Source organism: Pinus tabuliformis, chromosome 7, assembly GCF_031772625.1.
Source record: "Pinus tabuliformis cultivar Carrire ecotype Pingquan chromosome 7, CPIR1, whole genome shotgun sequence".
NCBI lineage: Eukaryota > Viridiplantae > Streptophyta > Pinopsida > Pinales > Pinaceae > Pinus > Pinus tabuliformis.
The window spans coordinates 1426624709-1426768887 of NC_142293.1; the positions used below are offsets into that span (position 1 = coordinate 1426624709).

At 39.6% G+C, this 144179-nt stretch overlaps 1 protein-coding gene, 1 long non-coding RNA gene and 1 pseudogene across 2 annotated transcripts; 1 reads left to right on the top strand and 2 right to left on the bottom strand.

The window, feature by feature from the left end:
* Positions 1-8458: 8458 nt before the first annotated feature.
* Positions 8459-70558, top strand: LOC149253030 (uncharacterized). The gene is made up of 3 exons (XM_089454347.1): positions 8459-8774; positions 8888-9090; positions 70505-70558. Exons 1-3 carry the CDS (start codon positions 8585-8587, stop codon positions 70556-70558), a joined length of 447 nt encoding a protein of 148 aa, XP_089310473.1. The 5' UTR covers positions 8459-8584.
* Positions 70559-91274: 20716 nt separating this feature from the next.
* LOC149253031 (uncharacterized) lies at positions 91275-106275 on the bottom strand. The gene is made up of 4 exons (XR_016266108.1): positions 106149-106275; positions 91941-92027; positions 91755-91847; positions 91275-91582 (listed from the first exon to the last, which is right to left on the bottom strand). It is a non-coding gene; the product is annotated as an uncharacterized LOC149253031 (long non-coding RNA).
* On the bottom strand, positions 104552-106324 carry LOC149253032 (ran-binding protein 1 homolog c pseudogene; annotated as a pseudogene).
* Between the last annotated feature and the right edge of the window lie 37855 nt (positions 106325-144179).

Below are 144179 nucleotides of genomic sequence, written 5' to 3' on the forward strand. Positions count from 1 at the left end.
ATAAACATGTGGTAAAAGATTTGTAATAACAAACAAATTTTAGAGACATACAGTGCAGGGGATCCTAAAAGGGATTAGAAAAAACTACATTATCAAGTTGAGGAACAACTAGATTCAAGTTTGGGACAAAGGTAGATTCAAGTTTGGGACAAGGGTAGTGGATGGATAGCGAATTCATTGAGGAGGAAGGATATCAAGTAGCCCCGATAACATTTTACTAAAGCAACTCCATTTGTCGTCGCAAGCTGTCAATTTTATTGTCCATCCTCTAAATCAAATGTCTATGGTTGATTAAGATTTCCATAGTGGATTCTAACTATGTTTCCATATGATCTAAGCATATTTGGAGCACAATGACGCTTTTCTACAATTTGGAAACTTCTAGAATAGAAGCCTAGGGATCCATCCACCTCAAGGCTTATTTAGAAGCCAAGGCTCCTACCTTTATAGCAAGAGGGAAGCCCATCTCCTTTCATACAACAAGCCTTGCATCGAGAGGATTGATCCATAAATCAACAAATAGCTCGCAAACCAAAACCATATGTAGAGAATGATTCATGCATGGACTATTAATTTGGAAAACCTCGTGTAAAGAGGCCCTGAACACATAAACCATACTAATTCCCATAGTGGACCATTGATGCCTACATATTGCCCCACTTCTTCTGCACTAGTGAGATTAAACATCCCAAAGCCTTCTATGGTGAACTTCTTAAAGAGTGTCATCGTGCCTCGTGTTGAATAGGATCTGCAATGTGACAACCTAAGTTCCCAAGTGACGATTGATGATGCAACCAAGTGTCATTGTTAAATAAACTATGGAATACGATGGATTCGAGTAGATATGTTAACTTGGAAGGTTGCTTATGGTCTATGTATCACTTGAGATGCCAAGGAGTCTAATAGACCATTATGAGTGTGCAACATATGGAAGGAGTGAATTTCATGGAATGAAGCTATTCCAACTTGAATTCTCTTAAATATGGATTGGAGCTTCAGATCCATAGGGGAAGTGCAAAGGAACATATATCGTATGGTATTATTAGAGTCCCCTAGAATGATGAGTTTGCAAATATGCAAAGTTTTGGCAAGTTCAGTCCCTTTGAACAATGCATAAAGATCCACTTGGTTGATAAAAGTTGTATCTAGACTCAAGGAGGATGTTAATTTAATTTGTCCTTCAGGTGAAAGAACAACGGCGGTCCCACCACCCCCCCCCCCCTCCCCTGCAATTTCCCTAACCCCTATGCTTTCCATCCTTGGATTTTCTTTGCATGCCCCATTAAAGAACATTACATATGTATATTATGAATTTAACCACTAATGAAATTCTTCTTTGGAGAAGGAAAGTTGTCATCTCTTCTTATGGGGAGATGAACTATAAAATAAAGGTTGGAGGTTGAATTGTGAAAACCATATTTTTTCAATTGGGTTCAAGTCTTGTGGTTTGGATAGTTTGGATTTATAGAGAAAGTATGCTCAGCCAATAGTGATTTGACACACTCTGTTACTATTGCATGCTAGTTTTGAGAGGTATGAAAAATGGTCCTATTGTGAGCTAGTCAAATCCTCCAGAAAATGTACTTTGGGAGAACCATCCAAGGTATTTTAAGCAAGGGCCTCCCTTTAAGGGAGCTAAGGTAATGCTTCTGCCATGAATTTTTTAACTGAAAGCGAGTGATGAGCCACTAAGTGTGGTGAAGCATTCCTTGAAGAGCAAATCCCCACACTTTCCTAGTGTACACACAGTCCAAGAAGAGATTGAGGATAGTTTCACTATTAGAAGTGCACAAGACCAATTCGGATAGCCCTTAGATTCCTATTTTGGCTAGATTTTCAGTTGTTAGTAGCTTCTTGTGAGAATTGGAGCCCAACAAAAATTTTCACTTTAGGAAGCCCATATTGATGTTAGATATTGTAACACTCCCTCCCACCCCCTTGTACCATCTCAGGTTGTGGAAGGTGTTACTTACTATCCTTACTTGACCTTTAAGGTATGTTATGAAGATGGGGTTACAAAAATCCTTCTTTTTTAAAGTTTGTGGAATTAATTTCTGATAACCCCCATCATGTCCAGCTTTTTGTGAATTTTCTAGTATTATAAATTTTATCTCAATCTGACTCCCAGATTGAATGTTATTCCCATTTGAAGTTTGACCAATTAAATTGTGCCACCTCAGTAAGGGACCTCCATGTGGCATCCACACATGACCCATGTGGCCCTGTGACATAGCCCCGAGAAGTCCCATGTCACTTGTAATCTTAACGTGGTGCCAACATGGCCCTTACTAGGTGTCCATGGTACTTTTTACATCATCTCAAGCTAGTGGGTCCCATCAAAGCCGACCTAATGTGTTGTGCGACAATACCTAGTTATATTTGATTCCAAGCGTGTTGAAAAATGTAGTAAGAAATTCTCAATTTGATTTTGCCTTGATTAAATTGACAAAATTCGAATTTCCACATCAGCAAAAAACTTGGATGACGTTACCTTGTGTGACATGGCTTGTGTCACCCAATTTACATAGTAAATTCGAGTTGGAGGAGTTAGAGGTCATTTCTGCATGTGCGATTGATAATTTGTAGCAATCAAGGTAAATTATCTCAAGTTTTTTTCATTTCAACTAGTTCCAACTTTTGGAGGAACTAGTGGAAGGTCAGTTAAGTAGTGGGACTTTAGTCAAACTCAGTGATCATCCAGTTAACTGATCAATCAACCCAAAATATCTACTGCATGCAGAGAATTTGAGTTACCCAACTGAGGTGGAGATTATGAGGAAGTGTAACATCAGTTGTAGACTAGTCTTGAGTGTACAGGTGTTGCATGTAGTCAGATGGTCAACCTAAGGAATAGTGAAATTCAAGTAGAGAAATTTCCTAAACAATAGGGGATAATTCCTCAAGGAAAAAAACAAGGAAATAGGAGCTCAAGCTGAGGCAAAATCGACTAAGTCTGGGTCAAAGGCCTTCAGTGAGAAGAGAGATATGTTGTGCACTTGCAAGGTGAGCTCAGTTGAGCAAAGCAATTGTAATACCTCTCTATTCATTTGATTAATGCAAGAAGGCATTGGGGTTTTTAGAAGATTGCTTTCCCCAGATAAAAATACTTGTTGCGTGTGTGTTATATCTTCCTGCATGTCTGAGATTTTTGTTCTAAATTGTGAATTAATGTCTGAAGAGTAGTAGTGTAGGTTTATGTCTTGTGATTTTGATTAAAACTTCAAGAGTAGTTGCAAATTTACAGCCTAATTTCTACCAAGGGAGTCTAAAGTTTCATGCCAATTTCCACTATGGATATTCCCTAGAATCTTGTATCTTCGTATACACTTAAATTTATCGAGGAAATATGAATCTAGGCCCACACATATGAACCATCAATGCAGGGCCCACCCCGGATTTCTAACAATCACGTATAAATGTAGTTCAATGTTGATCCAAGTGATTTTCCATAATGGATATGCCATGACCATCTGGGTTCCTATATTTTTGGATGCGCCCAAACTTAAAGTCAACAACTCGCCCCCTCCTTTGACATATGAACCCAAGGAAAGGTTAAGGGGGACATCCGATCCCGGAGGACCTTGGATACACCAACACTAGGGCTACGAATTAATATTTGGCATGGATACAAAACCATCCAAAGAGCCATCGGGCTCGATATCAATGATGGATTTCTGCTAAACTGTAGAAAACAAAAACTTAAGAAAGTGTTACCAGAACTTCCTAGGGCACCAATGCTTCCGCTAAAGGCACTAAGTCCCCGAGGCAATGACCAGGTCTTGTATTCAGTCCATCAGAGATACTATGCTTTGTTAAAATGAGTCTAAGGCACTAACATATTTTCAACTCACTATAAATTCTAAGTATTGGAAAGAACTAGCTCTTAAAGCCAAAATTACACTAGTTATACATTCCAACGTGATTGTCTATTGTAATTTAAATAATTTCTATAGTGGAATAGGTATTACCAAACTGGTTGAGGGGAAAGTACCCATAGGGTCCTTTGGGTTAAGACTCTACCAGACTGAAAATTGCTTATTCAAAGAAACACACACACAGCCATTATCTTTACTGTAAGCAAATTCTAATGTTGAGGGTACGTACCTAAGGTCCTACGTTCAAGAAGACTTTTAGGGTCCAAACCCTTCTTGGAGTTCCCTTCTTCTCCTTTGACCTGTAAAACAAACAAATCAAAGAACACAGTAGTACATGGACAAATACTTATCCATAAACCATCTTCATGCTATAAAGTTAGTTATAAAAATCTTTGAGTAACTACTTGCATAAGAATTCAAAACAAGAATCTCATAAGCACAAAGAAAGATTGTTTCGGGAACCAAGACGTGTTTCTTTATATAAAGGCAAGTAAAGTACATATAACGGAAAGATTTCACCTGAAACACCTTCAGCAGGCTCCAAGCAAAGCTTCCTCCCGGATTCGTTCCAGCCTCAAGCCTCCAACAAGAGCTTCTTCCAAGTCTTACTCAATGGTGATATAAAAGATGAATGATCACCAATACACATGGAAACAAGGGTTTCCTATGCAAAATGGGGGAAGTGCAGAAAGCACCAAGGACTTCAGACCTGGTCTAAGGGGAAAATCTCAGCATAATAATCTTGCTCTCCTTTTTTCTCTCCCTTAGGCCTTCCCTTTGATGTCTTTTTATACCATCTCCAAAGTAGTTTTTTAGTTAGGAGTTGGTTGGGAACAGTTGGGCCACGGGCACTAACAGGTGATCAGCAGGTAAAACCCGCGATCTCCGCCCGAAAATAAGGAATTATTTATTTTTTTAAGTGTTTTAATACATACACGCGGGTTGGGTATACACAGACCCGCGTGTACACGCGTTTAACTCAGGGCAATGTCGTGTATAAGGGATAAAACACTGTTTCTTAAATTTTAGGACCAGGTCTGGAAGGAGGGGTTGCCCTAGGCCATGAGTGCAGCATCACAAACCATAAGAGTGAGATTTGGAGCTATAATAGATGCCCCCTAATATATGAGGTCAGAAGGGGAACATGATGGCCGAAATATATTATGTAAGTACATGGAAAGGAAGTCTGTCGAGAAACCGAGGAGGACTTCACCAGAATTCAGCCTGCCAAGCCACCAAAAGGAGATCAGAAAGAAACACTGTCTGAGGCGGGCATACCCATGCTCAGAAAAAGTAAAGCATGTCCGCATATCAAGTACAAGCGGATCCACTAAGTATACAAGTATAAATGACTGGAAGATACATAATGGATCATCTGATCATAATGAGCAAGTACATGTCTGGATATCACATATAAGACTGTCAATGATGCTGAAAGATGCAACGGATCACTGATATCAAAGACTGATCCCAAAAGGTACCAACTGAACATGATGGAATAGGATGGTACTACATTGCAAACTCAGGTGCCAGCGTATAAAATGTCGCCATGACTGACTGCAACATATAAGGCGGAGTGGTATCAACTAGCAGCAACAGAAGCAACTATCAAGTGAACCAATGAATGTTGATACAACCTGAGGTCTTCACCGACCGCCGTGGTACATTTCTACACCATGGGAATAAATGATCTGAAGTCGACCATGTGAGAAATCGTTTGATTACCGGTCATTGATGTATACCGTTAACAAACGCGAGACTACTCACCGATAATGATAATGAGCGTCAAGGTACCTAGTACAATCTAACAAGTGTGAATAGATGAGCTGAAGTCGAACACCTGTAAGAATCTATTGATTAGGAGACAATGATGGTTTCCCACTGTCGATAGCGAAGGGTCTGCCACTAATGACTGCAAACCCCAAGGTACTGCCAAATGGACTCTAGATCTTTGCCCCAGAGCAATGAGTCGGAGTCGATAGGGAAAGATCCACTAGAAGGAAGGCATTAAGGCATCCTCCATCAATCTAGCGCGAGTGTAACCCGTAGGCAAATAATGTGGAAGGAATCGGACGAAAAAAGATGCAGGAACCCAACTGAAGTACGTTTCCGGCGTACACAAGATGTGGCTAGCACACGGCAGAAACCCTCTGAACCAACCAATAATGAAAGCTGACACAGAGGCGAGGTATCCACCAATAGGGTCAAATGGAAACCAAGGTACTGCACGAATCCCAATGTGTGATAATGTATGCTGATGTCGAACACAAGGGAAACCACTCAGTCAAAGACCCATGATACTGATCGATGCTGAGCACAAGGTGACCTATCAATAATGAAAATAGGGCCAGGGTGCGGCTCTAGGCCTGTCCTCAGAGCAAGGTGTCGTCGTCGATAAGGACAAGACCTGCCAGCAAGAAGTCAATGGGGACCTTCTCAAACTGGCACGAGTAAAGGACCAATATAACTGATGTGATGATAGACATGACACTGACAACCAGGGATGGCCGACTGAAAAATGAGTCAAGAGACACCGCAGAGAGGCCGACTTAGGCTAACTTCCCTTGAACAAAAGCACGACTCAATGTGACTATGTGGCAGCATATGATGACTCTGTATAAGTTCGCCATGCAGGAGGCATGAACGAACCCTCCATATGATTGGAAGAGATAACCAATCGGGGGAGAACTGACTCAATAACAAGGTTATGGCATACCTAAGTCAAACTAAATCCCACCCATATGGAGGAGACTTTGTTTTGAGTGCTTTGTTCAAGGGTGACTCGACTGACTCTAGCTGCCAACAATAAATGGAAATAATGTCCCTGTTCCCGCTCTTTTTTGGAATATTTAATTTTTTTGTCTTTTTCTGTTAAGCCGGAAAAAGAATAAAAGAATGCTATGGTACAGTGGAAAGAACGAGTGTCGGTGAAACAGATGATCTAGTTCCTGGGAAAGGAACATTCCTATGCTCAATGCAGGGAGGTGAAAACTGGTCAGTGACACTCAGAGGTATGTTCCTTCCACGGATCAGGGTATGTCAAGCTGCAGAAGTCAAAGGTATGAAAGGTTGATTTTGCAGACGTCATGGTCAAAAGTTGGCTTAAACACGAGTCCAAGTGAAGCCGGCTCTAGGCCAAAAGGTGCAAATGGTCAACATGCAATGCAGAAGTACAACTCGACACACATAGGAGCCTCTAGGGTATAAGGCCAGAACGAAGCGAAGAAGCAAAGAGGAATGAGTCTTCAACGCATAAGTCATGGCGGGACTACAGAGGACTCCCGAGCCTACTCAAAACGAAGCAGCATGGGCAACAAATGTCAGTGAGGTGCTAACTACGATGCCCATGTAAAGGGATGGCTCTACCATCGTGTCATGATTTAAAGAATCGACGAGTGAAAATGGCTTACGAACCATAACAAGATGGGGGGGGACCCTACGGCAGATGTATCAGTCATATGGAGGCTAGTATGCATAATGCAACGGAAAAATGGTGTCCCTAACCTATATGCCAGTGAAAACACGATACCTGCCATGACGGGTCAGCGGTCATGGAACCGTCTCGAACTGTCAAAAAATGTCCAAAATGTCCTGAAAAACAAACCAAACTCGGCATTCCAAGCTCCCAAGTTAAAAGTCACATGAGGCCAAACAAAATAAAATTTTGAAAAAATTTTGCATTTTCAAAACTTATAAAAGGCATTTTGGACTTACCATTTTCACCATTTGACTTGGAGAGCAAAAATTGTGGAGCAAAAGGAGCAAACTTCCATGTGACCAATTCAACCGTTCAAACTTGCCGAAAACTTCTAGGTAAGCCTTAAACTTGTCTTGTAATTAATTGTGATAGTTTTTAGGAATTTTAGTTGATGTTTTACCGTTGGATTTTTGCAAAAAATTCCTTCGCGGCGTACACGCGGGTTGGCAATATTGAACTCGCGTATACGATGGCCCTACACGCGACTGTGTATATAGGAACCCGCGTGTGCGCAGCGAACTATTTTTATAAACAAAACTAACGGATGAAAATGATTTTTTCTTCCAGGATGACTATCACATGGCGTGAAAGAGAGCACGCAGCCGTGGATAGTGAAGTTATGGGCAATGATGAAGCATTAGATGCCCTACGGGGATGCGGGTTGCTTAAATTCTTCAAATTGCCAAATATGAAAGCGAACACGCGTCTGCTCGAGAGGCTCATTGATTATTGGGATGTCGATGAGGAAGCATTCATGATTGATCAGATGCCACTCAGGATAGAAGTGGAAGACATATATTTTATCACGGGCCTTTCCCGAAGGGGAGAGGTAGTACATTCCCGGGGCAGGACACAGAATAGCCTCAGTGTAGATGACTATGTACAGATTTACTGCCCGGGTCATCAGAAGGTCGGGAGCCAGATCTCTATCCCACATGTGGCGAGTTTGTCACTCAGGATAATCTTGTTCACCATAGCTCGAGTGAACGGATCATCCTCACTACATCAGGCGTCACAGGTAACCATGAGCGTGGCAGTGGACTGTCTCACTACTGTGTTTGACTGGTGTACTCCTCTTCTGGCCAACATGAAGGAACAACTCACTTCTATCAGGAGGGGACGTACCAAGAACTTTGGGTTCGGAACCATCTTGTGCACTTTCTTCTTCGAGAAGGTTCCCGCACTCCGCCCCAGGGTAGCAATTTCCATCAGTAGCCCACGTGATCCACGCATGGGCCGGTGGGCTGACCTGATGAAACGTCTGGGGGGTGGGGAAGTCCCAAGGAATGCATTTGACGATGACTTCTTTACCTGGTGGGAGCAGCAAATCATCGCCGTGGATGACTACCCCTATGCTGGGCTGGATTTCCGAGGAGATCCTGATCTAGTGTTACCACCGGATGCAGCATGGGGCGAGATTGGTAAGAATTTTTTATTGATTTTATGATTTTTTGGATTTTTCAAACATAATTGTAGACTTTGAAAAAATGTTTTTGGTGAGACTCAAATGACTAATATGATGATCATGTTCCAGATATTGGGCCAGTACGACCAGACGGATTCCCACGACATAGACGGCGCGGCCGAGGAGCCGAAGAGGCGGCTGCAGATACGGAACGGACCCTAAACAACGTCCAACGACACTTGGCGAGACTGAGCTGCCGAGTACCGATGGCCGCCATAGAGGACCTTCCTCCGGATATGCAGCGTCATGTGGTTGGCATGCCACGTGACTGGGTTCGCGTCTTTCGGCGCGTGGCCAATGCTATAGTGACATACTTAGATGCTCATCCTGAGCCGAGGCATTAGATATGCCTGACATGATTATGGGCATTTGAGTCCCAATTTTGTATATTTTTGGACACACATATGTACACTCGAGGCGCTTTTATGATATATATATATATATATATATATATATATATATATATATACAGTTTGACTTTTTGATGCATGATTTTATGATGATGAATGATTGATATGCCAGTCTAATGCTTGATTAGCGATAGAATCAGCTAACCAATTTTGAGATCTTGGAATGTGCAAATAATTAATGTAAATAAATGATCTTTGTAACAACCTCACCCTTAAATATTGGCGATATAATAATGGATCCCTAACCCGATAAATGTTATTTAATTGAGACACTATCAATTGAGAATCAAGATATACTACCAACGAGTCGATCCCATAAGAGATTGCCTCGGATAATAAATTGATAACAGTTGTATACTCGGCCATATTGTTTGAAGCAGGACCGATACACACGCCTCTCGATACCATCAATTGACCAGTTGGATAATAAAGTACCCAAGCTGCGGAAGCAAGATTCCGAGTGTGTCGACTAGCACCATCGACGAACCCAAAATAGACCAAATCATCCATCAGCACCTGCCACAACAGACCAAAAAGCACTGATATCAGAAAATGCTCGACGATATATGTATAAATATATACATAAAGTACAAAGAAGTCATTGCCCAGCCTGAACTAAGCAAAGTACTTCTTTAGGTAGAGCCCATTTCGGGGCTCCGCCAGCTTGTTCCCTTCAAAGTCGATTAACTCATACGACCCTTTTTCTAAAACTCGTTTAACAATGAAAGGACCGTACCACATAGGCCTAAATTTGCCTGCCCCCAAGGTGTCTTTATCTTGGTCGTAGACCAAGACAAGGTCACCTTCAGAAAAGACTCGAGGACGGACAGACTTATCGTACTGCGTTTTAACCCTTTTCTTATGAGCCTCATTCATCGTGGCGGCGTCTCGACGCTGCTCATCGAGATGTTCCAAGTGAACTAGGCACTCTTCGAGACTCGAAGTCTCTGGAAGGAGTTCAACAGCCAACTTAAGAGATGGAATTTCACATTCGTCCGGGAAGATGGATTCCATCCCATAAACCAACTGAAAAGGTGTAAAACCAGTAGCCGTTTTGATGGAGGTTCGGTATGCCCATAGAGCCGGATACAACATAATGTGCCAATTGGACCGATTTTTATCGATCGTCCGTTGGAGTATCGTCTTAAGAGTTTTGTTAACTGCCTCGACCTGCCCATTGGCCTGAGGATAATAAGGGGACGAATGCTCCTGACGGAAGCCTAATTTACGAGCCAATTCGGACATCAGTTGATTCTGGAAATGACTGCCATGGTCAGTGACAATCTCCTTTGGGATACCGAATCTTGAGATGATTTGATTGAAAAGAAACAAAGCTGCCGTGTCACTATTGTTCTTATAAGTAGGCATGGCCTCAGCCCACTTCGTGAAGTAGTCTACAGCCACAATAATGTACTTGTGATTCGCCGCTGAAGGCGGATTACAAGTCGTAAAGTCAATGCCCCACTTAGTAAAGGGACTGACGGTGACAACGGGAAAAAGAGGAGCTGGATGCGCACGCATCTTCCGAGTAAAAGTTTGACACGGGTGGCAGCGTTTGACTGCTTCCACACAGTCCTTAAAAAGTGAAGGCCAAAAATAGTCGGCACGTAAGATGCGTTGGGCTGTAGCAAGCCCTGATAGATGACCACCACAAGCTCCGCTGTGGCAATCATTGAGCACGGACTCTGCTTCCTCTAAGGTTAAACAACGCCGGAGGATTGAGTCAACCCCTCGACGATATAATGTGTCACCAACAATAACATAGTTTTTTGCCAGGTGACGTAATTTGTGACGTTCATCCTTGGAGAAAGTAGAGGGGAACTTTGAAGTCTGGAGATAAACAATGATATCTCCATACCAAGGGTCTTGTGAAGAGATGAGGAATATATGTTCGTCGGGTAAACTTTCCTCATAAACAATATCGTCTCCACAAGGTAGCTCCGAGATAAGTTCCGCAAAAACCATGGATTTCTTAGACTTGGCAGACAAGAACTCGAGATCGAATTCTTGCAAAATGACTATCCATCTGTTATACTTGCCCCCAATCACTCGCCTACTGAGGACAAATTGAAATGGATTGACTGCCGCTAAGACAAAAGTTTTACGTAGCAAAATATAATGACGGAGCCGTTGGACAACATGGACAGCTGCCAAGGCCAACTTCTCAACCGGAGAATAGCGAAGCTCAGGGCCTATTAAGCCTCGGCTCAAATAATAAATGACGTGCTCGGCGAGAGCATCGTCCTCCTGAACTAGAACCATACCAATGGTTGATTCTACTGCAGTGAGATATAAAAGGAAGTCTCTACCATAATCCGGTGGACTCAAAAGCGGGGCAGAGACTAATGCTTTTTTCAAAGCATCAAACGATCGCTGCGCAAAGTCATCCCATATAAATGGAACTCCTTTCCTTAGTAGACGCATGAACCCTTTAGTGATCTCGGCATAATTTGCTATAAACCGTCTTAAGAAGTTAGCCTTCCCTTGAAGACTTTGAAGTTGCCGAAGTGAAGATGGGGGAGGCAACTGAATTATTGCCTCAACCTTGAAGGGATCAACCCGAATCCCTTCATTGGACACAATAAACCCTAACAGCCGACCGGACGTAACCGCGAAAACGCACTTGTTGGGATTCAACTGGATTTTATAAAAACGACATCGCTCAAAGACTAATCGAAGATGACTAGGGTGATCTGTTCTCTTTCGAGAACGAGCAACGAGATCATCTAAGTATGCCTCGATGACATGTTTGATGTCATGGAAAGTGTATGACATGGCCCGCTGAAAAGTGGCTCCAGCATTTTTAAGACCAAAAGGCATCTTTCGATATGCAAAGGTACCCCAGGGACATATGAAGGTTGTCTTATGCTGATCTTCAGGACGGATAGAAATTTGATTATAACCTGAAAAACCATCCATGAAGGAAAAAATCTCGTTATCCGCACACTCGTCGATAATTTGATCAATAAATGGCATGGGGTAATTGTCTTTTGGACAAGCCTTATTTAGATCCCTAAAATCGATGCATACTCGGATTGTTCCTTGCTTTTTATCTACGGGGACTGGATTAGAAACCCAATCGGTAAGAGGAACAGGGTATATAAAACCCGCCTTTAGCAGCTTCTGGACTTCAGCTTTGATAGATGCTGCTTTCCTAGGGTTAACCGGACGAAGTCTTTGACGAACAGGTTTCGCGTTTTCATATGTCTTGATCTCATGTTGAACTATAGAAGGATCAATGCCAGGCATTTCGTCATAAGACCGAGCAAATACGTCACAATATTCCTTAAAGAGGCCGGTGTAGATTTGAATTTCTTCAGGGGAACACTCGATTCCGATGAAGATATTCTCAATGATGTTAGGGTCCCTAGAGATGTTGATGGGTATCATTTTTGAAATTACCGACATATTACCTTCGGCACAAATGTGTGTTGGAGCCAAAGGGTTCGACACCATATCAACATCACTAGTACAGAGCTCGGAAAACCTAGATTCCACTTCCTGCAAAGGAGGAAGAAAGTACGAACGATGGTGTAAGTCTTCCCAAGGTTGATCTATACCCATCATTACTTCAAGGATTGCTTCTTCAGAAGGTAAAATTGAATCCATGCAATCCAAGGTAGAGATAGAATCTAGGCTCCAGGCTGGGGCCACATGACCATCCAACTCTTCTTCAGAAAAAGGAGTGGAGTGGTTATCTGTAGAGTCTACGATAGACTGATATCTAAGCTCAGCTGCGGATATAGGAAACGCCATTCCATTTGCTTGTCCTTCAACTAATGTGGTCGTAGGTGAAGGCAAGGTCCAAGGGTCGGAAAAATAATGAGTTCGGAAGAACTCTTCTCGAGGAGACTCCTTGGATGATGAAATAGCATTGATTTTTGCAAAAGGAGAGGGAAGATCAAACGTACCCATCAATGAGGAATACATCCCTACTCCTAAATTCTCAGTCGGCGGGCGAGGGTTATCCACCAAAGGAATAGTAGAGTCGGAGCTTACTTGAGGATCGATTGGGGAATAGTACAATTGATCAACCTTAACGATTTTCCCCTCATGAGGAAAGCAAATGACACGAAACAGAGTCGATACGACGGCTTCCATTTCGTATACCCAGTTCCTTCCTAATAGGAGATTATAGTCTAGGTTAGCATCTACGACTTCAACTTCGATATTAACGACCTTCCCTCCAACACATATAGGAAAGGCCGGGATAATCCCATGCGGCTTGTGAGAATGACCATCAAATGCAGTCAAGACGGTTGGTGAAGGAATAGCCGAAGGTGAACCAATAGCCTTCCAACATGACATCGACATGACACATGTGGAAGCTCCTTCATCTATAACGGTGCGAAAAATATTGATTTTCCGGTATGTAGACTTTATCTGAAAAGCCATATGATGAGGGAGTCGCTTTTTGACATTTAACATGTCAAAAGTGAGCACTAAAGAGTTAGCCGGATCAACTGCTCCAATTGCGGAGAGTAAAGCACTTCTCTGAGCCGGACACGACTGGAGAACCTCTAAAGCGGACATAGCACACGGGCTTTGAGCCAGATCCTCCACAATGGAGTAATTCTGGGCGGCCCTGGCATTAGGGTTAATCGTCGCGCGTTTGGCGGAACCTTTCGGTATCCGAGGTATAGTCTCAACAGGGGGTCGCTCAATATGAAGGTCAGTACTTCCGGGAACAGTTTTATCCTTAGATGTTTCGGCTTCACCATAATCACGTGACCGAGTAGTCACATGGACATTTGAACCCATCATAAAAACATTTGATGCTTTTTCCCCATCCTGGTTGCCCCCTGAGGAGGTCCCATGGTTCGAACTCGCGCCAACAAGAAGTTGCTGCCCTTGGGGAAACAGGTTAGTTAACACAGCTTGCGAACTAGAAGTCCCTTGCTGTCCTAACAAGCGCTGAGCGTCTTCAATCCTAGGGTAGAGATGAGTTAGATGGTCTCCACTGCATAATTTGCAAGGAAACTTAACTTTCTTTCTCGACTCACCTTTACCACCACCAGCGTTGTTACCAGATTTATTTGCATCGGGCTTCCCATCCGAGTTCTTCTTCTTACCACGTCCTTTCTTTTTCCCATTGGAACTTTGATTTCCTTTGGGGTTATCGGATTGGACGGCATTAACTGAAGAAGTTTGGGAAGCGGGAGGATTAGACAATGTGACTTGGTTGTTAGAAGCAGTTTGCAAAGACAACTGCTGCAATTGATTCAACAAGTTCACTGTAGTTGTGTCTACTGACCCAACGATACCATCTGCATGTGGACCTGGCTTCGGCTTAGCTAAATCAACCTTAGATCCAGGAGCATCTGGCAAGTACTTTTGTGGGATCCCAGACTGAGAGTAGATCAATTCTAATTGTTGGGCCCTAAAAATGGCTTGCTCCTCAGAATAGACCCCAGACATGGAGACATCCTTGGAGATCTTGGGTTGTAAAGACTTCAAAAACCACTCGAGACGGTATTCCGGAGGAATTTCGGCTTTAATGAGCCTCTTTCTCCGTCTCCATTCCTGAATGTGATCGGAATTGTGAGTAGCCTTATCCTGACGAAAGGTGGCCAGAAGTTCAGTTCCGGCGTCATAGCGGACAGGCAACTGAAAGTGATTTAAGAAGATGTTGGCCAAGTCAGCGAACGATGTAAAGCTGCCCCCAGGCAACTCTATATACCATTTGGCCGCATTACCAGTCAAGGTGCGCTGAAAGAGTCTCAACCTAACCGAGTCATCGATAAGGGAGTTAGATGAGCACCACAAATGGAATGTGGTCACATGGTCGCCTGGGTCTTCACCACTCTTCCCTTCGAATTTTGGAATGTCCGAAGGGAGTTTGGTTGGGACCGGAGGCCAGGCCGGATTATACCTGATTGGGTCATTTGTTAACTTAGTGAGATCTGGCAAGTTTAACGTTGCCAGAAACGGAAGCCTAGGAGGACCTTGGGGATTCCACCCAGAGTGGGCAGAACTCCCAAAGCTCTGAAAAGATTGTCCTGGAATTTGGGAGGCACCAGGCTGCCCGAAGTGACCAATAGAACCGGCTGAACCAAAAGGCAAGCCTTGTGGTCCAGCAAAATTCGGAGTTTGACCAACTCCTGCCGTATAACCTCCATAACTAGCAAAGTTTCCTCCTAAAGGATTGTAGGGAGTTGATAACCCCTGATACGGATTCCAAGCCGAAGCAAGGGGAGGAATACTTTGAAACATGCTAACTGTGGAGTACGGCCTATTCCCTTGTTGGCCGTTAAACGAATTCCCAGTTCCCACGCTACTAACCCCAGGGTTATTCCAATCTTGGAGAGGATTGCTGCTTTGTCCTATAGAAGAAAAAGGCATGGATCCTACCGTCGGGTTGGAATGTGGTATATGACCACTTCTGAAAGGAAAACCCTGGAATGAAGCCGATCCGCCCATCATGGACGTAGCGGCACTAAACGGAACCGATGGAATACCCTGTGATTGGGTGCCAAAAGGGAAGAGTCCAGTACCAAAAGCATTGGTTTGGGCATTTCCACTCGTGGACAGAATGGAGGTAGACCCCACTAAAGATGTGCTAGCAAAAGATCCGAACAAGGAAGCGGAGGGGATGGAAATGGTTCCTCCCCCTTGCACCGATGTAGGGGTTTGCATAGTCGTAGCACTCGTAGAAGCCATGCTTCCAGTAGTGGTCATGAATGGTAAGCGCGTAGCGTAACCTGGACTTGACGGTCTATGCGTCGGAGTCCCGACGTATTGTAATACGTCTGGATGACTAGATGGTAGTGGAGAATTTGGAGCCACTAATGACTCTGAAAGTTCTTCTACCTCTATGTTATCCTCCGCTTGAAAGCGAACTCGAGAAAGGACTGGAGTGTCCCTCTCTTGCTCAGAAGTGCCAGGCCTTGCTTGGCCGCTAATGTCCCCGAGAGGAGGATCAATCCCCGATGCGTCAACCGGCGTGGGACGGAACCCACCGGTAGTATTGCCTCTGCACCTTCTAGGAGAAGGCTCTAAACTTGGTGGCGAGAGACCACGAAGTCTTCGAGACCGTCTTGGAGATCGGTCAGCCACTTTGAATTTTTTGTTATGATCTAACTAAAGACTCAAAAAATTAAAAGCTAGGCCAACTAGGAGCACAGAGCACACACTATAAAGTCCCTAAAGATACAGCCAGTCAAACAACTTCCACGTATTTCTGCTCCGGGTGATTAAGACCGGACACCAAAATATGAGAAAGTGAAATAAGGGGCCTTCCGAAGATAGTCTGGGATGATGAGGGCCCAGTCCTATCAGCGAAGCTATCAGAGGAAGTTACGCTGACCTCCTAACAACAGCCTGCGCCGGTGCAAGCCCCCAAGCTTCGCAAGGGTGCCCTCCAGTAGTACTGTCGAGAGTGATGCAACGTCGACCTCAGGTGCCACGGGATTCCCCTCCGCAGCCACCTGTGTAGATACCTAGGAGAGGCAACTATGGGCACCAACTCGTCGCAGAAGCCAAGCGGAACAGTCGTGAGGTAAGTTCGGACAAGTAGGAGAGGGGGTATCTCTCTTCCCTGTCTTCACAGACCCTCGTGCTTAACTCCCAGATCCGGAGCTTTCCTGGTCTTCCTAACGCTATTGGATTTTCTCTCGTTATTCAGACTCTTATGTTTGACGTTTTATGTGGCCTTGGAGAGTTAACTCTCCAGTCGCCTAATCCAAGGCCCTAAAATCCTAAACTTGTTGGTGTAACTGACTAAAACAAAAAGTTCTAGTGGATTTTAATTAGCGCTTGATTTTATTAGGCTGTTCTTTAAGTCACAAGGTAATGGAGATGAAACTTGTGGTGTTTTATGGACGCAAAAGAAATTAATAAAACTTAGCTATATGCACATGCACTTTTTGTTTTCGATGAAGAGCAATTTCTATGAGGTTCAGAGGTACTTCTAATATAAACAAATTTTCCTTTTCTTTTCAGACTCCACACACAAAAACTAACAAAACTATATATGCCTAAAAAGGGATGCAAATCTATCCTAATGCAAGAACTATATGTGGATGCAAGATTTAAAGACTACTCTAAAAACAAAGAAGGAAAGTTGTTGCCTTATCAAATTTGTCTTGCCACTAAAATGCTTAGATAGAAGATGATGTGTTACCAATCATTTCGTCCAAACAATAAAAACAAGTTCTAAGATAAACACAAAGCACTTTCACTTCGGAAAAAAAGGAAATCAAATGAAAAGCAAGTTTAAGAAAGCGAAACTCAAAACTTTCAAAAGATTTTCTTTCAATCAAGCCAAGAAGTCTTTTTCAAAGAATGCTCTCAAAAATACTGACACCAATGATTGATGAATAGGCAACCAAACACTTTTGTGAATTGACACCTTTCAAATGATGAAAACCCAACAAAAATAAATGCGTTTGAAATCGCTCTTGACAATCAAAAGCAGCAATGAAAGTCCAAGAGATCAAAAGACAAGTTTCAAGAAAATGGTAACAAACAACTTTCCCGAAACGAAGGAGCAAATGGTCACAAAAATGGTTTCGTTAAGCAAACAAAAGGGTCACCAAAACAAAATGAACACAAAGATTGAATCCAATCTTCCTACTCTGCCAAAACAGAGCAGTCAAGATTCTTAACCAGAAATCTTGTGTGTCAAAAAACAATGACGCTTGCAATCAACGAAAACAAGACTAATACTCCTTATAATTAGAGAGAGTTCAGAACAAGATGCCCCTTGTTAAACAGAGGACTATTACTGGAAAATGACTACTTCAAACTGACCCAAACCACCAGACAAACATTCAGCAAAAAGAAAATTTATAAATCTTGAAAATTATATAATATACGCGCCTGCAGTGATATGCAGAGTGCGTGTACACGCGACTGTAACTGAGGAAACCTGCGTATACGCGGGTTCACTTAGTTAAACTTGCGTATATACGCTTCTGTAATCCAGCAAAACAGCGTATCTGAAGATTTTCAAGAAAAATAAAAAATACAGACTGAAAAAACTGGAAAAGCTTAGAGTTCAAGAACAGATCAGACAGTCAGAGCCAACAAACATAGGGGCTGAGCCTTGATTGGCTTGAAGACTACCCAAACTAGGAACAACAAGAGTGTTGTTCCCCAGCGGAGTCGCCAATTTTGGTTGAGGGGAAAGTACCCCTAGGGTCCTTTGGGTTAAGACTCTACCAGACTGAAAATTGCTTATTCAAAGAAACACACACACAACCATTATCTTTACTGTAAGCAAATTCTAATGTTGAGGGTACGTACCTAAGGTCCTACGTTCGAGAAGACCTTTAGGGTCCAAACCCTTCTTGGAGTTCCCTTCTTCTCCTTTGACCTGTAAAACAAACAAATCAAAGAACACAGCAGTACATGGACAAATACTCATCCATAAACCATCTTCATGCTATAAAGTTAGTTATAAAAATCTTTGAGTAACTACTTGCATAAGAATTCAAAACAAGAATCTCATAAGCACAAAGAAAGATTGTTTCGGGAACCAAGACGTGTTTCTTTATATAAAGGCAAGTAAAGTACATATAACGGAAAGATTTCACCTGAAACACCTTCAGCAGGCTCCAAGCAAAGCTTCCTCCCGGATTCGTTCCAGCCTCAAGCCTCCAACAAGAGCTCCTTCCAAGTCTTACTCAATGGTGATATAAAAGATGAATGATCACCAATACACATGGAAACAAGGGTTTCCTATGCAAAATGGGGGAAGTGCAGAAAGCACCAAGGACTTCAGACCTGGTCTAAGGGGAAAATCTCAGCATAATAATCTTGCTCTCCTTTTTTCTCTCCCTTAGGCCTTCCCTTTGATGTCTTTTTATACCATCTCCAAAGTAGTTTTTTAGTTAGGAGTTGGTTGGGAACAGTTGGGCCACGGGCACTAACAGGTGATCAGTAGGTAAAACCCGTGATCTTCGCCCGAAAATAAGGAATTATTTATTTTTTTAAGTGTTTTAATACATACACGCAGGTTGGGTATACACAGACCCGCGTGTACACGCGTTTAACTCAGGGCAATGTCGCGTATAAGGGATAAAACACTGTTTTTTAAATTTTAGGACCAGGTCTGGAAGGAGGGGTTGCCCTAGGCCATGAGTGCAGCATCACAAACCATAAGAGTGAGATTTGGAGCTATAACACAAACCCTATCAATAAGTTCACATGCTAATTTCTTGCTTATTCAGGAACATTACAAACCCAATTTAACATACACTATTATGTGTAAGTAATCATAATCTTTCACAATCATCTTAGCAATTCACATAATAAGCATTATCGGCATTAACCAAATCTTTAATAAATCCACAATATATGAAATAATATGTAGTTTCTAGACTCTACATCATAATTAATGCTACTAAATTTTCATGTAACCATAAATACACAGAGCAACTTCAACAACAGATATACAATTCTCTCAAGCACTCAATCATGATTCATACATAAGCATATATCAACTTACTATCACATCAAACATAAAACAACATTCAGAAATAAAAAATGCATAACCATGATACTTATTTGAGTATGTTAATGCAACTGACAACTAGAGAAGGGACTTCCGCTCTCCAACCAATCGTAGGTCAGTTGCATTTCAATCTTTCTTATAGTTGACCAAACCCAAGTTGGATCCAAAGTCTGAGAGACGCTTGCACAGGGATAAGTTCACACCAATGGTTGGTTCAAACACTCAGGAGATGGAATCCACTGTCTAGGTGGTTCATCAACTACTCTTTGGTAGTAAGCACCTTAGTGACTTGCTTACTCTCTAAGATTTAGATACATGGTAACACCAAAAATCTAGGGATACAAGCATGTTGTTTAGCTTCTAAGAATCAAATCCACTATGAGGGTGATTCATCAGCCAATTAGAAAGAACTTAGCAGGGCTAAGTGGTTTGTTAGTATGACTGCAAGCACCCTTTGGTAAAATTAACTATTAGGCAAGCACTTAGTGTTTCATCAGCCAGGGGCAAGCACTAAGTGGTTCTTCAGCCAAAATATAAGCACTAAGTGATTCATCAACCTAAGGCAAGCAATTAGTTGTTGAAATTCAATCCTTCAAAAAATACACTAGCAACACAGACTCACACAGGGGTTTTAGTTGCTTCAAAGAACAACCACAATAGTTAACACAACAAAAAACACCCTCTAATTAGTCCCAGTGATCCCACCCTAATTCCAATGTTGATGTGCATATATGTAGAAGTTCATATGCATCTCTTCACATGAGTGAGATGGTGCAATGCCTTGGTTCTTCAGTGTCTTTTCCTCCATGATTGTCTCCTTTATCTGTGATGGGGGGAAAATGAGAATTTCCTGCCCATACTAATCCATGTTCTCATTTAGTGAGATGTCAATGACGTTGCCAACCCATTTTGGCTCCAATCATGTCACTCTAAAAGAAAATATTTCTAGGGGTGAATTGTCATAGTTGTGGTTGGTTCTAGCATTTAATTCGACATGGTATGGTTATTCAAGGTGTGCAATCCAAAACAAGCAAAGTCCCTCAAAGCTTCGATCCATTGGTTGTCCCTTTCTATAGCGAGTTCAATTTAATTTTGATTAATAAATTCCAACTACTAAATCAAGCCTTTTCTAGTAGCAGTTACCCATGTTGGAGTCACAATTACATTAAATGTTTGCAAAAGTAATAGTCAATGCATGGGATGTTACAAACCCAATCCCCTTAAAGGAACACCATCCTTGGTGTTCTACAAAAAAGAACAAAAATAATAACTAAGTTTTATAGCTTTAGCTCTCACATCATTGACATTTTCCATGTCCTAAATTGTCATGTCCAACCACATCATCTAGCTTCATTGTTTTCATAGGGAAAAAATTCATCTCATTACTTTTTAGGATGTTCCCAATGCATTTATAATCCCAATGAGTATTCACATGACGCCTTGAAAACCAATTTACTCAGGCTTCCTCTTCCTCGTAATCACACAACTTCCAATTTCAAGCATCCCCTTTTTTGTCTCCCCAGTCCCTCAGGCAATCCATTCCTTGGAAAGGCTTCCTCACACATGAAGAGTCTTGATTAAGTCTTATAACCAAGGAATCCCTATGTCTTTCTCTAATAACACAACACATTTCTCATAGCATAAATCATGGTGATCAATTCATATCATAGGGATTTAGTGTCACCACAATAGCCTAGTCCCTAAAGTCCTTAGCTCCACTATGATTCTACTGCATCACTCTGATATTACCGCATTGATATCATTATGATATTGCTTGTGATCAACATCATATATATACATTGGATAGTTGAACAACTCACCTATATCACATGCATACGATTATTATGAGATTAATCATAAAAAAATAAATCAAATTAAACCACAATTTCAACACATAATTCTTTGGACCAATATTTATCTTAATAGTTACTCTTTTCTTCCTCTATCTCCATAGGTAATAAGTCCAACTCCATATTTACCAAACAAGTCCCCTCATTCTCACATCCAAGTGAGTGTGGGACATATTTCTTCTCCCATCAACTACTCACCTTTATGGGCCCAGGAAAACCCCATTTTGGGAAATCCACCTATCCAAAATTTTTCCTACATGGGCTCCCATCAACTACTCACCTTTCTAGGCCTAGGAAACCCCCATTCTAGGTTGTCTATGTTTATTTTTCATACGGTCTTCAACACTAATAATTACTTCTAATGATTTATTTATTTTTCACATTCTTATCCATTATTCCATCATTAAGCAATTACACAAAAGGAATAAACAATATAATATTTATGACATTAGGATCACAAAGAGACAACCACACAAAGAACACAAGAATTTACCTCGGGAAAACCCACATAGGGAAACCCAACAACCTTTTCCTTAGATAAATCCTCAAGTTCAACAGAGATACATTAGTCAAACACAATGTCAAACTGACCAACAATATATCTAGGTCAAACCTAGGCCATACTACCTCTTAGTCAAGACAAGCTTGATTAGAATTTCAGCCTACTTCTTCATAGATGAATTTTGGTCCTGCAGCTTGTCATACCTAAAAAATGTTTGGTCGTGTAACTCATCCATATACACCCAAGATTTTGATCCCGCAACTCATCTTCATTACTAGAGATACATCCTTCTTTTTTAACAGAAATTGTGCCTTGGATAAAAAAAATTATAGCCTTGGATATGTCTCCTTCTTAACCTCGGATTTTACTCATTGCTTGCCTCTGATTAGGCTCTTTGATTGCCTCATACTAGGCTCTTCGTTTTTGCTCAGATGGATCGAGTTTCTTTCTTAGAGGGAGGTCAAATTTAACACACACACACACACACACACACATAGTGATTATGCTGAGCCAAATGGGTACCTCTATATTGGATTTGAATTGACTAGGGGGTGGGTCAACCTGACTTTTTTGGAGCCAAAAATTGTGCTTTTCAAAATTCAAATTTTCTCTTTTCAAAACCAAAATTAATAACATGTAATATATTTTCTTATTTTCACAATAGCATGAATAACTTTATTTATATTCATTACAAATACATCAAGAGTAAAATATTAATTATGAAGACTGGCCATAGCTACAAAATTCGACACTCCCTCTTAGCTAGGGAGGTATTCATAATGATTATCCAAACGTTCTCATGTTGACGAATTTCTCTAAGTAAAGGTTATAACAAATCATTTCCATAATCAGGTCAACAAAAATGTGACACATGGTAAACTGGTAGCATCAATCAATTACCATAATCTATTCAAACAACTTTAACACATGGTAAATAAAAAACATCAACAAGTTACCATAATTCGGGTTAGTACCTCAAACCTATGGTATATCTTCACCATAATTCGGGTCTGTACTTATTGTAGATTTTTACTTGTAGATTCAACAACTTATGTGATATGCTAAAACATAAGACAAGAATCTACTCTACTCATCAGCAGAAACAAAAATTGATCGATGAAAACATTAAGTAGAAAAGGAAGAATTTCAATCGCACAAAACACAATATTTTTCTAGGGAAAGTAACTTATAAAAACTTCGATTATCTATATTTCATTAACCATAATATCTGAGAAGAAAATACAATGCTTGTTCAACCCGAACAATTGATGCACAAGTACAATCTATCTCTCTGCTTCACAGGGAAGCCTTGTATGAATAAAATATGCTATGATCAACCTTGAGCTCAACATGCATAAGTATTTCCTATCCTCTACCTGACTGACTTCCTTTGGCCAATACTTAGCCAAATTCCTAGCCTTCCAAGCCCCTACTTCCTTAAACAATCCCTAAGGGAACTAGCCCATATTTATTTGGGAAAATCACTCACCACAACTGCGCAATCCATCATAGGCCTTCTACTGATTGCATGCACCATTTGTACAACTCGGAAAATTTTACAATTGATAGTACACTGTGCCTAAACTGTAATCTCAATTGGGTCTTCCTCTGAACTAACATGCATGAGTTATTTATGAGTGAATCTTCAGTTAACTGGTGGAGTAGTGAAGCTGCATTGGTGTTTGTCCCCACTATTAGAGCTCCTACTAGTTCTATCAACTGTTTGAACTAGTTTAACTAACTTTAACTCAGTTAGACTGAGTTAATTAATTACAACTCAAAATAACTCAACCTGGACCTCTAAAATTTAGGAATCACTCTACATGATTCTATATATACTTCCAACTCGAATTTACTGAGCCAACTAAGTCAAATTAAGTTAGTTAACTATTACAAGTTGCTATGAGAATAGAATTTCGATTTAATTCCCAATTTAATTCAAGGAAAAATTAAATTATAATTTCTAGATGTTATATTTAACATTTATTTTTGCTATTTTCAACACTCCCTCTTAACAAGAAAGGAATTCAACTCTATCCCGATCTGGTACCTTTGGAATGTTTTGCATGCAACACTTCTCTCTAGTGTTGTTGCTATTGCAACTTCTGAAAAATAAAAATAAAAATTGTTAGGCGCCTATAATACTAGTGATTCCCCCATTACTATTGTCATTGTATCCCTTATTGTTATTATTGTGCCCCTATTGTCTCCATATTGTTATTAGTATGCCCCATAGAAACCCACTATTGTTATTTTTGTGCCCTTATGTTATTATTGTTATGTCGGCTTGATTACATTGTGACCCCTTAGACTCCTATATATAGAAGGGAGGTTTAGTCATTTGTATCATCCAAGAATTGTTCATTTGTGTAATGTAAAGGAGGTTGCCCCCTTGAAGAGGCTGAATTCTAAGGCGTTGATCTATCTTTTCTATCTTTTTGTGAGCTGGTTTCCTAACATTTGGTATCAGAGCTTTGGATTCTAGGGTTTCGCTGCTCCAAATAGGTCATCGTGGAATTTTCGCTATAACTTTTTTTTGCGACATTTCAAAAGCTAAAAAAAAAACCCATTTGGACTGAAATCGTTTTGAACTTTGGGTTCGAATTTTAGAGCTTGTCTCGCTATATTTGCAGAGATATGATCTGAGGAAGTTGGCATTTTTGTAGACTCCCGAATTACATTCCAAACAGGTGACCTGGGGAAAATCATCATAACTTTTGTTTTGAGCATCAGATTGAAATTTCGTAAGAAGTTTCAGAAAGAGGATAGCCTGTAGTTTTCTGTGTATTAGTTTCAGGTACTAAGGTCGAAACAATGACACGTGGCACATCGTACAAATTTGCTCTATTGAATTATTCTATAATCAGGTCACCGTGGGAGATTTGGCATAACTCTTCCTTGGAGAATCCAATCTTGATTAGACTTAAGGGTTTAGAAAGAGGACTCAAAGGGCTAACAAAAGACGAGATTTCAGATATTCGAGATCCGCAGTTACAGAGATACAACAAATTCAATATCAAGCTCTTACAAATTCAAAAAAAGGTGTGTAGTTTTTTTGAATTTTGCATAAGATTGGTTTGAAAAATTAATTTGAAGGAATTCAAAGGGAATAGTGCAGAATTATTAGCATTAATTAATGCCCCAAAAAAAGAAAATGGAAACACTTAGTAAGCAACCTGAAAGCTCTAGCATGACTCGTGAAGAAGAGGAATAAATGCAACATGATATATCAAAATTACAAGACCAAGTACAACAAATTTCACTCTCACTAAAGGTAAATGAAGCTAAGATGAATGGCTTGGAAGGTAATATGAATGGCATGCAAGTTAAGATGGATGGTGTGGAAGCTAAGATGGATGGTTTAAAGAAAGGCGTAGAAGCTAGGATGAATGGCATGGACGATAAGATGGAAGAATTGAAAATAAATTTGAATAAGTTGCTACAGGAAATGGTCATTAATGGTGAAAGGGTAGTAAAGGAAACCCATTATGAGAACAAACGAAATGTTAATCATGATTTCATAGACTCTAATGTTGGATTGAAGACCCACCATGTTCCAAAAATCGATATGAGGAAGTTTGATGGCAAGGATCTTGGAACATGGATACTACAGATGGAGCAATTTTTCGATCTCCATAATGTGCAAAACACACAAAAGGCACGTGTTGCAACTTTATATTTGAAACCAAATCAGTTCGTATGGTATCGATGGCTTTGATCTCGTAAACAAATTGTCACTTAGGGAATTTTTACAGAAGAAATGATAACACGTTATGAGGATACAAAAAGCAACACCTTTTTTAGCCAATTGATAAATCTCAAACAAAAGGGTTCAATGATGGAGCACATTGAGGACTTCCAAAAATTGAACATAAGGGTAAAAGATATTCCAGAGGAGCATAGAATTGATGTGTTTATAGGGACTTTCAAGGATAATATCCAACATGAGGTTCGCCTTTGGGAACCTGATTCATTGGAGAAGGCATTTAAGTTAGCAAGAAAAATGGAAAGAAAAATTATGGCAACGAGGAAGCCTACCACTCACAACTATAAACATGGAAGTGTTGTTGCCCCTAGCCTTCCACAACCTACAAGGTTGACACCACAACAATTGGAAGAAAAAAGAGCAAAATGGCTTTGTTACAGTTGTGATAGCAAATACACTAAAGGTCATAAGTGTGTTGAGAAGAAATTATTCTACATAGATTGTGAAGAGGAGGAAGAAAAGGAACAAGAAATGTCAAAAGAAGAGGATATACGCCAGGAACAAACCCTAGATAAGAAGAAATGAATCCGACCATATCTTGTAATGCATTGGCTGGAATTACCACTCCTCAAACTATCAAGATAGAAGGACATATCAAGAAGAAAAAGGTAATAGTGTTGATTGATTTGGGAAGTACCCATAATTTTATTCATTGTAAGATAGCAAAGGAATTGAATTTCTTTCTATATCCAGCACCAGAGTGTCAAGTGATGGTTGCAAGTGGAGGAACCATAAATTGCTCTAGAAAGTGCCATAATATCAAGCTATCCATGGGAGAATATGTATTGAATAGCCCAATGCTTTCCATTCCAATGGGTGGTGTTGATGTTGTACTAGGAGTCCAATGGCTACAATCCTTGGGTACAATAACTTTTAATTTTCAAGAACTTTTCATGAAATTTTGTGCGGAAGGAAAGGAAGTTGAATTAAGGGATATTGTAGGGAAACCTAGAAAGATAATCAGCTCTAACGGTATGACAAAGCTTCTAAACAAGGAACAATGAGGTGTAACGGCACAATTATGTTCGCTAGAGGTTCCCACATCGAAATCATCTATTTCTCCAGATATCCAAAAAGTCTTGGACAATCATTCCAAGGTATTTGAGACTCCCAAAGTTCTCCCACCTATTCGTGATCATGATCATGCTATTCATTTGATTCCACGAAGTGTTCCTCCAAACATCAGGCCGTACAGATATCCCTATCCCCAAAAGTGATCCAGATTTAAATAGGAACACAACAAATTATAGAGATAACCATAAACACAGAGATGCAGTGGAAATAATACTTCATTTCATTAATGTAAAATACTGAAATATGCTTACAAACAACAATGTAAATAAACCAGCTAGGGCGATGGTAGCTTATCCCTGAGAAGAGATGTGGCAGCTACATGCCTCTAAATTGTGTTACATTGAGGCTCGAAGGCCTATTTATTTTTGAGAAAAAATGGAAAACCCTTAACATCGCAAAACCTAATCCTAGAAGATGAAACGCCAAATTGTGGGCCCCGTTTGGGTAAATTGGTACATCAATTTCCCGGGGTCGTAACTTTGGCACCCGATCTCTGTTTGACTTGTACAATAGGTTGTTATAAAGATCTATCCGAGAACTATAACTTTTGGAAGAGCAACATCCGTCCATGGACCCATGTTGCTCCCAGATTTCCCAAAAAATGTCATTGAGGGCCTCAAAATGGCTCTGGAAGTTTAGGACCGGAAAAATTGCTAAAAATAGTAAATTGTGCTACAATTACGGAAACTGAAGAACTGAAAGAGATAGTCATGGGGGTCCAAATGGGATAGGTGGGTGGCCACCAACATCCACCTGGATCATTCCTCCCCCCTTAGGAAGCAATGGTCCCCATTGCGTTGAGTTCCTCCATCTGCTGAACTTGGTCCCTGGTGAGCTGTTCTGCAATCTTGGATGTGTCCAGTAATGGTGGGAAGCATGGTCGAGGGTGGTACACATTGAACACTCGGTGCAATCGAAGGAATGGGGGAATGCTATGCTTCAAAGCATTGTTTCCCGTAGCCTTGGTACTAGTGTAAGGACCATGTCGGAGTGGTCTGAGTTTCTGATGGGCTCTTGTAAGGTGTTCTTTTTGCAGATGCAACTAGACTTTATTGCCCACCTAAAACTTGTGTGGTACCCCTGTGGGTGAGGAGAATTTTTTCCTATGTTCTATCATGACCATATCCCTTTGCTGCTACTACTGCGTGGAGGAACCCTTGGTGGGGGTCATGGATGTGGTGACGATCTTCCCCTTACTTTGGGAGTGAATCAGACAGAAAATGAATTTACTAGTCTGGGAGATGAGCTTGTTGCCTTTCTTAATAGTGATCAAAGAGGTTTCAGTAGGTGGGGCTACCTCCGGCATCCTGTATAATGAATTACACAAAGAAATAGTGACAGCATGAGGCCTTGACTCATACACAGCATGTCGCTTCCACAAGTATGGTTGGCCTAATAGTACATCACAAACATCCAGAGGTGTAACATCACACAATACCTCGTGTGTGAAGGGCTAGATGCTGTAGAGAAGGCGGCACTACTAGAGAACTTTGATATCTCGTCTTTCATGAAGCCACCCGATACTTTATGGCTGTGGGTGTGGTGTAGTTGGTAGGCCCAACTGCTTCATGACCTTTGCTGAAATGAGGTTCTTTTGGCTGCCACTGTTGACAATGAATTGTAGCGGTGAACCCTTTACCCACATCTGTGAGTGGAAAAGACGCTCCCCCTCCTCTAGGTCTTCGAGTTCATTCTTATGGATCTTGGCGGTGGTAATAATGATGCCGAGCTCTCCATCAATGATCTGCTTCCCTTTGCCATTCCCCTTTTCAGGTTCTGACTCAGGGTCGAAACATGCATCTGATTCTGAAGCCTTCAACTCGGCCACCAGCGACTGCTTGGTAAAACACTCACTTGTTATGAATGGGACTCTTGTGGAACTCACACCACTTTCCTATGTCCTTCTTCGACTTCTTGGTGTTGTTCTTTTCTTGTGGCTTCGATGGGTTGTCTTGGGTCATCCTGCCTTGGCTTTGTCCTTTGGTCTTCGGATTTGCAGATCCGAAGTCTCGCTTCTTTTGTTTGAACTTTTGCTCGATTTTGACAGTGTATCCGTACGCCATGCCGAGCGAAGAGATGTTCAGGAACTCCATCTCTTCCTGGATGTATCTGTGTAGGCAGCCGCAGTATTTGAGTACCAAATGCAGCTCAGAGTCCTTGATACCCAACTGTGTGCGAAGGGTATGAAAAATGTTTGTGAACTTCGGCACATCTTGGTCCCTTCCTTGCCGCAGTGTGGTCCATTTGATGTATTTGTCCTCATAGCTTTTGACAGGGTAGTACTGCTCCTTGACGGCATCCCGGAATGAATCCCAAGTGGGTGCAGCTGAAAATAGTGAGCCCATACTTTCATTCTTCTGCTTGCAGTAGGTTTCCCACCAGTCCTTGACGTGGGGGGCTGCTTTGATAAGAGCAAAAACAATCTTTTCCCGACTCGAAATTCATGAAAAGAAAAATACCCATCTAGCAGATTTAACCATTTATCTACGACATCTGCATCTATTTGACCCTCGAAGATGGGGATTTCAAAATTAACTTGTACCTTAAACGATGTGGCGTTTCCAGAGTAGCTGTTGGAAGTTGATGCATCACCTCTGGGTAGCCGCTGATGGATCTGTGCAAAGCTATCCGTCATTGCGTTCCTTTGCTGCTCGAGGGCTTCTTCGAGCAAGATTTTGATAGGATCTCCTGCCCCCTCATATTTCTTCTCATCTTCCATGGGAGGCTTTTGGGATTTGCGAGGCTAGTCTTGCAAAGGTTCGAATAGTTCAAGCCCTAACTCCTTATATCCCGACCTCGTTGGGGACATGCAAACCAAAACAAAGAAAAAGCAGACCCCTCTGATACCACTAATCCGGATTTAGGTAGGAATGCAACAAGATTTTGATTGGATCTCCCGCCCCCTCATCTTTCTTCTCATCTGCCATGGGAGACTTTTGGGATTTGCGAGGCTGGTCTTGGAAAGGTTCGACCAGTTCAAGCCTAACTCCTTATATCCCGACCTCGTTGGGTACATGCAAAGCAAAACAGAGAAAAAGCAGACCCCTCTGATACCACTAATCCGGATTTAAATAGGAACACAACAAATTACAGAGATAACCATAAACACAGAGATGCAGTGGAAATAATACTTCATTTCATTAATGTAAAATACTGAAATATGCTTACAAACAACAATGGAAATAAACCCGCTAGGGCAATGGCATCTTATCTCTGAGAAGAGATGTGGCGGCTACATGCCTTGGAACTGTGTTACAATGAGGCTCAAAGGCCTATTTATTATTGAGAAACAATGGAAAACCCTTAACATCCCAAAACCTAAACCTAGAAGATGAAACGCCAAATTGTGGGCCCCGTTTGGGTAAATTGGTACATCAATTTCCCGGGGTCGTAACTTTGGCACTCGATCTCCGTTTGACGCGTACAATAGGTCGTTAGAAAGATCTATCTAAGAACTATAAATTTGGGAAGAGCAACATTAGTACATCGACCAATGTTGCTCCCAAATTTACCAAAAAAGGTCGTTTAGGGCCTCAAAACAGCTCTGGAAGTTCAGGACCTGAAAAACTGCTAAAAATAGTAAATTGTGCTACAATTACAGAAACTGAAGAACTGAAAGAGACATTCACGGGGGTCCAAATGGGATAGGTGGGTGGCCACCAACATCCACCTAGATCATTCCTCCCCCCTTAGGAAGCAATAGTCCTGTTTTGCAATCTCGGATGTGTCTAGTAATGGTGGGAAGCATGGTCGAGGGCGGTACACATTGAACGCTCGGTGCAATTGAAGGAATGGGGGGATGCTATGCTTCAAAGCATTGTTTCCCTTAGCCTTGGTACTGGTGTAAGGACCATGTCAGAGTGGTCTGAGTTTCTGATGGGCTCTTGTAAGGCATTCTTTCTACAGATGCAACCAGACTTTGTTGCCCACCTGAAGCTTGTGTGGTACCCCTACGGGTGAGGCGAAGTTTTTCCTGTGTTCTGTCATGACTGTATCCCTTTGCTGCTGCTGTTGCGCGGAGGAACCCTTCACGGGGTTCATGAATGTGGTGACGATCTTCCCCTTACTTTGGGAGTGAATCAGATAAAAAATGAATTTCCTAGTCTGGGAGATGAGCTTGCTGCCTATCTTAGTAGTGATCAAAGAGGTGGCGGTAGGTGGGGCTACCTCGGGTATCCTGTATAATGAATTACACAAAGAAATAATGACAACACAAGGCCTTGACTCATACACAGCGTGTCACCTCCACAAGTATGGCTGGCCTAATAGTACATCGCAAACATCTAGAGGTGTAACATCACAAAATATCTCGTCTGTGAAGGGCTTGATGCTGTAGGGAAGGTGGCACTACTGGCGAACTTTGAGATCTCGTCCTTCAAGAAGCCACCTGATATTGTACGGCTACGGGTGTGGTATAGTTGGTAGGCCCAATCGCTTCACGACCTCTATTGAAATGAGTTTCTTTTGGCTGCCATTGTTGACAATGAATTGCAGCGGCGAACCCTTCACCCACATCTATGAGTGGAAAAGATGCTCCCCCTCCTTTGGGTCTTCGGGCTCATTCTTCTGGATCTTGGCGGTGGCAACAGTGACACTGGGCTCTGCATCAATGATCTACTTCCATTTGCCATTCCCCTTGTTGAGTTTTGACTCAGGGTCGAAACATGCATCTGATTCTGAAGCTTTCAACTCGGCCACCAACGACTGCTTGGTCCGACACTCACTTGTGTTATGAGTGGGACTCTTGTGGAACTCACACCACTTTCTTGTGTCCTTCTTCGACTTCGTGGTGTTGTTATTTTCTTGCGGCTTTGACGGGTTGTCTTGGGTCACCCCGGCTTGGCTTTGTACTTTGGTCTTTGGATTTGCAGATCCGAAGTCTCGCTTCTTCTGTTTGAACTTTTGCTTGATTTTGACAGTGTATCGGTACGTCGTGCCGAGCGAGGAGATGTTTAGGAACTCCATCTCTTCCTGGATGTATCTATGCAGGCAGCCGCAGTATTTGAGTACCAAATGCAGCTCAGAGTTCTTGACACCCAACCGTGTGCGAAGGGTATGAAAAATGTTTGTGAACTTCGTCACATCTTGGTCCCTTCCCTGCCGCAGTGTGGTCCATTTGATGTATTTGTCCTCATAGCTTTTGACAGGGTAGTACTACTCCTTGATAGCATCTCGGAATGAATCCCAAGTGGGTGCGGCTGAAAATAGTGAGCCCATACTTTCATTCTTTTGCTCGTAGTAGGTTTCCCACCAGTCCTTGACGTGGGGGGTTGCTTTGAGAAGAGCAAAAACAATCTTTTCCTAACTCGAAAATTCATGAACAGAAAAATACCCATCTAGCAGATTTAACCATTTATCTATGGCATCTGCGTCTATTTGACACTTGAAGATGGGGATTTCAAAATTAACTTGTACCTTAAATGGTGTGGCATTTCCAGAGTAGCTGTTGGAAGCCGATGCATCGCCTTTGGGTAGCCGCTGAAGGATCTGCGCAAAGCTATCCATCATCGCGTTCCTTTGCTGCTCGAGGGCTTCTTAGAGAAATATTTTGATAGGATCTCCTACCCCCTTGTCTTTCTTCTCATCCACCATGGAAGGCCGCCGGGATTTGCGAGGCTGGTCTTGCAAAGGTTCAACCAGTTCAAGCCCTAACTCCTTATATCCCGACCTCGTTGGGGACATGCAAAGAAAACAGAGAAAAAGCAGACCCCTCTGATACCACTGATCTGGATTTAAACAGGAACGCAACAAATTATAGAGATAAACATAAAGACAGAGATGCAAGGGAAATAATACTTCATTTCATTAATGTAAAATATTGAAATATGCTTACAAACAACAATGGAAATAAACCAGCTAGGGCGATGGTAGCTTATCTCTGAGAAGAGATGTGGCAGCTACATGCCTCTGAACTATGTTACAATGAGGCTCGAATGCCTATTTATTATTTAGAAACAATGGAAAACCATTAACATCCCAAAACCTAACCCTAGAAGATGAAACGCCAAATTGGGGGCCCGGTTTGGGTAAATTGGTACATCAATTTCCTGGGGTCGTAACTTTTGCACCCGATCTCCGTTTGACGTGTACAATAGGTCGTTAGAAAGATCTATCCAAGGACTATAATTTTGGGAAGAGAAGCATAAATACATCGACCCATGTTGCTCCCAGATTTCCCAAAAAACATCGTTTAGGGGCCTCAAAACGGCTCCAGAAGTTCAGGACCCAAAAAACTACTAAAAATAGTAAATTGTGCTACAATTACGGAAGTTGAAGAACTGAAAGAGACAGTCGTGGGGGTCCAAATGGGATAGGTGGGTGGCCACCAATATCCACTTGGATCATTCCTCCCCCCTTAGGAAGCAATGGTCCCCATTGCGTTGAGTTCCTCCATTTGCTGAACTTGGTCCCTGGTGAGCTGTTCTGCAATCTTGGATGTGTCCAGTAATGGTGGGAAGCATGGTCGTGGGTGGTACACATTGAACACTCGGTGAAATCGAAGGAATGGGGGAAGTATATGCTTCAAAGCATTGTTTCCCTTAGCCTTGGTACTGGTGTAAGGACCATGTCAGAGTGGTCTGAGTTTCTGATGGGCTCTTGTAGGGCGTTCTTTCTGCAGATGAAACCAGACTTTTTTGCCCACCTGAAACTTGTGTGTTACCCTTGTGGGTGAGGAGAAGTTTTTCCTGTGTTTTGTCATGACCGTATCTCGTTGCTGCTACTGCTACGTGGAGGAACCCTTCGCAGGGGTCATGGATGTGGTGATGATATTCCCCTTACTTTGGGAGCGAATCAGATAGAAAATGAATTTCCTAGTCTGGGAGATGAGCTTGCTGCCTTTCTTAGTAGTGATCAAAGAGGTGGCGGTAGGTGGGGCTACCTCTGGTATCCTATATAATGAATTACACAAAGAAATAATGACAGCACGAGGCCTTGACTCATACACAACATGTCGCATCCACAAGTATGGCTAGCCTAATAGTACATCACAAACATCCAGAGGTGTAACATCACACAATACCTCGTCTATGAAGGGCTTGATGCTGTAGGGAAGGTGGCACTGTTGGCGAACTTTGAGATCTCGTCCTTCATGAAGCCACCTGATACTGTACGGCTGCGGGTGTGGTATAGTTGGCAGGCCCAACTGCTTCACGACCTCTGCTGAAATGAGGTTCTTTTGGCTACCACTGTCGACAATGAATTGCAGCGATGAACCCTTCACCCACATCTGTGAGTGGAAAAGATGCTCCCCCTCCTTTGGGTCTTCGGGCTCATTCTTCTGGATCTTGGCGGTGGCAACAATGACGTTGGGCTTCGCATCAATGATCTGCTTCCCTTTGCCATTCCCCTTGTCGGGTTCTAAGTCAGGGTCGAAACATGCATCTAATTCTGAAGCCTTCAACTCGACCACCAGTGACTGCTTGGTCCAACACTCACTTGTGTTATGAGTGGGACTCTTGTGGAACTCACACCACTTTCCTATGTCCTTCTTCGACTTCGTGGTGTTATTCTTTTCTTATGGCTTTGACGGGTTGTCTTGGGTCACCCCGCCTTGGCTTTTTCCTTTGGTCTTCGGATTTGCAGATCCAAAGTCTCGCTTTTTCTATTTGAACTTTTGCTCGATTTTGATAGTGTATCGGTACGCTGTGCTGAGCGAGGAGATGTTCAGGAACTCCATCTCTTCCTAGATGTATCTGTGTAGGCAGCCACAATATTTGAGTACCAAATGCAGCTCAGAGTTCTTAACACCCAACTGTGTGCGAAGGGTATGAAAAATGTTTGTGAACTTCGTCACATCTTGGTCCCTTCCCTGCCACAGTGTGGTCCATTTGATGTATTTGTCCTCATAGCTTTTGACAGGGTAGTACTACTCCTTGATAGCATCTCGGAATGAATCCCAAGTGGGTGCGGCTGAAAATAATGAGCCCATACTTTCATTCTTTTGCTCGTAGTAGGTTTCCCACCAGTCCTTGACGTGGGGGGGCTGCTTTGAGAAGAGAAAAAACAATCTTTTCCCGACTCGAAAATTCATGAATAGAAAAATACCCATCTAGCAGATTTAACCATTTATCTACGACATCTGCATCTATTTGAACCTCGAAAATGGGGATTTCAAAATTAACTTGTACCTTAAACAGTGAGGCGTTTCCAGAGTAGCTGTTGGAAGCTGATGTGTCGCCTCTGGGTGGCCTCTAAAGGATCTGTGCAAAGCTATCCATCATTGCGTTCCTTTGCTGCTCGAGGGCTTCTTCGATAAGATTTTGATAGGATCTCTTGCCCCCTCGTCTTTCTTCTCATCCACCATGGGAGGCCGTCGAGATTTTCAAGGCTTGTCATGCAAAGGTTCAACCAGTTCAAGCCCTAACTCCTTATATCCTGACCTCGTTGGGGACATGCAAAGAAAAACATAGAAAAAGCAGACCCCTCTGATACCACTGATCCAGATTTAAACAGGAACGCAACAAATTACAGAGATAACCATAAACACAGAGATGCAGTGGAAATAATACTTCATTTCATTAATGTAAAATACCGAAATATGCTTACAAATAGCAATGGAAATAAACCAGCTAGGGCGATGGTAGCTTATCTCTGAGAAGAGATGTGGTGGCTACATGCCTCTGAACTGTGTTACAATGAGGCTCGAAGGCCTATTTATTGTTGAGAAACAATGGAAAACCCTTAACATCCCAAAACCTAACCCTAGAAGATGAAACGCCAAATTGTGGGTCCCGTTTGGGTAAATTGGTACATCAATTTCCTGGGGTCGTAACTTTGGCACCCGATCTCCGTTTGACACGTACAATAGCTCGTTAGAAAGATCTATCCGAGAAATATAACTTTGGGAAGAGAAACATTGGTCCATGGACCCATGTTGCTCCCATATTTCCCAAAAAATGTCGTTTAGGGCCTCAAAATGGCTCCGAAAGTTCAGGACCCGAAAAACTGCTAAAAATAGTAAATTGTGCTACAATTATGAAAACTGAAGAACTAAAAGAGACAGTCGTGGGGGTACAAAAGGGATAGGTGGGTGGCCACCAACATCCACCTAGATCAAAAAGAGTGAAATTAAACGTATGGTTGCAGAAATGCTAGAGGCTGGTATAATTCAACCTAGTCAAAGTTCTTTCTCTGCTCTAGTAGTATTGGTGCACAAGAAGGATGGATCATGGCGCATGTGTCCAGATTATAGGGAGCTCAACAAGCTCACTATTAAAGATAAATTTCCCATTCTTGTCATTGATGAATTATTGGATGAATTGCATGGATCAATTTACTTCACTAAGTTGGATCTTTGTTCAGGATATCATCAAATCAGAATGAAGACTGAAGACATTCCGAAAACAACATTTTGAACTCATGAGGGTCATTATGAATTTTTGGTCATGCCTTTTGGCCTTACCAATGCACCTTCTACATTTCAAGGTTTGATGAATTCCATTTTCAAACCCTTCCTTAGAAAATTTTGTTAGTATTTTTTGATGATATACTAATCTACAGCAAGTCTTGGAAGGATCATGTTGAACATGTTGATAGGGTGCTCAAACTATTGAAGGAGAAACAATTATATGCAAAAAGCTCCAAATGTTTCTTTGGAGTACAAGAGGTGGAATATATGGGTCATATTGTATCTCATGAAGATGTTAAGGTAGACCCTAGCAAAATTAAAGCCATTAAGAAATGGAAAATCCCCACATCCATAAATCATCTGCGAGGATTTCTTAGGTTGACAGGGTATTATCGCAAGTTTGTTAAGAATTATGGGAGAATAGCAGCACCTCTAACAACATTATTGAAGGAAGATGCATTTTCATGGACTCCAGAAGCAACAAAGGCCTTCGAACATCTTAAAAAGGCAATGTGCCAAGCACCGGTCTTAGCTACATCGGACTTCACAAAAACCTTTATTGTCGAATGTGATGCTTTAGGAAATGGAATTGGTGTTGTTTTAATGCAATATGAAAGACCCATTTCTTTCGAAAGTCGTTCAATCAAGGGAAAGTATTTACACAAAGCTATTTATGAGAAGGAAATATTGGAAATACTACATGCACTTATGAAATGGTGACCCTACCTAATGGGAAGACACTTCAAGGGTGCTCCATCCATCAGAGGATCAACGAACATGCAGCTGACCTAAGACATGGGAGATCCATGTCTTCAGCTTTGGCAGAGCATGTAGAAAAGACCAAGCATCAGGTATGTATAGAGGAGGCCAGGGTTGTCGCCAAAGTTGCTCAGTTCCATCATCGTAAATTCAGGGAAGCTATTGAGATTGAAAGAAGGCCAATCAATCTCAATAGAGATGACGGCTGGAAGATCAGTAGATGTTGGATCCCTGCCCTTTCATCCTAGTCTTTCTCTCTCCCCCCCCTTTTTTCTCATCTTTGCTTTCGTTTGGGTCTGTCCGTCTTTTTTGTTAGGTTCTCTTCTTCCTGATAGATTTTAATAAATATGATCATAACTATTATATACTATTATATACTAATTAATTAATTAATTGATTAATTGATTAATTTATTAATCTATTTATTTATTTATTTTTATTTAATCTTTATTTATTTATTTTTATTTTTATTTATTTATTTATATATATTATTATTATTATTATTATTTATTTTTTAAGGATTAATACTATAGAATTACTATATCTAACTATCTCTTTAAATTACTTTCTGAATATTTTATAAAGTAAGGTCCTTTATCTAATTAATTTCCATTAAATTTATATATAACTTTTTAACCGTCCAATAAGTTACCACCATATTAAATTATTTCTTTTAAAGTTACTAGTTATTATAACTAACTAGCCACCCTTTATAATTTATTTATACCCTTTATATTATACATTTCAACTAACTTTTATTATTTATATTTATATTTATATTTTTTATATATATATTTTTAACTTTCTAATAAAATTTAGTTACTATAACTAACTAGAATTGCCTCACATATAATTATATTATATATATATATATATATATAATTCAGGTCCTTAATCTAACCAATTCTTATTAAACTATTAACAGAATCAACATGTATAATTATTTCTTTTATATTCTAATTAACTCCCATTAATTGATCATTTTCACTTTTTAGGCCTTTAGTCAGAAATAGCCGATGATCAAGATATCCGTTGGAAGCTCTGCTCAGACTATTTAACATGCATAGCTGGATCTGTTTCTTCAACTTGTCCTGATGATGAGCCACACTGGTTGGTTCGAAATGCGTTGACAAATGTCTCTCTTTATGTGATTTACGCCGAAGTTCTTCTTATAAAGGATCATGATAGTCTTAAATACTTTTTAGAACAAATATTATCCTTTGAAGAGCAACCAAAATGGATCACAAATATGTTGGGTTATGATTTTGAAATCATCTATGAAAAAGGGAAGCAAAATGTTGTGACAGATGCACTCTCAAGAAAGGATGAGGATGTGGAAGCATTGTTGTGCGCCATTTCTATTATCCAACCAGATTGGATTAACGAAGCAAGGGAGGAATGGAAGAATGACAAAGAAGTGTGGGAACTCATTCTAAAGTTACAACAAGATCCCAGTAAATTTGATACATTTAGTTGGAAAAATGATTCGTTATGGTACAAAGATCGCTTATACCTATGTAAGAATTCTCAACTCAAACAAAAGATTCTTATGGAATTGCACACTTCTCCCTTAGGAGGGCGCTCAAGATTTTTAAAAACTTACCACAGGGTTAAGAAGGAATTTTTTTGGGATGGCCTTAAATCGAATATTCAAAAGTTTGTGGCAGAATGTTTGGTTTGCGAACAAAATAAAGTTGAAGCAATTAAGACCCCAGGTCTATTACAACCTTTATCCATTCCAAGCCAATGTTGGGAGGAGGTTTCAATGGATTTTATCACAGGTTTACCCAAGTCCGAAGGAAAGAGTGTCATCATGGTGGTAGTTGGCATACTTACCAAGTATGCACACTTTTGTGCATTATCACATCCATTTAAAGCCAGTACAGTTTCTACCGCATTCATGGAAACAATTCAAAAGCTACATGGAAACCCAAAGATTATTGTAAGCGACAGAGATCCCATTTTCACTGGAAATTTTTGGACATAATTATTTTCTTGTCTTGGTACTCAGTTAGCTAATATCTCATCTTATCATCCTCAATCTGATGGGTAAACTAAGATAGTAAACAAATGTTTGGCAGGATATCTTCATTGCTTTGTATTTGATAAATAGACACAATGGGTCAAATGGTTGCCTCTAGCTGAATAATGGTATAAAACTTCCTTCCATGTTGCAGCAAAAATGATCCCATTTATGGAACTTTATGGATATCATCCACCATCCATCACATCATATTTAAGAGAAAATTCTAAGGTTCTGTTATCACTCCAGGAAACTCTCTTAGGTTGTGGAATGGCTCTTCGGGCCTATGAAATCCCTCTAAAAATGTGGACAGTGACTGCTTTATGTTATGAACAAAAAAAACAACAATACTGTAAAAATCCCACCTTCTCTGTGTATTTTGGACTTCAAAAGTCCTAAAAAATGGTTTATTCACCTATCGGGTCTGCCCTTAGGGTTATCGCAAGTCGCATTCGGCCCGGGTCCCTTGCTTCCTTTGTATTTTGACTTACGCCTGAAAAACACTGAAAACACAGGAAAATTGGCTTTTGGCAGACTTCAAAATATATATATTTCACTTCCTGGACCCTTTCGGGTCCGGGCTTCATCACTATCAATGCTACCCTGTTTCCCTATGTATTTCGTTAAAACAACGAAAATACACGAAATACATTAAAAATGGCCAATCCGCGGACTTGAAATAATATGTGATTTTATTCTGAAACCCATCGGGTCCGGGTCTTATCACATCACGCACATATACATGTAAAGGTTGTACCCCTTGGTCTTCCCGATTGCGATCTACCGATGCAATGTGGCCCGTCGATCTGCGCACGTGAACAACGGTCTATGTTGAATCGACAATCATGATCGCTCATTCCACACAACCTGCGTCAGTACCTCCACCGATGCGACTCACTGATAGCGATCATCAGTGATCGTTGATCAGTAGTGTCTTGTGCCGATTTCCACTGTCTACAACTGCCAATTGTCGATTTGCCGCTTAGATCTGGGCTGTTGATCAGCCAGATCTAACGATTGCTGTGCATTCTTGAGTTTAAACCTCCGATAATGGTTTTTTCATGGTTTTTGGGGGTGTTTTAGCCTCCCAATAGTGCATTTATGCCCTTCCAAGGGCTCTTGGCACGCTACAGTTTTGACTTTGAATGATCCTTAAGAGGATCTTGAAGGCTTTTGGGGCATACTTGGATCCTTTGGCATGATTTTAAGCAAACTCTGGAGACTTTGGGAGTGTTTTGGGTCCATTTTTGGGCCAAACGCCTCCAAGGCTAACATTGGCTCCTTCTAGGGATGAAATCCTCTTTGTGAGGTTTCAAGAACTACAGATCAATGCCTTTCCAGTAAAAAACAAGATCAAATCTTCCTCCTAGTGTTGCATTGGGCATGGAGTCTATTTAGCATGAAATAAAAACTTGAAAACAACATATTTACAATATCAAGGCTTGAAAGTCTTAATTGAAATAAAGTTCAAAGAACAGCCCATTGAATGGGCCATCAAAAACATCTCCTCCTTCCTTTAATGTATTCCTTTTGAGAAAACAGTCACCAAGCTTAAAATTGACCCTTTTTACCTTTCTATCAAAGGTTTCTTTCTCTTGGTCAATGTGCATATCAGCAAATTCATCAAAGACTTGCAAAAGCCTATTGATTTGATCCTCTACTTCAAAAACTTTCCAGCATTTGACATTATCAGGCAGAGATGGCCTATATTTCACCTCATCTCTGTATGCTTTCAACTTTAAATGTTTTGCTTGGAAGGTTTTGTACACCTGCTGAATGATAAGGTCTGCTTCATACTCTGCTGTGTCATTTGTGACCTGAAAAGTTAATAAAAGATGAATCAATGCATTCTTGTGTGGGGGACACAAGGACTTCACCTATTCCTGCAACTCCCTTAGAGTAAGCCCCATCAAATAACATGTCTCAAATCAGTGGGCCTTCTTCCTTTGTGATCTGGAAAACTGGTTTTTTAAGCTGCATAGAGGCCAAATGATAAGGCTTGGTAATGTCAAGACCGAGCTTATCCATGACAGCCTTGGGCATTGGATTATGGCTGGCTCCAATGTTCAGAAGGAAATTATGAAGGATTTCATCATGAATAGACAAAGAAACATAGAATGATGGGGAGATGTCTTCACAATTTTCAATGATTGGGCTGAGAATAACAGCTGGTTGATCATCTTGCAGATTTACATAATCAGTGGAGGCTTGGATCACTTTAGGCTTAAGATCCTCAAGGATGGATGCTTTGAAGGACTCATTCTTCACTGGTTCAATCAGAGGCATAGGCATTCTTGGCTTCTGATTTTCTGATTGAAAACTGAAGAAGAAGGGGACTTGTCAAGGCCTCTTACCTCTATGGCTGGAGCTTTGAGGATGATAGGATCAACTGCTAGTTTCTTCTGCTTATTAGCTTGCTATTCTGCAGGGACAATAGCTTCTTGAACAGGAGTTTCCTTGACATTATTCATCATCGACCTCAGATTATATTGGTGCTGATCTTCAATTTGTAGAACAACTTCACCATCCCATTCTTGGCTAATCTGGTCATTGAATAATGACTTCTCATAGGAAACTTTGGTTAAAAAAGTGGCGCTACCTTTGTCTTCCATACAATGGATCTCATCATCCTCTTCAAACTGCTCTTCCTCCATGACTACATTTTGAAGAGGGGTCTTCACCCTTTGGTCTTCATTGGCATCTTTGTTTCTTTGCAAAATATGCAACTGCTCATTTTCTCTTCTATATGGATTTGGATTTGGAGGAGCAAAGGTATTAGGAACCATTCCTTTCCCAAAATACTACTCAACCTTTAATTTGGAAACTTCAGAGGCTAATGACTCTATCATCTTGGCCATTTTATCGATCTTGGGATCTAAAGATGATGAAGGCTCGTCCCTCTGTCTCCTTCTATCAGCATTACCTTTGAGATTTTCTGCAGCCATGATGTTTGATTCTACTTCCAAGGCTGCATCTTGCATATCAGCCAAAGAAGCACATCCCCTCTCCCTCAACAGTAAATAGAAGTCATAATCAAAGGCACTAGCATAGATGAGTCTGGCAAAGGTAGTGGTGGGTTTCACTTCAGCTGGTATCTTGTTGTACATGCGGTTAAATCTCTTATTAAAATCAGACAGCAGCTCATCATTTCCCCTTTGTAAGTTCCCAAACTCAGTGTGGTAGTAAAGGAGATCCTTCTTATCCCCCCAATGCTTTAGGAATGCATCATCTAGACATCATATTCACTAATGCTATAGATGCTGGGGTCAGTTCCCTGAACCATTTTCTAGCCTCTCCATCTAGGCTTTGGACAAAGACTCTCATCTAGACATCATATTCACTAATGTCCAGGTTATCAGCATAACTATAGAATGACTCAAGATTTTCTTCCCCTGAAACACCTTCAGTCCCAGTGAACTTAGGCATATACTTATGATATTCTCCAGTAGGCATAGAATTCAAAGGAGTGGGTAGTGTTAGAGGTCCATACCTAGCAGCTATGATTCTTTCCATTTTGGCAGGTGCTTGTGGACCTGCCATAGCTGTGGTGGCTAAAAGAGTATTGGTAGTCTGAATGATAGAGGGTTGAGGAGTGATTGATAAGACTAAAGGAGTATGATGGATAGGAGGTGAGGTTTCCTTTGGGCATACAACAAAAGGAAAACCTAAAGAATAAGGAGCTTTATGAATCTCTAAGAGGTTTTCTTCACTGCTAGTATTAGAAGCTATACTCTCAACATGTATTTGTTCTATTATAGGCCTTTCCTGAAGAGATATAGGAGATTGTTTAGGTTTACCTGAACCTGATGCTCCTTTCTGCAATACCTTTCTCTCTTTGATAATTTTTTCAGGGTCAAGTATTGGGTCAGCTTGTAGCTTCTGAGGATTTCTCTGAGTATGCCTCACAAATTGAGCCAGAACTATGAAGTGGAGTCACCAAGAGGTTCGGCCTCCAGTAGAGTTGCTAGATAGATGATTACAACCAAAAATGTGCCCAGACTTTGTCTATCATCAAAGCTGGATCTGTGTCATTTCCCAGGGAAGCTGAGCTTCAGTTTCCTCTCCTCGGCAATGACGCCAATTATGTTATCACTCTAGGAAACTCTCCTAGGTTGTAGATCGGAGATGCCTGGTAACATATAATCTTCAATATTGTTCTTAGAACTATTGGAATGGATGATGGTTTGGATCAAGTCAGATAACCATTTTAGCTCTATTCTCACTCAAGACATGCATGAACACTCTCACCAATACAAGGCTTTAGACCACTAATGCTCAATAATTTATAGATTCAATGAATAGATGGAGAATACTGACTGTACCAACAGATTGCATACATAAACATAAATGAATGGCTAGCTACAAGCAGCAAAAGAGAATACTGACTGTACCGGTAGATGCATATATGACCACATATGAATGGCTAGCTACAGGCAGTAAAAGAAGCTTGCAAATCTAATTTATCAAAGCAGAGATAAGATGACAGTTATCTGGCCTTAGACACAAAAGAAAATCTGAACAAATTGTTCAAGTGTAAGCATAGAACAACAAAGAGAATGGACATTGAACATATAATAGCAAAAGAAGCTTATATTGCTAGAATGAATATGAGAATCTTGAAGGAACAGAGGAGGAACAATCTCTAGAAGTTGAACCTATATTACATCTTACTTTCAGCTATTTATAGCCTGTTTACAATGCTCCTGAGCTCTAAGAGGCTCGGAGTCTTGATCTGTCTTGTTAACTAATTGATTCCCTCAATAGGAAAGCGTGGCTCAGAGGTTTTCTCCTTTTGATAGAGGAATAACCGTATTCATATATTTTGGATAGCTTTCTGCACTGTCTGGGAGCTCTCCCGTGCCAGAGATGCCCCACAATCATCCTGTTTGTTCTGGCTGTGTTATGCTGTGGTTCCATGATCGTTTCTGGTTGATTTGGTAGTGTTGCGCTGTCTATGCTCCTTGATCACTTCTGTTACGAGCTAGATGCGCGTGATGTGGCTGCCTGACTGCTTTGTCATTGATTCGGCCTCTGCTCTATGTTGGAATGGCTCTTCGGGAATATGAAATCCCTCTAAAAATGCGGACAGTGACTGCTTTCTGTTATGAACAAAAACACAACATTACTGTAAAAATCCCACCTTATCTGTGTATTTTGGACTTCAAAAGTCCTAAAAAATGGTTTATTCACTTATCGGGTCCACCCTTAGGGTTATCGCAAGTCGCATTTGGCCCGGGTCCCTTGCTTCCTTTGTATTTTGACTTATGCCTGAAAAACACTGAAAACACGGGAAAATTGGCCTTTGGTGGACATCAAAATATATATATTTCACTGCCTGGACTATTTTGGGTTCGGGCTTCATCGCTAGCGGTGTTGCCTTGTTTCCCTGTGTATTTCATTACAACAACGAAAATACATGAAATACATTAAAAATGGCCAATCTGCCGACTTGTAATAATATGTGATTTTATTCCGAAACCCATCGGGTCTGGGTCTTATCGCATCGCGCACATATACATGTAAAGGATGTACCCCTTGGTCTTCACGATTGTGATCTGTCGATGCGATGTGGGTCGTTGATCTGTGCACACGATCGATGGTCCATGTTGGATCGCCAATCGCGATCGTTCATTCCACACAACTTGCGCCGATACCTCTGCCGATGCGACTCGCCGATAACGATCATCGGCGATTGCTGATCGACAATGTCTTACGTCAATTGCCACTATCTATGACCGCCGATTGCCTATTTTCCGCTTAGATCTAGGCTGTTGATCGGCCAGATCTAATAGTTGTTATGCATTCTTGAGTTTAAGCCTCTAATAATGGTTTTTTCGTGGTTTTTGGGGTGTTCTAGCCTCCCGATAGTGCATTTCTGCCCTTCCAAGGGCTCTTGGCATGCAACAGTTTTGACTTTGAATGATCCTTAAGAGGATCTTGAAGACTTTTGGGGCATACTTGGATCCTTTTGCATGATTTTAAGCAAACTCTGGAGACTTTGGGAGTGTTTTGGGTCCATTTTTGGGCCAAATGCCTCCAGGGCTAATAGGTTCAAGTAGTGGAACATCACATTGAGCATCAACAACAAGTTCTACAACTCTTAAGGGATAACCTCACGTTGGCGCAGAATAGAATGAAACAACAGGCATATCAACATCGCGGCAAAAGAAGTTTTGATGTAGGTGACTGGGTATTCCTACGGCTACAACCATATAAACAAATGTCCCTCAAGCAAGCTAAGAAGGATAATAAATTATCACCAAAGTATTATGGTTTGTACAAGGTGTTGCAAAAGATTGGTACTATGGCATACAAATTGGAGCTTCTTGCAACTTCCCAAGTGCACCTAGTTTTCCATGTTTCATGTTTAAAGAAGGTTATAGGTGACAAGCTCCCAGTTCAAACAATATTGCCAGAACTTCACGAGGAAGGAAAAATCATATTGGAATCAGAAGAAGTCACAGAAACAAGAACTCGATAGCTACGAAATCGATCAATTTCGGAGTATCTCATCAAGTGGAAGAACTTATCCGCTAAATATTCCACATGGGAGGATGAGAATTTTATACAGAAGCATCCAGAACTACTCAAGCGTTGAGGAAAACACTTTTCGGAAGGAGAGGGGCATGTTAGGGCCCTATAATACTAGTGATTCCCCCATTACTATTGTCATTGTGTTTGGTCAATTTAGTGTGTCCTAAATTGCTATATAAATTGTCAATCCGGGAGTCGTAAACTGCTGAAGTGAAGTGCACTATATATGCAAGATAACTGATTTCTTACTTCTTTGTCGTTGATTTTTGGTTTGTTTTTGGGTTTATCTTTTGTTTATTCCCTAATGTGAGATGGCAAGTCTAAAAGTCAAGTATGGATATAAGTGTTCAAGGCAATGGTGACCTCTAAAATAATTTCCAAACTTCAAAGTTTTCAAAAAGGTTTTCAAACTTGCAATGATGAAATCAATTATTAATAGAAAATAAAAATGTACCTAAATTCTAATTAAACCAAACAGTGAGCTAGTGACTATGAAACCCAATATCCTTGCTACTGTATAAAAAGAAAACTGAACTCAAAGAAATTCAAAAATTGTAAGAAAAGTAAACTAAATCATATTACATCAACTCATATTCTGACCCCTCACCATTCGACTCGCTCTGGCTATAGGAGGTAATCATAAACAAATTGAGTAATATGATATCTAAATTACATAAAATGAAACTAAGATCAAACTACGCATTCATACTTCAATTCCTCACCATTCGACTCGCTCTGGCTATAGGAGGTAACCGAAAATGACGAGTAATCTAATCACTAACTTGCAGAAAAATAAACTAATATCAAACTACGCATTCATACTCTAATCCCTCATCATTTGACTTGCTCTGGCTATAGGAGTGTTACAGGGAAAAGTGTCTATACAGAACTGCTTATCCCACTAAGGTGTGGTAGCTACCTTAGAAACAAACAAAGTAAAGCTACTTTCGTTTTTCCTTTATGAAAGATAGATGAGAGAAGAATAGAGGAGACCAACCTCTGTCTTGCGCTTGGCTCCTAGTTCGATTCCTCTCTCTTCTGATAGTCTTTTGCCACTTGCTTCCTTGTACACCCAGCTTCACAAAGTACCTGTAGAATCAAAGTAGCATAACACTATACAAGAACATGGATCTATTATCATAAACAATCTAGGATCAGATGTAAATTGACCATACAAATGCATAAAACATAAACGACACAAGAGTATGGAGGAAAACTTGAATAGCTTTTATTGAAAATCAAGAAAGAGCCAAGGGAGTTAAAACTAGTTGTTCTGACCTAGCATCATCCTCTCAACAAGTAAGCCCTTCTTCACCTTATACAAAGCTTAGATCACCCAACACTATGATGTTGCCTCAAGAAACTAACAGCAATTCCTTACAAGATGCAAAATTCCAGCCTCTGGATCTCTGGGATGAGGGATCCATATATAGACATCTGTAAGGGAGATGAGTCAGCTTGTGATTTGATTAGTGTCTTCCCTCTGATAGTTCTTGCTTCCACTTGGAGATTGATGGTCTCTTACTCATCCTTGGTTGAATTCAGAGACGCAAGTGTCACAGGAGAAGTTTCTGGAAGATTCCATGCCTCTCCACCTCGCGGATTGACACTGCCATTTGTCACTTCTCGCCCATCGCACCCCATAGAAGGTATTTTTGAAATGAAACACACCCACAGAGTGTACTTAGGTGAGATGCAATGCACTTTGCCTATGGAGCAGGTGAAATGATCCTGTTTTGACTAGTTCTGAGTAGTTTTTCATGGAGAACTTCTAGGAGAAGCTGTAATCAGTTGACCTTGTTCCTTTAGGGGTTAGAACAACACTTTTAGGGACTTAGGAGCCCTTGGTTTATGGACATTTTATGCTTGGGGTTGCAGTGCCCAAAAATTTCTATAACAAGGAGGTAACTGAAAATGACATGAGTAGTCTAATATCTATCTTGCAGAAAAGTAAATGAACAAAACAAAACTGAAAGAAATAAATAGTGCTGGAATTAGAACTAAGAAAATAAATCAGCAGAAGGACAAGATAATTTCATGTCATTAGTCATAAAAAAGCTATGTGCAATTGCGTAGGCTATCTATTAGAACCTGAAAGAAAAACACTGATCAGTTAACAGTCATTAGAAAGCATAAAAGAAACTATGGACAACAATCAAAATGAATACCATAAGCAGTGTAATATATACAAGCAAACGATTATGGCATCAGGAACGTAAAGGAAGAAAGAATGAAACTATACAGTAATTACAGAACCTTGGTGTACAGGGGCCCTCTGTAACCTCGGCCAATGAGCAATCAACCACAAATTGAACTTAAAAACATTGTCTTCTCATGTATTAAAATGCAGCCATAACATAAGGATTAAGTCACGGCACAGTGGGCTCGTAAAACAGTCGAAATTACATACACAAAGCTAGCTAATATGCATATGAGAATGTGTTATTTATAACTGAGGATGGTACAACTACTTCCTAAAATCTCCGCTGATAAACAGACATGTGAATAACCACGTCTGGAAATCTAGCAATATGGTAGCCGTGAAAATTAAATCCAAGGAGGGTGGCTGTTAGATTTGGTTCATGGAGCAGTCCACAGGTGTTAGCACACCTCCTGAGATTTAGGAATTTGCCACACAAGTATTCACGTGGTGAAAAACAGAGTTTTGTCACCGTAAAACTCTTAGGTTGACCACCACTTTGACTGTCTTTGACCATGGCCTTTTGTGAGGGATTCGGCTGAACCAAGGGGACACGTTCCATGTCCACATCATTTGCAACTTGCCCATGTGGCCGGATTCTCCTGTAGACACTTGTAACATAGACTTCAACAAAAAGGCTGCGGAAAGTTGAGCTGGCTGCGGAAAGTGACAAGATTCTGCAGCTGACTGAGCAAAAATCTAGATCAAATAGCAGTCACAAGACATAGTTAGGAAATCATTTTATATGCTCTTTTTAAACTAGTATGCAATGATTTGACAGCTTGGAGGTTCAGGTAACTGGAAAAAAAGGCTAAAAAGGTGTATAGGGAAGATGCAAGTTTGGGACTCAACATACCCCCACTGTGAAGGTGTTGCATGTCCTCATGCAACCAAAATTTTGGTCATCCCCCTTTAGTCCATGTGTTCTGAAGCCTCTGCTAGTACATCCAGTCCTCTTTTCTTCTTTCTTGGTGCTACCACCATCCTGGGCTTCCTTATCAAACATCTGAATTTGAGATTGATTAATTCCCTGCTCAACTTTCTGCACTTTTTCTTTAGTTTCTTATTCTTTTTCTGCCACAGTCCCAAATGTAGCATAGTATTGTCATGAATGATTTTGTCCACTTTGATTTTCTCATTTAATGCTTCATTTTCTTGTTTAATGTGCCTGTTTAAAACCTCCAATTCAAACACTTCTTGTTTTAAGGATTGGACTTGTGCTTCTTGTGTTATGTGAGGCAAAGTGGATGATGTGCTTGGGCCTGCAGCTGTCTTCTCTAAGGATTCGAGGTAATCATACACCTCTTGCTGACTTGGATCTATTTTGGGTGTTTTCCTTGGGCTGACTTCAAAGTCTTGTTGAGGAGGAGGACTGTTTTCTAATTCTAGCCAAGAAGGACTTACATCAACATCTAGAGGACTGGTTTCAATATTTGGTTGAGGATGAGGTGGACTGCGGCCAGCTGGAGGTTTCTCGGGTGTTTCCCCACCCAAGTCGATGAAGTGGGGTCATTTTACTTGTGTTTTCCTCCACTTTCCTCTAAGCCTGCTGCTGCTTCTTAAATACTGTGGGCTAGTACTTTCTTCTTCCATGCTTTGTTTTCCCTTTTCTTTGTTCTTCGCTGTAGTAGCTTGTTTTCGAAGATGGACTAGTATCTCAGACAACACATGATATTCTTCCTCTACAGATGGCTCTGGTGATTGGTAGACATCTTCTATATTCCTTTTTACTTTCAATTTCCTCTGTTTTTTGTCCTTAGTTATTTCCTCCTTCTCTTTTTGACCAACTTCTTTAGTTTTGCTAATAGGAGAGATTATGGCACTTTTTTTCTTTTCTCCTACTTCTTCTTGGTGTCTTTGGTGTACTATTTTCAGGTGCCTCAGATGGCTCTTGAAAGTAATTTCTTACTAAAAACCGTTCCAGGTATCTTTGTTTTTCTTCAATTGGTCTTCAATGAGAATCCTCACAAGCCCATGATGATGTAAATGAGGTTCTATGTCTCCTATGTTCTTTTGGACTGTGGTGCTCATCTTTTTCAAGCTTAGCAATAAGAAATAGGGCAGATTAAGGGTTTGATTCTCTAAGAAGTTCATCAATAACCTAGTATGATACATGTACATTGCTCTAAAGCGGCCTTCACAAGTGATGAACTTTTGAATGATTAACAGTAAGTTGGCCCACTCTTATTTTAATGCATGAACAAGAATTACTTTTGTAAATACAGTAACGTCCATATCTGGGTTACGTAATATGATTCTCCATGCCTGCTCGTCCAAACTTTTGCTTTTAAACCAACGTTCACCTTCCTGGGGCAGATCTGTAGCAGCTGCTATTGATGCTTCAGTGACCGTGAACTTAAGGTCTCCAATTTCCACCACCTGGCCGTTGAAAGACCTTGCAAAGGCTTTTGTTACCTCCTTATTGTGGCCCTTAAATTTTTGAATGAAGCGTAGCCATTTTTCCTTCTTCAGAAAACATTTTACTTGAGGGTATCCTTCTAAGAACTTAGGCCCTTCTGGTTCTTCCCTTAATAACCGTCCCATCCTTTCCTCTGTTTGAAATTCAACTGAAATTCAACTGCATGTGAGGGTTTAGCAGAGGTAAGATGGCTAGGTTGTAGGGTTTATGGAGAAAAAAACAGTGGCTGAAATTGGAAGATGGATAACAGGTAACGGGAGTGTTCAGGAATTGTAAGTGGAAACAGAAGATGAGCAGCGGAGGTGAGTTCACGAAATGGAGTGGAGACGTATGTGAATGAGGTGGTAATGTAGTTGTGGCTTTAACAAAATGGCAAGGTAGTGAAGTGAAGTCAGAATTTTTGAATTGAACGACTGCGTACAAGATGTTACACGTTTATGAAATGGCTGCGAAAAGTGCGGTGGAGAGGAGCCGTAATGAAATAGGTCACATCTTATTATTACAAGTGGAGTGTGAAAGTGTAGTCAACTACGAGTTAAACCCAAAAATTAATCATGAGACCGTTTAGGGAATAAATGCATGGTTTATGGAATAATGTCGTGGAATGGTAATGGAGCTATCGTGGTAATCATTGCCTATAGTGGAGCTTTAAGGTTTAATAACTATGCAAAATTGTGCCTTTGATTGCTATTTGAAAGAAATTTTTACTCATACCTTGGAATCCTTGTCATTTGTTGTCCATTAGCCTTTAACCAACTGCTCCTTATTGATGTCTGCAGATGCTCCATGTCTTCATAACATATGCTCAGTCATACCTGCATTTTCATGATTATTTCACTAACATCTTGATTGTAAATTTGAAAAACAGAGTGGTGGCTGCGGAAACTGCTTCTGGCTGCGGAAATTGATTCCAACTGCAGAAACTGACACAGAAACCACTTAGCTGAATAAAGATAACTATCTGAATGGAAATGGTCATGAAAAAGAATTTTATTAATGAAATGGAATGAAATGGATGAAATGGAGTGAGATGAAGTGGAGTGGAGTGAAATGAAATGGAGATGGAGTGGGATGGAAATGAAGTGAAGTGAAAATGGGAAAGAAAGAGAGAATATTTTTTGGAAAATATAGAGTGTCAGGTGTTCCTGATTTTCACTCTACATTTTTTGTATAAGACTGCCAATTAGTGATTGGTTTTAAGGCTTATACAATTTTTTTTTTTTTTTTAACAGAAAGGAACAAAGGCTAAGCTGGTGGGGAAGAAGGATTCTTCTTCACCAGCCTTATTGCAGAATTCTCTTGAAACATTTTGACAAATTCCTCTTTTGAGAGTGGCTTATGATAAATCTTTAATCTGTGGCCATTCACAATAAGAGGAGTTTTAAATTCATCAATGGTCTTGATTCTTACCGCTCCATTGCTAATGACTTTGTCAATCTTATATGGCCCAAGCCAATGGGTCTGAAATTTTCCTTTGAAGTCTTTAAACTTGGAATCAAATAGTAATGCCCAATATCCCTCTTGAAACTTTTTCTCTTTGATGTATCTGTCATGCCACTTAGCTCTTTGATGTTGAACTAGATTAGTTCTTAGGATTGCTTCTTGTCTGATCTCATCTAGCTCATTCAGCTGCTCCATTCTGTGCTTTTGGGCTTCTGATAGATTCATCCCCAACTGAACTACCATCTTGAAAGTTTTGACTTGAAACTCAATGGGAAGCATGACTTCTTTCCCATAAACAAGTTCATAGGGAGAATGTCCTGTTGTATTCCTCCATGTAGTTTTGTAGGCCCATAAGGCTTCGGGAAGCCTTTCTGCCCAATCTCTTATGTGTAGATGAACAATTTTGGTGATGATGCTTTCAATAACTTTGTTCGTAGACTCCACTTGGCCATTTGCTTGTGGATGGTAAGGAGTAGATTTTCTGTGCTTGATTTTGTATTCTTCCATCAGCTTCTCCATCATGTTGGATGTAAATTGACTTCCCTGATCTGTCACAATTTCTCTTGGGACACCAAAGCGAGTAAAAATATCCTCATAAAGAAAACTAACAACTGAATTTTCAGTAGCAGAAAGTAATGCTTTGGCTTCTACCCATTTAGTGACATAATCAGTGCATACCAATATATACTTCTTTTGTTTAGATGGTGGATTAATGGGTCCAATGAAATCTAAAGCCCATTTTTCAAAGGGTTCGATGAGTACCTGTGGTTGTAATGGCATTTCATTTGAAAGAGTTGGTTTCCCTACTCTTTGGCAGCTGTCACACCTTTTGACATATTCTTTTGTATCTTTGAAGAGAGAAGGCCAATAATATCCTAAAGAAAGGATTTTATAGGCCGTCCTTTTGTCAGCAAAGTGTCCACCGCATGGTTCATCATGACATACCTTGAGGATGTCAAGCATTTCATCTTCCCTAACACATCTTCTGATCACACAATCTGGCCCTGTTTTAAAAAATTCGTTAGAAATCCATGAATATTTTGAACTCTCCTGAATAATTCTTCTTTTTTCACTAGGAAATAGATGTGGAGGTAGCTTCCCTATAACCAAATAGTTAGCAATATCTACATACCAAGGAGTCTTAGTAGTTATTGCAAATAAATATTCATCTGGAAACTTATCATCTACAGGAGAATCTTCGTTAGTATTTTGGATCCTAGACAAGAAATCAACTACTGTATTTTGTTTCCTTGGTCTATCCAACACAGTAATATTGAATTCTTGTAAAAGTAAGAGCCATCTTGTAACTCTGCCATTAGTAACAGGTTTTTTCATTAGATATCTAATCGCAGACTGATCAATATGTACAAAAGTTTCATAGCCTGTTATATAATGTCTAAACTTATTGATTGCATGAACAACAGCTAAGAACTCTTTTTCAGTCACAATATAGTTCAACTCAGTGGGAGTCAAATTTTTACTGGTATAGTAAATGGCATAAGGAACTAAATCCTTTTGACCCAACACAGCTCCTAGAGCTGTATCTGAAGCATCTGTAGAAATATGGAAAGGAAGTTTCCAATTTGGCCCTCTCAAAATGGGTGCTTCAGATATTCTTGTTTTCAAAGTTTCAAATGCTGATTGACAATCAGGATCCCATTTGAATTCACAGTCTTTTGTAAGAAATTTGAAGAGTGGAGATGCTATTTTGGTGAAGTTTTCTATAAATCTTCTATAGTACCCAGTAAATCCCAGAAAAATTCTAACATCTTTTTGACAATTTGGAATAGACAACTTGGAGATGACTTCAACTTTTGATCTATCAACTTTAATCCCATCCCCTGAAATGTGATGTCCCAAAACAATACCTTCAGTAAACATCATAAAGCATTTTTCATGACTCAATGAAAGGTTTGTTTCTTTACATCTTATAAGGACTTTTTCGAAATTCTCTAATGCCTCTTCAAATGAATCACCATAAACTGTAAAATCATCCATATAGACCTCTACACAATCATGGATTAGATCAGAAAAGATTCCTAGTACTGCCCTTTGAAATGTTGCAGGTGCATTACATAATACAAAAGGAAGCACTCGGTAAGCAAAAGTTCCCCATGGACAGGTAAATGTGGTCTTATCTTGATCTTCAGGTGCTACCTGAATTTGATTATAGCCACTAAAACCATCCAAAAATGAAAAGTATTTTTTGCCTGCTAGAGTATCTAATACCTGATCGATAAAGGGTAAAGGAAAGTGATCCTTAAAAGTTGCTTTATTCAATTCCCTGTAATCAATGCATACCCTCCATTTACCATTCTTTTTAGGTACTATAACCAAAGGAGAAACCCATCGACTATCTGAAATTGGATAAATGAAGTTTACATTGAGTAGTTTTTGGAGATCTCCTTTCACTATCTCCCTAAGGTTTGGATTCATCCTTCTCTGAGGTTGTTTGGTTGGTCTACTGTTTTCCTCGATGTAGATGTGATGAATGCAAGTCTTAGGGTCAATACCTTTCATATCAGTATATTCTCATGCAAATGCAGTAGAATGTTTTTGCAAGATTTTGGTTAGCTCTTCCTGTTGTGATTTTTCCAAGTTTTTGTTGATATTCAATGTTTTACCTGGAAAGATCTCAATGGCGGAACTACCAAACTCTTCCATAGAGTAAAGAGACATTTGTCTAGATGATAGATACTCAATGTCAGAATCTAACTGAAATTGTGTGTGGTCATATTCTGAAGATGTTTCAAAGTTTTCTAATGTGTTCAGAATTTGACTATCTTCACTGATCTCAGAAATGGTAAAGATAGGTTGTATACTGACCTCATCATCGACCCATTCATTATCTCCTACTTCTATAATTGCTTTTGCTGGAGGATACAGATTGAATTTCTTTGTCGAATTACCATCAGAAATATACATATCCCCAGATCTACAACTGATAAAAGCATCAGTTGTGGCTAGCCAAGGTCTTCCTAAGATGAGTGGGTGCCCTCCTAGATTACTCTTGGGAGTTAAAATCATGAAATCTATTGGATATTCCCAAGAATCTAAGGAGACCGAAATGTCTTCTAATACACCATCTGGTTTGATAATTGATCGATCTGCAAGTTGCAGTAGAGTAGGTGTAAAAAGAAGATTAGGAAGTTTTAGTTGTTCCATAGTCTGTCTACTCATAATGTTGATAGCAGCTCCTAAATCAATCAAAGTATTTGGAATTTCTACCCCATTGATATGTGTTTTGACAATTGGACTACCAGGATCTACATACTTCTGCATGGTAATTTTTCCCATCATGATATCTGCAATCTTTCCTACCAGGTGGATTCTTCTTGTATCTCTTGGTTTCCTTCCTGGTCTTTTGAGACTCAACTCCTTTATTGTTTTTGCTAGAATAGGAATCTCTCTAATGGCTTGTAGCAAGGGAATCTTGATACAGACATTCTTTAATTCATCTAGGAAATCATAGTCAGGCAACAAGATTTGTTTTTCCACTCCTTTATCAATTTGTAATCTTTCAGGAAAAGGAGGTGTGGATGAAGATGCGGGTTGCTCAACTATAGGATTTGTGGGGGTTGGCTCTTTTTCTTTTTCTTTTTGAGTGCTTGGGTTTTGAAGAGATGCTTCAGAACCTTTATTGGCTTCAAGAGAATCTTCCTCAGAAATGCTTTGCTTTTGAGCATCTATAGAAGGCTTTTCTAAAACTCTACCAGATCTGAGTTGTACATCATTGAGAGGAACAATCATATAGGTAGGAAATTGTTGTCCTTCTACCATGTAAGCATTTTGAGGGTTTTTATTATTGGGATTTGGCAATGGCTGGGAAGGTAGTTGATTTGTCTTTTGTTGGAATGGAAGCAAGAGTTTGGAATTTGGATTCTGTTGAGAAGGTTGTTGTTGTTGTGGAAATGGCAATGAAAGTTGTGGATTTTGATTTGGAAGTTGTGGAGCTTGTTGATTTTGAAAAGATGGAGGATATTGATAAAATTGAGCAAATCTCCCATAAGGATTTTGCATACCTTGTACCCATGATTGAAATGGATTTTGAGGTTGGGACCAAGGTTGTTGCCAAGGATTCCAATTTGGTGGGGGTTGAAAGTTCGTGGGGTTGTTAAACCCTTGATTTTTTTGCCCCTGCCAAGGTCTCCTTGAAACAAAACAGAGAGACTCAATTGAATTTGGGTCTTCTTGAAAGACAACTTTGAGCCCAGGAATTGAAGGACAATCCTTGGTCTCATGGCTTTCTGAATAAATCACACATGTTTCTATAACTTTTGCATCCAAGGGGCATTCCCTTAGAGCATGTTTCTTCCTACATTTTGGACAAAAGATGGCTAAAGCTTCAACTTCTGCTTTCTGCTTGTTTTGTATCTGAAGGGTGTCTAGTTGCTCACTAAGACTCCCTAAAATATCAGTTTTAAACTCATCAAGCATGTTGCCAATCTCAGCCCTACTTACTGATCCAGTTGCAGATTTGTTTGCTCTAATGAGAGAAGGATCTCTAGGTCCTTTTCTGGTTTTAGATTTTCCCCTTGAGAGATGGACACATAGCTCTCCTATATCATGAAGTGGAAGTTGAGATATATCTCCTTTTCCCATCATGTTCAAAATATCTATCCATTCATCTATAATGGCTTTTAATAGAAGGGCTTTCAAGGTTTCCTCATCTAGGTTATTCATTTTTGCTCTTTTTAGGTTGTATTGAAATCTTTCAAGTAAATCCTCCAATTTTTCATCTTCTTTTTGCACCATTTTGAATACCACATCCTTATGATTGGTGGGCATACAATAGTCCAGGTATCTATCCAAAAATGTTTGTTTCATATCATTCCAAGTCTTAATAGATTGAGTGACTAATCCCATGAACCATTTTAGAGCAGCTCCCTTCAATGTTGAAGGAAACAATTTGAGTTTTTGAGAGTCTTCCATATAATCATAAGTTCGGCACACGACTTCAAACTCAAATAGAAATGTTTCAGGATCCTCACTTTGCAACCCATAAAAGTTTGGGAGGACATATGGTGAGATGTTTTTCATTGTTGTTCGAGATTCCTCATCAACTATAGGAAATCCAAATGAGTTATCTCCATCCCTATTTCCCCCGTTGTTACCTCTACCTCCTCCATTGTTTCCTCCTCCTCTACATCTACCTCTACCTCCTCCAAATCCGTTTACTACTTCCTCTGTCCTCATAGTTTCCTCAAAGATTTTAGAGTCCTTTGGTTCTTCTACTAATGGCAAACGAGGAGGAATTCCTCCCTCTTCTTATTCAGGTGATTCTACTTCCTCGATTACAACGTGTTTTCCTGTAGAAGTAAAGAAAGGGTCTTTTCCTAAATCAGATTCGGTGGATAGTGTGGGAGAGTCTCCTAATTCAACTACTGCCTCTTGAATTCCAGGAATCTTAAGGCTGGGAGTGTGAGTTGGAGATGATGGAGGTGTATCTTGTCTATACCTTGAAGTAGATGGAGTTGTAAAAATCGAACTCTTGGCCCTAGCTATAAACCTTCCCTTAGAATCTCTTGCTCTATGCATGTCAATTTTATTTTTTTATTTTTCTTCAAGTCGGGCAAATAATTCTCTTTTTGATCTTCCAGATCACTCTAGGTGCAAGAAGAGAGCATACTCAAGAATTATTGAACCAACAACTCTCTTTTTTGATCCTCCAGGTCACACTAGGTGCAAGAGGAGAGCATACTTTGAGAAGTTATCAATTTTTACCTTCCTTGAAATTTTCTTGTTTTTTTTATAAAGAAATTGGCTACCTATTTTCACTTCTCCGGCAACGACGCCAAAATGTTTGGTAAATTTAGTGTGTCCTAAATTGATATATAAATTGTCAATACAGGAGTCGTAAACTGCTGAAGTGAAGTGCACTATATATGCAAGATAACCGATTTCTTACTTCTTTGTCGTTTTTTATTTTTGGTTTGTTTTTGGGTTTATCTTTTGTTGATTCCCTAATGTGAGATGGCAATTCTAAAAGTCAAGTATGGATATAAGTGTTCAAGGCAATGGTGACCTCTAAAATAATTTCCAAACTTCAAAGTTTTCAAAAAGGTTTTCAAACTTGCAATGATGAAATCAATTACTAAGAGAAAATAAAAATGTACCTAAATTCTAATTAAACCAAACAGTGAGCTAGTGACTATGAAACCCAGTATCCTTGCTACTGTATAAAAAGAAAACTGAACTCAAAGAAATTCAAAAATTGTAAGCAAAGTAAACTAAATCATATTACATCAACTCATATTCTGACCCCTCACCATTCGACTCACTCTGGCTATAGGAGGTAATCATAAACAAATTGAGTAATCTGATATCTAAATTGCATAAAATGAAACTAAGATCAAACTACACATTCATACTTCAATCCCTCACCATTCGACTCGCGCTGGCTATAGGAGGTAACCGAAAATGACATGAGTAATCTAATCACTAACTTGCAGAAAAATAAACTAATATCAAACTATGCATTCATACTCCAATCCCTCACCATTCAACTTGCTCTGGCTATAGGAGGTAACTGAAAATGACATGAGTAGTCTAATATCTATCTTGTAGAAAAGTAAATGAACAAAACAAAACTGAAAGAAATAAACAGTGCTGGAATTAGAACTAAGAAAATAAATCAGCAGAAGGACAAGATAATTTCATGTCATTAGTCATTAAAAAGCTATGTGCAATTGCCTGGGCTGTCTATTAGAACCTGAAAGAAAAACACTGATCAGTTAACAATCATTAGAAAGCATAAAAGAAACTATGGACAACAATCAACATGAATACCATAAGCAGTGTAATATATACAAGCAAATGATTATGGCATCAGGAACGTAAAGGAAGAAAGCATGAAACTATACAGTAATTACAGAACCTTGGTGTACAGGGGCCCTCTGCAACCTCGGCCAATCAGCAATCAACCACAAATTGAACTTAAAAACACTGTCTTCTCATGTATTAAAATGTAGTCATAACATAAGGATTAAGTCACGGCACAGTGGGCTCGTAAAACAGTCGAAATTACATACACAAAGCTAGCTAATATGCGTATGAGAACACGTTATTTATAACTGAGGATGATACAACTACTTCCTAAAATCTGCGCTGATAAACAGACACGTGAATAACCACGTCCAAAAATCTAGCAATATGGTAGCCGTGAAAATTAAATCCAAGGAGGGTGGCTGTTAGATTTGGTTCATGGAGTAGTCCACAGGTGTTAGCACGCCTCCTGAGATTTAGGAATTTTCCACGCAAGTCTTCACGTGGTGAAAAACAGAGTTCTGCCACTGTAAAACTCTTAGGTTGACCACCGCTTTGATTGTCTTTGACCATGGCCTTTTGTGAGGGATTCGACTGAACCAAGGGGACACGTTCCATGTCCACATCATTTGAAACTTGACCATGTGGTCGGATTCTCCTGTAGACACCTGTAACATAGAATTCAACAAAAAGGCTGCGGAAAGTTGAGCCGGCCGTGGAAAGTGACAAGATTTCGCAGCTGACTGAGCAAAAATCTAGATCAAACAACAGCGACAAGACATAGTTAGGAAACCATTTTATATGCTCTTTTTAAACTAGTATGCAATGATTTGACAGCTTGGAGGTTCAGGTAACTGGAAAAAAAGGCTAAAAATGTGTATAGGGAAGATGCAAGTCTGGGACTCAACACATTGTATCCCTTATTGTTATTATTGTGCCCCTATTGTCTCCATATTGTTATTAGTATGCCCCATAGAAACCCACTATTGTTATTTTTGTGCCCTTATGTTATTACTATTATGTTGGCTTGATTATAGTGTGACCCCTTAGAATCCTATATATAGAAGGGAGGTTTAGTCATTTGTATTATCCAAGAATTGTTCATTTGTGTAATGTAAAGGAGGTTGCCCCCTCGAAGAGGCTAAATTCTAAGGCGTTGATCTATCTTTTCTATCTTTTTGTGAGCTGGTTTCCTAACAAACATCCAAACTGAATCAGTATGACGCATCTGTCACGAGAGTCTCTCACTGCTACTAGCTACCACATTGTCTACTAAAAACTCTACACTTCTGCTAACTCTGCATTGTGCCATCTGCACTACTGCCAACTATGCTCTGTGCTCCCCAATATCTGACTACTGCTAGTCTCTGCCTCTGTCACTCTAACATCTAACTACATTGATCGCCATTGATCTATCCTGCTACTGTGTACCATGGGCTCTTGTAGCAAGGTAATGATCCATGAGACAAACATCTCAATGGACCCTGCCCAAATTTCTGCACTCTTGGGACTATTACTTCACTTATCCCCACCTCTTACCTGGAGGTATGGCTGCATGTGCTCCCTCTGCTTGAGTGGATCCCTCCACTTGGTCTCCTCTCTGCCTCTCAAATTGTGGTTGCTACACAACTTTCCGAGGCTGCATGTTGAGAGATAATTCATGCTCCCTCTCAACCACCAAGTCTCTAACCTTTTCCTTTCTCCTAATGGATTTGCATGCATCTTGTACCTCAAGTGCATACAAGTTCTTAACTTGCACACCAATTTGTTTCACTTTTCAAGTGGAAATGTGTCTAAGGAAAACCTTTCCTTTGCTAAAAATCACATTGTAGTCATAGTCTTCCAATATCACGACGGAAACAAGATTCTTCTTTAGTCCTGGAACATACATCACATCTGTGATTATGAGAGGGGAGCTAGACTCCCTATGAAAGGTAATTGTATTGATGTCAGTCGTGCTATACCTCCCATCATCTCCAAACTCTATGTTCTACTTGAGGTGTTTCTCCTCCAAGTCAATGAAGAGATCTATATTCCCCGTCATATGGAATGAGGCACCGCTGTTGAGATACCACAAGCTTCCCATTACAGTGCTATCCATGCATGCAATGGGATTGAAATCAAGTTCGAATTATGAAGCTAGAGCTTCACCTACTGGTGCTACTGTAGGCTCCTTCTTGCTTGCTTTCTTTTGTGGGAAATTCGTGGCATAGTGCCCGTACTCGTGACAGTGAAAACACTTGATGTTCGACAAGTCTTTCTTCTTTCCGCCCTCCTCACCTTGGGACTTCTTTCCCTTGGATTTATTTTCTTTGCTGACTGATGCAAAGTCCTATTCCACTTCTTTGGAAGAGGTCCCATCTCTAGTGTTTTGCCGAAACTCTTCTTGTACCAAGTCGGACCACAAACGATCCCACTAGGGTAGATTTTTCGTCCCGTTAACCGGTTCATGGTAACTGTGCCAACTCTTGGGAAGTCCTAGAAATTCTAGGCTCACTAGATCATCTTCGGAAATAGTAATCCCTACACTTCCAATCTCATCACGACATTGGGTGAACTTGGTCAAGTACTTCGGATTAGAGTCACCTTTCTCCATCTTGATATTTATGATTTTGTCCTTCAGTGCCATCTTCCTATGGTCACTCCTATTTTTGAAACAGGTCCTTCAAATTCCTTCCACATTGCAAATGGAGTTTCCTTGCCATGGAGATTCGAGACAATATGGTCTCAAACTCCTTCTAGGATAATCCATCTCGCTTTTGCCACACATTTTCTCCATTTAGCCAGATCTTTAGCACCAGATGTTGAAGGCTTCGAAATATCATGATATACGAATTCCTTCAGCCCATTATCTTCTAGCACTACCTCCATCCTGTCCTTCCATGCTATGTAATTTGAGTTTACGTCCAGGGCATACTCAAGTCTCAAATTGTAGAATGACATACTAATGACTTTGAAATATGAAAATGCAAATTCAAATTCACTTGCACAACAAAATTGAATTCTCCTCTTCTATAATGTCTTCAGCTCTGATACCATGTATATTTTTACTTGTAGATTCAACAAATTATGTGATATTCTAAAACATAGGACAAGAATCTACTCTACTCATCAGCGGAAACAAAAACTGATCAATGAAAACACTGAGCAGAAAAGGAATAATTTCAATCACACATAACACAATATTTTTCTAGGAAAAAAAACTGCTCAAAACCCCGTCTATCTATATTGCATTAACCAGAAGATATGAGAAGAAAAAACAATGCTTATTAAACCCGAACAATTCCTGCACAGGTAAAATCTCTCTCTCTACTTCACAGGCAAGCCTTGGATGAATACAATATGCTCTGCTCAACCTTGAGCTCAACCTGCATAAGTATTTCATATCCTCTACCTGACTAACTGCCTTTGGTCAATACTTAGCCAAATTCCTAGCATTCCAATCCCCTACTTCCTTGTGCAACCCCTAAGGGAATTAGCCCATATTTATTTTGGAAAATCCCTCACCACAACTTCGCAATCCATCATAGGCCTTTTACTAATTGCATGCACCATTTGTACAACTCGAAAAATTATACAACTAATAGTACACTATCCCTGAACTCTAATATCAATTGGGTCTTCCTTTGAACTGACATGCATGAGTTATTTAAGAGTGAATCTTCAGTTAACTAGTGGAGCAATGAAGCTACACTGGTGCTTGTCCCCACTACTAGACCTCATACTAGTTCTTCCAATTGTTTGAACTAGTTTAACTGACTTTAACTTAGTTAGATTGAGTTAATTAATTACAACTCAAAATAACTCAACCTGGACCCTTAAAGTTTAGGAATCACTCTACATGACTCTATATAGACTTCCAACTCGAATTTACTGAGTCAAATAAGTCAAATTAAGTTAGTTAACTATTACAAGTTTCTATGAGAATAGAATTTCGATTTAACTCCCAATTTAATTCAAGGAAAAATTAAATTATAATTTCTAGATGTTATTTTTAACATTTCTTGTTGCTATTTTCAACACTTATGACACATGGTACATCCTTGTTGAAAAATGCAACAAGAAAAGGCTCAATTTTCACTAGTGCCTTAGTCAAATTAAGTAAATCAAATTTCCACATCAGCAGGACAACTTGGATGTAGTTAACTTGTCACTCAGTTAGCTCAGTAAATTTGAGTTAGAGGGCTTGGAGTTCAGTTAGGCTTGTGTGATTGCTAAAATTTATTAATGTTGTTCAATTATATCCAGTTATGTTAAGTTAGACTAGTTCTAATAGTTGGAGGAACTACTGGAAGGTCAATTGTGCAATGGGACAACAATCTAACTCAGTGATCATCCAATTAACGTATCAATCAACAAAAAATATCTAGTGCATGCAGAGAATTTGAGTTCCCCGACTATGGTGGAGATTCCAAGGTAGTGTAACATTAGTTGTAGACTAGCCTTGAGTGTACATTGTTGCATGCAGTTAGAGGATTAACCTTGGGAATTTCACAATCAATTGGAGGAAAATTCCTAAAAATTAGGGGCTAATTCTCTAGGAATTACGCAAGGAAATAGGGGCTCAAGTAGAGGCAAAAATTGACTAATTATGGGTTAGAGATTCTCATTGAGTAGAGAGATAGGTTATTCACTTGTAGGTTGAGCTCAGACAGAGCTAGCAATTGTAATACATCTCTTATTCATCTTATTAATGTAAAGAGTCTTGGGGGGTTTTTCCTAGTTGGGTTCCCCTAAAAAAAGATTGTACATGTGTGTTATTTCTTATTGCATGTTTGAGATTGTTGTTCTAAATTGTGAATTGAATTTCGTAGATCAGTAGAGTATAATTTTGTCTCTTGATTTAGATTAAAATTTCTTGAGAAGTTGCAATTCTATCACCATATTTCTACATAGTATCAAATCAGGAATCACATTAGAGTATGAATTTTGAAGTTGTTTCTCAGGATGTTTGAATTTGTAGCTTTAGTGTAGTATGATCTCTTTAGAGTTGGGAGAATGGCCTTCAATGGACTAAAATTAGAATATGCCTTGGAAGGGAGCTCAAATTTCATTGCATGGAAGGTTCGCATGGAGGCAGTGTTGGATGACAATGGATTGCTAGAATATGTCAAGACAAACATTGTAAAACAATGGGAATTTGATGCATAGAACCTAGCCCAATGGAAGAAATATGTAACCAAGGCAAGGAGAATAATCTTGGAGGGAGTGAAATACGATATTATCTCAAATATCCATGGGAAATAAACTCCCTTTTCAATGTGGAAGGCACTGATAGATTTGTTTGAGAATCTCAGTGATCATAGAAAATTGGCCCTCAAAGACAAACTTTGAAACATCAAGATGCAGAAGAATGATACTATTCCAAAATATCTCTATAGATTTACACAAATTCACGATGATCTTAGAGGGGTTGGTGTGAATGTTGCAGAAGTTGACCTAGTGAGCCTAGCCCTTCTAGGCCTTCCCAAAAGTTGGCATATCTACCATGACTCAGTGAATAGGAGGGAGAAATTACCAAATTGGGAACACTTGTGATCTGATTTGGTACAAGAAGAAATCAGGCAGAATACTAGAGATGGAACCTCATCCAAGGGTGAGGATGAATAAAATTTTGAAATGGTTGGAAAGGGAAAGAAGGGAAAAGGGAAGAAATCTCAAACCAAACCAGAATCTAGCCAAGGGGGCGAGAAGAAAGATTTGACCAAAATAAAATGCTTCAATTTTCATGAATTAGGGCACTATGCTACAAAGTGTCCACACAAAATTTTTGGCAAGAAGAACTCAGGAGGAGAAAGAGGTGAAGCTTTGGCTTCACAGTTTGAGCTAGACTTCACCCTTATCACATGTATGGCTAACACGATGACGAGGAGTGTGCGGTACTTGGAATCAGGTGCCTCATTCCAGATGATAGGGTGTAGAGAGTTTTTGAGTGACCTAGAGGAGAAATATCTCCAGATTCATATTGAAATTAGGGACGACATAAGGTAAAATGCTACCAGGATTTGTATAGTAACCTTTAAGAGGGAGTCGAAACCCCCTCTTTGCCTTATATATGCCATGTTTGTTTCAGGCCTCAAGAAGAATCTCATCTCTATAGCAGTTTTAAAAGACTGTGGTTATGATGTGATCTTCAGCAAAGGGAAAGAATTCCTGAGACACATAGCCATTGGACAGGTGAAGCAGATCGGGGTTCGGGTGAAGAACCGTAAAAGTTGGATGTGGAATATTGTGCCACATTAAGCAGCAAAGAAAATGAAAAGTCATAATGTCGGTGAAATTTGGCACATGAGATTAGGACATTTGCATCATGCCTCCCTGAAAATTATGCAACAAATAACCATTGGCCTCCCTAAAGGATAACTTGAGTAGTAGGATGTCTGCAAAGGTTGTATCTTGGTTAAGTATGCAAAATCCACATTCCATGAAAGAGACAACAAAACACATGCAGTCTTGGAAAGAGTCCACTATGATGTTTGTGGACCTTTCTTGACAGCCTCCACTGTCAGACATAAATATTTTGTTATTTTTATTGATGATTTATCTAGCAAGTGCTGGATATTCTTCATGTGGAATAAGGATGAGATATTCTCAAAATTTGTAGAATTCAAGGCACTAGTTGAGAAAGATACCAGCAAGAAGGTGAAGGCTCTCAGGAGTGAAAAGGGAGGTGAGTATGTTTCGAATGAATTCAAGGAGTTATGTGTGAAAGAAGGCATCCGAGGAGAGCTAACAACACCCCACAACCCATAGTAGAATGGGGTAGATGAGAGAAAGAATCAGAGCATTGTTGGAGCTGCAAGAGTTATGCTACGTGGATAAGGCCTACCACTACATTTGTGGGTAGAGGAATGTAACAAAATAGTCTACATTCAAAATAGTTGTCCTCATCGAATTCTTGTTATGATTACATCAAAGGATGATTTCTTAGGGAGAAATCCAGATGTATCTCACTCCAAGATTTTTGGAGCTTCTATTTACTTCCATGTCTCCAAATATTAGAGGAAGAAGCTCAAGATGACAACATATTTGGGAGTTTTTGTCGGTCACACTGAAACTCCACACAATTACCGTGTGTACTTACCTTCCTGCAGAATGACAGTTGTGTGAAGGGATGTAAAGTTAGATGAGGAGAAAGAAATGATGTGCTCTCTTGAGAGGGAACTTTGAATCCCACCATAAGAGGAGATTTTAGCTCCAAAGGAGGAGCCTCAAGAAGTTTTGGAGCAACCACAACTAGAGGAGTCATTCACTCAAGCAGAACCATCTAGAGAAGGGAGGAAAAGAACCAGGGAAGATGATAGATTAGTGAGGGATGCGAGGGAGAATGTGCGAGCTCCAAATTTGCGTAGGAAAAGGAGGTCACCTAAGAGGTACACTGACTAAGTGGATATAATGAATGATCTTGTATAGATTGAGCCATCTTCTTTTGAGGAAGTAGTTGAGAAACTAGTTTCAGTTGATGCAATGGTGGAAGAACATGAATCCATCATGAATATCAATGTTTGGGAAGTGGTCCCAAGATCGATAGATAATTCAACTGCGGATTTGAGATGGATCTTCAAAGTTAAGCATGTAGTAGACAGAAGCATATAAAAGTATAAGGCCATATTTGTGGCCAAAGTATTCTTTCAAGTTGAGAGAAATGACTATGAGGAAACTTTTATCCTGTAGCAAGGTATTCATCCCTTAGATCAATTTTTGCACTAATTGCACAGATGGGGTGGAAGGTCCACCAGATGGATGTAAAAATAAAATTTATCAATGGTGTTAATTAGGGGGAGGTGTACATAGAGAAACCCGAATTTTTTGAGACATTTGATCGGGAGTCTCATGTGTGAAAACTTAAGCAAGTGTTGTATGGTCTCAAACAAGGACCTTGTGCTTGGTACACCAGGATCGATAGTTATCTCATTAGTTTGGGCTTCACCAAAAGTGAAGTGGATGTGAACATCTGTCGTGTTTTGGTAGAAGGTAAATTTCTTATCATTGTTTTATATGTTGATGATTTAATATTAATAGGTATGAGAAATTGATCAACTATTTCAAAGAGGATCTTGCAAGGGAATTTGAAATGAAGGACATGGGTCTCATGCACTACTTCCTTGGGCTGGAAGTATAGAAAGGTGATGGGGAATTATTTGTGTCTCAAGGAAAGTATGCCAATGAGATACTACAGAGATTCTCCATAGAGAGTTGTAAGCCCATGGAGACACCCCTAGCAACCAACTGGAGGAAGGAGATTGCCAATTCATGTGAATAGGTGGATGCTACCATTTACCAACAATTAGTGGGTTCTCAGATGTCTCTTGTGAACACACAACTAAATATGTGCTATGCAACAAACCAATTGAGCTAAGCTATGTTTAGGCCAACCAAATTATATTGGAAGGCAACGAAGCATGTTTTGTGGCACCTTAGAGGAACTACCCAATATGGATTATGGTACAAACAAACATAGGGAGTGAAGTTGTGTGGCTTCACTAATGTAGATTGGGTTGGGAGTCCAACTGAACAAAAGAGTAAATCAAGTGGAATTTTTAATGATGGTTCCATAGCAGTTTCAAGCAAATATCTATGGCGCTCAACTCGGCAAAAGCAAAATATATGTTTGCAAGTCAAGCAACATGTGAGGCAATATGGATGAGAAAGATACTTGTGGGACTGTTTTGTCAGATGATGGATCCAGCTGTGATCGATTGTGATAATCAAAGTTGCATTAAGCTCTCTAAGAATCTGATATGTCACGATTAATCCAAGCATATAGATATTTGGTATCATCATTTATGGGACTGTGTGCAGAGGTGAATAATGTTGCTACAATACATTCCTACAGAGGAACACGATGCTGACATCTTGAAAAAGGCCTGTTTAAGAGGGAAGTTTGAGTTCCAGAGGTGCATGATAGGGTGGTCGATAATCCCTTTCTTACTGTGAGGGAGTGTTGAAAAATGCAATAAGAAAAGGCTCAATTTTGACTTGTGTCGTATTCAAAATGAGTACATTGAATTTCCACATCAGCAGGACAACTTGGATGTAGTTAACTTGTGTGACATGGCTCTTGTCACTCATTTAGCTCTTTAAATTGAAGTTATAGGGCTTGGAGCTCAGTTAAGCATGTGTGATTGATAAATCTTAGTAATCCATTTCAGTTATATCCAATTGTGTTCAATTAAACTAGTTTTGACAGTTGGAGGAACTAGTGAAAGGTTAGTTGTGCAGTGGGACAATAGTCTAACTTAGTGACCATCTATTTAACTAATAAATCAACCCAAAATAGCTACTGCGTGTAGAGAATTCGAGTTCCCAAGTTGTGGTGGAGATTCAAAGGAAATGTAGCATTAGTTGTAGACAATTATTGAGTGTACAGGTGTTGCATCCAGTCAGAGGATCAACCTTGGGAATTGTGTGATCAATTGGAGGAAAATTCCCAAAAAATAGGGCTAATTCTCTAGGAATTATGCAAGGAAATAAGGACTCAATCAGAGGAATAAATTGACTAAGTATGAGTTAGAGATTCTCATTGAGTAAAGAGATAGGTTATTCAATTGCAGGTTGAGTACATACATAGCTAGAAATTGTAATAAATATATATTCATCTGATTAATGAAAAGAGGCTTGAGGGGGTTTTTCCCAGTTGGGTTACCCTAGAAAAATGATTGTGTATGTGTGTTATTTCTTATTTCAAGCATGAGATTATTGTTCTAAATTTTGAATTGAATTTCACAGATCAGTAGAGTAAAATTGTGTCTCTTGATTTAGATTAAAATTTCTTGAGCAGTTGCAATTCTATCACCATATTTCTACATTCCTTACCATAAATCAGGTCAGTACCTTATACATATGGTATATCCTCACCATAATTCGGGCCAATACTTCAGACACATGGTATATCATTTAACATCAACTACTCACCATAATTCACGGCGGTACCTGACACATGGCATCCAAACTCGTATTGGTCCACCATCATTTGGGTCAATATCTTTGACACATGGTGAATCTCCAAATGCCACACTCTATCTAAGTAATTTGGGCCTAATGCTCTGTGAGCTTGATGTTGAAAGTCCACACTCAATCTGATTAATTCTAAACCTCTAGGACCATTATTCCTAATTGTGGTCAATGTACTTGACATAGGAAGAATGATTATCCTCAGTTGGACCATTCTCTTTAATTCTGGTCATATATGACAGAGGGAGGATGTTTATCTATAATGCTATATCATTGTGTTGTAGCGGCTACAACCAACCTCCCAAATTTTTCCTTATCTTCGTTTTGGAGCCTCCCTACCAACCATCCTCAGCAACATGTCTTGCACTGTCAAGTACATGAGCTTTAGTGGTTTTCTAGTAGATTACCAGCCTGTGCATGATAGCTTATTTCACTCCCTCACAAGTTGCTTCTCCAGACTTGGTCTAGATGTTGGCTGAGCAGTTCCCTCAAGAAATTGCACAATTCTGGAGGGGAATTAGTCTTCCCTCCAGAAATTGCGCAATCCTGACTGGAAGCCTGTTGGGCTCAGAAACTGCGCAATCTTGTTAGTCAACCTTCCCAGTGAAAACTGCGCAATCTCGCCCAATAGGACTTCTCAGCCCAAAAATTACGCAATTCTAGGTAGCAGTCAGTTGCTCCTCCTAGAAATTGTGTAATTCCTCTGGGCAGCCAGCCCAGCTCCCTCCCAGAAATGCGCAAATTTCTCCCTCAGGAAAGCAAGTTGTTGCATGTGCCATCAGTTGATCGGTTCCACCCGGGACCGAGAAAACTTGACTTGCATGCATGGGTTGCTTTTTCCTGAAATAGAAAAAAGAAACATGCAAAAAGCATCCCTAGATTTTAGGGAGCTATTTTTAGCAACTAGAAGTTACATGCAAAGATCGTTTTAGAAATTTTCCTCCAAGTGTTGCCTTTTCCTAGATTTGTGGTATGCGCGTCATGAGCCTAAAAATTATTTATTCAACGCTTCAGAGATCACTTCTTCACATTGATCTTGGAGCTCTGACATGCCACAACACATCCATGATTCTTCGACACATCCAACTCAACTATTTCCGGTGTGGTCCACTTAACTTGTCTTTTGCAACATTTCTGTCGCTTTTTGTGTTTTGGATTGTGTGAGTGCTTTCTACTTGATTTCTGTGAACACTTATTGTCATTTGCATGCATATTATCTTGTACTAGCACCGTTTTAGTTTTCGTTAGCATCTCACTGTTGTCGCATGCATGACACTGTTTTGCATGAACGGTCACCGATTCGGCAAATCGCTTCACACACATGCATGTTGTTCCATTTTCTGAATCTTGCAATAACTGTTTTCATGCACGATCATTCACTCTTGGTTACACTCAGTATCGCCATGCATTCACTTCTTCATTTGTTTTTAGTTTCCTGTCGGCGGGTCTGGGCAACCTTGGCCCGAACTCTGCCTTACCAAGACAACATTACGTAATCCTGAGAGGGAAGGCTCTCCCTTGCTCCCAAAAAATGCACATTTGTTCACAGTGACAGTCCTCTAGTCTTGCATTGCCAATTCTGAGAGGCAGTGACTGTTGGCCCAGAAAATTGCGTAATGTAGTCACTGGGCCTGCAACCCTTGCTAGCTAAAATTGTGCATTGTGAAATCCCAACACCTAGCAGGCCAGTCTGGATTGCGCATTGCATAATTCTAGTAGTCAACCAGCCTACCAGTAGTCCAGACTACCTTTTTTGTAGTCCTGGTAGCTAGTCTCCTAGCCTCGTAGGAAAAATTGTGCAATCCTTTCCAGTCAATCGCCAGGTGTGTTGCATGTCGTTCCTCAAGTTTGCTTTGGTTTTAGCTGACAGATTTCTTTCCATGCATGTCGCCATGTCTCCATATCTAGCAGGTGTTCATTCGTCTCTCAGTAGTTCAGGATCAATGGCCTCCAAGAGAGAAGGATCAAAGGACACTAACGAAAGCACATCTGGAGTAGCAGTTGAGTGAGTGTCTACAAGTTTTCCGATCTATGAAGACACCGAGTTGATTGTAGACAAAGACATGAATTTGAAATGGCAAGAGGTCAATGATGTATTTTCAGGCATATTTTGGGAATACCTCGAAGACCGCCAAGTCTATGTGAACATTAACAAGTCCGGCTTGTACTGGATTGCATGCAGGTATCCCGTGTTCCCATGCGTGAACATGATACATTGAATCATCTCGAACACTGATCCCGAGACGATGAAATTGAGAGGTGTTAGTGAGACGGAGATAGCTACCTTCAGGGCATAGGATTATGAACAATGTACCATATGTTGAAGCTAGTGATCACCATGGAGACACCTTTCATCCTACCCAGTAGTAATGCCAACTCCAGGGATATCTTGAAGAACTGGGTGAAGGAGCTAGCCAAATTTAGGATAACACCCAACCAGGTTTACAAAATGAAGATATTGCGGAAGGCATATCAATACTTGGTCATGTTTGCATGTCGCCTGTATGGCCAAGAGAGCACAAAAACATTCCTGAGGAGTTGGGTGATCGTGTTGGACCAACTGGCCAGTGAAGGAAAATCATGCAACTGGTCTGACATGTTGGATCACAGGCTCAAGGAACAGGTAGCAAGAGCTTGACAACCACCCAAAGGTCAGCAAGTAGAAATCTACATGTCCGCTTACATCTTGGATGCAATCTGTGCCCGTCAGCAGTTCTCGGGCATGAAGTGGGCATGGACATCGGCGGAGACCTCTATGAACACTTATTGTAAATTTTTTTCCTAATGTAGCTTCAAAGGAGTTATCACACAGCTGTTAGATCATTTTGTCACCCTGGTGTACAAGATGATATTTGAGCAGGATCCACCTCGCATGTCGAAGGAAGCAATGGAGGCACTGATCGATATTGCAGATTGGTATGCCTCACCATCTGGCACCTTCATACAGATGTACATCATAGAGAAGCCTCTGCATGTTTTGCCAAAGTTTTCCATGGAAAAGCTCGTTATGTAGGAAGTACCATATCACATCTCGGCAGGACTATCAGTTAGGTTGCACCGGAAGAAGGCGGCACCTTGGCCCGCTATTTCATTACGGATTGAGTTATATGAGATACGAAACCTCAAGCATGCAGATGTCAAAACAGAGGAGATCAAGAAATATCCTTTTGACATCTGAAGTTTCAAACTGTATGACCCGCACTGTATTGTGAAAGACCACTGCGCGAGAGTATAGTTTCAATGGATCCACAGGGCATGTCATTGGGTGGAGGAAGACCCATGGAGATATTGTTACAGTTTCTCTAGGCCCAATGAATCGGTTGGCATCATTGTGGAATGTTTAATGAAGCAACATCTAGGAGAGCACCAACAACAGTAGAGGTAAACATATCGGCACGTGATAAAGGCAAGAGGAAGATTGTCAACAGTGTAGAGGCAGAACAAACCTACAAGTTTAGAGTAGACCCACTTGTGTAGAAAGAAGCTTTGGAAATAGAGGCATAGAGGCAACAACGTGACAAGAGGAACAAGAAAAGGCAGAGAGAAAAATGGAGAATGCAGGAAACTAAGAAGTAGTTGCATGAGTTGAAGGAGCAACTCTGGAAGGAACAAGAGTTGTGCAGATAGGAGAAGGAAGCGTAGCTAGAACAGGTACAACAGAGGGCACAACATGTACATACAGATGAAACTGTGCCCGTACAGGTAGTCAACTCATCTGAATAGCTGGCACCAAGCAGACAGGGTGAGGAATCGCAGGAGCAAGACTTTTCTCAAGAGATTGAACAAACACTTGAGCAGATGGATACGGATATGGAGCAACAGGAGTTAGAGCAAGATATCGACCTCATGCCTTACCACCAAGAGGTCGACCCACCAGCTTCACCAGATTCGGAAGTGGAGCAAGTCCTAAGTGACCAAGGAGACACTGAGATCCTTGGAGACAATCCGAAAGGAGAGATGCACAACATGTCATTCAACGAGTCGTAACATAGAGTTGTGCAATCCCACAGAGTGTATACTCCGGATGACAACACATCTCCTGCGCAGTTTGAGGAACGAGTGATCGTGTCCGACGTGCGCAAACATCCAGAAGCATTGGCTAATGCTACTAGAGCATATGCTGAAGCCACTAGGTCGATTGTTCACTTCCTAATAGTAGAGAATGAACAAATGAATAAAGAGTTACAAACGGCCAAGCAGGGAGGAGAACTGGTTACAACATCCGCCCGAGCAGAGTTGAAGAAGGCAATACTAGATGAAGTATTGTCCCTTGAATTAGTCATGCAGGTGTTGTATTTCAAGTTTGGCACTGTGCATAAATCAGTTGTCCATCTCAACGGTTGGCAGTAGTGATGTGCTAGGAGAGCACGTATCTTGTCAAACGTGCATACTGCTGTTGACTATATGAAAAAATGGACAATGAGATACAAGGGAGCCTCATTACACTTGCCCAAGATGATGAATCCCATAGTGGTCGAGCTGAAGGCACGTTTTCGGAGTCAGATCCGGAACTATGAAGACCTCTTGCAGCTCATCACTAGTCTACATGCTTCCCATGCACAGGTATTCAGGAGTATGGATATTGTTGTGCATGCACACATGATCCCATCTAGTGGGACACTCAACTAGGCAAAGACAAAGGCACAGGTTCGACTGGAGCTTGACTCGTATTTTGACGATTTGATGTGCATAGCCACTAGCACAGATTTGGTGATCAGTGCAGACACCATGCATCCGTATGTCACTGGTCTAGCCGCACTCAAGACAATGATGTGAATGTTATCAGACGAGTTGGACAGAGGAGCTCGAGCAGTGTACCCGGATGCTATGGAGGCAAGATTTCATTTCCAGAAAGATGTCACCATAGAGTACATGGACACCATTGCAAACTACCAAGCTTTGCATCAGTTCGCCACTATTGACCATCGCGAGGATGTCGAAGAGTTGGTCTTCCAACAATTTTCCAAGTCATAGTGATGTCTTGCATGGCTTTCTCAAGCCTATTTTGTCTCATGTGGGTACATGTGCAGATTGTATGTAATGTCTTGTCAAGTGAAAGTTCAAGTGTCGATAGTTGGATGTAACAGTCATAGAATAGATGAAGAGTCATGAGGATAGGTGAACAGACACAAAGGGGAATGTCAAGGGCCACCCCACCCTTTTCTATATATAGTCCCTCATAACTCACTGTAGAGGCTTTTGGTTAGCCAAGCTTCCGATAGGAGTATCTTAGAGAAAGCTTGGAGAGTATTGTAATGAGCCTTGGCTTCTCCACTATGCAGAGCTAGTATATCTCTTTGGAGGAGTAGGTGGCAGTGACTGTAAGGTTCCGTTGTCGGAACTAGTGGTTGGTCATGGCTGTATTGTATAACTGGAACTTACACTTCTTAATATAAGAGATCCAACATGTTTCATGCATATGTCGTATTGTATTTCAGCTATCTTGTTTACTCTAAATGATATATGTATATGTTTACTTATGCATGCATGTGTAGCTATTTTATGTATATGTATGTATGAATCTTACTAAAATGCGTTGTTGGTTTAACAATCACTTTGGATTTCTAGCTTACTTGCCTTCCATGTTGTGATGCATCTTTGCTCGTGTGTTCCCTTCTTAACTTCGTTCTTTCACAGGTTTCCAAGGGGCACACTCACCTCACCCTCAGTGTGTTAGAACCGCTCATGCACCTTCCTTGACTTGCTACATATGTCACACCCTTGCTACCAACATGGACATCTTACTTGCCTCTGTGCGAAATTGTGGTCAAGGTGATACCGTATGACCCAATGCTGGGAATCCTACACCAAACAGTCTAAGGTCTAGTTGTGACTTCTTACCAGGGAGATCCCATGACATGTTGGTGGGTCGAGCACCGCCAACACATTGGAACTCCCTCATTGAGAGAGGAATTATCAACTAGTTCAAGCTTGTCCTTGAAGTATATATAGACTTCACTTAGGGATAAAGGCTTTTCCAGAAATCTTCTATATTATAGAATAACATTGGAGCCATACTGCTTCCTTCTTGTACCATGTCTCGGTATTGTATTTTCATTGTGCTTCAATCAGTCACCATGATTGTTACCTACACCTGATCAAGAGGTTCCTGCAAATAACCTTTGAGGCCATACCGCTTCCTAGATTTCCAATCCAGCGACAATATACTTAGCCTCTACAATACTGAGTGCGACATATTTCTGCTTCATGTTCATCCAAGAAATTATAACTGAGCCCATACTGAAGAAATATCTTAAGGAACTCTTTATGTCTTCATCACTCTCTTCCCAATCCTTCTCCACAAATGTACTTCACTATTTGGATTTTCCATGACCAATTATACCATGTTGGCACTTCAACCCCTATCGGACAACATGCCTTGGCTCATAAAACTGATCATCTATCGCCATAGCTACTTTCTTGTCACCCTAACTAGGTGTTCCCTCTGTCACTTAAACATATCCTATTGTGGTAATTTTGATTGCTCCTTCTACCACTACTTCTTTATATCATATCAGTTATCTAACCTGATAATGTCAATGATAATCCATTATCTCGAATTATAATCTAAATCAAGGCTTTATCCCTCTATCACATGAGTCCTACTTTCATCAGAGAAAAATAATATATGACCAATCTTGATCCATCAATCCAAGCCCAAGATCAATGTGTTTTCTTGTGATTATACAAATCCTTCTTCAATCATGAGACTTCTCCTCATGCGCTATAACAACCCTGCATTAAAAATCCATGTGATAAATTTAATAAAGGAAAAATAATACCAAGGTCACAAAACATGTATTCCAAGATGAATGTTGGGAAAAACATCCTAGTGTGGGTGTTCATTTGGGTTTCTATAGCTAAGGGAAATTGGCAAAGGAAATGGCAAAGGATTTGGAAAGGAAAAGAGACATTAATTTGCATTTTATTTATGAAAATAATCGAAATTAGGAGAAAAGGAAGGTGAAAGGTCACAGGGTGCATGTGAGGAGGAAAATGAAGGAAAATAATGGAAATTTAAGAAAATATAAGCCTCATTGATAAAAAGGCTTCTGAGGATCAATTCACAAGCTTTTCGCAGTTCAGTTTTGGAGTTCTCTCTATTCTCTTTACTCTCTCATACTCTTGGACACTTAGATTATTCTTGGAGCACTCTAGGATTGGAGGAAGGAAGGAAAAGGAAGGACAAGAAAGTAAAGTGAAGCAAAGTTAAAGCAAGGAAGAACAAGATCTAGTAGCTACATCAAGATTACTTGCAGGTATCGAGTTGCATGTGTGATTTCTTTGCTAGTTTTGGCATGCATGGTACATGCATGTGTGTACTTGGTTCTCTTGATATCATTGGCATGGGTCTTGCCAATTGTGATTGTTGATTTCAACCTTTCCTTGCCATTTTTAGATAGCCAAGGTGGGATGGGGTTTCTCTTATTCGGTTGACTTGTACTGCTGGATGGTTTTGAAACTAAGTGGGTTGGTATTAGGGGAAAAACACAAGGCCTAGGAATCCCTGGACCAATGAAGGTGGGATTGTGGTAAATCTTGATTGTGTACACCCTCGTTAGGACTAAGAATCCTCGACCGGTTAATGGTGGGATATATGGTAAATCATAAAGGGTAGATCCTCGTTGGGCATAGGAATCCTTGACCGGTGAATGATGGGATATGGTAAAGCCTGAAGGTGGATATAGACAAGTTCCTCACGGTTTAGGTGTAGATATATGGAGGAATCCATGCTTGTATAGGCCTAGCAATCCGTGGACCGATATATGGTGGCATTGCGGTAAAGCCTGGTAGTGTACGTTTCTTGTTTGGGCCTAGGAATCCCTTGGCATGATGGCGGTAAAGCCTGGTTGTATTGATGAGGGCTTGGGCCTAGGAATCCCTTGGTGGATTGCGGTAAAGCCTAAGGAAGCCCTAGTTTTTTTATTGTAAGTCCCACATGAATGCTTGGAATATGGCACAAGGGTGATTGGTAGAAAGAAATATTTGGTTAAGCCTAATCTATGGTCAGGTGGTACGTGGAATTCCATGACTTGGTTGGCATTTGAATATGTTGATAATAGCTCTTTTCCTCTTGTGTTCCATGTGTAAATGTACTTGTTGATGTGTGGTTTTAATGGTTGTTTTATCATTGCTATTCTGCTAGTTATATGATAGTTATAAGCATGGTTTATGGCAGACTTGAGTTATGGCTCATTTTTCTTCATAGATGAAATTTTAATGAATGTATGAACTAATATATGATAATGAAACTATTGTGAGAGGGCAGCAAACCTTCTTGGAAAATCTCAGATAAGTATGAAGTTCCCTATGTTCAAATTTGTTGCTATGACCTGTAAAATACATGTTCATGATGTGTTTGATGGAATGTTTGTCATGGTTAGGCCTTGTCAGGTCAGGTCCTTGTTTGATTTTTTCATTAACGGCCTTTTCATCATGTTATTTATCATTTCTGGAAGTTTCCTGAAGTTCTGGGAGAGGCCTGAGCCCTAGCCCTGAAAAGGTTACTCAAAATTCAAGGTCGCTGGCACATAACTACCTGAAAAAGGCCACAGTCGAATGGATGCCTTATTGTGGGAGTGATAAGAGGGTCTCAGTCACATGGAGGGCTTGTCATTGGAGTGACTGGGGGTCCATTTCCATCAAGAAGCAAGTTCTCTTAGGGGTTGTACACCTGGAGGGGTTGGTTGGCTCCTAGAGGTTCTGTAGCTCATGAGGAAGGTCAATTTGGTTTTGGTTTGTCAATTCCACTTCCTTAACTATACTTGGGGAGTTTAATCATATCGTATTAACTCTTCATCACATGTTTACCCCGGTGGGCCGGTCAGTTTGGGTAGATATGGGAGGAGGGTGTTACATGCACCTTAAAGCCCTAAGATGGCTCTATTTACACTTATTCTTACTGAATTACTTCATTGAGAGAAACTATATTTGCATCCAACTAATTAAATTTTCAAACAAATAGTTATAAAAAAAGTGTACCTAACAATTGGAGCAAACTTCTTGTCATGATCCTCTCCCTCTTTCTAGGAGAACCTTCTATTTTCAATTTTCGCTTTGTACTTGTTTATGCTACCATGTTCTACATGCCATATATTGTAGATCCATTTGGAATTTACGACTAACTTCCCTTCAACACAATCTAGGTATACTTCAAACTTGTTGATTTGCTTGCTCCCTCTAATCTAGGATCTCATCTAGTACAACATCTCTCAATGCAAACCATGATTCTGGGAAAGTATTCTTGTCACATGATATTGTTTGTTCTTCCACTTCTTCCATCTATTTCCAAAGCCATGGAATCCTTCAACATGTACTTTCAATCCTCACTAGGATGCCATGTAAGAACAATCACAACCAAGCAAAGGTTACAAAGACAAGAGACTAAATATTAAAAAAATAACAACAATAATAATCATGGAGGAGAGATGCTTATCCTTTGAGAATTATAGGAAAGTGTTTTCTCCCTCTTGATCTTAGCCTTCATGCATCCATCTAGCAAGTTTATCATCTTCATCCTCATCATAAGCCTGATGTCATTCCTTCCTTGTTAGAGTTAGGATTTCTTCTTTCAGTGGAAACATTAGCCTTCAGTACTTAAGGTCTATTTCTAGGGTTTTGCAAACCATAGAACTTTCTTAATCATTTTCTAGGGTTCTCTTCCTTTTAGGGGAAACATCTAGTTAGGGTTTTATCTCCAAACCCTAGAGATTCATTCTCCTTCAAGATTAATCTAGGTTTTACAAACCCTAACTTTTTAGAACTCCCTTTGCAAGACCAACAGTGTTTGTAAAGTGCCAATTCCCCTTACCAAATGATTTTTTATATACTAGACTTACTAAAGATGTGAGATATATTTCTTATGAGAGCCTATCTGGTCACTAATTTGCAATGATACTTTCACAAATATGTATCTTTAGTTGATCATTTTTTTTTTACATTTTCAACCCAAGAGTTTATCATACAAATAATAAGAGTACATTAAGTTATACAAATGACTCATCTCACTTTTTGGTTTTTAGACTTGAAAAGAGGACTCGACCTCTCTATCATATTTAGACGTACTAGCTTCATAAAGGCATGCTTTCTTTAAATATAGGGCTAAGCATCTATATTTACAAATTACATCTCATCCTTTATGTTATAGACATTTTTGTGCCTTACAGCTCTAAGCATGAAATGTCCATAATCCAAGGGATCCAAAGTCCCTAAAAGTGTTGTTCCTGCCCCTAAAGGAACAAGGTCAACCAATGACATCTTCTCCCAAAAGTTTTCCACCAGAAACTGCTTAAAACTAGTCAAATCAGGATCAATTCAGAAGCTCCACTAGCTGGCTGCGTTGCAAAGCACCCAAATACACTGGCTAGGTGTGTTGCAACGCACTTGAATGCACTACCCAGGTGCGTTGAGCGGGAAATGACAAGTGGCAAAGTCATTCAACGAGGTGGAGAGACAATGGAAGCTTCCAGAATCTTCTCCAATGACACTTGCCTCACTAAGTTCGACCAAGGATGAGTAAGAGGCTCTCAGCCTCCAAGTGGAAACAAGAACTGACAGAGAGAAGCCACAAGTCAAAACATAAGCTGACTCATCCTCTCTGCTTACATCTATATATGGATCCCTCATCACAGAGATCCAGAGGCTGGAATTTTGTACTTTGCAGAGAATTGCTATTGGTTTGAGATTGAGATTAGTACATTGGGTGATTTATGCTTTGTTGGAGGTGAGGAAGGGATTCCTTTGCTGGGAGGTAGATGCTGGATCGGAACTCACTTGGTTGTATCTCTTCCTGGATCTTCTTATTGCATTAATAAAACTATTTGAGTTTCTCCTACATGCTTGTGTACCAGTGATGTTTTGTTATATTTGCATGTTTAGCTTAATCTGATCCTAAGCTTTTTATGAATGTAAATCTATGTCTTTGTGTAGTTTCTCTCTTCTGTGATCTTGCAGGAACTTGGTGAAGCTGGGCCCGTAAGGGAGCAGATAGTTGGGAGCTGACGAAGAGGAGAGCAATCGGATCAACAAACTAGCGCAAGACACAGGTTAGTTCATCCTTCCTCTCTGTTTACATTTCATAAAGAAGAATACTCAAGTAGTTTTCCTTGTTTGTTGCTAAGGTACTATCACACCTTAGAGTGGGATAGGGGCGTTCTGAATAGATACTTTTCCCAACAACAAATTGGCGACTCCACTGGGGATCGTGTCTAGTTAGTTTGTTTGTGTTTCTTTTGTTGTTTGCTTCATAAATACAGAAGTAGCAATCAAACTGCATTTGCCATTATCAAATGCAAAGTAGCTGCTACTTCAATCCACCCCTTTGGGTTTGTTTATGATTTGAACAACTGATCCACAAATGCACTAATTTCCCTTTGTGATAGCTCTTAGTCCTCCTTTAAATCATCCCTCTAATTGTACCTTACTGATTGCTTTTACTCGGCCAAAATCCATAGATTAAACTGCAAACCGTGACCCAGAACCCGGATAGAAGTCTCGTTTATGCCCCAGCGCAGGCTCTGTGAAGAGGTTCTGCATTTCAACGCAGGTCCCGAGAGGGCTACCTGCGCTGCAATTCAGTTTCTCTGTGCAACAGGTGCGCTGATCAGCCCTTGCCCTGTGCAGCTGAGGTTCTTTGCATCCTTGTGTTCAGTTTTATCTCTGATTTTTGCAGCCTGTTATCAGTGTGTGTACCTATCTGAAAACCCCTTTTCTCTGCCTTAATTCCGCCTCCTTTGTACAAAAAGACTGTAGGTGTTCTTTTTGTATTTGTTACATCATTTACAGTTTTCCATTGAAAAGTGAAATAGTCATACTGTCGTCCTTAGATTTAGATCTGTCGTAAGTGTCGATTTTGATCTTAGGAGAAAGTTCCTTTGCTGTGGACAGTTGATTATACTTTTTACTTTTGCTTTGGTTTGAGTTTGTCTCTTTCTAGTGTCGAAACAAGTGTTTATTTCAAAATCATAAAGTGTCGTAATCTTCTCTACCTTTTTGATTTCGAAAAAGAAGCTTGTTTGTGTTTTTCACTTGAAAGCAAATTCAAATTTGTACATCAACTTTCTTTTTAGGCATCAATATTAAGAAAGTGAAAACAAATACATGCATTTGTGCATTTGCATATTGATAGTTTGTATGGTTTGATTTAGGAAAAGTGCATTTACAGTGTGCTCTTTGCTCTTTGAGAAAAGATTGTGTCTTTCTTTTCCCCTTGTAGCTAGGATTTTCATTGTTGAAAAGAGATAAAAGCTTGCTTATCATCTTTAGATTGCATTTAGGAATTACATCTACATCTCGTGGTGATCCAAAAAGGCAAACTTCTAAAAAAGATCAACTTAAAATAAATTGAATGAATCTAACAACGCATTAGAACTTAACGCACAACATAGAGGTCTAGGCTAGAGACGTGTTCCAGCGTCGTAAAGCCTGGTAACTGTTGTCCTCACTGATGGTTGGGTGATTCCTCCACTGTGAGACGATAAGTGCCAGTACGGATTGTGCTCCCACGTACCATCGAGTATATACTGGGAGACCCCTATAGGATTAAAACCTTTTATCCATAGGAAGCCGTGTCGGCCGTCCTACTGATCGCAATGCACCGAACACAGCATTCGGGAAGATTGACTACCGTACCGTAAAACGTATTCTGCAGTTTTGTGATTGGTTTGGCACACCCTCTACCTAGATCTCCAGAGCAGTCCCTTTCGTTCCTTTTCAGACTCCTTAACGGAAAAGGTCCATCTGAGCACTTGTCACTTCAGGCTCATTAAAAATCGAAGGAGACTAGAGTCATCTTTTGTTTTTTCTCGACTCTTTAAAATTGAAAAAACAAGTTGTGTCCAAGCGTCGTAAAATTTATTTTAAATGGAATATTCATCCCCTTTTCCTACGTTGATCTTAGGTTGAGAAAATGGAGTCTACCAACCAAGGAATTCCCCTTGGTGGAAATCCTAGTCCTTTCTCCTCTTGGGGAGATGTTGGTGCACCCTACATGGCCACATTGTTGCTTCCAGGATTGACAATTGGCTTGCCAGTCTGGCTCTTCTCAACCAATGTCGTTCAGAACACCACTATTCCTGAACAATCGAATCAGCAGTTAGACCAGTCCAGAGTTACCCACCAACCTTCTACTTCCTCTAATTCTTCCTCTCCTCCTTCCTCTTCGCTTGATGGGGCTGGCAAAGCCAAAAGTCAAGTTCCTAAAGAGAAGAAGGAAAAGAAGAAGAAAGAGAAGAAGAAGAAGGAGCCAAAAGCGACTGGGGGCAAACGATTGTCGTCTAACGAAAATCCACACACTGCACTGACCAGGCCTAAATCGCCATGTGTCATTTGCAAGGGAGACCACTTTCACAGAGATTGTCCTTGCATCCCTCGGATACTAAGGGACTGGTCTCCCCGTTTGCACAATCCGGTGGTGTCAACCTCTGATAGCCATGTTGAAAGCACACCGTCAACTAGCGAAAGTGAAGTCCCAGGACAAAAAGGGAGAGCTAGATCTCCCTGTAAACTGTGCGAAGGCGATCACGCCATCCACCGTTGTCCCTTCTTAGACGAAGCTAAAAGAGTTTTGGATGATCGTCCGGTTTCACCGTTACGACTTCCTCCTGGATATAAAAAACTCTTTCCAAGTCCTTCGTTAGTTGAAAATCTAGCTGGCCCGCTCAAGTGGTCAGCTGAAGCGCCTGTCATTGAAGATGAACCGACTGAATCCATACCCGACGAAAGTCAAAAGGTCGAGGCGGCAGTTGACCCGGTCTTGCCTTCAGAGGATTTATCTTCGAATGACACAGTCACTGAAGAGAACAAAGATGACACCGTCCAAGTTCTCTTCATCAACACAGACTCCGACGAACACGGGGGCAACCTACCCATTCCTTTATCGCAGGAAGGAAGTTCGTCAGAGCCGTACCCGGCCGTCTACTCGGTCCCACCTCCAAGCAACCTAGTTGTCTCCTTCGACTGGAATCAACTAGGCAGATCCCGTTTACCAGCAAGCATACCATTCAGAATTATCGTCCAAATATATAGAATGGTCATGGCTGGTACCATCATAGATGAGGGGGGCTTCTGTGAGTATCCTTTCCTCTACTGCTTGGAAAGCGCTTGGTTCGTCATCGCTTTTGCCTGAGATGAGAAATCTGACAGGCTTTGATAAAGGAACCAGTCGACCTTTAGGAATCCTCCCCAATGTGCCCATAACATTGAAAGGGAAGAACGTTCAAATGAATGTAATGGTCGTTCAAGGACCCTTGGATTATAACCTACTCCTTGGACGAGACTATATTTATTGCATGGGAGCCATTGTCTCCTCACTCTTTAGAGTAATGTGTTTTCCGCACGAAGGAAGAGTGGTCAAGCTCGTGGACCAGCTTTCATTTCCCGGATCACGCATCGCAAATAGTCATATACCATCCCTAAATGGTCTCTTCACGCAAGAAATGTCTCAACCCACGGTCCGTCCTCCCGATGAGCGCGAGTAATTCGGAGGGATATGACTGGAACCCAGGGGGCATGCGTCCTGGTCTGCTTCGGTAGGAAAACTTTCGGTATAGGGTAAGTTTCCGCGGGAGAATATGACTAGTCTGTACCCCGTCCGTCAGTGGAAGAGGGGTTATTCTAAAAAAAGATTCTCTTGTCAAAGTTATGTGAGTTGACAGAACTGAGTCAATCACCTTTGTTTATTTCGGTAGACATCGCCAAAGAAGTGTTTTGTTTGCTGTGTGAATAGAACAATCTTTGGGTGACCTGTAAGAGGTAGGCCTCTCTCGCTAAAACAAATGTTTTATCGGACTAAAGTAGGGGTAACTTTGAAACTCTGTTTTATACCTGGGGGCATGCAAACCTTTTGGAGTGCAAGCAAAGGGCGACTATTTATTTTTAAAATTTTTAGGTCCTCCCTTTAAACCTGTAGGCTAACCCTTTAAACTCGTAGGATTAGTCGTTTCCGAACTTGCATAACGAAAGGATGTGGGGCAAAGCTTTGTAAGGCGCAAGCTCCATAAAAAATGGCATCTTATATGAGACATTCTTATCATATGACTGGATTAATCGAGTAGTTTTAGCACATATTTCATGCTCGTTAAAAAATAAACATAAGGCCGAGCAAGTGTTTCAATCCGCGTTTAAGCTCGTTAAAAAATGAACTATCTTCTGGTAAATAACCACCATGAATGTAACATTATCAGCCATTAAAGCCTTGGTCGTGTTTGCACCGCCACCTCCACTTTTCCATTGGCCGATCATTCACCTCCATATGATTGTTTACCCATTTTGAGGAACAACTGCGAAGAGTGATTTCACTAGCCATCCTTGTGACACTGCCGTGCTTGGAAAATTCCAACCCTTACCTGGAATCAGCTGCTACCCATTTTATCACTCGTTCCTCAAAAGAAGAGTCTTCTTTAAGCTCTTTTCATCTGACTCGTAAAATATGAAAAGATTGCCGAGTTTTGGCCTTCCAGCTCGTTAAAGCGACCGGAAGAGCTATCCCTCCTCTAGATTTTAATCTTTTTGGACCTGAGGGATTATTGCACAAAAAGATCGAGCGCTTGTTTTGTTCGGCTCGTTAAAACTATCGAAAATTCATCCCTTCTGTATTACTTTATACTTTTTCGGACTTAAGGGATTAGATGACGAAAAAGGAATTTCGGAGTTAACTTTACGTACCTTTTCAGACTCTCTAAAATTGAAAAGGACCGAGTTATCTTTGTCGTTAGACTTGTTAAAAACATTAATAGAAACAAACTTGTCTTTAGATGAGAACGAGTTTCACTATCGCTAGGCTCGTTAAAACATAGTGATGGGTTTGCTCGAAGGGCAAATTATAGAACAAGCATATGTTATCCTCCTCAAGCTTGACAACAATAAAGAGGTACTGGTCAGCAATGACTGGGGAAAAATTGGGAAGAAACTCAAAGAACCTTTATTGGTATCAAGTCGCTCTTGAACATGACACTTCCACTCCGTGCCTGAGTCGGGTTGTGTTGTTTCATTCACCGGTCACATCACCATGGTCTCGCCATACCATCCACATTTGGGGTAAATGCTACCGATCCATCACATAAGTGTCGCCGACATGTTCAAGAGAAGTCATCCAGAGCAGTCAACCGTGTCCCATCCACTGCCATACATTATACTTCATTCTTTCATGACCGCCACCTTGAACCATATATCATCAGTTCGTTTTCACCTCCATCAAAATCATTTGCTCCGTTCCGTGTCATTGATGTGGGATTCATCAAGGCCCTCCTTTGACGGATTGCTTCTTGTCGACATCAGCTCATTATCCAAGAAGTTGATCTAGGAACACCCCATTCAGTACTTTGAAGCTTGCATGCCTCAATGGCAAGTTTCTCACTTCCGGCGACAGGTATACATCAATGACCTTCGACCGAAAGATTTTGCATGGTGTTCGACGCCAAGTCCTTTATTCACACCACGTGAATTGTATTACAATACCTTGAGGGTCATCATCCTTATCGGTGATTCCTCTCGCGCTTGTTAACACTTTACATCATCGACTGGTAATCAAGCGATGTCTTTCCATGTTCGACTTCAAAACTTTTTTCACATGGATTGACTTGTACTTCGAGTGAAGATCGGGCGAGATTGAAGACCCCGGATCTAGTTTCATCCATCCGGGCTGTGATATATATTCAGGAAAAATAAAGACATTGACATGTACAACATTACAGCACAGATGATCATCCTACCAAAAGGATGATGACTTCATCAGAATCATCAGTCTACCATCAGACGATTGTCTGTCCTATGTACATAAAAATGAATTTATAAAGCTGAGCATGGGAATGCTCGCCTCAGCTAGATCATGAAAAAAGTATGAAAATAATGTATTGTATTGTATCTTATTACATGTCTCCTCCCAGCATTGAAAGAACTTCGGATCCTCCTAATAAAGCATTTCACCCGATAAACGGCCTCATACTTTAGGGGGCAACTGTTATAGACATTTTTGTGCCTTACAGCTCTAAGCATGAAATGTCCATAATCCAAGGGATCCAAAGTCCCTAAAAGTGTTGTTCCTGCCCCTAAAGGAACAAGGTCAACCAATGACAGCTTCTCCCAAAAGTTCTCCACCAGAAACTGCTCAAAACTAGTCAAATCAGGATCAATTCAGAAGCTCCACTAGCTGGCTGCGTTGCAAAGCACCCAAATACACTGGCTAGGTGCGTTGCAACGCACTTGAATGCACTACCCAGGTGCGTTGAGCGGGAAATGACAAGTGGCAGAGTCATTCAACGAGGTGGAGAGACAATGGAAGCTTCCAGAATCTTCTCCAATGACACTTGCCTCACTGAGTTCGACCAAGGATGAGTAAGAGGCTCTCAGCCTCCAAGTGGAAACAAGAACTGACAGAGAGAAGCCACAAGTCAAAACATAAGCTGACTCATCCTCTCTGCTTAAATCTATATATGGATCCCTCATCCCAGAGATCCAGAGGCTGGAATTTTGTACTTTGCAGAGAATTGCTGTTGGTTTGAGATTGAGATTAGTACATTGGGTGATTTATGCTTTGTTGGAGGTGAGGAAGGGATTCCTTTGCTGGGAGGTAGATGCTAGATCAGAACTCACTTGGTTGTATCTCTTCCTGGATCTTCTTATTTCATTAATAAAACTATTTGAGTTTCTCCTACATGCTTGTGTACCAGTGATGTTTTGTTATATTTGCATGTTTAGCTTAATCTGATCCTAAGCTTTTTATGAATGTAAATCTATGTCTTTGTGTAGTTTCTCTCTTCTGTGATCTTGCAGGAACTTGGTGAAGCTGGGCCAGTAAGGGAGCAGATAGCTGGAAGCTGACGAAGAGGAGAGCGATTGGATCAACAAACTAGCGCAAGACACAGGTTAGTTCATCCTTCCTCTCTGTTTACATTTCATAAAGAAGAATACTCAAGTAGTTTTCCTTGTTTGTTGCTAAGGCACTATCACACCTTAGAGTGGGATAGGGGCGTTCTGAATAGATACTTTTCCCAACAACACTTTAATACCTAGAAACCCTTGCATAATCAATGCAATGCATCTTCTAGGACTTTTACTTATTAGTGCAAGGTGTCACAAACAATGCCACTTCAAAAAAATGTCCTGCTTCCTAAATACAATGCACCATTTTTCAAGGAAAGAGCACAAATATATTATGTTATACTTCAAATGCATATAAGTCACATATTCCTCTTGATAATTTGTCTTGCCACAATTTGAATTGTGATAATATTAATATGACCTTCCATGCTTCTGATCTCTGAATTTCTAGAATAAGGACTTCTTTAATCGTCACTTCCTTTTGGGAGATAATAGATCATACCTTTTACACAATCCTATGATATGATTGAGGGGAAAATCACAATCCTTATATTTATTGTGAAGAAAATTAATAGATAATTTCTAGTTGAAGTCTAAGAACCTTAGATTCCAAATGAAATCATTGTGATCAAAGTGAGTAATACATATTGATGGGCCCCATCAATAGGTATATCATAAGGCCCATTCTTCCATCCTCCAACCTATAATTTTCTCTTTTTCTCACATTTATTAACATATTTTGATTATAATGTGCTTAGTAGGGAGACTAAAGGATGTTTGTTATACTTCGTGGCCTAATGTGGTTAATGTGCAAGAAAGAGAGTGATTTTGAGTGCATTTACCATGAAGAGGCACATTGGAGGAAGTTGGAGGAGATGTAGGATGATTTTCCCCTGCATTTAATCACCTACAACTCGACTTAATCCCTAAAATTACTCACCTACAACTTGCGGATCTACTAGCAACCAATTCACTCAAGGAATTGCGAGGATCTAAGGGAGATAGATCCACTTTTTTAGAAATTTTGGAGGGAAGCAGTCCTGTTTCCAAGGAGGCTATCCCTCAGTCATTTTTGTATAAATAAACAAGCCTAAGGGCTCAATAGGTTTCGAAATTTTGGAGCAGATAGGAGTCATTGTTAGGTGCAACCCAACTTAGTCCATGTTTTGGGTCAAAGACTCTGCATTTTAAGGAGTGAAGTGCAGAGTCGACGAAGTTATATTCACCGTGTAGTGCTTTAGGGGCTTTGGGGTAGGTCAAAGCCCCTTATTTTGTAACAGGTTTCAGGTATTATTCCATTGTTTTGTCGGATCCATGGTATGTGGACCATGGTCTTGTAGTAAAAATGTCTATATAAGGATATGTAATACTTTGTCGAAAGATATAGAAGAACTGAGCATAGATGGTTTGTATTCTCTGTCTTGAGTCTGTATTTTTGGGGAAGGCTCCGCAGATGAGTGTGCACAAGCCTTGAAGAGTTTGCAGCGGAGTGCACAGACCATCTGGAGCTGGGTGCACATGTTAGGGAAGAGCATATATTGAAGATCCTTATTAATAAAGAAGAAGTTTTGGCAAAGTATTGTGTATCTTTTTGTGTTCATTCTCTGTTTTTATTGATATCTCTATGCATGTTTTTTACTGAATTATGCGAAAGAATACATGTCATGTTGTTTTTTGTTATGTTTATAAGCTAAGTACCAATATGTAAGATTAATCATTAGCGCTAAGTTATTCATGTACGCGAAGTTGTAGGAAGATATAAGACATAAGTAAATACATGGATGCAACAGTGCACATATCCCTCTAGTTGCAGAAACCTGGTTCTGTAACCTCCCATAACCACTTCAGGTGAGACTGCGATATGCTTGGAGGTCATTGCCAAAAGGTTCAGTGGTTGAGGGTTTTGTTGGTGCGCAGCACACTCTGAACCTGGGTCATGCCCCCTTAAACCAACAAATGATTCCATTGTTGGGACCAGGATTTGCTTAAGGGATATGTTTTGGCGCCCGTCGAAGAAATAAATCTAGGAGTGGGTTGAATAGAAAGAAAGAGAATTTGCAGAAAAAGAGAACATAAACCATCGATTATCAGCTGAGGATTGGTTGAAGAAGTATATTTTCAAAGAGAAATACGAAATCTTATTTAGTTCATTCCACATTGAATTGTATGGGTGGGTATCTAAGTTGACTGAGCATAAGACCTTTTTCAAGAACGACGAACTTAAGGAGTGGAATCCTGAATTGATACAACGACTCAAGAACATCAGTAACAATATCTCAAGGGTTGTTGATTTATGGATCAATATCATCTTGGGAGGATTTATCACCAAGTTCACGATAGATGCGACCATGTCATATAGTGAAGTTGAACTAATATTTTTCAAAGGACCACAACGTAAGTTCTTAATATCTTTTAATCTCTAGATTAATATTTTATTGTGTGAAAAGGGGATTCTATGAATGCATTCAAATTAATGTTTGGATGAAGAGGAAATAAACCTAAACCAGGGTCTATGCGAAGTGGAAAACAATACAGAACAGATCCAAAGAAGTTTATTGAGACTAACTATAGCCCCATGTTAGGAGTATTTGAGAGTGAAGAAGAAATAAGTAACCCTACAACCCCATAACAATCCCCCGCCCATCTTGAAGGCACGTCAAAGTTAGGAGTTGTGAAGAATCAGGGCATCTTTGGGATTCCCCATCCAACCACCCCCCTTACACCCCATCTCCCTCCCCATAATTCCCCTACACCCCCACCCCCTCCCCCTCCACCTAGCCCCCTGAGAAGGAGAATAGTCGATGACATTAAGTTGCATATTTTTAAAGGAATGGGATCAGAGGATCTTTATTAGTTATGTTTTCTAGCTGATGTTGTATGGACAACAAGATAGATAACTAGTTATGATGTAAAGAAGGTGCAACTCGTCATGTCGTTGTGAGAAAGAGCACTAACCTGGTATATGAAGTACTTTGTGACTAACCTAACTGCTTCGTTGGATGAAATTAAGAAAGCATTGGTATCAGAATTCAAGAAGCTGAAATCAAAATCACAGTGTATCACAGAGCTAAAAGAAATCAAACAGACAACGACTGAATTTGTGTGGGAGTTGGATCAACGATTCAAGGTGTTGATGGGTCAAGTAAGCTTTAATATACCCCCAGAACAACATAAAGAGTGGTCCATATCCATGCTAATTCCACATATTAGGTTACCTTGTACACATTAGAAGATCGTGACTCAATCTGAACACTACAACAAAACCAGCGATTTGCGCCAGTTTAGCGCCAGATTTTAGTGCATTTTTTTTGTAATTGTGATGAGCAACCTGGCGCTAAATCTGGCTCTATTGTACAATTTTTAAAGCGTCCTTTTTTGCACCTGATTTTGCATCCTTTTTCACGCTAGATTTTGCATCATTTTTTACACCAAACTATGCATCATTTTTTGCGTCAAATTTTGAACCAAGGTTTGCATCTTATTTTATGACAGGTTTTGCTTCTAGTTTTGTGTCATTTTTTGCATCTATTTTTCATTCTCTTTTGCTTCCTATTTTGTGTCATTCTTTGCTTCCATTTTTGCACCATCATTTGCATCAAGTTTACACTGTATTTTGAATCCAATTTAACGTCTTTTTATGCATCCATTTTGTGTCAGTTTTTGCATCTAGTCTTACGCCAGGTTTTGTATCTAGTCTTACACTAGTTTTTGCTTCTATTTTTGCACCAGCTTTGGTGCCTATCTTTGCACCATGTGTTGAATTTGATTTAGCACCAAATTTTGCATCCATTTTTGTGCCCATTTTTGCATCTTTTTTTGGACCATTTTTTACATCCACATTTACGTTTGATTTGTCTCCATTTTTCCCATCTCATTTTGCACCATATTTTGCGTCATTTGTTTCATCCAATTTTGCATCATTTTTAACACCATCTCTTGCATCTAATGTTACATCATTTTGAGCATCCAAATTTGCATTTATATTTGCATCTTATGTTGAGTCATGTGTTGTGTCCACCTTTGCATCTTATTTTGTGTCTAATGGTACATTCAATTTAGAGCCATTTTTTACGTCTACTTTTGTATTTGTTTTTGCACCAAGTTTTGCATCCAATTTTAAGCTATTTTATGCCCCTTTTTGCACCATTTTTTTGTGTCTACTTGTGTTGAATGTTGCACCATTATTTACACTGACTTTTTCATCCAATTTTGCATTTTTTGGTGTCTAGTTTTACATCGTTTTCACCATCCAAATTTGCATCTTTTTTTGCCTCATTTTGTGTCCACATTTGCATATAAGTTTGTGTCTGAGTTCGAGCCTAAATTTGCATGTGATTAGGAATCATTTTTTACATCCAATATGACATCCTTGGTTTCACCTTTTTTCAGCCCCATTTTGCATCTTGTTTTATGTCTTTTCTTACATCTTTTTTTTTTTCCTTTTTTGCACCCAAGTTTGCATCCCAAATTTACACCATTATTTGCATCATCATTTGGCATATTAATTTGTAACATTTTTTGCTTCTTTTTAACGCTCAACTTTGCATCTTATTTTACATGTAGTTGTTGTCTTTTTTTGCATCTAATTTGGTGCCCATTTATGTGTCCTTGTTTTTGCCCAATTTGATATCCTTTTGTATGCCATGTTTTGTTCCCTTCTTTGTGTCAACTATTGCACAATTTTTCACTTCTAATTTAAAACACTTTGTATGTCAATTGTTTGCATTTTGTATTAATTCCTAGTTTAACATCCAATTTTACTTTCAATTTTGCATCCATGGTTACATCCGCATTTGACTTCTTATATAGAGTATATTTTTCTTTACATATATGACCCCCTTTATAGATTCATAGTGAAATATATGATAGTTTCTAAATATCATTAAAGCAGATATCACAATTCAAAATCATTTGTAAAGAAATTTAAGAGAAATTGACAACATCCATCCAAAAAAATAGCAATGTGTCATTAACAATTTTCAAAACATGTATAAAATAGCAACATAATACTAATAAAATCAGTATTATTTTTAATCAAAACAAGTAAAATTCAAATATGATTAACAAATCAAAATATTTCATGAATATCGTTATTCTATGATAAATTAACAACATACATAAATCAAACTCATCGTATGATTACAAAATCAAAATGTCTCATTGATATAGCGTAAATTCACAACACCCATCTAAACATAGCAATGTCATTCTACACAATAATTTCTTCATAAAAAACAATGCATGTGCATGCCTAGCTACCACCACCAAGATCATCCTCATGATCATCTTGACCATCCTCATTACTCTGATCCACATCATCACCAACACCGCAACTATCATCATCATCCCCTCCTTCACCACCATCATCCTCATCCTCATCATCTCCTGATATATGTTGAACATAATTTGGATCATCGTCTTGGAAATCATTACCTATAGCATTCTGACAAAAAAAATCAATATTACATGTTAGTATTAATTACATAACACAACGCATGTTTTTGTTATACAATGTTAACCATAAAATGAGGTAAGATATAATATCTAATAGTACTAAAAAATAAAATGAAAATATGGTTTAAAAGTATATTGGAAATCCAACTAAGATTACATACCATAGAGTCCATCCAAACAACAAATTCAACCCATCTCTTTTTCTGCAGCACCTCCTTTTCCAAATGATTTGGAGGTCTTCCATATTTTAGTTCCTATCAATCAGTAAAGAGGGAGAAATTAGATAACAATGACTTTCTTCTAGTACAAAATTTATTAAAAAAATATCACATGTTTAATATACTTACAAAGGTTGTTATCAGTGCTTTTAAACCTTTCTGGCCACTACGATGAGTGACTTTTGTCTTGGTTAACCTCGCCTTGGATGCCTTGTCCTTAAACATAAACCAATTCAATTTATTTTCACACAAATACATGTCTAAGATACTTATAAGTATTAATACATTCTAAATAATGTTTAATGAAAAATTCAATACCTGAATTCTCTCATTGTCGGCTTTTCTTTGTGCATCCAACTTCTCATATGATTTTACAAGTTCTTTCCATACTTTAAAAGGTATGTCAATAGGTCTTTGTTTCAGTCTTTGATCTTGAGGCATTTTTTTAATTTTTCTTGTTTGGTTAAAAATTTTGGTTAAAAAAAACCGAACAAGTAATTCACATCAATGGCATGGGGACTCTATGGATATGTGTAAAAAAATGGCTATAAAGAAAACATCCAAAAAGCATATGAGCTCTCCCTTTGATGGTCACTTGGGGCATATGGCTGGAAAGGAACAACTCCATTTTCGAAAATCAAGGAGAATCCTTTCTCAAAGTCCTTCCTAATATTTGCTCCAAATGTCTTAAAATGAAAAACAAAATTCAAACGTCATCCTTAAACATCTCCCTTAAATATAACGTTGGACCATAAATTCTTCACTTTTATTGTTATCGGCTCTGGAATGATTTTTGTATATGCAATTATATAATGAAATATGTGTGCACTAATGAAAAAACATTGAGTTTCATTTTTCATAATCACAAACAATGAAAAAAGAATCACACGTAACTAGCATCATTTTGGAAATTTTATATTTATTAAAAATCTTTAACATGTTTTCCTCCCATATCTCATAAAAAGGTGTGAAATTTTTTATATACTCTCCAATAAGCACTACAACAAAACCAACGATTTGGAGGTTTTACACTAAGTTTTTCAACATCGAGCTTACTAGGGCTTGCACCACTGGGGTTATTAGTAAGAATCTCATGAGGTTTGCATAGCCATGATTATTAGAATCAAAATAGTAGGATTTGCACTAAAAAACAGTTCATAGAGCTTTCCTGCTGGGGAGAAAATCACAAGTTCAACTTCTGCAGTGCAGAGCACCGAGAGCTCGTAAGCTTTCTTGAGCAATCCACCTACGTTTGGAAAATGTAGCCTGCCTACTGGCGATGTTCTCAATCCTCTTCCTCTGCATCTTTCCCCTCACTATTCTTGTATGTCCTCTTTCATTTTTCCCTCCAAACAAACCCTCTCAAATTGAGAAAGCAGAACAACTCACTCGATGAGAATCCGAATCCAATTATCGCTTCTAACAATAACCCAATACGATACCAGAAGTGATTACACAAAACCTCATTGACTCTTCATTTGTTTGGAAAAGAGCCAAGCATATACTTCTGACGAGGGTTTCCGTCTCAAGTCTGGCTCGCAGGACGTCGCTTAGTCAATTGCGAGAAAAGTTTTCCACCTGCCTGTCACATACGGTTTGTCACACTATATATTAAAATAAGGTTGATCATACTAAAAATAAGGTTGTATAGTTTAAAAGGAGGGCTCTCCTGACTGCATTTGGTTGGTTTATAGAAAAGATTGCTGGAATGTGTAATATGAATGCTCTGCTAATTGTTTTTTAAGCATTTGGAAGTATTAAAACCCCCTAGGATAATTAATGTAAGACCTGTTAATTAATGTGTAAAGATGACTATTGTCCTTGGGCTACCTTAGCTGTTCGTGTTTAGTGATCTGTGGTATTATGACTCCTCAAGTCACTATTAAACCATGAGAACCATGCCCAGGCAGACTAGTGTGACATTGTGGATGAGAACCAAAACTAGACTCCTATAACCTCCTTTTTCATCCTTTAAATTGCAGAATTAACTGACTGTTCTAGTAATCGTTCTTGAGCACCTGAAGATGTGCACCCTAAATAATAAGAATAATACCCTGTAACTTATGAATAGTCCATCCTGTGCATGTAGGATATGCACATGAGGTCCAATAAAATCACTAACCAGAATACCAGGTGTTATTAAAGCCTCTACAGGTTGATATATATGAATGTTACAGTGTGCAGGAGTATGATTCAATTCCATACGAAAATACAAAACATCTGATAGGATTTCCTTATACCTCATAGGCAAACAACCATTTTCCCTTCTATAGATGAGCAGAATAAGTGCTTGGTTCTCTACACTAAATAAAGACAAAGTATAGTACTTATTGCTGACAAAATAGGATTTAAATCGCGGTTCAATTGATTGACATTCAGCTGGTCACAGAATTGTAGAGTGCATAATCATAAGTGATGTTGCGAGCCTCATTGCTCAAAGTCTAAGGGTCTTGCGAGCCATAATCATAGCCATGTATGGCATATCTTGTGATTATGGCATTTTATGAGGTCAATTCTTGTGAAGACATTTCAGTTTATAATAAATTTTGAACCTCAACAGAGTTTTGGCAAGACCTGGCTGAGCTAGGACATCAACAACACAGCTGATATGAATGACATAATCTAGCCTCAAGAGGGAGCCTCTTTTGTTTCATCACTCTAACAATCTATGAAGTGGTGGAAAGCATAACAACTTCCCCTTGAATATGACACCTAAACTGAGTACAAATCCTAAATGATGCAGCCCTTGGTGCATGTCTCTCAAAGTATCGATATTTCAAATGTTGAAAGCTCTTGTGCCCATTTGATATGCATTTGATTGCAGTTCCCCTGAAGAAAGAATCTTATAAAGGTGAGGCCATGGCCAATATGTTAGCCATATCCATTGGAGTTGCCATTGCTTGACAACTTTAGTGTGATCAGTCCCACCATGATTCACATGGGCTTCTACTCAACACTGGCTGTTGCTATTGTAAGAGTCTTCAAGCTCATTGAACCCATAGTATTGATAAGTGTATTCTTTGGGTCTCTGGTTTTCAAATTCTGCCTATGTTTTCCTCTCAGTATCATTATTTCAAATGCTGAAAGATCTAATTCCCATTGCTGTGTATTTGATTGTGGTTTCCCTGAAGAAAGAAGCTTATAAAGGTGAGCCCGAGGCCAATATGTTGGCCATATCCATTGGAGTTACTATTTCAGCTTATGGGGAGGCCAAGATGAATGCATGGGAGGTGATTCTCCAGTTAAGTGCAGTTGCATGTGAGACTACCCAATTGGTTCTCATACAAATTCCACGAACATCAAAAGGGATTAAGTTGAATCCCATCACATCTTTTTTGCTCCTTGTTGCCTTGTTTTTCTCAGCACCCCCTGGGCCTTAGTAGAATACCCATTTCTGATAATCAGGGTCTCTTCCTTTGATTTGGATTACATGACATTTCTGCTTGTGCCTTGGCTCTTAATCTTGCAGTGTTTCTTCTGATAGGAAAGACTTCAGCCTTGACTATGAATGTTGCTGGTCTTGTCAAGGACTGGCTGCTCATAACATAATCTTTGTCTGTAATAAATGAAAATGTTACAGTCATAAACTTGAGTGGGTGTGGACTGGCTTTTCTAGCTGTCTGTTACTATAATCATTTGAAACTTCAAGCTCTCAAGTCCAATGACAACCAACCAAAGTACCTCAGCAGTGCAGCTGATGTCAATGATGAAGGAGAAGGTTTGATAATGACGAGTGGGAGATTCTTAATCAAAGATTCAGAATCAGTAGAGAAAAATCAAACTCAAGCTTTCGAGAATTTCTCGGGTTGACAGGGTATTATTGCAGGTTTGTTAAGAATTATGGGAGAATAGAAGCACTTGTAACAACATTATTGAAGAAAGATGCATTTTCATGGACTCCAGAAGCAATGAAGTCCTTTGAATATCTTAAAGAGGTAATGTGCCAAGCACTGGCCTTAGCTATGCCAAAATTCACAAAAACCTTTATTTTGGAATGTGATGCCTCAGGAAATGGAATTGGTGCTATTTGCAGTTGGGAACATCTACCTAGGACAATATCAACCAAGCACCTCTACTCAAATATGACAAACATATGTTGCTTACACATGCATGTAGCATTTGCCAAAAATTCCATGGCTACCTTACAACATGATGTTGGGTAAAAAGGCCAGTGATACAGGTCATAAATGCAGAAATAGACACTGAAACATAGTAAAATGCTGAAAATTCAAAATAGACTTTCCTCCCTCCCTCACTCTACAATCTTGAGGACAAACCATTGTATATGGGCTCTCAACACCAGTAGGCAACCACGTATCACATAGATTTGTGAAAAAATTGCCCTCAAACAAGAACAAAACACAAACATTTCCAAAAATCTGCTCTTAAACAGTAAAAAATCCCACAGATTTTGATAAATCTACACAAAATCAACAGTGAAACACATGAATATGGATTTCTGATTAATCTACCCAATCTCTGTGGCAAAACACTCAGAAATCTATCAATTTCTTCTTGAATCACCAAATCAGCAACCACTTCTCCCAGATATACAAATCTCACCAACAATACAAGGAAAAACAGATCCAGTCCACTGCCAAATCATCTGATCGGCCAATAAAACTAAGAAATTTCAATGATTAACTATCTACACAGGCCTCTATTTCAATTTTTTCAAGTTTTGTCTCCAAGGGCTCTGCAACTGCTCCCGCACTTCAAAGAATCGAATCTTGTCTTCCTCGCTTTGTACGAGATACGCAATCGAATAACCCAACAACGTTAGAAGAAATATCATCGGGTTCTGGAGGTTTCCAAGCAGACTCAGCTTTCAGCACCTTAATTAGTGGTTGGGGTAAAAAGTCAAAACCAGTTACTCCCTCTCCTCAAAATTTGTAAAGAAAGCTGATAATGCTCCTACCACAGAGCTTCCTTCAGAAAAAATTCGAGTCACAACCCTTACCCTATCTGGGTCTGACTTCCTTGTCTTCCTCTTCCTTGCTGGGAGACTGACAGCCCCATCTACATAGGAAACTCTCTTGGAAAGTTTCTAGATAGTTCTGAACTGAAGCATAAACAATATGTTTGTCCTTGTATTTGTGTTGAAGTTGATCTAGAACAAGCTCTTCCAGAGAAAATAATCCTCAAAAATGGAGACTGAATCCATGAGCAGACTCTGGATTATCAACAGATCCATTACAAGTGCAAGCTTTGTCACAAATATGGTCGCTTTGCCAATGATTGCAAGTCCAAAACCTCTGTTGTAAGTCCCTCGGGAGAATGTCATGTCCCTAAGAAAACATGTGCAAGGCATGTCAAAGCTGGATCTTCGTTCAGGAAAGAGGTTGTAACTACCACTCCTTCTAACCCTTTTGAACCTTTCACTACCCTTCCTGACATGGTAACCAAACAACAGAATCTGTTTTCCCTGAAGCAGATGACCCTCCTGCTGATTTAGTTAGTCTTTACACCTCTCCTGTCATATCTTCCTCTCCAATAAAAAATAAAAACCTTCAGTGGACAACACAGCCCCCTCACCCCATGACCCTGCTAACTCATCTCTCATTGAGAAGACCTCGCTAGTTGAACCTCTTAACAACGAAGGGTCTCCTGTTCCTCATCCTAATAGGAACATCAATGCCTCCTGCAAGTAGAAGAAATCAGATTCCTGGGCTGATGGGGAACATCTTGAGCATGTTGAAAATGGATTCAAAAAAATGGGAAGAAAACCTCACAAGGAGAAAAGAGATGACGCCACTGCCATTGAGAAAATATTAGGCAAGCGGAAAACATTAGAACAGCAACACAAAAAACCAGCAGAATGCCAGAAAGGAATCAATGAAATACAGGGACAAGGAGAAGGAAGCATCTCTGCGCACCTCTCAATGAAAATAATTTCTTCGAATATAAGAGGTTTGGGGAACACCATCAAAACCCTGGCAGTAAAGGATATAATAAGGACTGAGAAAGCAGGCATTTTATTCCTTCATGAAACAAAGATGGATGCAAAAGAATTTGAAAAAGCCAAGCAAATTTGTTGGGCCAGCAGCAAAGGTGCAATAGTCAGTGCGAGAGGGGACTCAAGAGGCCTTGCCACCCTATGGAACCCATACAAATATCAAGAACTAGAAAAAAAGACAACCAGTTCTGGATTAAAACTGTTTTGAAAGACTGTGACAAACAAAACTGTGGCAGTAAAGAAAATCCATCTGGGTAAAGCCAAAGAAGGTGTTAATGTAACTGCTTTAAGAGAAATCAAATTATTGAAGGAGCTTTCGCATCCAAGTATAATTCAACTAATAGATGCATATCCACACAAACAGAATTTACATATTTTCTTTGAATTCATGGAGAGTGATCTTGAGATTGTTATAAAAGACAAAAACATAGTTCTCTCCCCAGCTGATATAAAATCCTATATGCAAATGACGTTGAAGGGGTTTGTTGTTTGTTATAAAAAATGGGTTTTGCACAGGGATATGAGCAAAAAGTGCAGTATGTTGGAGCATGAGCAACTGGGGAAGTTGGTCTTCATCAACTACAACATTTGGATGCTCACAAAACAATTGCAGGCAAAGGATCTACATCCCATTTTATTTGATAAGGTTGATCTAGTCTTTCATTGGGTCTTGGAGGATGAATCTCCTACTAATGATTTGAGTTGGCTTGATTGAAAACTCTTGGGATTCTCTAGTGTTTTGTTATCTCAAATAGAAACACCACATACATTTGTATTACAATTGTTGCTTTTGTCTAGCGATGTGGTCTCTACCCATAGCTATGGGTAGAGAGTGAATTTGATATTGTCCTAGGTAGATGTTCCCAACTACAAGCTATGGGTAGAGAGTGAATTGGTGCTATTTGCAGGGAACAGGCCAGTCATTCACAGTGAAGAAGATAATGACAAGATTAGTGTATAATGATGGACAGGATGGTGCCATGGTGCCAACCTAAATCTCAAGTAAGGAGACATCTGTTCATTAATTTGTCAAGAAGCATGGCCTACAATTCAATTGCTCTAAGCCTATCACTTCTTCCACCTGTCAAATAAATTGTTTCCTGTTTGTTTAGTTGACTATGGTTCTAATAAATATACTATTGTTTGATGTAAATAGACAAAACAAAACAAAAAATATGGAAAGTTGTGACCCCATTTTCTAACTACAAATTGAAATCGGATTACCATAGTGACCACCTCTGCTTATTGGAATCAAAAAGGGGGTGGGTTAACCCAATACGATACCAGAAGTGATTACACAAAACCTCATTGACTCTTCATTTGTTTGGAAAAGAGCCAAGCATATACTTCTGACGAGGGTTTCCGTCTCAAGTCTAGCTCGCAGGACGTCGCTTAGTCAATTGCGAGAAAAGTTTTCCACCCGCCTGTCACATACGGTTTGTCACACTATATATTAAAATAAGGTTGATCATACTAACAATAAGGTTGTATAGTTTAAAAGGAGGGCTCTCCTGACTGCATTTGGTTGGTTTATAGAAAAGATTGCTGGAATGTGTAATGTGAATGCTCTGCTAACTGTTTTTTAAGCATTTGGAAGTATTAAAACCCCCTAGGATAATTAATGTAAGACCTGTTAATTAATGTGTAAAGATGGCTATTGTCCTTGGGCTACCTTAGCTGTTCGTGTTTAGTGATCTGTGGTATTATGACTCCTCAAGTCACTATTAAACCATGAGAACCATGCCCAGGCAGACTAGTGTGACATTGTGGATGAGAACCAAAACTAGACTCCTATAACCTCCTTTTTCATCCTTTAAATTGCAGAATTAACTGACTGTTCTAGTAATCGTTCTTGAGCACCTGAAGATGTGCACCCTAAATAATAAGAATAATACCCTGTAACATATGAATAGTCCATCCTGTGCATGCAGGATATGCACATGAGGTCCAATAAAATCACTAACCAGAATACCAGGTGTTATTAAAGCCTCTACAAGTTGATATATATGAATGTTACAGTGTGCAGGAGTATGATTCAATTCCATACGAAAATACAAGACATCTGATAGGATTTCCTTATACCTCATAGGCAAACAACCATTGTCCCTTCTATAGATGAGCAGAATAAGTGTTTGGTTCTCTACACTAAATAAAGACAAAGTATAGTACTTATTGCTGACAAAATAGGATTTAAATCGCGGTTCAATTGCTTGACATTCAGCTGGTCACAGAATTGTAGAGTGCATAATCATAAGTGATGTTGCGAGCCTCATTGCTCAAAGTCTAAGGGTCTTGCGAGCCATAATCACAGCCATGTATGGCATATCTTGTGATTATGGCATTTTATGAGGTCAATTCTTGTGAAGACATTTCAGTTTATAATAAATTTTGAACCTCAACAGAGTTTTGGCAAGACCTGGCTGAGCTAGGACATCAACAACACAGCTGATATGAATGACATAATCTAGCCTCAAGAGGGAGCATCTTTTGTTTCATCACTCTAACAATCTATGAAGTGGTGGAAAGCATAACAACTTCCCCTTGAATATGACACCTAAACTGAGTACAAATCCTAAATGATGCAGCCCTTGGTGCATGTCTCTCAAAGTATCGATATTTCAAATGTTGAAAGCTCTTGTGCCCATTTGATATGCATTCGATTGCAGTTCCCCTGAAGAAATAATCTTATAAAGGTGAGGCCATGGCCAATATGTTAGCCATATCCATTGGAGTTGCCATTGCTTGACAACTTTAGTGTGATCAGTCCCACCATGATTCACATGGGCTTCTACTCAACACTGGTTGTTGCTATTGTAAGAGTCTTCAAGCTCGTTGAACCCATAGTATTGATAAGTGTATTCTTTGGGTCTCTGGTTTTCAAATTCTGCCTATGTTTTCCTCTCAGTATCATTATTTCAAATGCTGATAGCTCTAATTCCCATTGTTGTGTATTTGATTGTGGTTTCCCTGAAGAAAGAAGCTTATAATGGTGAGCCCGAGGCCAATATGTTGGCCATATCCATTGGAGTTACTATTTCAGCTTATGGGGAGGCCAAGATGAACGCATGGGAGGTGATTCTCCAGTTAAGTGCAGTTGCATGTGAGACTACCCAATTGGTTCTCATACAAATTCCACGAACATCAAAAGGGATTAAGTTGAATCCCATCACATCTTTGTTGCTCCTTGTTGCCTTGTTTTTCTCAGCACCCCCTGGGCCTTAGTAGAATACCCATTTCTGATAATCAGGGTCTCTTCCTTTGATTTGGATTACATGACATTTCTGCTTGTGCCTTGGCTCTTAATCTTGCAGTGTTTCTTCTGATAGGAAAGACTTCAGCCTTGACTATGAATGTTGCTGGTCTTGTCAAGGACTGGCTGCTCATAACATAATCTTTGTCTGTAATAAATGAAAAGGTTACAGTCATAAACTTGAGTGGGTGTGGACTGGCTTTTCTGGCTGTCTGTTACTATAATCATTTGAAACTTCAAGCTCTCAAGTCCAATGACAACCAACCAAAGTACCTCAGCAGTGCAGCTGATGCCAATGATGAAGGAGAAGGTTTGATAATGACGAGTGGGAGATTCTCAATCAGAGATTCAGAACCAGTAGAGAAAAATCAAACTCAAGCTTCAGGATTAGGTATTTAGATAATTAATATTGTCTTGTGCTAGAGATTACTGTTCTTGGATTGGCTCTTCTATGCCCAGATCTATTTGCAGGGAACAGGCCAGTCATTCATAGTGAAGAAGATAATGACAAGATTAGTGTATAATGATGGACAGGATGGTGCCATGCTAAGTCACATGACACGAGGACACGAGACACGGAGGACACGTAAATACGAGTATTCAATACGAAACGCAGCGACCCAGAAACAGGACACGGGGGACACGTTTTATATATATTTAATATATATATATATATATATATATATATATATATATATATATATATATATATATATATATATATATATATATATATATATATATATATATATATATATATATATATATATATATATATATATATATATATATATATATATATATATATATATATATATATATATATATATATATATATATATATATATATATATATATATATATATATATAGATACCGAAATATAGTTTTTTATCCATATTAAATTGCAGGTTGCAGCTTATCTAATCAAATTAAAATATTATTAAAGGGTCCAAGTTTGAGTTTTCTCTTTGGTGCGAGGGACATATTACAGATTTGGAGGCTGCCTTGAAAACAAACAGGCCGTGATACCTCTGCCTGGGTGTGAGAGCTGATATCATCTGCTCTGGGCCAGGTTCTGGTTATTGAGAGGTTGAATCTAGACATATATAGAGTTGTGTTGCAGGGTGTGGGGAGGCTGGTCTGCGACAATACAATTAAATTTGTCCTATAATAGCTTTCTACTCCATGAAAGATAAAAAAAATCCCGATTATAGGTACAATATTTGCAATGGCAATTCAGGTGAGCAAAGACATTCCATATTCAATGGTATATTAAAGTACTTTAAATACTTAATTGAAAGGTCCATTTGTTTAGACGAATTTCAGTTTCTCTAATAGACCGTTCTAACTTCTAAGTTCCACCCATGCAAGTTACTACTATGTTTTTTTAGATAAGCATGTAAATGTAGTAAATGTTTAAGTTGATGTAGTTTAAACAGATTCAAGGCAAACATTATGTTGTCCATCAGGTTCAGGGAGCTATTTGAAAATGAAATCACAAGTGGATCTAGAATGTGATGTTTAAATCCCTAATTTTGACACTGAAAGTCAAATACACAGATTGTCAAATGTAATGTGCTATTGGTGGTTCCACCAACTAATGTAAGAAGCCACTAGTAATCTTACCAGCTTTTCTGTATCGAACAAGCAGTGAATCTGATAGGGTCAAACTCTGTGCACATAAACACGTTATGATTAAATCTCTACAAAATTTTTAATGTTCTAAAACTTCAGAACAAATTTGTTACATGGAAGTTAGTGATGTTAAGAGTGATAGCATTGTTTGGGACAGACCTTTGATGCAGATATGTCATCCTAATGCTATATTTAAGAACTGCTGTTACTCAATATTGTTATCCTAGCAGTTAAAGGTATGCCTTCTTTTGGTTGGTAAATGTGATGCCTTCTAATGTTGGTTTCCATGGGAAAATTTATATAAAAAATTATGCCTCTTTGTAAAAGCCATTTGTTTCTTTCACCTTTCGACAAAATCTAAGGTGAAAAAATCATGTAATTGCTCAGGATGTAGTCACTATTGTGCATATTATTCATGGCTTGTGAGTTTACGAGCAGCATCAAGATCCTCTCAGATCTTTTAAAGCATCATTGTTAAGACATAACTCTCATATTATAGGAATCTATGTCTCCCTAATGATGTTTGTATTCTAACGTAGTTGTCAGTCAAAACCAAATACATGGAGAAACCTTGCTTGAACCAGGAAATGCTGATGGACCCATATGGTGGTTTTATCATGGGAAAATATCAGAACATTAGTATTTCTAGGTGCCTAAAGGACCCAGTAAAGCTAGCAGAATTCACTGGCAGTTGTATGCATGGCAATTTTTGTGGTTCTTTTAGGCACCCATCATCATTACAAATTCATCACCTTTGTAATTCAAACATTCAGGCCTAAGATGCTTGATCCAGGATGGGGATGAATGCATTTGATCAAGAAGGAAATATGCTTCGGTATGGTGCTTATTAGGTTGAGTTTACTTTTGTAGTGGGGCCACATCCATTGCTGTGCAGATGGCTGAGCGTATCCTTAAAAGGGACTGAGTTTAGTGTTTCTTGTGTGCTGTGTGGAACGAATCTCAGTGCTGGAGGTTGCTAACAATTCTGGGCAGCCCGTAACCCTTATCTAGCTGGATGAGTTAGCTGCTACTACTATTCCTGTGCATGTAGAGCCACAGATACACGATTTTCAGTAAAGGAACGAGTGCCCTTAAATAACCCGCAAAAATCCATCGCGCGGCCTTTAAATTACACTTTTTGCAGCATACGTATTCAACCAGACGAAATACGTTAGGGCTACGTTTTCAACAAACGAAATACGCGTTTTCGAAATTCAGGGACACGAAGAAAACCATAGAATACGTATTCAATTTCCAGGACACGTTAAAAAACGTATTCGACACGTATTAGGGCCGTTTTCGTGTCCAATACGTAAAATACGGGACACGGGACCCTTTTGGACGTGTCCTGTGACTTAGGTGCCATGGTGCCAACCTAAATCTCAAGTAAGGAGACATCTGTTCATCAATTTGTCAAGAAGCATGGCCTACAATTCAATTGCTCTAAGCCTATCACTTCTTCCACCTGTCAAATAAATTGTTTCCTGTTTGTTTAGTTGACTATGGTTCTAATAAATATACTATTGTTTGATGTAAAAAGACAAAACAAAACAAAAAATATGGAAAGTTGTGACCCCATTTTCTAACTACAAATTGAAATCGGATTACCATAGTGACCACCTCTGCTTATTGGAATCAAAAAGGGGGTGGGTTATGCACAATCCTCCGTATCATTTGCTATTACCAGAGATAATTAAAGCCACCCTAAACTCAAGTCTTAACTATGCTGATAGGGTGTTTGGGGAGGGGGATCCCTTACCAACCCACTATAATCTGCACAAAAGCATCCTAAGAACATATGCAAAATCAACCCTTCAATGAAATGATCCAAGAATATAGGTACTCAAACATTGATTTTATCAAAGAAAAATACAAGACAGAAAGAAAATATCATAACAAGGATTAGAAGAGTCTAAGAACAGTGCTCACTGTCTCCAGAGCCAAGACGAATGCAGAAGAGTTCTTCCTTCAGTTCCCCATCTGAGAAATCAGTTGCATGCCAGACCCAAGTTTTATCACTACCTGCGTGCTCCTGAAGTGACATTGGGGAATGAACTGCAAGGCAAAAAAAAAAAAAAAAAAACAATATAATCCAGATAATAAGGATCAACATAAATTCTCGGCACAGAAAGCCTCTTAAAACTTGGACGTAAGATAAGCTATTACAATCTCAGGGGGGAAATTACACAAAAAAAAAACAAACAAACAAATTTACATACTTAAATGGTTTGCACATATTTTCAATGTCTTGGATTGCCTCATGACCAGCCGAACCTTTGTAGTATCCTTGTGCTTAAGAAACTTTACTGTTCCTACACCACGCTCCTTCCATTGATTCCCATCCTTGTCAAAGCTGTACAGCTTCGCCTTCCTGCAGGGTCAAACATATAAAAAAGAATGGGAATATTAATAAACAATGAAACTGCATTAGGATCATTTTAAGAGCCCATGGCATCCATTAGAAGTAACGTCCGCAATATCCCACCATATCAAATGCATTCAAAGATAAATTACCAACGACCTATTAAAAACACAGGAGATATTCCTTAACATTACCGAAAAGGATCCCACAAAAAAGCTCAATAATAACATAAAACATGTAAGAATACAAATCATCAACTATTTAATAACAAAAGAATGCTCATCCCATACATCCCCATAAAGTACAGAAATGATCAACAGCCTGTTCAAAACATCATAGAAAGTCAACGAAAACAGTTGACAGAAGACCAAAACAGACATATGCCTGAATCATACCACCTCACAACATAAAAAGACAAATCACCCTAATGCCAATAACCAAAAGACAGATTATCAAATAGGCCCAATTCAGTATTCAATGGCTAATCCAAAAACCAAAAAATACGAAACCCCGTATGCTTAACAATAACAAATGACCATCACACCCCCCACTAAACCAGAATAACAGAGAAACCATCATAGATTCTTCAAAGACATTGAAAAAAGGATGGCCTATAGTTCAACAAAATATAAAAAGACTCGTCAAAATACAAAACCCCCAATGATAACAAATAAACCATCAAATGCATCCCTGAAAAAATCTTCATCGACAGCCTATCAACATAGGAAAACAATTATTACAGACCATAATGAGATCAAAAAATGCTGATCAAAATATCAATGGGACATCAAAACAACAAGAAACTCACAAAATACACAGAAAAGCAAAACCCTAATTACCCGATAAAACAAACCATAGCCCGCTAAATGCATCTACCATAGAGTTTCTTCAGCACCCCGTTGAAATGACAAATCCGATCATCATCAACAGGCGAACAAAACATTGAGAACCCGATAAAAACAGATCTTACTAAAAAGGATAAAAATTAGAAGTAAATAACTGCCCAAATGCATCTTCCTTATAGTCAAGGTCCCATTTATGTGCACAGGAAAAGGGCCACCGAAGAGGCCATGAAAACAACTTTCAACTGAGAAAACAAAATCATGAAATAGCCATGGATTAAGAAATTTACATGTCAAGAAGGACATCCTCCTCTTCTTCGCCCGTGGTGACAGTAACCTCCTCAAGCTTAACAATGGGTGCAACCTGAGCTCCAGTGTCCTCTTCCTTTCCAGCATCATCCTCGTTCTCTCTCGAATTGTCATCTACTGCCCGTGTAAGAACAGGATCCTCCTGAGTTCCAGCCATCCCAATACCAGATAGTGCACAAAGGGAGGGCTCGAATGAAATCGATGGATCCAAAATATGCCAGAAACTCGCCCAATATCAGACACGAATGCGAAACCCCGAGGATTTTGGACAAAGGATTTAACTGTGCAAAAATGCTTCGAAGGCAAAGGGCAAAGAGGTCGACGGAGAGAAGGCCGGTAGCTGTTAAAGATTGAGAGTAAAAGTAGCATCGTTAAAGATAATATAATAAATTATTACAGGGATGGTTGGGGGGTTTCAAAGGGAGAGAAGGCCATGGAATAACCCCTAAATCATCTCCAACATGAGAGGCCTACTTCATTCATGTTGTCATGTTGGGACTAGAGGTTGTTGTGCGTTTTTTGTTTTCGCAATTTTGAACTCTTTCCTCGGTGATATATTATTGTGTTTATTGTAATAATAATGGGATGGGGTTGAGGGGTTTGTAAATGAGATAAATATGGAAAAGTAATTAGAAATATTGGTTTTAAATTATTATAATAAGTATTGTTGTGGTTGATCCATGATAAGTTGTAGGGTAGTTGGTTTGTATGGGGTTTAGTTGTTACGAGGTCTTAAGTTCAAATGTCATGGGGAGGGGTTGAGAATGGAAGTCATTTTGGGGGCATCAAAACTATTCTAAGGGGCATCTTCCACTGAGCTTTACACAATCCTCGATGTTGAGGATGAAAATAATATGAATATGCCAAGCTCACTCTACAGCCTAGTATGGTTACGGCCATGTTTGTCCATCATTCCAAGGGGCATCTTCCACTGAGCTTTACACAATCCTCAATGTTGAGGATGAAAATAATATGAATATGCCAAGCTCACTCTACAGCCTAGTATGGTTACAGCGATGTTTGTCCATCATCAAAGTTGAAATTTTGCTAGTGTCGGCCAAAATAAATTAAAAAAAAAAAAATACAAAACATTTAAATAATGTTTGCTCATAAAAAATAATTGCCAATGAAGAAATTGGATCCCTCTCCGCTCATATTATATCTATATTTAAGATGGGTCTATGCTAGTGGATAACACAAAAATCACAAAGTGAAGAAGAGTTTAATTTCAAGTCAAAGCAAAACTTTGGGACTAGCGCAATTCATCTAACTTCTATTGAAATGCGGTATTTATACGTGTAATGTGATCTATATATATATATATATATATATATATATATATATATATATATATATATATATATATATAGTGTAATTACTATTATGTTGTTAAATGGTTGTTTAATTAATGTTGGTTATTCGATGGCAAGATGGTTTTGTAACTCTTAATGATGTAATTGTTCATCTTCTTGGTTGTAGTGTGCCATGTTGTTGACATACAAATATTGTAATGGAGCCAAAAAAAAATGACAGTAAAGCATAGTTGGAAGTTATAAGTTTATCCTCCTGGAAAAGCAAAATTGTGGAGTTAAAGAACCACTTCTAGGAAATGAATTTCCATCACATCCATAGGGAGCTAAATACAGCTGTAGATTCTCTCTAAAAAAGAATTATTTGTCTGGAGACAGGTTACATATATTATGATGAATTAGTTGGCAACCCAGTTCAAAGTTCTCATTCGATGCCCATATACTAATATGGATCAGCTTTAATTCAAATTTTCAATTAGTTATCAACTAGCTTACTATAAATTTCAAGTGAGTCTACATTCAGCTTTCAATTAGCCTCAAATACAATGTCTTTCTTTTTCTCTTGACAGGGGCCTCTTCATGGTTGTATAATACACTTTCGGGAATTTTTTGTTACAGGCTAATGTCATTTCTAGTCACTGTCTTCGTTTTTCTCATAGTAGGGCCCTCTTCGTGGTTGTATAATACACTTTCTACAATTTTTGGTTGCATGCTATTGTCATTTCTAGTCAGTCTTATAATTTGCAGAAGAAAAAAAAATTGTAAAACCCTGGTTTTACAACAACTTCTTTTTCTCTTCTTCTGGGTCGTGATGCCTTGTCTTCTGGCAACCCATTGTAATGACAGAAGTTACAATCTTTTTGTCAATGTTTGTGCTTTTTTTCTTCCTCGTGAATAACAAAAGGGTCCTTTTTTTCTATAGTAATAAGAAGAAGAAGAATAAGAAGAAAGATATTGTAATGGTTATGTCATGGTTGGCATTCCTAAATATAAGCAGATATAGGATAAGCATGCATGCATATTAGAACTTGGTGCGCATGGATGGAATTCAATGTGCCAAATGATGTAGATGTTTCACAAGCATGGGGTGTGACATTTCAACCCTAGTTATCAATAGTGATGAGAGGCCACCAAGGACAATACCCCTTGGACCCTATGATAAGTGTTGCACATTTTGGTGTTAGGAGTGGAAGGGTAAGCTTGGTTCGAGGAGGTTGGTTATGGGATGTTTTTTGGTGCACATGAGGTTGTGCATCAACTACCATGGCTACACTTGAATTAGTGGGTCTTTACAAAAATAAAGTGGGAGAGTTAAGTTTTGTGAACAAAAGTAGCCTATGGGTGATATTTGCATTGATCACTTGTGTTAGGAACCTTTTTAGGCAAGTTAACTAATACTTGGAAGGTGTGAACCATGTAATTGAAATAATTCAATAGTGTCCTCCTTCCTTCAAATGAAGCAACAAAGCCAAGAACGTGACTATCAAATAAATATTAGCCCCCTATTGAGCCCTTGTTGCACATTTACAAATTGCTCAGACATTGATGTCATGGTGTTTCACACTAAGTATATCTAAGATTACATGTGATAGTATATGCCTCATTTTAGTACTAACAACTTCATTAGTTTTGTTCTTATATATTACATACTTTTTTTATTTGTGGTTGTTATGTATGTGATGTTTATAATAATTACAAAACTAACTATGTGAAAGCATCCCTAACATAAATTTTCATCTGGCACTAATAATATTTTCCTTACAACCCCCTTCCTTCATTGGCGGTGGGAAGGAAGCTGATCCTTCCTTCCCCCCACACCCCCCTTCCTTCCTTTGGAAAGAGAGGTAAGAGCAAGAGTTGGAAAGATGTCGGAAAGAATGCCTAACTTTGGTAGTTGTGTTGTCGTATCGAGAGAAAGAAAGTCAGTTACCTGTCGTCCTCCCTTCGGTAGATGAATGCCTACCTTTGGTAGTTACCTTCGGTAGGAGAGAAAGAAAGTCGGTTACCTACGCTTCGCTTCGGTTGCCGTATCGAGAGAAAGAAAGTCGGTTACCTACGCTTTGCTTCGGTTCGGTAGGAGAGAAAGTCGGTATGAGTACTTTGGGTGTTGTTGGTTGTTCTTTTTTTTTCGAACAACTGTTACTTGTTTGAAGAAAGAAGTCTATCTTACTCTGAAAGAGGTAAGGGGCGGCACCGCAGGAGAACGGAACGCTCTCCGGAGGAGCCATCAAAGGTACGAGTTCAAGAAAAAAGATAAGCGGTAAGCGATCATAGGGCGAGGATAGGGGAAGGCACGCTTGAGGGCCGTCCGGGCGAGGGTGGGGTACGGGTAGGGAGAGGGGGGAAAGGACAGGGGAATAAGAGAAAGGAGAAAAGAAAAAAGAATAAGAGAGAGGAAATAAGGGAAAGGAGAAAGCAATCGACATTAAATTCAACAGCTAAAAAGAGGCTCTTTGAGCCATGGCTAGCTCTCAGAGAATTTCATTCTCTTCGAGCTCTATACATATTATACTCGTCTAGACATATGATACTCACATCTCTACGTTTCACTTCTTTACTCTCTTCTCTACCGAGATAAAGATCTAGATCTAGTATAACTTAGCCATTCCAATAGCCAATAGTCTTTAGTCCTATTTAGTACCCTTCTAATATTCCCCTTGGCATAGTAGGTAGATATTGATTCCTTGTCCATGCATGAAGTTCCATAGCAAGAGATTAGACCCACTTCACCATTGACCTTAGCATATGGAAGGATATGGTTTCCATTAGCGGTGTCTCGCTTTTATGGATCTCTTTATCCATTTGCGTAGGCTTATCTCATAAAAGCTCACCTTTCTCTCCCATGAGGATTTTCCTCATAGAAGATTGCCTTTCTCTCCCGCACAACTTTTATGTTTTTCTCAATGGATATTTATCTCCAATCCATCCAACTTATCTAGAATTAAATCGAGAAGCTTTACCATGAAAGGATTATCCTTTCCCATTCACCAATGTGATTTGGCAAGAATCTCATCTCTTGGTGTCTCACTTTTCCAAGTGATTAATTTATTAATAATGTATTTACTTTTTATATTACACATCATACCTAACTTTTCTCAGCTTAGGTTTGCAAAGTTTGACACACAAGGGAGGGGTGTTACATTTTGGATCCCTCTCTTTCCTTAAGATCCCTCCAACTGCAGCTAGAGTTCTTAGATGACTGTAAGGAGGAAGCCCCTATTGGAAAGGGACAGACAGTTTGAAGGTGTCTATCTTGTTGGTAATTCCTATATCGAAAAGTTGTATTTTCATAGTCCAGGGGTTGGGAATACACAATTCCCATCCACTTGAGCTCAATTTTATCTCGCAAAACTTCATTGGGATCTACCTAAACACATATGCAAACATAGGTGAAAATGCCTTTCAAAAGTCTTTCCCTGTCTACTTTGACGAATCTTCCAATAAAATTTCCCACTTTTTCTAAGAGATCTTGATGGGTAAAGTGAATGGGAAAACTGGGAATCTTACCCATACTAGAGTAGTCATCGGCAACATAGTGAGAGGATTGAAGTTGGGAAACCATGGCTTCACTAGAAGACCAACTCATCCCCAAAACCATGGACCTTGGTCAAGGATTTTTTTCTTATCCTCAAGACATTTGAAGATCACCACAAAAAAACATGGGTCTACATCCACCCAAACTGGCGTTCATCCAATCCTATCATAATCGAACAGAAAAACGCTACTTTTTCAATAGAAAATGGGGAATAAAAGTATCACCCAAGGATAATGACCATCGCATCAAGCGCTCAATCATAAGGGAGGAGCAATAATTTGACAATCACACGTCCTTGATTTCTGTTGGTTTAACTCTGAACACTCACGTAATATTCTCTTGCTTGGCGAATTAAACACCACTGCATGGAATGGACGAGGATTGAGCCGAACCCTGGATGAAGCCCACTTCATTCTCATCTAAACACAAAACTATATATATGTCAAAGTTATTACAATAGATTCTGACTGTCAACACCTCGAGGTTCTGTTTATATGTGGCTACCTTTTATGGTTACTATTGAATGTGTGATTGGCAATAGTAATGGCAACTTAGGGCTGCCAAATTTCCTTCGATTCCCTCACTACATCCTAACGCAAATAGTTGTTCAATGCCTTGGTTGTCTTTCAAAACTGGTAGGCAGCGTCTTCTTTGATATTTCTCGATGGTTTTAATTCCACTACAATCACAACTTTCATTTATATAAACTTCGTGTTTTCGCACGAGCGACGATTGTTCCAAGGTGAAATGTCACTTGGATGGTTTCAATGTTGTTGACCCATCATAACTAACTAACGGATATGCCCATTACAATTTTATACCACCCCATTATCAATATCAATTATGCATGGGAACCAATTAAAGCAACTTTTCACATTAATTTTATATGAGCATGAGAACATGTGTTAACAAGCAGCCCATAAAGCCTCATTTTCAATGCCATAGTCACTTAGAAGGAATTCCTCTTGTAGTAGCATCCTCCCTTCTAAACTTTGCTAGTGCTAACATTAGAACCACCATTACAACAAGATATCTTTCTAGTGTTGACAACACCATTATAGTAAGATACCTCAAGAGAGACATAAAATTTAAAAAGTATGATAGTAATACGTATCCAGAAGATGGTATTGAAACTAGTAATTGTTCACGAATCCATAAGATTGTAAGGTCATTCTCATTATCATAATCATTGTCATCATCATCACCATCATCCTTGTCATTGTTATTGCTATCATTACATTATCATCATAATCACCATTCATGCCATCATCATCATCATTATGGACATTGCTTGCAATTGTTCATAATTGTAGATGTTGTAAGAAATATCATCAACCCAAAAAATGTGATCAGTGCTAGAAAAGGGTTGTTTAGGACACATTGATATACGTAAGAGAAATAACAACTCTATTTTTGACAGATGATCGATTATGATCATCATCACCACCATTATCATCGTCATTGTCATTTTTATCATCCCCATCATCGTCATTAATGTAATTTCTATCGACATTGTTGTAATCATGCATCATCATCATTCATGCCATTATTGTTTTTGATGATGACCTAGATGAAAATGATGATCATGACACCAAAGATAATGCTTATGATTATGACAATGACAACATCTAAAATTGGGAAGATTCGCCAACGTCATTAGCATCGTCATCATCATAATCATTGCCATCATAATCATTGTCATTGTAACCACTATTGTCTTTATCATCATAATCACAATTCATGTCATCGCCATCATCTTCATTTTCATCATTGTCAATATTATTGACATTGTCATCAATTGTTCATAATTGTCAACGCCATAAGGAATATCATCAATGCAGAAAATATGATGAGTGTTGGAAAAGGGATGCAAAAGCGAACATAGAATGGGGGCAACAATAGAAATAAAATTGGATGAAAAGTGGATACAACATAAGTAGATGCACAACAACATGAAAAACCTGACACAAAAGTGGATGCAAAAGTAGATGCAGTTGTCAATGCAAACTTGGATGCAAACATGAAGGCAAAAGTGGAAGCAAACATGGGTCCAATGGTAGGTGTAAAACTTGGCACAATTTGTGGTGAAACAAATGTGGATGCAACAACGGAAACAAAAGTATATGCAAAAATGGATGAAACAAAAGTGGATGCAATAGGGGATGCAAACGTGGAAGCAAATGTGGTTGCAATGGTAGGCGCAAGATATGGTGCAACAAAAGTGGATGTAACAATAGACAAAAAATATGCAAAATAAGATGCAAAAATGGATGTAAAATTGGAAGCAAACATTGATGCAACAGGCAAAACAAAATTGGATGCAAAAAATGGATATAATGTAAGTAGACGCAAAAGTAGATACAAAACGAGATGCAAAACCCAATGCATAAACCTAACATAAAAGTGGATGCAAAAATAGATGCAATATTTGATGCAAAAGAGGATGTGAACATGGATGCAAAATTGGAAGCAAACGTGGATACAACAGTGAGTGCAAAACATGGTGCAAATTGTGGCATAACAAAAGTGGATGTAATGATAGATGCAAAAAAAGAATCAAAGTATGATGCAAATGAAGATGTAAAAAGGGATGCAAAAAGTGAAATTTAAAATGGGTGCAACAGTGGATGAAAAATTGTGTGCAAAAGTGGATGCAATAGAAGTCGATGCAAAAGTAGATGCAAAACGACACACAAAACCCGATGCAAATCCCGGTCCAAAATTGGATACAAAAAGGGATGCAAAAATAGATGTAGTAGTTGATGAAAACCTAGACGCAAATGAGGATGCAAACGTGGATGCAAAATTATAATCAAAAGTGGGTGCAAAAGGAGGTGCCAAACTAGGCGCTAATTGTGGCACAAAAATATTAGATGCAATAGTTGGTACAATAATAGATGCAAAAGAGGATGTAAATATGGATGCCAAACAAGAGGGCAAAGTGGATGCAACAAAAGTAGATGCAAAATTTTATGCAAAACTAGACACAAAACACGATGTAAAACTTGGCGCAAAAGGGATGCACAAATGGATGAAAAAATGGATGCAAAAAATGATTTAAAAAAGGATGCAAAAAAGGATGCGAAAGTCGATGCAAAAGTTGATGCAAGTGTAGGTGCAAAAAGTGGATGCAAATGAGGATGTAAAAGTATGTCAAACAAAATTAGGTGCCAAACTTGATGCAAAACCTGGAACAAAACCTGGTGTAAAGGATGACACAAAACTTGGCATAAAATTTGGTGCAAAACGTGGTGCAAAACCTATTGCAATACCTGGTGCTAAACTTGGTGTAAGATTTGGTGCAAAACTTGATGCAAATTTTGTGTCAAGTTTTGCACCATATTTGATAAATGGATGCAAATAGCACCAAAAATGGGCTCTAGATGCAAAAAAAGAAGTAAAAAGGGACGCTAATCGTTGGTTTTGTTGTAGTGGAAGCATTAGAGATTACGATGAAGTTGGAAGCTTCGCCGATTGAGGATACTCATGCAGGAGTACAACAGATACAAATTCAGCTAGCCAATCTGACCTTGGAATTGCAGGACCTCAAGAAAGGTAAAGAGACCAAATCAGAAGTATGGTGTACAAAATGCAAAGTAGAGGGTCATTATAAGTTACAATGCCTTGTGTTCAAATATTATTTGGCAAGTGGAGCACCTAATCCAGTAAACCCAGGTCTACGGTGCGATATTTGTAGAACAAGAGGACAACATCACTCTAAAGATTGCTACCTATTACAGAAGTATGTACAGACCCTGAAGAAACTATTTTGCAACTTCTGTAGATCAGTAGGCCATGATGAGAAAAATTTCCGAAGTTATGACTTGATGATGGAGCGCATTGTTGATACTTATAGATTGCAAGTCGAGGGACATACACATAAGGATTCAGGCTAGCACGTTGTTCGAGGAGGATTTTAAGGATGAGGATGAGGACGAGGATGAGGAGCTGGTAGAAGATGTGGCCAAATTATCTATTATAAATGTGGACAGACCAAAAACTTCACAAGATACTTTCAGAACCCTAGAACAACCTGCAATTACTGTAAGTCTTTTGATCATGTTATAGAAGAATGCCTCGTCCTTATTCCGAAGATGCAAGAGAAAAGAAACCAGTAGGCTGCAACAAATATCCAAATGATGACAGCTGAGCCAAGGGAGGATTAACCGCGCATCGACATTATAACAAGAAGTAGAGATGCGACTGGAAATGATAAAGCCAATGGGAAAAAGGAAGCTAAAGATACATGGGTAAGGAAAACTATTGAAAAATCTCCTACATTTGATATCCTGAAGGAAAAGCAAGTATTCATGGAGGCAAGGTGAGGCTTTATGGATGATGGAGCCTTGACCTCTATCACGCAGCCGACATAGAAGGATAACTACGAGATAGTACTGACACAAGATGTGGATCTGAATATTTTGAAGTCTTTTCTACATTCTTGAATGAAGTTATTAAGAAATCATAAGGTCGTAGAGGGATTGCAGGAATTGATAAACTCTTATGCTCCTAAAGGGTTACCGAAGAGTGAGATGCACGCAGTGAATAATCTGAATAGACACAAGAAGTAGAATGGAAAGGAAATGAGGCTTACAACACAGATTAGGAAATATGACATGGATCATGTTGTCTTGGATCTAGGATATGATGCCAATGTCTTGCCGAAAAAAACTTGGGAATTGATGGGTAAGACGAAGCTACAATGATCAACTCTCCAGCTAAAGATAGGCAATCAACAAAATATCATCCCTCTAGAAAGATTTTTAGATATCATAGTAAACATTGATGGAGTGCGCGCTGCCATTGACTTTGAAGTGATTGAGATTGTGGATGACAGTAATCCCTACCCCGCGTTGTTTGGATTGGATTGGGAATTTGATAACATGGATAAAATTAACTTGAATAAAAGGAAAATGATATTTAAGAGCAATAATATGAGAGTTGTTGTGAAATTAGATCCATCAGAGGGAGCGAGATATACTGAACCTGTTAGAGAAGAGTACAACACGGAAGACATCGACAAAATTTATTAGATAACAACAAAAGAAGAAGAATGGATTAAAGTTACTGTAGATGGAAAAATGACTTGGGAGCAAGATAGTTCCTACACTTCAGATTCAGAAGAGGAATTGGAAAATTAGCAGAACAGGTTGCATGAAGTGTCTACAAGGCGATGTGCAAGGATCAATAAAGTAGTGCATTGTATGACAGCTAAGGTACGTGAATTACCTTTATATGATGGTTTGGGTGATGTAAATACTTTCTTTAGAGATTATGAAAGACGGGTACTCGAATATCAGAGACTGTTATCTCTGGATCAAGCACTAAGGGCTACTCCTGCTAGATGGTGGGGTACTCATAAGAAAAATATAGGAGATTGGAAAAAATGTAGAAGGTTGATGTGGGTAAGATTTGGTCAAGTAGAAACAGAGATCATAGACAAGTATGATGGCCAAAATGATCCTAGAGACCACATACAACTCTGTATGGCAGCTTGGGGAGAAATTTCGCGAGAAGAATGGGTGCATGGTTTCATCCATACCTTGGAGAAAATTCCTCAGAATTGGTATCTGGAAACTGAGCTTCGACATGGTACTGCTAGCTGGGCCAAAATGGTTGATGGATTTATAATGACATTCAGATTTGAAGATGACTGTCCACATATAGATGCAACTCTGAATATAGTTAAGACGAAGATTTTTAAAAATAAGTTTTAGTTATCTGGCAACCTGATTGGGCTGCACAGATATGTAATGTAATGGAATGTTATAATCTCACCACGGAAGAGGATGAAGATCCTGGAAATATTGACATCAAAGAATCAGAAGGTAATCACAAAGTAAATGGACCTGAGATATAGATTCTTGATATAACGAAGCCATTAAAGACGAGGAAGGTGAATATAGGGTCAGAGGTTGAACCAGAGTATGCAACAATAGGAGATTACTGGGATAAGCACACGGTCAACAAGATAACAAATCTCTTGCATGAATGTTGTTCCCGACTAAGTTTTCAGATATGAAGGGCATATTAGGATATTTGGGAGTCATGAGGATTCCTCTGAAGCTGGATGTGAAGGCTGTCAAGTAGAGACCTTATAGACTAAATCAAAAATATAAGGAGAAGGTGAAAGAAGAATTAGACAAAATGTTAACAACTGGGATAGTTGAACCTGTCGAAGAATATAAATGGGTAAGTCCCATGGTGGTTTAGGAAAAGAAGGAAAAAGGGAAAATCATAATTTGTGTTGACTTAAGGAAACTGAATGATGTATGCCTACATGACCCCTTCCCTACACCATTTAAAGATGAAGTGGACAATGTAGGAGGACAGGAGGCCTATTATTTCACATATGGCTTTTTAGGATACCATCAGATCAAAATTGTGCTAGAGGATAGACATAAAACGATTTTTCTGGTAGAGTTGGGCTCTTATCAGTACACGGTGATGCCTTTTGGATTAAAGAATGTGCCTGATATATTTTCCAGAGTTGTAATTTCGGCCTTCAAGGAATATATACACAAGTTTCGACGATTGGACAATCTTTGGTCTATTAAAGAAGCATGTGGCAAGCTTAAGGTTAATGATGGATACGTGTAGGAAGTACAAAATATCATTAAACTTGAAGAGGTGCATATTTTGTGTGTTAGAGTTGGACTTCACATCCCTCCGTCAGAGATCATTTCTCTTATTGCATTTCATTTTTAGGTGTCTCATTCCGTTTATTCATCTTCATTCCGCTAGGGGCATGCCATAATCTGACGGAAGGGTCTTGTCAGTCATTTCCCTCATGCCTTATCCTACTAGTTTAGGTCTATTTGTCGAATCAATTTTAAGGTCATTTACAGTCCTGTTTGATGACTAGGTCAACAAAGAGTTATTTTAGTCATCAGGTCTAGGGTTTCGCAAATTTGGTTTTCAAAAGTGTCCAATAATGCCATCAGGCCAGAGGGAGGTTCAAAATATGTTTTCATTTTGAAAATTTCATTGTCATACTGATTGGTCATTACTTTTCTTCAAAACCCTGTTTTGAAGAAAAAGTCGTCTTTTCATCTTTTGAAATGATTACCATGTATATTTTCAAGGTTTTTCGGTTGAAAATGTTAAAATGCAGCCTCTGGTCTTTTTTTTCTTCCGAAACCCGATGCCACCATGCCTGCAAAAGTTGACAAGATTCATCATCAGCTCAAAAATCAGTGGAAACAAAGAACAGATATGTATTAAAAGGTATAAAGTGTCAAAGTTCAAAATATTGCAGAAATGGGTTCGTCAAAAGAAAGAATCGAAGTCCTTTGTATACATGAGTTATTTTCACATTCGATGATCCATTTGCATGCCAAAGACATCAACAAAAGCCATGATAAAACAAGGAAGTGAAAAAGTGAATTTTTGAAGCCAAACTGTGTGTTGGATCAGTGTGCGGCGCGTTGGGTGACTGGCGCGACGCATTGAGCAAGCGCGGTGCATTGGGCGCCTCTACACAATGTAAATTCACACGGGTGTGGTGCATTGGTGCAGCACGACGCACTAGGCGTGCTGCATGGCGCACACAGCTAGAAAGCCAAAAAATCGCCGAAACCATCCCCCATCGCCCAAAATGCACATGAATTTGACAAGTTAAGCCTCCATCATTGCTCTTTGTCCAAATTTAATTCTTCATGCTCTTGAGCTTGAGAAGAAACAACTCATGCCAAAACAACATTCCTCTGTCCCGGAAGCAGTTGTTTTTAATGAAAAGAAACTTGGTAATGAGACGAAGCAGTCCAGATCACATGTTCCTAGTTTGCAAAAAGATAAAAGGGAGCATAAATCTGTGGAAATGACATTTTGGAACCTGATTCACCTTTGGATGCCATGCAGTCAGTTGTATCATTTCAGCAAACAAATCCTTTAAGTGTTGCTGCATCACTATCCGTTCAAAATTTCAAACAAACGAGCGAGGCAGATTTGGAGGATGATAGTACTAAAGGCACAACTCGAATGAAAGGGTTACAAGATTTTGGATTTCCCAAAAGGAAGCCGCCTAATATGCCTGCATCACGTGAAGGTATTCCAAAAGTAGTTCTTCCTGAGAATATTTTTCATTGAAAAATCAAAGACCGAAGCCTAAATTTAAAATGAAGATATCAACCATAGCAGAGAAATAGGATTGGAGGCCTATTTTTGTCTTCAGTTGCGATTCAAAGGGATTTACACCTACAGATTTCACCTCTTCATTGGTCATCAACGGATTCAAGGGGAAAATTGAACGCTGCTCCTTTTACAGATGGTTGGCTTTGCATCTTTTGTTAGTAATGATTAAACAATCCCCTATTTTTGGTCAATCTGTTTTCTCATAGTTGAGTTTATTTATTGTATTAAAAATCATTTGTAAGGGGTTTGAGTTCTGGGAGAGGTGTGGAGGAAAAACTCAGCACTTCACTGTACAATTTGACCAGGAAATTAATAAAATGATGCAGCTCTGATTCATGAGATTCATGTGGTATGAATTTAGCATATGTTTGAACTTCTTTCTGTTTCATATGTATCTTGTTATGTTTTACAGTTCATTCACAATAATTTCCAGTTGAATGCTTTTAAGTAAGAAAGGTGGAATCTAGTTTACTGCTCTGCCTTGGGAAGGCATTCATGCTTTGTGTTTCTTCTTCTGTTTGAAAAGGATTCATTTATTATGCCCTTTTCAACCTCTCAACACTCCTTCCACTCCATATTATTTAAATTTGATTGCTAAACCTCCTGCCTATCTTGCCTCATGAAATAATCTGTGTCTTTGATTTAATTTCCCAGCTCATGCTATCCTTTGTCCCATACAGCCCAGGAAATTCAGTCATTCAATAAATTACCTCTTTCATATTTATTTACTAGCCTAAAATCAGTTCCCATTTTCAGTCCTCTCAAGCCCCATAGATCATCTTTTGCTGAGAGTGACCCGGAGAGAGCCCTCTCCTATCCTCATAGGGCTAGCTACGAGGCTGGGCGTGGTTTGATGTGGACCTAGAACCTTGCCTTTTCAGCCTGAGGCAAATCTAGGCTCTTACATTGTGCACCATTTGGTATATTGTTGGGACATGTAGTTTGTAAACATGGATTAATGGTGGATCCGCAAAGATCGTAGTTATTGTGAACCCCCCAACACTAAAAATAGTGAGACAATTGCGAATGACACTGGGAAACACTAGCTACTATAGAAAATTTAGAAAGGGGTATGCGCAGATAACTGTGCCAATGGAGAAATTGATAAAGAAAGATGTGACTTTTCAATGGAGCAAAGAGTGCCAAAAGTGCCTAGATGTACTGAAAGAGAAGATGGTAACCGTGCCTATTCTAGTTTTCCTAGACTAGAAGGAGGAGTTTCATGTAGATGTTGCTGCATCTTGCATAGCATTGGGTGTGGTGTTAGCTCAGCCAGGAGCAAGGGAAATTGATCATCCCTTTGAATTTGCAAGAAGGAAATTGTGCAATGCGGAAAAGAACTATAGCACGATGGAAAGAGAGGGATTAGCTATGGTGTATGCATTACAGAAGTTCAAACACTATTTGTTGGGGGTGCATTTCAAAATGTTCATTGATCACTTCGCACTGAAATATTTGGTGAATAAGCCTATTTTAGGAGGAAATATTTGTCGATGGTTGTTATTATTCCAAGAATATGACTTCGAAGTTATAGTAAAGCCAGAGAAATTGAATGTTGGACCTGATCATCTATCAAGAATAGATACAGGAGAAGAACTCACAAATATCGAAGGTAACCTACCCGATTCACAACTATTTGCAATTAGAGTCTCAAATGATCACTTCACGGATGTTATTTAGTTTCTGGCCATAGGAATGGTCCCCGTAGAGTACACTATGAAGCAAAAGAAGGAGTTGGTCGTTCGAGCAACTGTTTTTTTTTATTGCTGGACACTTGTAAAAAATGGGATCGTATGAAGTACTGCACAGATATGTCCTTGAACATGCATGACAAAGTATTATGACAAAAGTTCATGGAGGAGTCGCAAGGAGCACTATGTAGGAATAGCCACCGCGCAAAAAATCTTGAGAGTTGGGTTATGTTGGTCCGCAATACATAAGAATGAAAAAGAATTATGTCAAGCATGCGATATATGTCAAAGAACGAGAAATCCATCTAGAAGAGATGAGATGCCATTAGTGCAACAAGGAAATTTGCAAGCTTTTAACAAATGGGTGGTTGACTTTGTTGGACCTATCAGTCCACCAGGAAAGAAGACGGGTGCGAGGTATATAATCACTACAACTAATTATTTGACATAATGTGTTGAGGCACAGTAAGTGAAGGATTGTAGCATAGAAATGGCTGCGAAGTTCATCTTTGAATATATAATGTCCAGGTTTGGTTGTCCGAAGATCTTGATGAGTGAACAAGGCACACATTTCTTGAACAAGACCATTGAAGCACTAACCAGGGAATTCCAAGTTTATCACTCGAAGATCACTCATTATCATCCTCAGGTAAATGGAACAATTGAAGCTTTCAATAAGATTATGGTGAATGCATTGACCAAGGTATGCAATGTGAACATAGATGATTGGGATTTGAGAATTTCAACAGTGTTGTGGGTATATAGAACAACATGCAAGAAATTGATAGGGCAGATACCGTTTAGGTTGGTATATTGACAAGAGGTAGTTATGCCCATGGAATACATTATGTCAAGTTTGAGAATTGCAAATTTCATAGATATAACATATCTTGACATTATGAATGAAATAATGTTGTAGATACTAGCTCTAGAAGAAGACATGTTTGTAGCAGGGTTTCATCAACAAGTACAGAAAGCAAGGGAGAAATCCTGGCAAGACAGGCATATCAAGAAGAAGACATTCCAGGAAGGAGAGCTTGTATTATTATATGATAACAAATTCGTGAAGTTCCCAATAAAATTTAAAACACATTGGTTAGGACCATATATCATCAAGCACATCTCTGATGGTGGTGCAATTTAGCTTGCGGAGTTAAATGGCCAGTTGATTTTGGGACGAGTGAATGGTAGTAGGTTGAAGATATACAGGGACAACGTTGTCCCTGGAGCTTCACATTGAAAAATGAAGGGAAGGAAGTCTTAGTTCCACCTGCAGTTGAAAGTGGGCACGAGACTATAAACTACTCTGCAGAAAGGGACTTTGTCGAAGGAATATTATTGTGCGATACTCACGAGTATGAAGAAGTCTCAAGGAGTTGTGATAAAGACTTCGAGTACGCTATGAGGGAAGGTTCATTGAAGTTTTCCGTAAATATGACCGTTGGAAGGAAAAAACTACTGGTTAAGGGAAACTATCGTTAAGGGACACGGGAAAAGAGCATTTACGAAGCACAAATGGTTGTATCTAGCCCCATACCTGCATTAAATGAGAAAATATTGAAGCAATCATGAGGCTGGAATTCAAATTTGTTATAAAAACCATATCTCATGCCACATTTGACACTTTGCTGTCTAGAGAAGTTGAGAAATTGCATAGAAGAGAGCTATTGTATGTTTGAGAGGAGTTTTGAAGAACTTGTTGGAATATTTGCAGAGAAAGGATTAGTGGGTATTATGGAGGCACAAGGAGCAAAGGTACCCATGTCCCCAAGACACCAGAGGTCACCAAGAAAGAAGGTACCCACAAAACCACAACCATAGAAGAAGTAGGAGAAGAGACCAACTGAGGTCTCTGGGGCGGAACTTAGAACATCCCCGAGGAAGAAAACATAGACGGAAGTCCACATAAAGAACAAAGAAGATAAGGGGAAGGATTAGGTGCAGAAAGGAAAGAAGCCGATATAGCAAAAGGTGCCTCAGCAGATCAATGATAGTGAAGAGGAGGTCAAATTTCAACACATGTAGACAGAGGACGAAGAGATTCCCGTTGTGCTCCCACCTTACATGCCACCAAGGAAACCAAATTCCAAGCTGGTTAAGAAGCCCAAGGATGGAAAGTTTGATGTATTCACTTCATTTTTACTAGAGGAAGTGTCGTTTGAGGGCGAAGTGTTGGGGAGGATTCCCCAGTTAAATATGGAAGACTAGGACTCTAACAATTGAAGGAAATACCCTCAATTTGAACAAAGTAGACATCTGAAGAAGGTCTAGTACCTAGAGAGTGGAGTCACGACGTTGATTCGTTCCAGTGGGTTACAAGATTGTAGAGAGTGGGCCTCTTGAATATGCTGAATGTGCCACACTTCGGTCAAAGCACATCCAGTACAATTTGTGTATGGCAGCTCCTTGCACCAGTACATTATGGATGCATTTGGTTAGGGACGAGGGTCCATATTCATGACATTTTAATCAAAAAAATCATAGCATTGCCTCATCAAGGAAACGACCCCACAAAATAATTTGTGGGAAAGAAAAAGGACAACGAGATGACAAAAATGATGAAGGAAAAGTTCAGATTGGTGAAGAAATCGTGGGGATATGACATCAATTCCATTGATGACCAAGGAGTACGTTTCACCACGCACATCTTGGAAGGTAAAATAATGAGGAAGTGCATGGCCAATGAGGTGCTTGCAGTTGTAGTTTCTTTGGCTGCGTAGGAGTCCAATTTAACTGGGTTGCCTATCTGTGCAAGGAATTTTTGACAAACTATAGGGAAGCACAGGAAGAGGGGAAGACATTCAATTACGCTTGGTTGTTAATACTCATTGCGTTGATTGCATGGAAAGAAACAGAAGATTCGCAGTTTCCATCTGTCGAGGTGGATGTTTGTGAGGCAACAAGGTATGCCTCCCTCTGGTTTACTAAGGAGATGATGCATGCAACAGAGAATAGGATTTTTTTTGTGGTGATGGAAATGGATCTACACATGGTGGTGAATCAACATCCAAGGTTGTCACCTAGTTTGTATAAGCAGTATTGTCACATTGTAGATTTCAAAGTAGACTTCCACAAAGCTTATGTGAAGGCAACGAAGGACCCAACTGAGACATGGCACCCATTTCCATACTTAGTAACTAAAGACGATTTTCTCGCCATAGTACAACAATGGCTAGAAGAATGGATGAATCCATCTGGTGGAGTGACTGGAACAGAGAAGGGTATCCGACAGGATGCAAGTACAAGTGGAAAGGATGTAGAGGTGGAACAAAGAAAACAAAGCAAGAGCATGAGGAACCCCTCAGTAATGTAGGAGTGTCAGAGGAGTCACCTTTTATTGTCAAAAGAAGATACATAGCAACTGCGATATGCAAGAGGAAAAAGAAGAAGGCAGATAAGTCGAAAGGCATAGAAATGCTTGTCCTCATTGATGGGGGCATCGACGAGATCAGATAGAAGGTCCAAGAGATCACAACGAAGACCTAGGACATAATTGATGATTGATACAGAACAATATTGACTGAAGTACAAAAAGGCATTGTGGAGCTAAAGGCATTGCCGCAAGTAGCAAAACAACCAAAACAAAGAGCTCAGCCACTGCAGGTAGAGAAAAGAATAGAAACACAATTTTGTATTAGGATTGTGTAGGTGCCATCTAGGGCACTTCACTGGTACTCTCCAAAGGACAAAGAATGAGCCAAAGCATGGAAGAATGTCATCATAAATATTTCCATGCTGCCCATTCAGACGCCGCAGGAATTCCATCAAACTTTAACAACCGAACTGCCGGAGCAGGAGTAGTGAACCTCGACGATGATGATGCAGATAGAAAAGGAGAAAGATGCACCAAAGAAGAAATTTGAGGAGGTTGCTAAGCAAAGAGACGAAGCATATTAGTGACAAAAACAATTGGAAAAATCCATCGAGGAAAGTTGCAGCACAATCCCGGATGTGAAGGTTGGTGAGGAGGAACCACCAGCAGAGAAGGTCGTGAAGTTCACCCTCGCGATCAAGGATTCGAAGAACACACTGGCGAAGATAAAATTTGAGTATGAAGTGAAAATATCAGAGATGAAAATAAGGCTACAGTCATTGACACCACCAGCATTATGGGAGCAGAGGCAGAAAGACTTAAAGGCAACATTGAAAGGCATCTCTGACACAGTGGAAGACAACAAGAAATTATTGGATGACACGATGTAGATTTGGACATCATTGCAGGAGGATTCAAACATTCAAAAGACGAGGAGGAATTATAGGTGAAGTAGAAGCAACGCAACAAAATCTTGTCATTTTTAAAGACCCTACCAATCTTATAGAGACTTGCCATTATTACTAAAGGGAAGAACCTCCAAAAGAAGATAGATGAGCTTCAGAGGAAGGAGAAAATTTTGCAAGAGAGGACTCAATCATGGCAAGATGATGCCCTGAAACTATCTCAGGAAGTGGACGAAAGGATCAAAGAGTTGAAGAAAAGGGAGGTAGAAATGTTGCAGAAAGTTGTTGGCCCAACCATAGAGGCATTATTGGAGGAAGCTTGCAAACAAGTGAAACAAATGGCAGAGACAATCCAATAGTATAATGCAGTCTAAAATGGAATTGTAGTCAAAATCAAGGGACCTAAGCTGAGTGACTCAGGATGAGTCACGGGTGAGTGTTGGGGGCTTGTTGGGTGCAACCCAACTTAGTCCAAGTTTTGGGTCAAAAACTCCACATTTTAAGGAGCGGAGTGCACAGAGTCGATGAAGTTATATTCATCGCACAATGTTTTAGGGGCTTTGGGGCAGGTCAAAGCCCCTTATATTGTAATGGGTTTTGGGTATTGGTCCATTATTTTGTCGGATCCATGGTATGTGGACAGTGGTCTTATAGAAAGAAAGTCTATATAAGGAGATTTAATACTTTGTTGAAAGATATAGAAGAACTAAGCATAGATTGTTCATATTCTCCATCTTGAGTCTGTATTTTTGGGGAAGGCTCTCCAGCTGAGTGCGCGAAGGCCTTGAAGAGTCTGTAGCTAAGTGTGCAGACCACCTGTAGCTGGGTGCGTAGGTCAGGGAAGAGCATGTATTGAAGATCCTTATTAATAAAGAATAAGTTTTGGCGAAGTATTATGTATCTTTCTGTGTTAATTCTCTATTGTCATTGATATCACTATGCATGCTTATTTACTAAATTATGTGAAATAATACATGTTATGCTATTTTCTGTTATGTTTATGCATTAAGTACCAATATGTAAGATTAATAATCAACGCAAAGTTATTCATGTACGTGAAGTTGTAGGAAGATATAAGACATAAGTAAATACATGGACGCAACAATGTGCATATCCCTCTGGCTGCAGAAACCTGGTTCTACAACCTCCCATAACTGCTTTGGGTGAGACCGCGATATAATTGTAGGTAATTGCCAAAAGGGCCAGTGGTTGAGGGTTTTGTTGGTGCACAACACACTCTAAACCTAGGTCAAGCCCCCTTAAACCAATAGTCACTAAGAGCTAGGATCTTAATATTATCATTTTCATTCCGTTTACATGATGTATGTGAACTATGTTTTATGTCAACAAAAAGATTACTATTATATTTCATCTGAGTTTGTCTTAGAGGGTTGAGTCCCCTTGGGTTAGGGCCCAACCTAGAGGCTCTAGTCTCTCTTTGTGTATTTTATCCATGCATTTCCTTTATTAGCAACATCTCTTTTCTTTCTTGATAGAAATTTGCTTATAAAAGTTGTTGGTGCAGGCCTATCTACCACCTCTCTTGTGGGAAATGTGGTTGAGGAATATGTATTAGCAAGCCAAAAACATGTGGTTACTTTCCTTTGCAATTGTTAGATCTTAGATTATTGCTCTTTTCCATACTTTTTTCTCTGCATACTTAGGTATTAAATCACAATATTATTTAAGATTTCATGGATGTAGGTCATGTGCATGCTACAAATTAGATTGTCTTTTGATGCAAATAAAATTCAACTCGTCCTTTTTACTTAGTTTCATAAAATTCAACTCATCCTTTCTTGTTTAGTTCATTTTGCTGCAATTTGGTTATTAGTTTGGCATTCTTTTCAAGTTGAAAAAATATTATTTTTCTAGTGTGCGGGTACTACTAGGGTCTTACAAGGTTGGCTTATTCACCCTTCATTCCTCCTACCATCATCAGTCTCCTTTTCTCCACTTCACAACACTCTCAAAACTCTGCCGCCGAAAATACATTTCTAGGTCATTGTAGGACACCATATGCCTTTGTTTTTGTGCAAGATGGGGCTCTAAGAATATAACTCTCTTTTTATGCAATTTCCTTCCTTGAGTTAGCTGGTAGAGTGGTATTTGTATGCCTTAGTTTGGTCCATTGCTTGAAGGTGGCATGAGTAGAACTTAACCTATTGTGCATATAACATTGTCACCTCTTAAGTTTATATGAACCCTCGGTTGATAATTAAAGCTAGTAGGCTTGGGAGTACAAAACTGTTGTTGCAATACTGAGGCTCTTCACTTTTTGGTGTTGTTGACGATGAAGTATCCAAGTAGGTGTTGTTTCTCTTATAAGTTTCCTTTCTTTTTCATCTTTCTGTTATTTTGCATCAACATTGTTTGATTTGAAAAAAAAAAAAATTAAAAGGAAAAAAACACGAAATCTTTCATGCCTCGTAGGAGTAGGGATAATCAATTGAAATTTCTACCAAGAAATCCCACCCCTTTTGTAACAACCATGGGGTAAAAGTTCATGTAATAAAGTTGATAAAGGAAAAATAAGACCAAGTTCATGGGACACGTATTCCAAGTTGAATGTTGGGCAAAAAATCCTAGTGGGTGTTCATTTGGTTATTATCGCTAAGGGGAAATTGGGAAAGGCATTGAAAAGGAAAAGAGGCATTAATTGGAATTTTATCTATGAAAATAACGGAAAATAGGAGAAAAGGAAGGTGAAAGGTCACAAGTTGCATGTGAGGAGGAAATTGAAGGAAAATAGAGGAAATTGAAGAAAATAGAGGCCGCAATGATAAAAAGGCTTATGAGGATCATTTCACGACCTTTTCATAGTTTTGGGTTGGAGCACTCTCTATATTCTCTCCCTCTCATATCTTGGACACTTAGAGCATTCTTGTAGCACTATAGCATTGGGGAAAGGAAGGAAAAGGAAGGAAAATAAAGAAAAGGAAAACAAGAATCAAGTAAGGAAGAGTTGGATCAAGTGGCTACAACGGGATTACTTGTAGGTATCGAGTTGCATATATGATTTCCTTGCTATTTTTGGCATGGGTTTTGAAAGGTGTGATAGTGGTTTCCACTTTTCCTTGCCATTTCTGGATAACCATGGTGTGATCAGGTTCTTTCATTTGGTTGAGATTTGGATTTCTAGATGGTTTTGGAACCGGGTGAGGTGGTCTCAGGAAAATTCCCAAGGGATTAGGAATCCCTTGATCAGTTTTGGCGGGATTGCAGTAAAGCCTGTGGGTGGAGACAAGAAAAATCCTCAAGTTATTGGTGAAGAAATCTAAGGCACCCAAGATTGTTTAGGGCCTAGTGATCCCTTGACAAGTTTTGGCAGGATTGTGGTAAAGCCTAGTAGTGTATGTTTTCTGTTTGGGACTATGAATCACTTGATCGGTAATGGTGGGATTGTGGTAAAGCCTGGCTATGTAGGTTCTTGTAAAAGGCCTAGGAATCCCTTGATCAATTTTGGAGGGATTGTGATAAAGCTTGAGGAATCCTAGGTTTTTTTGTTGTGAGTCCCACATTCATGCTTGGCATATGGCATGAGGGTGATTGGCTAAAAGAAAGGTTTTGTTTAGTCCAATCTATGGTTAGGTGTCATGTGGAAGTCCCTGATTTGGTTGGCTTTTGCATATGTTGATAAGAGTTCTTTTCTTATTGCATTTTATGAATAAATGTACTTGTTATGATATGGCTTTGATGGTTGTTCTATCATCGTTATTATTATGGTTATATGTTGTTTATAATCATGGTTTTCTGACAAATTGTAGTTATGGATCTTATCATGTTTTGATTGGTAATGATTAGTTATTGAATGCATGACCTAATAGATGTTATTACAGATATTGTGATAAGGAATTAGACCTTCTTGATGATTTTTAGATAAGTATGAGACCCCTATGTTTATATATGCATTTATAACTTGTAGATTACATGTTCAAAATGTGTTTGACAAAATGTCTGTCATGGTTAGGCCTGGTTAGTCAATTTATTGACTAAGTTTTACATTAATGGATTTTTCCTTGCGCCACTCATCATTCTAGAAATTTCTATCAAATTTTGGGCATAGGTCTAGATACTAGCCCTGAAAAAGTGGCTCAGATTCCGGGGTTGCATGCTTACAACTCGGAAATCTAGACTGTATTTGATGGGAGGTAGGGTTATCCATGCAAATAGAGGGTTACATTCACTGGCTTGCCTTTTTATGTAAGCGAATGGGAGTCTAGATCACTGAAAAAGGTACGCTAACTCAAAGTTTGGGAAACTGGAGTGTTTGTTTAGCTCTTGTGGGTCTTATAACTCCTGATGAAGGTCAATAAGGTTTCTTTTTGTTGACTCCATTTCCTTAATGTGATTTAGGAGGTCGATTCATGTCATATTAGCCCTCAGCTTATGTTTAACCTAGTAGGCCAATGAAAGTGGGTATATATAGGAGGGGTGGTTACAGATTGGTATCAAAGCATGGTTCAATGCTTGCACTGGATGGGCAAAATATGTTTTTCATGCATGCATGTTAGTTGTCTATGTGGTTGTTATGCATGCATTTTCATGGTTATGTTTTTCATGCATGAGGCCATGGTATGCAGTTGGTATTATCATGCATGATGTCGATATATTGATGTGATTATGATTATACATGTATCGAGCTAATCTGGACTGATTTTGAAAATGAGATAACCTTCCCTAAACTTCACTGAGGTATGTTGATGATGTTTATATTTTGGTTTAGCTGACATGGGATACATGTAGGAAGAAGAATATCAAATATGACTAGAAAAATGGTGGATTACAGTTCACGAGACTCCCCTTATAGATCATATGAGTAGCCAAGAGATGAGTACTCTCCAGACATAGCAGATACTTCGACAAGTTTGAAGGTAGAGATAAGAAGTTGCAAAGAAGATAATGACAAGATCATTCAGTCATAAGAGAGACTTTTCGGGGCATAGGAGAAATAAGCAGAGGTTAATGTAGTCATCCTTTAGAGTTTGTAAAATTTGTAGAGACATGGATAACCACAGATCAGTTATGGACAGGAGGACATGACTAATGGAGTATATGGTAGAAGGTCTCATGGTGGGCATAGGTCGGATAGAGATGACATGGTCAGAAATGGGATGTTCTTGGGTACACCTAATAGGAGATAATTGGACATGGATTCTACTCTAGTTCTGGTTTAGATAGGTACCATGGTCATCATCGCTATCATCCTTATAGGAGGAGTGATAAGGGATATTTTCCAGATGAGTTCAAGAAAGCCAAGCCACCTACATTTGATGGAGAGGTGAAGAAATCAGAAGATGCAGAGGCATGGTTGCTTGGGATGATGGAATTTTTTGAGTTACATGGCTATACATAGAACATGAAGGCCGGGATAGATATTTTCAGTCACAAAGGGAAATAAGACATTTGGTGGGAAGATGTGAAGTTTGTCAGAGACATTAGGAAAAAGGAGTTGATTTGGCATGAATTCAAGAGACTTTTCAAGAAGAAGTACTTGTCAGAGAGGTGCTATGACAGTAAAGCCAAGGAGTTCTATGAGCTAAATATGGGATTGATGACATATGAGGAGTACACGAATAAGTTACTAGAGTTATTGAGCTATGTATCGTATATTAATGATGATAGGGACAAATTTAAGAGATTTGTCAATGGATTTCCATTAGCATTTAAGGACCGGATTGAGTATAATAAGCCTCAATTGCTGGAGGAATTCATTGGAAAGTTCAAGCACTGTTATGAGAAATCGAAGCGCAAGGATGAGTCTAAGCAAGGTTTGAAAGGGAATGACAAGAATAAAGGTAAATGGTCATCGAAGCAAGCAATACCTTAGGATGTAAGTGAGAAAGATATTGTTGCTCCTTATAAGAATTATAATGCTGTTGAGAAGGGACATGTGTCGCAGCCTGGAGAGCAGAAGAATAGAGGTGATGGTAAGAGATAGTTGCAGTGTTGGATATGTGGCAATGAACATATCAAGAAGGATTTCCCATCGTATTAGGATGGTAGGCCTTATATTTACAGTGCTCATGACCCGTAGATAGTTGGGGATGTTGGGCAGAGTATTCCTTGAATCTATTCGACATTGGATAATAGGAAGGCAAATCACCAAGCATCTATTATCAAGATGGAAAGTAAGCTTTGTGATCAAGTTATTTCTATTTTGATTGACCTTGGATCTAATTATAGTTATGTTAACCCTGACCTGGTGGATAAGTGTTGTTTGAGAAAAGAAGTGCATGCAAAGTCTTGGTTAGTGCAGTTGGCTACAGGTACTAAGAAAAGAGTTCATCATTGGGTAAGATATTATGCATTTGAGTTAAATGGTATGCCTACATTAGTACATCTAAATGTACTTCCATTAGGATCGTACAATATGCTTCTAGGTATTGATTGGTTGTATCTTCACAGGACTAAGGTGTATTGTTATGAAAAGGCTATTGAGTGCTTGGATGAAAATGGAGAATAAAGAATCTTATAGGGTGAGAAGAAGGCAACATTAGTTATAATCATTATAGCTATGCAGGCAAAGTGCAATCACAGAAATGGTGTGTATGTTTGCATTACATATTTTCAGTGATAAAAGTAAGGATGTTGACAATGAAGAAGTCTAAAAGAATTATTCAGTCTTGCAGTAGTTTCAGGATGTATTTCTTGTAGAGATTTCAGAGTTTCTACCTCACAAGGAAGTAGAATTTTCTATTGAGTTGGTACCAAGAGTAGCAGTAGCATCAAAGGCACCTTATAGGATGAGCACTGGAAAGTTAGTGGAACTAAAGTTGCAGTTGAAGGAAATGCTTAACAAGGGATACATTAGGCCAAGTGTGTTGCCTTGGGGTGCACCAGGGTTGTTTGTGAAGAAGAGGGATGGTACTTTCAGGTTATGTATTGATTACAAGCAACTGAACAAGGTGTCGATTAAGAAAAGGTACCCTTTGTCGAGGATTGGTGACTTGTTTGACTAGTTGAAGTTAGAAATAATGTTATCGGAGATTGATTTGAGATCAACATATCATAAGGTACTCATCAAACAAGAGGACATCTACAAGACTGGTTTTTGGATCGGGTATGGACACTATAAGTTTGTTGTGGTTCCTTTTGATTTGACTGCGCTCTAGTTACTTTCATGTGTTTGATGAATACTATGTTGCGTCTGTTGGCATTATGTTCTCTGGTATGGCTATATGTTACAGATGTTGTACTTGATGGCAACTCCCATGACAAGGCTCTCATTTTATTGAAAAATAAGAAGGACGCAGGATATCAGTTCAGAAGGTGCGTACCCGCAGGTACACCTTGCAGGGACCGCGTCCAGAGACGCAGGCCAGCCATTCAGGAGGTGCGTCCACCCAGTGCACACATTTCAAGGCAGAGAAAAGCTCACGTGGGGGTTTCTTGTGTTTTACTCTTGGTATCTAGCCGACGGTATTGTGTTATTATGGTGTCGGCTCATGGTATTGTTCCATGATTTGAGGAGGAGCTTGCCTATATAAAGCAAAGGAGATCATTTGGTTTATGTATGGTTTTGGTTGAATATCTTATGAGGGCTAGATCTGGTCTAGATCTAAACAAGGCGAATCTACTGATGGACCGAGATCTCTTCGGCGCATGTTCAGATCTATAGATCTGACTGTCTGGGTTACTTCTGAAGTCTTGAAATCATCTATGCCCGGAGGGACGCAGGTGCAGTAAGGGTTCAGGTGCGCCGGGACGCAGGCGCAGAAGGGTTCAGGTGCGTCGGGACGCAGGCGCAGAAGGGTTCAGGTGCGTCGGGACGCAGGCGCAGAAGGGTTCAGGTGCGTCGGGACGCAGGCGCAGAAGGGTTCAGATGCGTCGGGACGCAGGCAGTTCAATAGACTCAGAGCGAGGGACGCAGGCTATCAGTTGAGCAAGGTGCGTCCGGGACGCAGGCTAGCAGTTGAGCAGGGTGAGTCCGGGAAGCAGGCTAGCAGTTGAGCAGGGTGAGTCCAGGAAGCAGGCTAGCAGTTGAGCAGGGTGAGTCCGGAAGCAGGCTAGCAGTGGAGCAGGGTGCTTCCTTCTCTTAAAATCTTTGTTTATCATTGTTGTGTTCTGGGTTTGGTCCTATTACTGTTGATCTAGTTACTACAGTTGATTGGGTGATTCTCTCATACTTGATGATCAATTGATGCTTATGGATCCAGTTTGAAAATTTATGAAAAGTGGTCCTTGTAAGAAAAGAAGTAGGGGGTTGTAGCTCCCTTCCAGGAGAGACTGGAAAACGAGAGAGAGTTGTAGCTCTCTGCAGGTTGCAGCCTGCGTACTGGTAAAGGACTGCACCAGTACAAAACCATTGTAAAAGAAGTTTCTAATTTGAAAGAAGATAGAGACATATTGCAGCAGGTGGTTTTCACCCACATTGGGTTTCCACCTTACATCTTGTGTTCTTTGGTGTGACTATCTGTTTTCTTTGTTCATGCACATTATTTTATGGTACTGACATGCAAATATAATTCAAAGATCAAATAAGGAAGGTTCATTAAAAGAATTAGATAATACTGATTCACCCCCCCCCCCCCCCCCCTCTCAGTATTATTTCCAACAATTGGTATCAGAGCAAGTCCTTCTGAGGAAGCTTGATCGCTTGAAGGAAAAGATCCATCAGAATGGCTAATCCAGAAAGAGAGGCACACATCAGGCCACCAGTCTTTGACGGGAACAATTTTACTCACTGGAAGATAAGAACCACTGCATATCTACAATCACTTGGAGCAGAAGTTTGGGGAATCGTAGAAGGAGGATACAAATTCCCATCAGCAACTCCTACAGATCCAGCAGAGAAAAAGCAATATGAGCTCAATGCCAAAGCTGTTACTGTCCTATTGAGTAGTTTGACTCAATCAGAATTTATGAAGATCATGCATTTCAAATCAGCTAAGGAAATATGGGACAAAATCGTCACAAGCTACGAAGGAGATGATCAGGTAAAAAGAGCAAAGCTTCAAACTCTCAGAATCCGGTATGAAACTCTTAAGATGCGTAATAATGAAAGCATAGCTAATTATTTCCTGCGTATGGATGAGATTGTGAATTGTATGAGGGATCTGGGTGAAGAATTTGAGGAAGTTGTCTTAGTTGAAAAAGTTTTGAGATCTCTGTCTGCTAAATTTGACTCTAAAGTATCTGCCATAGAAGAAAAGGAGAATGTGCAGAAAATCACCATGTCACAACTTCATGGGATCTTAACTGCTTTTGAAATGCGACAAGAGGTACCACCAGAGGCCGCATTCGAAGTATCAGAGGAAGAAGATGAGGTAAATTTTGTCAATAATCTTGAACGGGGAACTGGACGGTTCAAAGGTAAGCTACCTTTCAAATGTTTTCTATGTGGTAGAGTTGGTCACTATGCTGCTAGATGTCCTCATAACAAAGGAAAGATATCTGAAGAAGATGGTAGAAGCTATTATACCCATATTAAAAGTTCATTCAATGATAGTGAAGATATTAGAAGTCTCATGGCACATAAGAAGAAGAATGCTTCATCCAATAATAGCGAAGATATTAAAAGTCTCATGGCACATGAAGAGAAGAATGCAGAAACTGAAGAAGTTGCCAAATTAAAAGAACAATTGGAGACAGAAATCAGGGTAAGGGAGCAATTGCAGGATATAGTAAAGGATCAGAGTACAACTATTCAGAAACTTGAATCAAGGATCCTCTCTCTAAAAGAAGATCTTAAAAAATCAAGAGAACAGAACAGAGAAGATCTTGAAGATCAAGAACATGAAGTGATCAAACTAAAGCGACAAGTGGAAGAAGGAAGAAAAGCTGAAGAAGACCTAAGGAATCAATATCTGAAAAAGGAAGAACAACATCAAGTTGAGGTAAATATCTTGAAAGGTAAAATAGAAGAAAAGGATAAGCTTTTACGATTTCAAGATAGTACTAAAGTCTTGGATGATATTCTTAATAGTCAAAGGTCTCCTGCTATCAAGACTGGTCTTGGTTTTCATGAATATGTTCAAGGTGAATCTAGTTCACAAGGTGAGGCAAGAAACTCTAATGAGAAATCTGAAATGCTCAACGAGGAACAACCAAGGAAAGAAATTCCTCAAGGAAGATCCTTTACTCCTAACTATGATAGACGATTATTTCCTCCACTAAAAAATGTTGAATGTTATGTATGTCATAATCTTGGACATGTCGCAGCCAGATGTAGAAGTAGAATGGTTCAAGACAGATCATCGCATCCCAGGTATTTCAGAGGATATTGTTTTGCCTGCAATGCATATGGACACAAAGCAATTGATTGTGATAGAAGGAACATGAAAAATGTAAGATGTTATACATGCAACAACTATGGGCATAAAGCAAGGGAATGCAGGAGCAGATTTCAAAATTCAAAACAAAAGGACCATACATCATCACAGTTGCAGGAATTGAAGAAGACAGAGACAGAAAGGTGTGGCATAATTTAGACAGTGGACATAACAGACACAGGGGAATCTGAAAGTGATGAAATTCAGTATTCCATCTTGCATACGCTGATATAATGAAGACAAGTCGCGTATATACGCGAGTTACAGGCTGCAAAGTCGCGTATATGAAGAAAGGGCAGCAGAACAGACTCAGGTTCAGTCATGGTTGGCTCAGGCTCAGGGGGAGCAGAACAGACTCAGGAAATGGTTCAGTCATGGTTAGCTCACAGGTTCAGGGGGAGCATATAATGCATTGTTGGCATTATGGAGGATGGTCAGAAGGAGATCTTGGTGCAATATGTCTCTATCTCTTTCATGGTGGATTATGGTTCTTTGATGCAGATCTGGTTCATTTTCAGGAGGAGCATGATCTTAGGGGGAGCATACCCCTTTGCCCTTGATGTCAAAGGGGGAGAATGAAGCTGAAGATTGTAAGGTTGCCATCAAGTCCAAAGGGGGAGATTGTTGGCATTATGTTCTCTGGTATGGCTATATGTTACAGATGTTGTACTTGATGGCAACTCCAATGACAAGGCTCTCATTTTATTGAAAAATAAGGACGCAGGATATCAGTTCAGAAGGTGCGTACCCGCAGGTACACCTTGCAGGGACCGCGTCCAGAGACGCAGGCCAGCCATTCAGGAGGTGCGTCCACCCAGTGCACACATTTCAAGGCAGAGAAAAGCTCACGTGGGGGTTTCTTGTGTTTTACTCTTGGTATCTAGCCGACGGTATTGTGTTATTATGGTGTCGGCTCGTGGTATTGTTCCATGATTTGAGGAGGAGCTTGCCTATATAAAGCAAAGGAGATCATTTGGTTTATGTATGGTTTTGGTTGAATATCTTATGAGGGCTAGATCTGGTCTAGATCTAAACAAGGCGAATCTACTGATGGACCGAGATCTCTTCGGCGCATGTTCAGATCTATAGATCTGACTGTCTGGGTTACTTCTGAAGTCTTGAAATCATCTATGCCCGGAGGGACGCAGGTGCAGTAAGGGTTCAGGTGCGCCGGGACGCAGGCGCAGAAGGGTTCAGGTGCGTCGGGACGCAGGTGCAGAAGGGTTCAGGTGCGTCGGGACGCAGGCGCAGAAGGGTTTAGGTGCGTCGGGACGCAGGCGCAGAAGGGTTCAGGTGCGTCGGGACGCAGGCGCAGAAGGGTTCAGGTGCGTCGGGACGCAGGCAGTTCAATAGACTCAGAGCGAGGGACGTAGGCTATCAGTTGAGCAAGGTGCGTCCGGGACGCAGGCTAGCAGTTGAGCAGGGTGAGTCCGGGAAGCAGGCTAGCAGTTGAGCAGGGTGAGTCCGGGAAGCAGGCTAGCAGTTGAGCAGGGTGAGTCCGGAAGCAGGCTAGCAGTGGAGCAGGGTGCTTCCTTCTCTTAAAATCTTTGTTTATCATTGTTGTGTTCTGGGTTTGGTCCTATTACTGTTGATCTAGTTACTACAGTTGATTGGGTGATTCTCTCATACTTGATGATCAATTGATGCTTATGGATCCAGTTTGAAAATTTATGAAAAGTGGTCCTTGTAAGAAAAGAAGTAGGGGGTTGTAGCTCCCTTCCAGGAGAGACTGGAAAACGAGAGAGAGTTGTAGCTCTCTGCAGGTTGCAGCCTACGTACTGGTAAAGGACTTCACTAGTACAAAACCATTGTAAAAGAAGTTTCTAATTTGAAAGAAGATAGAGACATATTGCAGCAGGTGGTTTTCACCCACATTGGGTTTCCACCTTACATCTTGTGTTCTTTGGTGTGACTATCTGTTTTCTTTGTTCATGCACATTATTTTATGGTACTGACATGCAAATATAATTCAAAGATCAAATAAGGAAGGTTCATTAAAAGAATTAGATAATACTGATTCACCCCCCCCCCCCCTCTCAGTATTATTTCCAACAGCGTCTTTATCTGGACAAGTTTGTGATTGTATTCATTGATTATATATTGATATATTCTAAGAATGAGGAATAACATGTAGAACACCTAGAAATAGTGTTAAGTCTGTTGATAGAGCATCAATTGTATGCCAACCTTAGTAAGTGCAGTTTCTTTCAGACATAATTTTATTACTTGGGACATGTTGTTTCCAAGGAAGGAATAACAATGGATCTGGAGAAGATCAAATCTATCATGGAATGGGAAACTCCTAGGAATGTGGATGAAGTCAGATCATTCATGGGGTTAGCAGGTTATTACAGGTAGTTCATTATGAACTTCTCATGGATTTCCTATCCTATTACATATTTGCAGCGAAAAGGAAATAAGTTTGAATGGACAGAGGAATGTGTAGCTAGTTTTGAGCAGTTGAAGCAGTTATTGACAAATGCTCCAGTTCTAAAGATTATAGATCTGGATAAAGAGTTCATGGTGTGTACATATGCTTGTAAGAGAGGAAATGGTGGAGTCCTAATGTAGGAGGGACATATGGTATGCTACGAATCAAGGAAGATGAAAGAGCATGAGTAGAATTATGTGACACATGACCTTGAGTTGGCGACAATCATTCATGCATTGAAGATGTGGAGGCACTATATTCTTGGCAGGAGCTTTGTATTGACGAGTGACCATAGGGGGTTGAGGTAATTGTTTGACCAACCTAATTTGAATTCCAGGAAAGCTAGATGGTTGGCCATGCTCAGTGAGTTTGACTTCGAGATCAGGTACATTAAGGGAAAAGAGAACAGGGTTGCAGATGTTCTTAGTAGAGGAGTGCAAATAAATCATATAGCAGTTATGAGTTCTTATGGGACAAATTTACATGATCAGTTCTTACAGGTAGGACAATAGGATGATAGGTACAAGGAGCTTAGGCACAAGTTACAATAGTAGGGTGTAGGTGAACAAGATGTGTACTATCATCTCACGACAAATGGTTTGGTCAGATTTAGGGATAGGATCTATGTGCCAAATAATAGTGAGCTCAAGAAACTTACCTTAAGGGAATTTCATGTTAAGCCATATTAAGATCATCCAAGATATCAAAAGATATTGGCAACGATTAAGAAGTTCTACTATTGGCCAAATATGAAGAAAGATGTAACTGAGTTCATCGCCAAGTGTTTGGATTTCCAACAGGTAAAGGCAGAATGTAAGCATCCAAGTGTGTTATTACATCTTATTCCAATTCCATAGTGGAAATGGGAGGTCATTTCCATGGACTACATTATAGATTTTCCAAGGACATATAAACAAAATTATTCCATCAAGGTTGTGGTTTACAGGTTGACAAAGGTAGCTCACTTCATAGTGGTTAAGTCTACTTATTTAGCTACTGAGATAGCATGGGTCTTCATTAGTGAAATAGTGAGATTACATGGTGTTTCGAAGAATATTATATTTGACAGAGATTCCAAGTTCACTTCCAAGTTTTGAACGGAGTTATTTTCAGGTTTCGATACAGAGTTGGCCTTCAACAAAACTTATCATCCACAAACATATGGACAAACATAGAGGGTTAACAAGATTTTGGAGGAAATGTTAATAATTTGTGTTATGCACCAGGAGAGGAGGTGTGGGGGCTCTCTTCTACTGGTAGAGTTTTCTTACAAAAATGGGTATCAAGAGTCATTGAGGATGATTCTGTTTGAGGCACTTTATGGGTGGAGTTGTAATACTCCATCAACTAGAGTGATCTAGTGAGCAGGGTACTGATAGGATCAGACATGTTGGTAGAGATGGAATAATAAATGCAGGTTATCAAGAACAATCTAAAGGCAACGCAGTACATGCATAAGAGCTATGCAAATCAACACAAGGTGTTTACGGAGTTTCAAGTTGGGGAACATGTGTACTTGTGCATCAAACCAAATAAGAGATCTTTGAGGATTGGGTCATGTGCTAAGTTGGCACCTTGGTATTGAGTGCCTTTCAAGATCCTTGAGAGGATTGGACCAGTGGCCTACAGACTTGCACTGCCTTCGACAGTGAAAGTCCATGATTTTTTCCATGTTTTAGTTATTAAAATATATGTGAAAGATGGTGATCATTTGATTGATTGGCCTGTAGTGCAGGTGGAGCTAGAAGGAGAATTCTACCCAGAACCTCAGTGCATTTTGCAATGGAAACAACTCATGCTTTGGAACCAAGAAATCGAGCAAGTTGAAGTGCAGTGGAAGCACTTTGGGCCCGATGAAGCTACATCGGAGATGGTTGATTAGATGTAGGCTATGTATCCTTTATTGTTTGGTAGTTGAGGCAAGGAGTTTTGGTATATGTATATATTTATGTATGGTTGATATTGTAAATATCATAACGAGTTGTGTTATAAAGCTCCAACAAGCGGTATGGGCGTCATGTGGTTATGTTTTTCATGATGGTTTTTCTTTTGAGCAGGTTTTTCATTCTAAATACTGCATCGAGCTAAGTTATAAATCTCCATGGGTAGTATTTTTTGGTTTTCAATGGTATTGATGGTCATAGGTGGCATAGAACATCCAGGATGGTGTTCCCCTAAGGGGGGGGGTCTGTAACAACCTCAAGTTAAAAGTTAATGTAATAAAGTTGATAAAGGAAACATAAGACCAAGGTTATGGGACACATATTCCAAGTTGAATGTTGGGCAAAACATCCTAGTGGGTGTTCATTTGGTTAAAATGGCTAAGGGGAAATTGGCAAAGGCATTGAAAAGGAAAAGAGGCATCAATTGACATTTTATTTATGAAAATAATGGAAAATAGGAGAAAAGGACGGAGAAAGGTCACATGTTGCATGTGAGGAGGAAATTGAAGGAAAATAGAGGAAATTGAAGAAAATAGAGGCCTCAATGGTAGAAAAGACTTTTGAGTATTAGTTCACGACCTTTTGACAGTTTTGGATTGGAGCTCTCTCTTTATTCTCTCTCTCTCATACTCGTGCACACTTAGAGAATTCTTGGAGCACTCTAGAATTGGATAAAGGAAGGAAAATGAAGGAAAATAAAGAAAAGGAAATTATGGATCAAGCGAGGAAGATTTGGATCAAGCGACTACAACGAGATTACTTGTAAGTATCGAATTGCATATATGATTTCATTTCTAGTTTTGGCATGCATGGAATATGCTTGAGGGTATTTAGTTCATTTGTTGTCATTAACATGTGTTTTTCTAGGTGTGAAAATGGTTTCAACATTGCCTTGCCATTTTTGGATAGCCATGGTGTGATGGGGTTCTTTCATTTGGTTGGGCTTTGGATTGCCAAATGTTTTTTGAACCATGTGAGTTGGTCTCAGGAAAATTCCCAAGGGCCTAGGAATCCCTTGACCAATTTTTGCAAGATTGTTGTAATCCTGAGGGTGGAGATGGGAAAATTCCTCAAGTTATTGGTGAAGAAATCTAGAGGTATCCAAGATTGTTTAGGGCCTAGTGATCCCATGACCGGTTTTGGCGAGATTGTGGTAAAGCTTGGTAGTGTATGTTTTCTGTTTTGGCTTAGGAATCCCTTGAACAATAATGTCAGGATTGTGGTAAAGTTTGGATGTGTAGGTTCTTGTTTCAGGCCTAGGAATCCCTAGATTGCTTTTGGCTGGATTGCGGTAAATCCTAAGGAAGCCTAGTTGTTTTTACTGTGAGTCCCACATTCATGCTTGGAATATGGCATGGGGGTGATTGGTTGAAAGAAAGATTTGGATCAACCGAATCTATGGTCAGGTGGTATGTGGAATTCCCTGACTTGGTTGGATTTTTCATGTGTTAATAGGAGTTATTTTCCTCTTATTTTACGAGTAAATGTACTTGTTATGATATGTATTTGATGGTTGTTCTATGATCATTATTATTTTTCTTATATGTAGGTTATAAGCATGGTTTTATGACATATTCTAATTATGGATCTTATCATGTTTTGATTGGTAATGATAAATTATTGAATGCATGACCTAATAGATGTTATTGCAGCTATTAAGAGAGGGCATTAGACCTTCTTGATGATTTTTAGATAAGTATGAGACCCCTATGTCCATATATGCATTTATAACCTGTAGATTACATTTTCACAATGTGTTTGATGAAATGTATGCCATGGTTAGGCCTGTTTAGGTCAAGTTCTTGGCTAAGTTTTTCATTAATGGATTTTTCCTTGTGCCATTAATCATTCTGGAAAGTTTTATCAAGTTCTAGGTAGAGGTATGGATACTAGCCCTGAAAAGTAGCTCAGATTTCAGGGTTGCATGCTCAGAACTGGGAAATATAGACTGCAATCGCTGGGAGGCAGGATAATCCATTCGATTGGAAGGTTATATTCATTATCTTGAATTGTTATGCAAGTGACTCGGGGTACAGATCAATGAAAAGGAAAACTAACTTAGGCTTTGGGCACCTCAAGTGGTTGTTTAGTTCCTATGGGTCATGTAGCTCCTAAGGAAGGTCAGTAATGCTTCGTTTTTTCGACTCCATTTCCTTAATGTGATATAGGAGGTTGAGTCATGTAATAGTAGCCCTCAACTCATGCTTACCCTAGCAGTTTGGTGAAAGTGGGTAGATATAGGAGGGGTGGTTACACCTTCAAGCAATCAACCATCACTCTTCTTTGGTGACTATGAACTTCCCACTCTAACCATAGGGGAGTTAGAGAATCCTTTAGGTGAGAAACCTGAAATATTTGAAGAACCCATAGGGGAGGAAGAACCTATATCACCTATCCAAAACATGGCTGAGAATAGGCAGACTGAGCTCTTCCCTATCTGAGAAACCAATGTGGAGGCCAGGATGAAGAATATAAGCCCCAATGCTCTTCCACACTTCCATGGCCTAGCCTCTGAGGACCCTGACACATTCATGTTTGAGTTTGTTGTAGTTTGTAGGACCTATGATTATATTTCTTATGAACATAAGAGTTGTTTCCCTCCACCCTCAAGGATGGAACCTTGCACTAGTTTATGAGTCTACCTGAAGGAAACATCACTACTTGGGCACAAATGCAACAAGCATTTAATGAGAAGTACAAATATTATTGTAGGTCTAAGGAGAAAAAAGAGGAGATATTTAGGATGACCATAGGGATAGATGAGTCCTTAGAATATTATGAGAAAACATTCCAACTTAATTATAGAAGGGCTAACTCTACCCTTAACCCTGAATCACTCAAGTTTGTACTCCTTTAAGGGATTAGGGAGGATTTAATGGAGACCCTTAATATGTTGTCTAGTGGAGATATATATTAGTTGACCTATGATGACATCAATACTGTGTTAAAGAATCATTTTAGGGCTAAAATGAAGAGAGGTAGGTTCATTCAAGGCCTGGTCAAGTCTTCTCCCTCCACCTCGATCATCAAATAAGAGATAGGGAGCATACTAGAAGACTTTAAGATTGAGATGTTGCACACATTTTCCTTAAAAATGGATACTATGAAGATTAAGAGGAAGCAAGAGGAAACATAAAGGACACTAGCTATATTTTTCCCCAGATGCACCAAGAGGCAACCTAGAAATGAATGTCCACTGAAAACCATAGAGGTCTTCTCTATTTGTGAGGAGAACCAAGCAACATATAAATGCCCCTCACTATTAGGCCTGAAGGTTGTATACAAAGGGACAAAAAATGGCTTGGAGAAACTTTGCTTCATCAACCAAAGTAGGCTAAAAGGACCTCAACCATACCAACAAGGCATGGAGAGTGCACAATATCTTTCTTACAATCCAAATCAAAATGCACCCTTCCAACATTGGTATCTACTATCTCACCCATCATGGTCCATGCTGGCTCCTTGGTCCTATGCTCCTCAACCCGTCAATCCACCTTTCCAGCCATACCAACCTCAACCTCCTCAATGGGGAAAACCTTCAAAAGGATGGAGGCCTCAGGCAGCCCAACCCCATGCCTTAAAGCATCCTCCTCCACCTCAACCATAACTAGCCCACTATAACCCACCGAAGCAACCTAAGATGCATACCCAACTCAATTCAAACCTAAACAATAAGCATACACATTAGGTCTACCATGGGGAAACATCCTATCCTGCTTATGTTGTGGAAATCTAAGAGATCAAATTTCAGTATGGGAAGGTACTTCCAGATACTCACCCACCTTTTCCACCTAAATATATTGAAGAAGAGAAGGAATATAATACCCATCAAGACAATATACCTCCCTAACCTAAAAGGTTGGTACAACCTAAACAACACACCCCACAAGAGGCTAAAATTCTAGGAGAGTTGAAGAATTTGTGTGTTGAAATACCTCTTCTCCAGGGTGTAAAAATCCAGGTTAAAAGTTCAAGTAGTAAAGTTAATAAATGCAAAATAAGACTAAGGTCATGGGAAACATATTCGAAGATGAATGTTCGGAAAAAAATCCTGGTGGATATCACTTTCGGTTTATTATGGCTAAGGAAATTGGCAAAAGCATTGGCAAAGGAAACGAGGCATTAATTGACATTTATTTATGAAAATAAAGGAAAATATAAGAAACGGGAGATGAAAGGTCACAAATTTACATGAGAGGAAAATTGATGGAAAAATAGAGAAAAATGAAGAAAATAGAGGCCTCAATGATAAAAAGGCTTTTTAGGATCAGTTCACAGTTTTGTTAGTCAGTTAGTTTGGATTTGAAATTAGTTTTAGAGAGAGAAGAGAACCAAGAGGAGAAAGAAAGTAAGCAATAAAAGGAAGGAAAAGGAAGGAAAATAAATCAAAGTACAAGTAAGGAAGGTTGGATCAAGCAACTTAAACATGAGGAATTGCAGGTAACATGTTGCATGTGTGATCTACTAGTTGGTTTGT

Bases quoted from the DNA above. Each gene is read 5' to 3' on its own strand.
- LOC149253030 (XM_089454347.1), top strand. From the start codon at position 8,585: ATGGGCCGGTGGGCTGACCTGATGAAACGTCTGGGGGGTGGGGAAGTC. The intron at 8,775-8,887 runs GTAAGAATTTTT...ATCATGTTCCAG, and splicing joins TGCAGCATGGGGCGAGATTG to ATATTGGGCCAGTACGACCA. The intron at 9,091-70,504 runs GTTCGCGTCTTT...GATTGCATGCAG, and splicing joins TTGGCATGCCACGTGACTGG to GTATCCCGTGTTCCCATGCG.